The sequence below is a fragment of the Lutjanus erythropterus genome, chromosome 10 (assembly GCF_056507025.1).
Source record: "Lutjanus erythropterus isolate fLutEry1 chromosome 10, fLutEry1.hap2, whole genome shotgun sequence".
NCBI lineage: Eukaryota > Metazoa > Chordata > Actinopteri > Lutjaniformes > Lutjanidae > Lutjanus > Lutjanus erythropterus.
In genome coordinates this window covers 27809152-27930788 of record NC_139326.1, presented here as the reverse complement: position 1 = coordinate 27930788, position 121637 = coordinate 27809152, and the positions used below count along the sequence as shown (strand labels likewise).

General features: G+C 40.1%; 4 protein-coding genes across 7 annotated transcripts; all 4 read left to right on the top strand.

Moving 5' to 3' along the window:
* Window positions 1–1023: 1023 nt before the first annotated feature.
* ewsr1b (EWS RNA-binding protein 1b) lies at window positions 1024–9369 on the top strand. The gene is made up of 14 exons (XM_084729149.1): window positions 1024–1032; window positions 1137–1166; window positions 1939–2083; window positions 2575–2770; window positions 2861–3120; window positions 3247–3400; window positions 6733–6770; window positions 7337–7366; window positions 7490–7605; window positions 7691–7820; window positions 7942–8052; window positions 8292–8418; window positions 8520–8879; window positions 8997–9369. The coding sequence occupies exons 1-14, from the start codon at window positions 1024–1026 to the stop codon at window positions 9031–9033; spliced, it is 1743 nt and encodes a 580-aa protein (XP_084585275.1). The 3' UTR covers window positions 9034–9369.
* Window positions 9370–14734: 5365 nt separating this feature from the next.
* On the top strand, window positions 14735–45800 carry gas2l1 (growth arrest-specific 2 like 1). The gene is made up of 5 exons (XM_084728896.1): window positions 14735–16107; window positions 28535–28642; window positions 37947–38043; window positions 39994–40303; window positions 42438–45800. The coding sequence occupies exons 1-5, from the start codon at window positions 15403–15405 to the stop codon at window positions 44500–44502; spliced, it is 3285 nt and encodes a 1094-aa protein (XP_084585022.1). The 5' UTR covers window positions 14735–15402; the 3' UTR covers window positions 44503–45800.
* Window positions 45801–49111: 3311 nt separating this feature from the next.
* ap1b1 (adaptor related protein complex 1 subunit beta 1) lies at window positions 49112–86810 on the top strand. 4 transcript variants are annotated; one of them, XM_084728892.1, is made up of 24 exons: window positions 49112–49190; window positions 51811–51871; window positions 54164–54269; window positions 54375–54510; window positions 55679–55924; window positions 56151–56341; window positions 56433–56654; window positions 57351–57471; window positions 57588–57683; window positions 58673–58788; window positions 59870–60035; window positions 61432–61530; window positions 63146–63405; window positions 66539–66746; window positions 66965–66985; window positions 67215–67301; window positions 67860–67889; window positions 67980–68117; window positions 68204–68349; window positions 69298–69427; window positions 72105–72189; window positions 72716–72802; window positions 74105–74259; window positions 85321–86810. In XM_084728892.1, the coding sequence occupies exons 2-24, from the start codon at window positions 51835–51837 to the stop codon at window positions 85393–85395; spliced, it is 2958 nt and encodes a 985-aa protein (XP_084585018.1). In that variant the 5' UTR covers window positions 49112–49190; window positions 51811–51834; the 3' UTR covers window positions 85396–86810. The 4 variants fall into 4 exon arrangements, with proteins under 4 accessions (XP_084585018.1, XP_084585017.1, XP_084585019.1 ...); XM_084728891.1 differs by lacking the exon at window positions 49112–49190 and adding an exon at window positions 49356–49487; XM_084728893.1 differs by lacking the exons at window positions 49112–49190; window positions 67215–67301 and adding an exon at window positions 49363–49487.
* Window positions 86811–94074: 7264 nt separating this feature from the next.
* Window positions 94075–121075, top strand: rasl10a (RAS-like, family 10, member A). The gene is made up of 3 exons (XM_084728890.1): window positions 94075–95113; window positions 112734–112858; window positions 118959–121075. The coding sequence occupies exons 1-3, from the start codon at window positions 94898–94900 to the stop codon at window positions 119227–119229; spliced, it is 612 nt and encodes a 203-aa protein (XP_084585016.1). The 5' UTR covers window positions 94075–94897; the 3' UTR covers window positions 119230–121075.
* The last annotated feature ends 562 nt before the right edge of the window (window positions 121076–121637 follow it).

The following is a 121637-nucleotide window of genomic DNA, read 5'->3' as shown; positions in this document are numbered from 1 at the left end:
ATATCCAAATTGCAGAGCCTGAACCATTTTGTTTAAAAAGAAAAATGTGTGAGAAAACAGCATTATAATACGGTACGGTAGTACTGGCCAGGCTTAAAAATCTGTTGTCCGGATGAAGACTTTAACAAATATCATTTTAATTTCATCTTTAGTATATGTCTATACTTGTACAGCAAAATAAGTTGGATGTCCGCTTTTAAACTGGCAAAACAACGTTTTAATATCTTGGGACTTTTAATGTTAACACATGAAAGTGATTATTCAGGGATTCGCTATTCAAACCGGGGCGCGTACATCTCGCGAGATTTCGTGGTTCTCTGCGAAGAAGTACATTTCTCCGGCAAACACTGCTGTCCAGTCGTCTTGCACCGTCTCGCACAGGCACACTAAAATGGCGTCGGCTCCGGGTAAGTGGAAATTTGTCGTCTTTTATGCTGCTTTAAAATAAATGTTCTAATTAATCGAAATAATTGTGTGGGTGGGATCATTTTAAAACAAGATATGTCGGCATAATCCGTCTCTTTGGTGTATATCGTGTCGAATGCGGTTTAACGTTAGCTAACGTTTGCGCTAACCGTGAGGCCTAGTCATGGTAACTTAGCTCGTCGAGTCGTTGTGGTATTTTCTACCGGATGATTTTTTAACTCCTGCATACTGAGGTTGATAATGGACGAAAGACGACCGACTTCACCAAAACATTTTAAATACATATTCTGATAATTCTTACGTGTTTTAGTTTGGAGTTGGATTTAGGCCATCGTCTTATTTAATGAATGGCTTACTGAATGTGGTCTGGGTGTTACTAGTAGAATGACGAGCTAACGACGGTTCTCTGTAGCGTGCTGCTAATATTAGCATTAGCAGCTCTGCTCGCGCGCAAAGACTGTTTTGTTCCAATACACAGCAATTGGGTCACTGACGTACAACTTTTCTTTAACAGATTACAGTTCTTACAATCAGACCAGCACTCAACAAGGGTAAGAATCTTTAATTAACCTATATGGAAATTATTAAATATCAGACATGATTCAGGTAAATTCCATTGGTTAAGAGTATAATATGTAAGTGATTAAGGGAGACATTCTCAGACTCAAACTTGGATTCTTTTTTTCAGGTATGCCTCTTATGCTGCCCAGCCCTCACAAAGTTATGGACAGTCTGCACAGGTGAGATTTAACACAGCAGATTAGCTGTCCCAACTGATGTGGATTCCTTTGTGCAGGGCTAAGGATTTAAGATCGTCATAGTTGTCACGTGAACTTCACAGATGATTAAAATACGTTTTCAATACTGTTCAGTGTAATCCAAACATAACTGGTAGTCAAGACGTTCCCAGTTTTTTCCCTCAGCCATGGACTCTTAACAAGTTAAAATAGACATATACATGTCTGTATCTTGGAAATATGTTTTACCGTTTTAAATTTTGTGATGGAAGTCAAGAAAAAAGTATAAGAAAGATACAAGACATGTAATAAAATATTTTAACTATGTCAACACAGAATACCCATATAGAAAGAGCCAGGTTCCACCATGCATGTGATGTACGCTTGATTGGCCTGAGGGCGATTTGTATTTAGTATGAATAGTTATAGATTGTTTCATTAAAACATAATGTATGAACTATTTTGGATGTAAACAATAAAACATTTGCACAATAAAGCCTTCGGTAAAATAGATTATGTTGTAATTTGACTAAAAAATCTTCAGACTCCCTGACAGAGTATCACAGATCCCTATTTGAGAACCATTGTGTTTGCTCACTAGAGTAAGTCCTGTGACAATGGTCAAATTAAGACCGTTCATTGTTGTGGGTAAAATGATCAATGTCTTCAGCATAAGGCAAATTACTCAAGACTCGGTCTTTCAATGAGTCGATTGATGTTTGGTATATCTAGCAGCTTAAGTTTATTTGTTCTTTTTTGATTGGTTGTTTTCTAGCAGCAGAGCTATGGGCAACAGAATTATGGATCATATGCCCAGCCTGCTGCTTCTGATGGCAGTTACACCCAGACAACACCTGCTGCAGGAGGCTACCCCCAGCAGCAACAGCAGTATGGGTCCTCATATGGCCAGCCAGCATCAGGTCAGTGCAGTAATTAAAATGGTACATTTGACTAATTTTGATGTGATTCTGCTTGGAACTAAATGTGAAGTTGGGCATAAAGTGGTGTTTTGTTTTGTTTTTTAATTACCATAATGTATGACTGTCACACTATCAACACTTCAAATATTAAGAGAACGTTAAATTCATCAACACAAATTCATGGAATTAATTAATGCAATTTGTAGAATCAAGGGCATACACACCCAGATTTGTGGTTCACATTTGATTTATTAACCCATATAATCAAGTTTATACAGTAGAAACATTGGAAGTAATTGAACATGAGTCACATGATGTCATGTTCATTGGGCTTTTGAAATTTGACACAGATTATTTAAGGTTGAGTGCCCAGATCACTTTTGAAATGTGTGTATTGCAACATGTTAGTTAATTGTACATTGCATGGAGGTAATAATGCCTGCATATGCAAACCTGATCTGTTCACCAATACTAAGATGTGTTTTCTGCAGCTGGCTATCCTGCTGCTCAGTCTACCACTCATAGCTACTCCCAGTCAGCCCAGGGTTATGGAGCCAGTGGTTATGACAGCACTCCTGCTGCTGCTGCTCCAGCTGCCTCCCAGTCCTACGGCTCTCAGCCAGGGTATACTGCCCAGTCTGCCTACCCTGGATATGGCCAACAGGCTGCTCCCACAGCACCACAGAGGTATGTACCCCTTGACTAGGAACCGAACAACAAGCCCAAAGCACCAGAACATATTTACGTTTTTACTTAATGCTCATCTCTGTCTTGCAGTTACAATGCCAACAGCCAGCCAGCTAGTTACAACCAGAATAACTACTCCCAGCCAGCAGCATATGGCCAGCAGCAGCCTGGCTACCAGGCTCAGCAAGCAAGCTATGGCCAGCAGCAAGGCTATCAGCAGCAGACCCCGCAGCAGCAACAGGCTCCTCCTGCTTACCCTCCTCAGGCTGCTGGTTCTTATGGGCAGCCTCCATCCAACCAGTACAACCAGCAAGGTGGACCACCGAGTTACAGTCAGTCCAACCATTACAGTAAGCTTTGCTTTTCACTGAAGCCTATTTGCTATTTTTCAATCTACATTGATGTGGTTCATCTTTGTATCACTGCAAGCGTACTTTGATGGTATGCTCTGATACATTTGTGCTCCTCTTTTGTAGATAATTACAGACAGGATGGCCAGGGTGGAGGTTCTGGATACTCTGGTTCTGATTCTTCAAGGTACGGAGGGGAGAGCAGGGGCCCTGGCAGGGACGGCTTTGATCGAGGTGGAATGATGCACCGCGGGCGTGGAGGCATGGGCCGTGGCATGGGGTAAGTGTCTTTCCTTAGCATGTAACCTCATATATTTTGACTTTACAGGTGCTGTGGCCACTTGGGGCAGGGCTGAAACTGAAGTTCCCATTGGAAATAGCTGAAATAATCAAAAGAAATATACTATCAATTTATGCAACTTTATTGTCTGGTAGAGAACCTTCTCTGGAAGGCCATGATTCAGATGGATCTCTGATCATGCCTAAGGAAGGTGTTCATACTAACATTGGCAGTATTTGCTGCTATTCTCATCCATTTTCTCTCAGCCCTGCCTCTCATTTGGCCAAAGGTAAGAAAAGGTATGTCCCTTTTTGTAATCCAAGTTTATTGGAGTCCTGTGCATAAATATTTAGGTTGAACAGTTTATACCCTAGAACGTCATTTGATTATGAACCAATATCAAAGTTAAACAGAGACTTTGCATATTTCAGGATTGGTCAGGGAGTGTGATAGACACACAGCCAGAATATCGTATCTACATTTTTTTCAAAACCACAGTAATGGGTTTCCCTAAGGAAGGTTCAAACACTGCCTCACTATCTCAGCAGCACCCATTTAAATCAGTTTCATCACTTCGATGCATCTTTTCCAGTAGGGTGTCACACTTACAGTTGCTACAAGAAAAATACCATTAGATGTGACATAAATCATACACTTTTTTTATCATTGTCATGCTGTATCCTTAACTAAAATGTAGTGTGTCCTGTAAGACCTCAAAACATAAGATTAATATTTTAAGTAATTTATAAATAGACTGGCTTCATGCCTTGCATTTCAAAGATACATGTTAACTTACACATGTTCAGTATTGGGGTTAATATATTCCTCTTGTTAAGGTTTTTCCCCTTTATAATTAATACATTCACTTTTTCAGTTTGGTTGGTTTAAAGCATGTGTCCATATTTGATTGGCTTGTAGAAGTTGTATCAAAATGGGGAAATGGTGCCACAGACATTCAGATATGTTGATGGTATTGCAAGACCTCAGTAATAATTTGCATCAACTACAGAGAGACAAAGAAAATAAGGAAATATTTTCTCAAGTGTCTCTATCAACTTTCTGCTTCTAGCCCAAACATTTGTCCTAAAAGAGGATGAGACTTTCTCACTTTTACTAAAAGCTCTTGAATCTCTTAAATGGGTATTTGTGGTCAACGTTTGAATGTCCACCAAAGTTTAAAATTCATCAGTGAAAACTGTGAACGTACATTAAGGTCACAACAGCAACAATCAAAACATTGAGAGCAAATTTTTTTTTACAAGTCACTCTTTATTTTCAAACACAACCGCTGCTTTTATTTGTCAGCCATGTATTTTCTGGTGTCACACCTCCTGGTCAATGGAGGTGAAACAGCTCCAGTGATGTTACAAGACATGGGAAAACTTTTTTTTTTTTTTTTTAAAGACTGTGTACACAGACATGCTATATTTGTTCACTGTAGCAGTATTTTCAGGTCTAGGGAATGTCTTGGTGCAGGTACATTCAGATTTTGATGTAGTGTGATCAAGCCAATTTTCAGCTTGGCTATAAACACTGGCATTCAGCTGTACTGTAGTTTTTTGTTTTTTTTTTAATTGCATGTCTTATGTGGAATTGGAACTCAGTTGAGCTGATCCATGACACATTTACGCTTGTACTGTCATTTAAATGGCAGCCAAATTTGCTCTTGATGCAGATTGGGTATTTGAGCAGTTTGCTCCTGGTTAGTTTGCATTGTCTATGATACTCTGTAGCTGGAAGTGGGTTGACCCAACCTCAAATCAGATGAACTTAACATTCAGCTGCCCTGAGAAAGATTGAAAAGGTTACCCAGTGAAAGGCTAAGGGTATTAAGGTGAACGGAGGTTTTACTGTACATCCACTTGGTTTAGATTGGTTATCACTGCTCTAAAACTAAAATCTGCAAACATGAAAAGCCTAACTCAGCATATTTGGTTTCTTGAATGCTACACAGGCACTCCTCTATAAATCTTGATGACCTGAAAGGTTTCCATTTTTTAGGATTTGGTTTTTGGGAAGCACTTTTTCCCCAAATCTTGAATGATCAGTTTTGGGTCAGAAATGGCACACAGGAATCATCAGCTGTTATTTTCAGGTGGTCTTTTTTTAAAAGGTATCTGTTTTTAAATTTTTTTGTTGTGTTTTTTTTAGACAGTTTCATATTTTCTGGTTCACATTTAAACCTTTTTAAGATATTAGGCTCCTGCATGACTTTTTTTGGTGAAACAAATGCAATTTTATACAATAGGACTAATCAAGAAACACTATAGTCTTGTCAAAGCAGTAAAAATAAGAATGCACAAAAACAAATTACATAATTAGGAAAATAACATATATAAGTATATATAAATCTAAATGTAACACATTTTTATAGTTACATTTTCATTCTAGGGTAATTTTAGCTTTGCACAGGTATATTTGTCTGTTCTTGGGGGAGGTGGGGGGAGGGGTTGCACATTGTCATTTTGAAATGTTTAAAATTGTTTTTGTGGTTTGGAATACAAATGTTTGATCACATTCTTTTGACCATTTTTTAACATGCTTTGTCACATTTATACCGTACAGGTAACAGTGAGAGCCATTTAAAACCATCTTTTCTCTAAAAAGTATCTGTACTCAGTACAGAGCCGCCAGCTTAAGCAGCAGGAGGGAGCTTAAACAAAGATTCGGGGTCTGCCTTTTTTCAAGAACTGAGGATGGTGTTTTTATAAGCATGATGGGTATATTAATTGACCAAGTCTCTGTTTTTAAGTTAACGTAACCCTGGTAAACACTGTAAAATTTTATTTTTGGTGTTGATTTGTCTTGAACAATGTATAATTGTATTTTTTATTTTAATTACCTGGTGAATGTGATCACCTGCTCATTTTGTGAAATTTCAGATGCATTGTCTGTTTTTACACTTGTACACATCTGATTCACCTGTAACTTTTGTTAGAACTGTTGTTATCGGGGGTATTGGGTTATTTCTGGGTTAACAAAAAAAACTGTGTAGGCCATCAATGCATCTGAAATCTTTCTACCTGTGTACAAATGTTTGGGTTTTGTCACATTTTCAAAGGCAGTGAAAATATGTTAGTCATAAATATTTTTGCTCAAATGTAACCACTACAAACTGTCACTAAAGTTGTACTCGGCTAGCTAAAGAAAAGTACATAGCTAATACTCTTATCCCCTGGATTAGATTGTGTATATATAATTTGGGGAGATTTAGTTGTTGTTCGGTTAGTTGGAATGTTTTGATTACTCCCTCAATCAAGCCACTTTGCTCGAGCCATGGAAGTGGCTGTAAAAGGGAAATCGCCTTCATATCTCCATTTATTCCCCCATAGCAGCGCTGGAGACAGAGGTGGCTTCAGTAAGCCTGGTGGTAAGTTAACGAGTATTACACTGGTTAGTCCTTTCAAAGCCTTAAACTTTTTGACCAAATATGCCTCGAGTATTGATGTGTCTTACATTGGTGTATGAAAAAACAAAATTTACATGAACGCATCTGAAAATATTGGGGAATATTTTTCAATGCCTGAGACCATTTTTCTGGGGTACTTGGTATAATTCAGTCTCTGTTTATGGTTTGACGATGAGTATTTCAAAGGTTAATGGCAAATTTCCACACAACTGTCTGATATTGCTTTAACAAATCTCTTGAATTCCTGGGTCAATTTTTTTGAGGATTTCATACTGGTCTTAGAGGCTTTTGCACAATTACTTGCCAAAGGGTCTGAGGTGTTCTATTTTCAATTCAAAATATCACTTGTGGGAATTGCGGTGTACCATAAGGTGCCATTTTCAACTTCCCCATATGGCCGACAGTGTTTATAAGGGAGTGTCTGGATTATCTTTTGTAGTGCTCCTCAGGTGTTGTACACTGAACTTGAGTTGCATAAACTGACTTTTCTCAATCTGTTTCTCTCCCCCTGGACTGATGGACTACAGGACCAATGGGTGGCGACGAGCGTGATATGGGTAAGTAGAGTCACACTAGACTCTGTATTCCATTGACTTTGGTACACTGAATACTTTTCTTGAAGTGCTATGTGAAAAAACTTTTTACTAGTTGTTTACAGTTTTTATCAATCTGTTTTTTAGGACGCCCTGAAGAGCAGGATGACTCTGAGAACAGCACGATTTATATCACAGGGTTGACTGAGAAGGCTAACCTGGAGGAGATGGCTGAATTCTTTAAGCATGTTGGCATAATCAGGGTAAGAATAGCCATTTACTTCAGATGTTGGTGTAAGCAAAACTAATGTAGATACTCAACAAAATTCATTCTCCTTATGTGTCTAGATGAACCGCAGGCTTGGCCAGCCTGCCATCAACATCTACACAGATAAGGACACAGGAAAGCCAAAGGGTGATGCCACCCTGTCATACGAGGAGCCAGTGTGCGCCAAAGCAGCTGTGGAGTATTTTGATGGTATGTTTTATTGACTGATCAATAGGGTTTGAGAAAGTACATAAATCTAAAAGCACGTGTTAATTCGCCCAACTAATACAACTTAAATGGTTACATTTTTATCTTTCTTTGTTAATTTTAGGCAAGGAGTTCCAAGGCCGAAGGCTTAAGGTATCCATGGCACGTCGTAAGCCCATGATGGGTGGAATGAGAGGTGGCATGCCCATGCGAGATAACATGATGGGCCGCGGAGGTAAATATCCTCATTATGAATTGGTGTTAAACTGTTTAAGGACATACTCGTGCTGCTGTTCTCCTGTTTCACATCACAAACTAGAAAAATATTTAAACCCTGCAGCACATTCAAGCTGCCCTGCAGTGGAAAATTGGTAGTGAACTGTAGTCTAATGTCTGGAGATGGCTGGAAATATAAAAATAATAGTGAAAATACAGTCATGATTTAAAAGTGCTGTAATGTCCTTGTCTTATCAGGTATGATTGGCCGTGGAGGAGACCGTGGTGGCTTCGGCCCACGAGGTGGTCCACGTGGTATGGGCAGAGGTGGACCCACAGGAGGAAACATGCAGCAGAGAGCTGGAGACTGGGAGTGTCCTAACCCGTATGTATTATTTCCTACTGCAGTATCATCTTGACTTTTTTTTTGTTTTGTTTTTGTATCATAGATTAATTTTTAATTTGTTTAATCGTCTGTGCTCTCAGGGGCTGTGGCAACCAGAACTTTGCCTGGAGGATGGAGTGCAACCAGTGCAAAGCCCCCAAACCAGAAGGATTAGGCGGTGGCCCTCCTTTCCCCCCTGGCGGTGACAGAGGTGGCAGAGGTGGAATGGGAATGCGTGGAGGCAGAGGTATGGACCGTGGTGGACCGGCAGGAGCTGGAGGCCCTGGTGGCCCTGGAGGTTTCCGTGGAGGCTGGGGAGGCGACCGTGGCGGATTCAGAGGGCGTGGTGGAATGGACAGGGGAGGTTTCCGAGGGGCTGGGCGTGGAGGACCACCCATGGACAGAATGGGTGGCAGAGGTGGAAGAGGAATGGGCCCACCAGGTGGCAAGATGGATATGAGGTAGTATTAAGATGTTTTATTGCCCTTTTCATATAATAATTTCATGACTATTGTTAAAAAAAAAAATGTTTAAGCCATTGAAAAAAGTAAGTGAATGTTCTCTTGTTCTTCTTTTAGGGACCATCGCCAGGAGCGCAGAGATCGACCCTACTGAAGAACTTCTTGACCGTTCCTCTTGTGGAATTTCATTTTTAAAATGAGAATTTTAATTTATGATTCCATATTTCAGTGGTTATAAAAACTGCTTTGAACATCTTGTGCAGTTTAATTCAACTCCTGTTTCCATTTTTTTATTTTTTAGTTTACCCGTGTCTATGCTACATCCTGTATTGTGCAAATTATTTTTGTTGTTGCTTTTTTTAAGATATGCAGATTAGGTTTGACTTTGTATTGTAAAGCGTTTTGCATTTGTTAAAGTAATTGCTTCCCCTTTCCCATAACTGACACTTGTATGATGACAAATTTGGGAAATAAAATTTTACTGATTTGATGTGTGTGAGTTGTGGCTTTGCAATTTTACATGAAGTTAAACACTGATATGTTAATGCAGTCTCTCAGTACTTCATACTGTAGTGTACGGAAAGCGGTCATCTCCTGGTCACGTGACTTGGTCAGCTGGATAGTTGTTCTGCCACAGATAATGTTTTAGCTCTGCTAAAGCCATATTCCTCTGATCTGATAGTTTTTAAGTGTTAAGTGTCATCTGGAAGCAGTGTAGGAGAAATCAGTTTCTAAATAAAAGAATAAAAGTGCACAGACAAGCTATAATTTTTAGACTTAGAGTCAAGCTCTTTTTAAGCTTATTTTCTTGGCCTTAGATGGAGCACATCTGCAGGTATGAACTGCTGCTCTTATTTTTCTTGCCGATAGGTGGCGCAGGTTGGCCTGAAACTGGCAGCGTTTGGTTTCTTGTATCAGTGACACACTGTTTTATCACACAGAAGCATGAAGGATGCAGGACTGCAAGACTTCTTATGAGTGACTTAATTTGATTAAACCACTCAAATGAAAGTTGGTCTCAAAACGTAGTAAGTTATGCTCTGCCTTCCATGACGTACTGTTTCCATTCACAGCAATACAAGTCAGCTGTCAGAATCACAGACAAAATAGGCAATAAGCTTCAAGTCTGAACCGGAGAAAAGTACCTGTCTTGTTTAGATGTTACAAATACCGTGAACATTTTTGTCTTCAGAATTCCCCATTTTAAGTGAAATCATTGAGCATTGTTCCCTATAAGGCAATCAAGTTTTATTAAATTAAGTGCTGTTATTAATCACAGATGTCAATCCTTGGCACATTTTATTTAACATCTGGCCAACATATGGCTGTTGGGGCCATTCTACACCTCTTTGATGTTTCTTTTTCATATACTGATTGGGTTAACACTGGATAATCCTGCATGTAGGAATCTGTCAAAATCATTTGATGAGACGGTGTTACATCTTTTGCACTGTTTTCTATTTAGCAGTTACAGTTTTTCCACAAGTTGCTTCAGATAAGCAGTTCAGCCTCCACATTACAGTGGCAAAAATACAGCTGTTAAACACATCTGCATATCTCTTTATGATGTAAAGTTTATTGAATTTGATATCGTGTTGTTACGTTACCAATCATAGTCCTTGCAAGATGAGTGCTTAAACATCTGTAAATTTCTGTGCATGTCTGAAAACTGCAGCTGGCTTTCTTTCAGAGCACCCACGTCTAAGATCTCAAAGTGTTTTAGAGTAGAGCACAAAATCTTTAACATCTCCTTATGTGCTGTTTCTATCTTCACTCAAACAGTTCACAGCTTTTGTATGTTAGAAGTGATCTGACCTCACAATCATGTTACTGAAGCAGATACGGTAATCAAGTTTACAGTTTTCAACTTGAGGCCCTCTACATGTAAGTTATCCCTCAGGGAAACCCTCTCACAGCTGACGTCTTAAAGTGCTCCTCATTTACTGCGTGCAGTTGTTCATGTGGATTAATACAGTGCTGAATTCTCTCCCTCTCGCCCTCCGTCCCCCTTTTTACCGACAGAAAAGCTGATTCATCCAGGCCCAGAAAATGATCTCATCAACCCCCACCTTCTCCCTCCTCTCTGTCTCTCTTTTTCTCTCTATCTCTCTTCCGCCCCCTCCCTTCCTTTCTTTCTCTCTCTCAAACAGGCACATCCCTCTTTTTAAATGAAAACAAGCCCTCCTTTCTTGGCCGTGGGCTTAGCTAAGATTCAAACAATCACACTTTAGGGGAGCACATGAGCTGCTCCAGTAGAGGAGAGCGCGTAATTTTTAAAAAGGTTGTTAAAGGGGGAAAATGAGATGGTGGAAAAGACTTTTAAAGGTAGCAGTTTTTGAACACACAATTTCCAGGAATATTTACATGCATGCATTGAAGAGTTAAACTTACAGAATATAAATAAGAGCCCCTGTAAATAGTAGATGTGACATATAAGAAGTTCTGATTATTAATACAAAATATGAATGAACTTATAAAACATGATGTGTTATGATTGATTAAAGGACCAGTGTATAGGATTACTATCATCTCGTGTTTGAGGTTTTTGCAGATACAGCTCACTTCACCTTCTCCTTCCAAGCGTGTAGGAGAAACTATGATGGCCCCAAAAGAGCCAGTGTTGGTTGGTTTGTCTGTTCTGGGGCAACTGTAGAAACTTGGCGGTTCAACACGGCGTGGAAGAGGACCCGCACACTCTGTAGATCCAAACGACTCATTCTAGGGTAACGAAAACACAATAATTCTTTCATCTTCAGGTGCTAACAGACTCATGAAAACAGACTTATGAATACTATCTTTCTTTCATATCATGCCCATATATTCTTCTCTAAATCTAACACACTGGACCTTTTATGTACTCAGCAGTATATAAAATAGCTGAAATTAGTTCCAACTTTATTAGCTGCAGCATGAAAGAGATTACTATATTAAAGCTTCACTAATTACAATCCAGTAATAGAATACATGTGATTATGAAATGGGTCATTCTGCGTAATGATGAGTATATTTTAATGATATTTTTGTACTTAACTAAGATTTTTCATTTTACTTGTGAGGGGGTATATTTACACTGTGGTATCAGTACTTTTACTTAAATAAAAGATCCAAAAAAACAGAAGACATTAAAAAAATGTAGTTGAGTTTGTATTAAACAGCCCCTCCAGATTCATAGCAGTTTCTAATCATGTGCTTCAAATTTTGGTGTTAAGGCTACGCTTTTGTTTACAGTGATCACAGATGGCGTCTAAGCCCCAGGCAAGTCTCCTTGTTGTTTTTCAAAAAAATTTAACACAACATTTAAACCTGCAAATCAGGTTTCTTGCACCAAAGTTTGACCCAATTTTCAAACCTTCTGTATAAAGTACAGTGTGTCTTGTGATTCTGATTCTGGTGTATGATATATTATAGAAGAAGGAGAGAAATCTGACACATTTCTCTGAATTAATATAATACCAAAGTTAAAAAGGTAGAATCAGTAGGATTTGTCTGAGCTGAAAGTTAGTTGATTATTAAGTCTCATTTCCAGGATGTGAAACACTGATGTTTTGGGTTGATTAAGTGTCCAAAACACAGCAAAATAATGAGAACATAAGGAAATAAAGGCAGTGGGCCACCACAGACTTCTAGTGGGTCATAAGTGATGATTGAAAAAGGATTATGTTTATATGTATCTATACAGTTTTTTAGGAAAATATTGCATATTATGCCTATAACTTGCTCTCTAAGGGCCACCAAAAATATTGTCCTCTTGTGTGCTGCACTAACAGCAGCCCTGTTATCTTAAGCAGATGTGACAGATGCACATTTTTCTATCATACTCACACACAGTGGATCATGTGCTCTTGATCTGGTTACTTTGTCTTGACTTGTGTTTACAGCCTGCTTGACTAGACTAGATAACACTGTCCACTGACTTTATATCACTCACTATCTCCCTTTATGATCCCCGACCTCCTGCTGACTCACTGCTAACAGACTCTGTCCTCCCAGGTGTGACTTCTTTGATATTTGCAGCTCCTCCTACAAATGAATAATCACGTCCAATGCAAAACTTACAAAGAGGTTTAGACAAGGCTGTAAAAGCTTAACTAACGCACATCTTTTAGTCATTGATAAGATCATACAGTTGGAAGGGATTTTTTTTTTTTTTCATTAAGCAGAATTTCTGTCTCATGATGCTGAGATGCAAGCTTTATCACTTGTGGCTATTTGGTAAAGAAACCACATAAAGACTTCATTATTGAGAGACTGTATGTCTTCACCCAAAGGAAAAATCATAAAAAAGATGCCTCATTTTCTCACAGTGTGGACAAAACAGCCTTAAGAAAAAATCTTAAGAAAATGAGCTACACATCTATATGCTTGGCATTTGCAGCAAGTACTACACTCATAAATACAACTTTGAAGTATTTGTACTGAGAGAAATACTGCACTGTCCATTTTGTTATGTGTAATTTGCAACTGTAATTAATAGCTACGTTGCAGATTCAGAATTTTCATACTAACACAAAATGAACAAATAAAGTATGATTCATTGTTATAGATGTTATATGTAGCACTAGGCTACATAAGACACTAGGCTACATAAGACAGACTGAGGCAGAGAGTAACAAATTATATTAACTCTAGAACTGTTTTAAGTACATTTTTGAGGTACTTGTACTACACTTGAATGAAATATTGTAGTTTTTACTTCACTACAATTACTTTCTAACTTTTGTTACTAGTTAACAAAGTTAGTTACTAAAATTTAGATTTAAAAAATGATCGAGTCTACAAAATGCAATGCATTGTTATACAGTAAAGTAATGGTTTCTGTACATACTTTCAGAATAAGAGCCTGTATAAATGGGTGAAGCAGTTTCTAATCAAGTCAATGAAATACAATTCATTGTTATGCAGTAAGTTAAACCACTCAAAAGTGTGAATTGCAGTGAGGTATGACATTAAAATACATCTTACATGTTAGTGCATCAATATATTTACAAAGTGATTTATAAAGTGCTTACAACCTATTTAGTAACCTAATTAAAAACATTTATAAATCATTTGTGAGGATAGTCTTATTGTAAAGTGGTGCAGTAAAAGTACTCAGTATGCAGCCAAAATGAGCTCCGTATCATTATTATTGAACCTATTCGATAATGAATAAACAGGTTATAACTGATTTTTCATACATTTATGTGGTCTCACTATTTGGCATGTGTCACGTACTGCTAATGATTAATCTCACTAGCAAATTACTAACATTTATAACTTTCAAAGGGAGCCTTGTTGTATAATATATGACCATTTATTGACTTAGTACTATTTATAATTGGCAAAAGGGAGCCTTATTGTAAAGTAAGATTGGGTTTTCAGTACAATAAAGGAAGATTACCAACCATGCCACACCTGCAATTCTGTCCTGAACAAGACATCAACCAGTTGGTAATCTGATAAGTGAATTTGATATGCAAAGCGACACTTTTTGACTGTTAAGATATGTTGTTGCTGTTGGTGGTTAAGTTCTTGTAACTTATTAACAAATATCTGATGAAGCTGACGGGCATAAATGCTGCTGAAGACAAAGTAACTGAAGTAACAGCATTGAGATTAACGACACAGATGAATGTGGGCTCATTATTTGGTAAGCAACAGGTCACTGTAACCATTTTATCTGTGTTGTAACATCTTATTAATGATTGTCTAATTAATAACCTACTTATAAACCATTTATTAATCAGTCATAAGGGCAGTATTATTTTGAAGTTGTACCCCTTTTACCTGATTATACTTTAATACTTTTAAAGCAAGATTTGGAATACAGGTCTTTTCCTTGTAATGTGGTGGTTTTAAATCATGATATTACTACTTTTACTAAAGTAAAATGTCGTGTTACTTTCTCCACCACTGGCTGTAAAGAGTGTGTGCTGACTTGGTGAACATGGGGTTAAGTTTTCCCCCTCTGCAGCCGGGCGTTGATCCTTCATAATGGGATGTGCCACCGAGTCGCTGCGCTGCTCTAAGCTACAGCAGGTCAACATATTCAGAGAGGCGGGCCTTTCTGCAGGAGGACGAGCTGCGGACTCGGTGCTGCTCAGTGGTCGTGATTTCATCGATGCGGAGCTGAGCTCGCACACAGACGTGATGGTGACACGTGGATTTTTGTGGCTTAGAGGATCCACCGGCCGCCGGGTGGATTAATAACCGCTCGTCGTATGGGTGTGCGTCGGCGTCCCGGACTGCTCCCCTCCACTTCTCGCTCCGGGACCCGGCGATGCGCTCTTTAAAGGAAACGGGCTTCGCAGAGACATCCGGAAAACGCATCCATGCGCCACGGCCACTCCGCATCCCGATATGCCTCTGACAACACAAAGCCTGGTCTCAAGGAGCCCCGATAAGAAACCACGCATGCAAATCGGCATGGGTGCGTCCACACGGTTATTTGGTTATATTACGCGGATGAGGCTTTGGAGCGCAGTTGTGCAATGAGACAATCGGGAATTATCAAGTAGACTTAATTGATACAGAAACCGACAATATGGCTGATCAGAGCAACATCCAGTCCGCCGCCTCCAAGAGTATCCGGCCCTTTAAATCCAGTGAAGAGTACCTGTATGCCATGAAGGAGGATCTGGCTGAATGGCTGAACACCCTCTACGATCTCGATATCACCGCGGACACCTTCATGGACGGGCTGGAGACGGGCTGTGCTCTGTGTCGGCACGCCAACAACGTGAACCGCGCCGCGCAGGACTTCCAGCTGGAATACCCGGAGGCTGCACAGTCCATGAAGGTGCCATCCAAGGATGTTGTCTTCCAGTCACGCAACGTCGTACCAGGCTCGTTCTTGGCACGGGATAACGTGTCCAATTTCATCAGCTGGTGCAGGCAGGAGCTTTGGATCAAGGACGTCCTCATGTTCGAGACCAACGACCTGGTGGAGAGATGCAACGAGAAGAATTTTGTTCTGTGCCTCCTCGAGGTGGCGCGACGCGGGTCCAAGTTTGGCATGTTGGCCCCCATGTTGATCCAGCTGGAGGAGGAGATCGAAGAGGAGATCCGGGACCAGGAGAGCCTGCGGATCGATGACGGGGAGCCGGCTGAGCAGAGCCCGCCCAGCAGGTGCTTCAGTCGGAAGGAGAGTAATAAGAGTGCGGAGGATGATGAGGATGAGCCTGATCCAGAGCCCTTCATCTGGCAGCAGAAGAGAGTTTTATGTGACATGCGAAATTTGGATGAGTTGGTGAGTTGAACAGATAAACACACAAGCCGCTGTATATTAGTGTCCTGATTTAACCACTCGGAATAACCCTATCTGACTCTGTGGAAACCCAAAGTGTGTCATAGTTTCATTATGATTCATGCAAGTCGTCATATACTATTGGTAATGATCTAACAGCTCAATCTGTACACAATTTAGTCATCACTACTCATAACATATGTGTGAAATACAATAGAAATACAGTTTCCCCTCAAGCTTCCCACCCCCTGACCTAGACATAAATATCATCAGGTGTGTTTTGTGCTGAAGCAGCTGATAGAAGACCAATCTCCCACAGTAAAACACAGAAATGTGTCAAAAGTGAAGCACCCTCTCTGAAAATATCATGCCAGTGTTATGAGGAGAGCAGGCGCTTTATAGATTCCCTATGGAGTGGGTGTGTCTATGCATGCATCTGTGCATGACTGCTGGTAAATTCCTGCTCAACTAGAGGGTTGATGCGTGTTTGACACCTAAATTCCTGCTTTCTTCCACAGGGGACCTCTGAAAAGTCACAGGTCACATCAGTGACATTTCTCCTGCGTTCTTGTTAAATGTTGGCTCGGTCTCTACAAGAGATGGCCAGAGATTGAAATATTTTTGTCTGTCTGTGAAGTCGTCCGGGTCATAGTATTCTCTAGGAGGCTGTATGAAGCCAACTAGTTTCGCTTGATGTGCTTGAAGACGTTTCATCTGAAAGGCTTTTTTAGTTCTGACTTACTGTCGTTGACAACCCTGAAGGCGTTAACGACCCCACGAGAGTTCAAATGCCTGGAACTCTCCAGCAGTCAGTTTCAACTGAAGGAACGTTTCAAATGAGAGGTCAAGCATCTTAAAGAACTCAAGCGAAACTGGGTGCCTTTGTACAGCTCCTAGAGAATGTTTTCTTCTGTCATCTTCAGCCTCTTTTATTTAGCTTCAATATAACATCATGCAGGTGAGGGAGATTATTTATCACCTACCATTCATTTTCCAAATAAAAATGTCCCTTTTAGCAGTTTTGTTCTAATAGATTTCCTGTGCTGTGGAATTCAAACCATCAACTCTTGACACTTGTCCTGTTGAACTGGTTGACCTTTGGCGCTGCCTGCTGCACATGAGAGAGGCAAAGATCTTGTCGGGCCAAAGCTAATGAGCAGGCTGACAGGCTTGTGGAACACGTGCTTGGGTTGTGAGTGGGGGAGCAGTCAGTGTTTTCATGTTGATGAAAGGAACAATGTCTGTCTTTGGCACCAAAGATGTGAAGGACAGTAGAGAGAGGTTGGAGGAAGGGAGACAGTGGACACTGTCACCTTCATGCTGCCCAGGCAGCAGAGCAGAGTGGGTCTAGTGTGACCTCCACAGACAGGAATAGGAGAGCGTGTGGAGGAGGATGTGCGCTGTTCGTATAGACTGTCTGAGTTCCTACACTCTCACTCATATGACTGAGGATTATACAAGCAGACAACATTTCGGGAAAAAAAATGTCACAGGCAAGATGCAGAGCAGCATGCCTGTCTTTTCCATTTCTGTCATCCGCACTGACACATTCGTCGTCGGACAGTGACCGACAGACATTTGACTAGTTTTGACTGATTTGGGAAGTGGCATTCCCAGTCATCCTCCACCATCTCTGTCAGGCTGTGAAAGCTGCTTGCATGTAAGTTGCACAGAACGGCACACATCAGCAATATGAAGCTCCTCAAACCAGAAACCGCTGTGGTACCAAGATGAGAGGCCGCAATATGAAAATAGTACAGTAGCATGCATCAAAGGTGCTTTACAGTGGTTCCTAAGTTGTACAACCTCGCTAATGACTTCAGCTGTTTGTGTCCATGTTTCCACTGAATAACCTCTTTATTTCCTGGACTGTTGTATTTTTTTTTCCAGGAAACAATCACAATGAAATCCACATTTTAAAAAAAATAGTTTTATCAATATCTACTCGATCAGTTGCAGTTGCTGCAGGGTATCAGGCTTCTCTGTCCTCCACGACACTAGTCACAAGTTTATCCTGCAGGAGGCTTGTGTGAGTACTTTTATTTGGATTTCTGTCTGATGTAGTGACCTTACAAGAGATTAGTGTCTCCTTATTACTGGAAACCTCATTGCTTGTAGCCATGAGCGTCTGACAGGGAGGGAGAGGAAGAAAGTTAAAGGGCTTAGGTTCATTGGTTCACAGCTGTGACACCAGACTGTGTTTGTTAACGTCAGTCAGGCAGGCAGAGGCAGCTGTCCTGCTTCATCCAAGATGGATGGTCTTTGGTTTGCCTTTTTTTTTTTTTAATCATTATTGTTTTCATTTTTATTTAGCAGTTTTTCTCAGCATTGAGCTACTATTCATGATAACTGAATTTTGAAGCTGCTTTGTCTTTTAATACATAAATTATCAACATAATTCATGAGCTGCCTCCCTATTCATAATCAATAACATTATTGATGAAATGTCATCACTTAATTACCAGGCCATTAACTCTCACAGAGACATGCACAGCTGTCCCAGGTGCAGCAAACTGAAATGTTGCAAAACTTCCATTTACTTTTCATATTTTCCTTACAAACCTGTATTTCGATTCTAAATTTATTTATCTGTATAAAGAGCTGCAAACAATATTCAATTAGTTGTCAACTATTAAATTAATCACCAACTATTTTGATAACCAATTAATAATTTAAGGTAATTTCTCAAGAAAAAAAAATCCAAATTCTCTGATGTCAGCTTCTCCAACATGAATACTGTCTGGTTTCTTTGGTCATCTAGGACAGAAACCTAATTATCTTTGAATTATGGACAAAATATTTGAGGACATCATCTTTGGCTTTGGAAAATGGTGATCAACAATTTTTAACAATTTTCCGACATTTTATGGGCCAAACAACTAATTGATTAATCCAGAAAATGATTGACAGATTAATTGATAATGAAAATAATCATTAGTTGCAGCCTTCTCTGTGTATATGTCTATGTATAGCAAGAAGGGACTCCCTTGTACACAAATTACCTTGTATATCTTGATATCATGAATGTGATTTAGCAGATGTTGGGGAAAAACATCTACCTACAAACATACGTGAAGCCAGGTTGTTGTCATTACATATATGTGCCACCTAAATGCCCTTATCCAGTGAAATCTTAAACAGAACATATGAGCAGTGCAGTGTATGCATGACCACAACTATTTTATACCTGTATTCTAGTATAGAGTATACAGGATTCTATTTGTTTCTTATTCTGAACCACATATCAAGATCAACTTTATATTCTGGTGCACTTTTTTTTTGTTTCATCTACATCTCAATAAGATTTGTACGTTTGACAGCTGTTTATCCTTCTGTACGTTGTGTGGTAGGTGGATGATGAAACTAATCTTCTTGTTGAGTTCAACAAGACAATACAAGTGTAGTGATAATAGGATTACAGTCATTATTCTAATGAGCGTAGTAGCCTGCATACAAACAGTAGGATCATTTTAAGTACAAGTCCCTTTAAAGGTCCAGTGTGTAAGATTTACAGGGATTTATGGTCAGAATATGGCAGAAATGGAATATAATCATAGTTATGTTCCCATTAGTGTATAATCTCCTGAAAATAAGAATCTTTGTGTTTTTGTTCATTTAGAATGAGACATTTATATTTACAGATAGCACAAATCCTCTTCCATGGAGTTTGGCGTGTTACATCGCCATGTTTCTAGAGTAGCCTAGAACGGACAAACCAAACAAGGCCTTTTGTGTTTTGCACACTTGGAAGGGGAGGGCACTAAATCTTACTCATGGTTCTCTGAAGGACATCTGGCTCTTCAATAGTCACAGTGCGAATGTAGCTCTAAATATTGTAAGCTACCCGGGGCTCAACATTAATGGTGGCCTGTGGCCTCAGAAAGTTACATTACAGTTCCACAAACATCCTGATTCCTTCATGCTTTTTATTTCAACATTCTACAAAAGCAGTGGATAGTACTCATTGGTGGCTAGCTACCAATATGTCAGGGCTACTGAAGTATGGGTTTACTAGAACCCAAAAGGGGGACTATGAAACAATGAAATGCAATGAACATTTCATAGTGAACGCAAGCAGAAATTTAAGTGGCTATAATATGACACATCTAAGGATGTAATGTACTGTGGTGTGTTGCCAGTTTCCTCAACTAGCCTAAAAGTCTAAACTCGTTTTTCAATAAATGACTTCAGGAAACAACACATCACAGTTCATTGGAAAGTGAGCACACAAGAGTCACAGTTAAGGTTTTCTGTTTTACATATGTTTACATTTGGGAACCCGGAAATCTACATTGGCCACCACATGTAGGGGCTCAGTGTCCATCCCTGTTATTATTTGTTCTCACTTGGCTTATGTAACAGTAACGTGACTCAATTAACTCCTGACTCTTAATGCAAACAGTTGGTGTGTCACATCAGCAATACAATAGGTATTTAATCTTTACTGTTGTCTGTCCAGTCCAGTTTACTTTCTTGGTTACAACACGCCTCCGTGTAAACATCCACTGGCACTGTTTCTCCCACTGATCTGCCTCGATGTGGGTTATTACTCATCTCACTGTGGGACGGTTTTCCACACTGAAGTTGAGGAAGTACTGGCGTCTCATTTCCTTCATCATAGTTTGAGTCAACGATAGACGTTCCTTTTCCCCCCTCCTGAGATGTTTTTTTACAACAGCTGGTTCACATGGCTATACGTCCACATAAAGTTTATCCTATGCATTAGGGGATTTTCTTTCCTATGATCCATAATATAGGGATTATGACCAACTTCGATTGAATGTGTACATTCTATATGCTGAAAGCAGCCTGAGGTAAAGAAACATGGTCATTACCTATGAAAAATTACCTTTTTGTATATTTTCTAGGTCTTGCAATTAGGCCCTGGGCTTAGCTGTGAAAACAAATGGCGTGACATAGATGTAATCATTAAATGACACCTACTGACCCCTTAATGCACACTCTAATTGTTCATATGTTTACTGCATGCACAGGCATCTCTGCAGTACACTATAATGACAGGCTTTGTCGCCTTCCTTCAGTCACATCTTTCCTTCTTCTTGCTCGGTCATATAAACTGGTTCATATCTCTTCTCACCCCAGGCTTCAACATTCAGCCCTTGTTTAGTTCATATATGTACGAGCCCCCTTTCCCATCCCCCACCCGGGTCTCCGCCAGAGATGATAAAGCAAAGAGCACAACAGTATGCCTTGTTGATGGCGCTGAAGAGGAAGACGTGAATAGACTGTTGACAGCTAGGTAATCATAGGCTGATGTCTCAAGATGGACAGAGACATTAGATGGAGACACCAGCAGAGCAGGGGCGGCAATAAAGAAGGAAAATGTGTGTATTATGTGCATATGGACAGTCTGCTCCATTAATCCTGGGGTCCAATTTGTGCATTCAGGGAATAAATAAAGGGGGCGTAGACAACAGATAGTGTGCCTAGAGTGACTTAACTGTACACTCTGTTAAACCTGACTGGAATGGATGTTGCTCTGGGAGGGAGAGCTACAGTACAGAGCCAGCTAGAGTGAAAGAGAAAAGTAGGTCATCATGCTCTGCATTGGGTCACACTCACACACGCTTTGCTGAGAGAGCGTGGCATCCTTCAGTGTTTCTCACTTATGTGTCTCATACACCCATGTTTTTTGGGGGTTTAATATTTTAAAGGTTTTTTAGACTTTGCACAGTTATAGCACAGACCAGATCTCACTCTTCCTCTCCGCTGTTTCCATGCAGCAGAGTTACTGCATGTGGAAACAGCTGACTGCGCACTTTGCATATTGCCCACTTTATGTCTTAAACGCAGCGTTTGATGCAATCAGTGACCGTTTGCATGATTATCATTTAATTGGCTGTGTATCAGAATAGGCTTCTGTCTGCGTGAGTAGTCTGGTTATTATCCGCACCAGCCTGCAGCCTCGTCCAGCTGGTCTCAGGTGGAGACTGTCTAGTCAGTAGGACATCAATTCCACTAACCTTGGTTGCCACAAGCAGAGCACTCAGTTATCTTGAGCCTCATCAAAAGAAACTGGCAAACCACTTAGACAGTGGCTTGATATTTAACTTCCTGCACTGGGTGATTACACTGCTGTTTGACTGAGGTAGATGAATAATAGAGATATTCACCTTGCAGCACTCGATGCACATTAGATTCCTATATCCTCCCAACCCCCAAAGAGCAATTTATCATGAGGCCAGGAGATAGACATCGATTTCCAGAGAACGTTTTCCTTGAGACGGTGGATGAGGGCTGCCCTGAAGCAAGTATGATTGCATTTTTCAAATCACAACACAGAAAAAAATATATAGAAAGACATGTTGTTATTACAGTTGAAGGGATAATTTGACATTTTGTGAAACATACTTATTTGCTGTCTTGCAGGAAGTTAGATGAGAGGCTTGATACCACTCATGTATTGTAGTTTAAGATTGGAAACATATAGCCTGGCTCTGTCCAAATACCACATCTAAAACTCACTAATCAACACATTTCTCAGGTATAATGTGCTAATAAGATACTGATTGGGGGATTTTGTTTCCTTTAGAGACAGTCAGGCGATCTGTTTTCCATATTTCCAGTGATTCCAGTGTATCGTTATATTTAGAGGGATTAGTTGCTTTGGAGAGAGTGAAATAACAGTGGTTCCCTGTCAGAAAAGACTTTCTGACTGCAAGGTAAAACTGTGAAAATACTCTAAATTTAGCATACACTTTTTTTTATTATATATTTTAGGTGGCTAAAACAGGTTTTGCCGCAGACCCAGTCCACAGCAGTACATTGCTTAGCTTTCCTACAGGTATACCTCTCCGCTTCTCCAAGCTGCTGATGGCGTTGTACTGAAAATAATACACTAACTATGGATAAATTCCTTATTCAACCCCACTTCCTGTAACTCTCACATAGGAAGGAAATATGTGTATATCCCACCATGTTGAGTGATTTCTTTAATTATTTTTTCACATTCAATGCCAAAATATAAGCATAACTTACGGCATTATTTTGTCTGTTCTCCCTGTGGAAGGTTACTGGCATTAACCGACATACATGACCCTGAGGTGTTTATACAGCTCTGTTTTTCCATCTCATCTCTGCTAGTCTGGCCTGTTGGACCAGCCTGCAACCAGTTTCTAAATACATGCATTTCCATGATCACTCCAGTTTGTCCCCTCAGGCCGCAGCGCCAACATTATCATCATTCATTCAGTCGTTTATCACCCCCCTGCATCCCACAGGTTGATTAAAGAGATAATACATGCAAAGGAGGCTGTTCCATGTTTATGAGATGTTGCATGGTCGTCCACAGAGGAACAGTTTACACAAGCTGTCAGGCCAGTGGTTTAATAGAGGATAGAGTCTGATCTGTAGCTGTTTTCAGCATGCGTTCACAGGCTTTAGGAATGCTTACTGTGGGTGGTGAAGCAATAACGCCTCAAGTTCCAAAAAATCTCCCTCCTGCCAAGCAAGGCGCCCCCAGTGGCATAGTTGTCTTGTCTCTCGGTGCTTATCTGATGGTGAGGTTGTTTTTATCTTAGGAAGTTTCTAGTCGTGACAGGAGATCCTCCAGGCAAGAAGACAAGCTAAGAAGAGTCTTGTTGTGATTTTTGAAATTCACTTTCAAAGTAGGAACTGTATCTGCCATATAATCTTTTAATCCTCCCAATTTTCTTTTACCTTTTGAAACTACCATGTATTCTCTCGTACACCCTCTTAGTCTAATCCTGAAAACACCCTCGTGTAAATTCCTGTGGAGTGACTTATTCTAATGCTCAGTTTTTATTGTTGGAGTTTGGCAGTAATTATCCCTCGCTTTGCAATCATAAAAGGAGCCGGTTACAGCAGGCCAGCACACCTATGTTTGATGACTGCACTTGAGCAAACTGTGTGGTCGCACGCTGTTTGTTGACTCATGGAACAGAGAGATATTCGAACGGATGTGTGGCTTCTTCAAGTACATTTATGAAATTTGGATCTCAGTCTGAAAACCTGACCCAGTAAACCAGACCTACATTTTGTGGATTCACTAAATAACAACCAGTGATTTCAAATTATAAAATAGCAAATATACGTATTAGAGAAAAACAACACTGGAAACCTTGTGCATTCCTTTGTTCACATGCTGGTATGTTAAGACACTGTATTCTTAGGCTGATTTGCACCAGCAAATATGAGTTAATAATTAGTTTAATATCTGATTCTAATCATACTTTAGAAAAACTACTCTTAAAATGAGTAAATGCAGATTTGATTAATTAATCTGTATTTAGTGAATCCAAGTTTATTGATGTAAACCTGAAATTAAATTAGTTTGTATCACTGTAGAGATACTTGCTTACCCAAATTAAAATAAATAAAAAATAAATATAAGTGGTATTGAGACCTAGTAAGTGTAAACACAGAGGAAAACGCTTAACTTTCGGCTGCTCTGTATTCCTTAATAAAACGTTACATTGTTGATAGCTAACTAAAGAGTTAACACAATGTATAGACATATAATTGAACTGGACAGCAGACACAATTGCTCACCTGGTACCTACTCCAAAAAAGTTTTCTAGCCTCTGGGTTTACTTCTGCGGTATGTTTCTCCTGATGGCCCCACCAATGAATTTCTGTTCGGCCCATATGCCTGAGATGATGTCACAGATGTTTAAATCACTTTCCTCAGGTCTAGGAAAATTGTACAAATATAAAGCCTTCATGGAAAAAAAAAATCATCATAGAAAGAGTCATAATTGTTTGCAGTTTGAGGTGTCCTGTCAACAGTCTCTTTCATAATGGTGGCATATGAGGGACTGGAGGATCATTTTTCACCGCGATGCCATAAGTGGCCATCAGGAAGAATTGGAAGAAAGGCTGAGCAACAATCCCCAGCAGCATTGCAAAGTATGATAACGCATTTCATTGTTTGCTTGTTAACGCTCACTTACTGAAACTAAACATGACTGCTTGGCAGAGAAGCTCTAATTTCTCCTCCTTTAAAATAACCTGTATGCAGAATTAATATTCCATATGACTCATATTGACAAATAATAGTACAATGCAAAATGCAAAACAGCACAGTAAGAAAATAAGACACTACCTCGCAGCAACTCTCAGATGGTTTTAAAGGATCAACTCGTCAAAGAAAGAAGAAACACATCATAAGACTCACTTGTTTGTCCCTCAGCTTTATTCGAGTTTAAAGTTGATACTGGATCCCTTTTTTAACTTGGAATGTACAGTATTGGTGCAACATAATTAAATTTAATCTAGGTTTAACTAAACTAATGTTTAAAGGGTTTTAAATTGAACCTCAATATTCAAGCTAGTTTTTAAAAGTTTGCAGCAACATAATTTAAAGTTACACAGTGATTTAATAAAAAAAAAAAAAAAAACTTGTTGGTGCAAACTAGCATTACTGTATACAGCATTCGTCTAGATTTCAAATCAGTAAAGAAAATGGGGGGTAAAATCTTTATCTCCCTCCTCCCATTTCCTCTCTTCATCCCCAGGGTTTGCTCAGCCTTCAGTCTCAGCCTATCTCTTCCATGAATGGTCCTTCAGATGTTTGCAGGTCAGGAAGGAAAGGCACAAAGATGTTGTTGACTCACTCTGAGCAGATGTGACGTGACCAGAGCAGTGAAATCATTAAAGCAATATGTACTCTAAATGTTCTTGTGCAATAAACTTGCTCAGCTGCTCAATTCACAGGAAATGTCACAGGCTAGCAGTCTCTTAATAATGAAAATGTTTTCTCTCTCCATTCAAGCCAAAACAACTCTGCATTCCTATCTTAAGATAGATACAGCAGATTCCCAGTGTAGGGGCGTGCTGTCGATTGTTCAGTTGCTGCTTGTTCAGTTTTTCTCTCTTTTCCTTCTCAAACATCTGCAGCTCTTGCTGAAAGCGTCTCCCATTTGACCAGCATGCATCCATAATTCATCCTTCAGTTTTTCTCAGTGTTCCAGCTCCACTTCCGCATGTTTCCTGCATGACCTTGTCACTCTCTCCTCCCCCTTTATCTCAGTCTATGTGAAAGAGTGTGTGTTTTGGTTTCAGTGTGTCTGAGTGTACCCATTGTTGACACAGCGAAGACATGGGAAGTGCACACTTTTCATACCAAAGCTTCCACAGAGTAAATATTTCAAATGTCAGGGCTGCTATTGATTAGGATATTATTAAAACACTTGATTGTACTCAGAGTCTCATATGAGACACAGTGTGTGACTCCTTCATTTACCCTCTGGAGGAAAACGTATGACCTCAGCTGTACAGCTCAGGGGCGAGAGAAAGGCTCCACTGTAGCAAGAATGAAAAAAAAGAAGGCAAAGTGTACAGTTAAAACGGGAAGGGTAAGGCTATGTGTGTGTCTGTTGCCATAGAAATCTTTCCATGAACTCACTAGCTGGGGTTTTTCCAAGCAGGGCTCGTCCACCTTCTGACAGAATGAAAGACGGAGTGACAGAGCGGAGAGAAAGAGAGGGAGCGAGCAGATGTAGAAAATGTAAGCAAAACAAGGAAAGCGAAGACAAATATAGGCCCAGTCAGCTAGTGCACGGGCTAAAAATAAAGGCTCGTAGACAACAAAGCAGATGAGAGAGAGAAGAAGGCTGGATAAAAAGGCAGGTGAGAGGGAGAACACAGAGGCAGGTGAGATGCTAAAGCTTAGCACTGATCCCACCCTCTTTAATTAGCATGGGGAAGAAAGAAGGGTGCTGTTTTCACGAAAATAACATGGTGCCTCCTTAATCTTCTGAATACACCATAGAATATGTATTATAGGCCAGCCTGCTCACACACACACACACCATGCCCCCCTCAGCCCTGTATACAGCATGAAGGGTACCGTAAACAACCAGTGGGTGGGAGCTCACAACCTGAAATTTTCCTCCAACACGTCATTTGACCACTCAAATATCAATAATACACTCCTCCCTTTTGAAATGGCCACACTTGCACGCACAATTAGGGAGCAGGGGCCGTATTACAGAAACTCCATAACTGTAGATCCTATCTTAACCGTTTGGTAATGAGTAGGACCTCATTTAAGAAAAAAAACATGACTGATGACTACTGAACAGTTCCAAGTCAATGTTCAGTTTCTAAATTAAGATTGAAAATATATATTATACAAGCATCATAACTTCCTAAAGTCTTCTCCTGTCATTGAAACTAACTTACTAACTAGATAATGGTAGTGTTTGCTAACAGTAGCTAACGTTAGTATTAGGTAACTCATTTAGTCTTTATTTCTGCTTTTATTGCTTTTACACAATTGATGTTGGATATGGCAGAGACTGAACCTGCTGTCTTAGCCCACTCTCTTTCTTTTATTTTCCAAGTTAGCATTGTAATTTTCCAAAAAAAATGAACATCTTTTAATTTCTCTACAGATGTTACCAAACCAAACTTCTAACTCATCAGTGCCCATTGTTTTCTTTTTTGCACCATTTTTTCAGTGTTTAATTAACCAAGTTGTTTAGCTCAGCGAGTTAAGAAAAGTAGCAGAGACAATAAAGAATTGGTAAGGTTAGTTAGGATTTGCTTCTTTACCACCAACTTTGGACAAATCCAAGCTATCTTAACTCTTGCTATTTTAACATAAGACTTCAGATAGGAAGCTTCTATAATACGGCCCCAGTTCTTCTTCTCTTCCACTTTGCCTTTTTAGTTTCTCTCCCTCGTGGTCGACAAGTGTGCATACGCCTTTTGTCTGAGAGAGACGCCAAGAAAAACATCAAAGTTGTCCAATCCTGTGAGAGCACAGGCCTGTGCAACACTCCACCCTGCAGTTGTGTCTGACTCCAGTTGCCTAATAAGCACGCCCGACCACAGCAAGGGCACCGGCTCTGACTCTCTCGATTCAAAACCCAGCTGGCAGCACGGGCCTGCTGACATCATCACCACCACCACCAGTCTGGTTTCTGAGCTCTTTCTCTCCTCAGTTCATGATGTCACGAGCAGAAACATTGTCATGTTACAGCCTGGAGAGGGAGAGAAGGAGAGTATTCATTTGCATGTCCACATATGTATTTTTGTGCTTCTGTGACACTCTGTGGGGAACAAAATTACCAAAATGTTCTCGGGAGATGAGAGATGAGATGAAGAAGGGCTTTTAATGTGGGAAGAGAGCAGGGCGGGGTACTCTGTCACCCAGTAGGTGCTTGGAGAGAAAAGTTGGCAGGAAGATGACATGCACACTCATTCAACACCCCCGTGTACTCAGGCAGCCAAGACTGCTCAGTCCTCACACCATAAAACAGACTCATTGTGTTGTTGACACATAGTGCTCGGGACCAGCGGGGCTTTGACCACATTTACAGATATGTGACTAAATATGATCTCATGTGGGGGCACTGACCTGAAGAACAGGAAGAGATCTTTGTCAGGTTCCTCTCGGATGTGTCATGTTGTGTGTTAATCTGCTCTGTTTTGTTCTCCATAGGTGCGTGAGATTCTGGGCCGGTGTTCCTGTCCAGCTCAGTTTCCCATGATCAAGGTGTCAGAGGGGAAGTACAAAGTTGGAGACTCCAGTGCACTGATCTTCATAAGGGTAGGTCCTATAACCACCATAAACAGAATTATCTGTCACAGATACCAGAAGAAAGGTCTCTGTCTCTACATTTTATGTTTGTAGATTAAAGCTGGGGTTGGTAGTTTATTTTTAGTATAATTCATTAAGCATCATGTCATTTTCGATGGTTTGAGAGAAAACTTGAGTTCTGCTCGTCCTCTTGGCTGTTTTTAGGCTGTAGGAAACCTGGCCTGTGTTGGGACACTATGGTCAATCACAGGTCAGTAAGATAGTTGATTGTTGAGTCTCATTCTCAAAATGACAGCCTGGGAGTGAGACTCAACAATCAACTTTCATTCTTGCTTACTTGACCTTTAAGGTGGACAGGAAGGACATAATTATGTTAGTTAATTGCTTTCATTGACTAAATTACAGTCTTTTGAACATGGTTTTTAATTCAGACTTAATGTCTGCAATATTATTAATACAACTTGGAAAAGTAAACTGCCTTTGATTAGGCTACTTAACATTACACACGCTGTACATAAGACCAAATGAAATAATAATTGTTCCTCTACCTTCCACTTAAACAATAACTCTAGTTGATTGTAACCTGGGTCTTATCCTGCTATCATGTTGTTTCAGAATAATCTGAAAAATTAGTTCTCATCTGGGAAAATTGACGTGAACACGCCCTTAAGTCAGAAAAGCAACCCGGAAAGTCAGTGGAAATGTTGGTGCACGATTTGCTGAGTTGTTATCTGTTGATGCCGTATATACAGAAACAAGGCTGACAAAAGTATATTTGGCTGATAACTTTTTATTAATTCATATACTGCATATCAATTTTTTACTCACATGTAATTTTTAAGATGGTATGAAGTTGTAAGAGTTGGTTGCTGTCCATGTACCTGACCATGACTTCAATTAGTTAGTTATTAACTCATCAGATAAAGCAATATTTTAGTGGTTTAAGGGTGCAGCACTTTGTAATATAAAGCGTAATGTTTCAGCGTACTTAAATAGTGACATGTATCTTCACTGGTATGCTAGTTTCAACCAGCTCATCAGCCAGATGCTACAACAATACAACACCAAGAGTCCTTACCCTTTATAGCATCTGTGTTTCAACATTAAGACTGAAAATCTCATGGACACACCAAAGTTTGCAAGAGTGACTTTACAAACTCTGGAAACGGGACCATCTGAGGATTATATGAATGCAATATTATTTTAGGAGTTTCATCATTCTTGTCAGTAATTACAACATTGTGTTAATTGCTGAGATCTGGGAACAAGGCACCATCACAATGAACAAGTCAGATGGAGCAAAAAAGACAACTATCATACAGGTTTTAAACAAACCCACAAAGCTGATCAAAGTTATTTGCAAAAAAAAAGGAAACTGATGAAACTTTACATGATAAATATTCATCACAGTCTACAGATCCACCTCTTGGTTTAACTTTCATGAAAAAATACTCTCCCACTGCTGTCTTGTTGCTGCATTCATTTTCTGTCTGTGGGAACACCTTAGGAGGCCCATTTATGGTGGGGATGTTGTCATCTTCATTCAAATTTTAAATGAGATCTGGGAACAGGATGGTAATGTGTGGTTACTTTTTCTCCAGATTATTGTATCCCTACACATTCCATAAAAATACAATCCAGTTTTAATATGTGTGTGCCTCTTGATGATTGCTTAGTTCAACTTTGACTGAGCATATTTTCTACAGGCTAATTATATACACACAATTTTCCTGTCCTGTAAGGGATTATTAGCAGCATTTCTGGTGTTCTCACTTTCTTACCTCCACATAAAGTGGTCTCCCTGACTGAACAGTCTGATTTATCTGACTGCTTGTGTTTCTCAGACTTCCTTGAAGCCACATTGCCAGATCTCCAACATAAACGGCAGCCAAAGCTATAAAAAAAGTAGACCTAAGTTGTAATAAACCTGAACTATCCTGTGAATCATTTTTACACTACATGTTCAGCTGATTATATACCGAGTAAGCTACTTTGGCGCATATGTAACACAGAGGACTGTGAGGCCTGCAGTAATTGTATGGAGCCATACGGTGTTGGCATATGGTGTCATATGTTGTTTCATGGAAGACAAGGTCATGTAGCAACAGATAAACCACTGAGCTGCCTGGCTGCATCACCGCCCAGTGAACTGTGCAGTGTGTCAGGGTGCAAAATTTACTTTCTTAGTGAATGTTCAAATTTTACCAGCCACTCAATAGATTACTATTAGATTTTTTTTTGGCTAGAGAGTGAAGCAAATCTACCGGCCACTATCATATTTATTACCAGCACTGGGCTAATTTTGTGCCCTGCAGTATATGTAAGAGTCTTATTGTGATTTTTCTCTCTCATGTGAGTGTTTACACGCTGCCTTCATGTGGCCCACTCCCAGGACTGTACTTCTTTCCACTGAGACACAATTAGAGCTTTAGGTCATTTCCTGCGTTTGCCCTTATCTTGGCTCTAGCCTGTTTCTGCTGGGTTGTTTGTCTCAGTTTCAGTTTAAGAGCTGCCACTGTACCCACATCAAGCCTCCCAGGACTGTACAGGAAGGCTGGTGGATACCAGGGATCGATTTGGTCTCGCTTACCTAAACTGTATCCCTAGCTGGATTAATGGACTCTTTGGATGGTGTTCCAACTTGTCTGCATTTACATTATAGGCCTGTCTAACTGGAAGTAGTGTCAATATTTCTTCAGGGCACCACTCAGTCCAGACATGTGATGAAATCAAAGGCACACCCCTATTTAGGATATAGCTTCACCTTCTCTGCCTTCATAGTGAGCTCTCCGTTTACTCCAGAAGTCTTCAAAGGTGGCCTGGGAACCAGAGGAATCTGCTGAGCTCGTGTTCTCAGTAATTCTCATTTGTGAATTATTTGGCAATGAGGATCAAAGGTCTCATGTGTACTGAATTTAGGAGGACTAACAATAAAATACTGCACAAACTTATTGAATGCAGACAGAAGTTGAATCTTGTATTTCCCTTTTTTTGAAAAAAGCATGATGTTACCCTTTCTCTGGAGTCTGTCCTTGATTTAGAAAATACCCTCAACCTAGCAGTTTAAAATATAGTGTTGAGTTAATGCAAATAATTTCACCTTTAATAAGTAAAATACAGAAAGCATAAATAATTTAGGCTGGTTTAATCTAACATAAGATCCAGTTTATTAATGGAATAATCATTTCCACTACGGCTACCAATGCACACTTAGGAAGTGGAATGAGATATTTACAAATTTATGGTGAATTTAAGGTAGAAGGTAGTTTACCTTTTTTAGTGGAATACATGATTGTTTTTAAATGCACCATTCAAAGTTGGCCCCTCCACCCCGTCTCATCAAACAAGAGACTGAGAGAGACATAGAGAGGGAATTAAGAGAAGGACCTGCATTAGCAGAGCACAAAGCAGTGAATTATTTTTAGATTTTTTCACAGCAGTTGTAAAGTGCAAATAAACACTCTTACACTTTCACACAATGCCTGTTTTTAAATGAATACAGCTGAAGCGTGTGTGTGTGTGTGTGTGTGTGTGTGTGTCTGTATCTCTGTAGCTCTCACAGACAGAGAGCTGAGGGGAGAGACAGAAACAGCAATGGAACAGTTGGTTGCTACGTTTTTTTATAGTCCTGACCTCAAAGCCTGCGTACTGCATTGGCTGCGGGGTACACACCACTGCTGAACAGGATGAACCCCAGAAACATCCCAAACGCAGAAAAAACATTAGAAAATACACTTCACACACTTCTAGAGTCATAGTGGGTCTATTCATTGTTTTTTTGTTTGTTTTTTAGGAAAATCCTGCACAGTATGCCTTTAAAAAAGATAAATGTTCCAGCCACTCTGTTTTTTCAAACACTATATAAAAGGACTTAAAATATTTTTTGCTGTTACAGGTCATATTTTCAGGAGTTACCTGTTGTTTTTGGTTATTTTCTGGCAGTTATGCACATCAGTGGGAAAACATGTCATATGATTCACCAAATACTTCCCTAAAACAGTTGTATCTTGGTGCAGCTCCAAAAAATGTGGCAGTAGTTTGCCTCTTCATCTCCAGAATTTCTCCAAATATTTGGTTTGTCCATATGAAAGATGTTTTCATTATAAGAGTCATGAAGAAACAAACTAGATTCTTCCACCAAATTCCCACCAATACATGGAACAAGATGTAGAGAAAATAGTTTGACATATGTTCTCCCATTGTTCACTGGATGTTTTATCATTTACCTCTTTATTCTTTATTAATTTAACTCTTTAACTCATCCCCTATGTTTTATAATTCCCTGCTGAAGTTTTGAGGCTACAGATTTAGAGCTACTAGTGTCTGCCTGTCCCATTAATTCTATTATTATATTATTATATCATTAGGTTCGGCAGTCGCATAATTTTTCACAATTTCTTTAAAAAAAAGCACCATAAATACATAGAAAGGCATGCTTTTTCAAATTGTATTTTACTATGTAGTCCAGTATTAAATTTGTCCAGTAGTAAGCAGTAATACCTTGACTAAGACCTAAATCTGGATCCTACAGTTTGGTTTAAACTCTGGATCATGTGCGAGCCATCTCAGTTCCTTTAAACTGAATCCACAAATTTGATTGCTTTACAACTATGGGGTGCCACAATTTCAATATTAAATCAAAAATTGATCAAAATCAAATCAAAAATCAGAGGCAAAATTATTTTTTTCTTTCAGCCTATACATTGTTTTTTTTTTTTTTTTTTTGCATTGTTTCCTGCATAGTATGCCTTTACTAAAGTGATTAATATTCTAGCCCTCTATTTTTCAGAGACTAAGTAAAAGGACTTAAAATGGAGGCCAGTGTAATAATATGACAATATTACCTGATTTTACTCTCAGTTATGATGCAGAATAAAGTGGTTTTCTGTGATAAAATCTTGAAAAAGACACAGGATTGTCCTCTCCTGCATTTTCCGTGTGCGTCATAAAAACACATTCATGAAACATTACTCACACTAACGCCATCAGCAGCTACTTTTCTTTTTTCTTTTTCTTTTTTAAAAATCTGTCCTGCAAGGGAAGACTGAAGAATAAATTTAGGGCAAGGAAAAAAATAAAACACCCTTTACTGTTCTCCAAAAAAAAAGAAAAAAAAAAGCAACCTCTCTCCCTTTAGAATGAAAGGTTTTATACAAATAAAGATTATTCTTATTATTGTTGTTGTTGTTGTTGTTCAGAAAAAAACAAATACACAACCCTCTTCATTTTCTGACCTCTTCTTCCCTAATAATTTTCTTGCAGTTCCTAAGATGGATTGTTTAAGCCCTGTTAATATGATGGACATATCTAAACGTGCCTGTTGGAATGTGTGTGACTATTTGAGCCTTTGACTTGTCAGATTAGCCCTCTTCACGCTGTCTCCGCCCTCTCCTGATTCCTCTCTGGGGACGACAGTGATTATGCATATGCCCCAGCAGCTAACAAGTGCAGCCAGCACACTCCCCTTATTCTTCTGAGGGGAGGAAGCGGGCAGCCGGTTTGAAAGCCAACAAGCCCCTATTCAGCTGCCGAAGCCCTGACAATGATCTCGGGCTGAACGAGGGGATGAAGTGGAGAAAGCAAATGGGTGAACGGGCCGTATGAACAGAGGGGGGGAGTTAATAAGGCGTCTTTGTCCCCAGGGAGGGACGAGATGCCCTCAGCCGTGGGGCACAACAGCTGAAATGGACCATGGGCTTAATTTTCGAACTCACCAGCAAGATTTTGAAGAAGAAATTGGTTCAGCACGCCCCCGCAATGATGACAAGAAGTCTCTCTGTTCACTGTTGCCATAGAAACAAGGACTGGGTCTCTCAAGGCTGCTAAAGACTGTGATACCCCTTCAGTGGTTTGGAAATTAGGCAGCTAAGCCATAGATTTAAAGCGGAACATGGTCCCAAAACATGTTTTTTAGCCACAGCGCACTCCTCAGTATCTCTGTATGGAATCCATAATAAGCTTGATTTAAGTGTTTTTATACTATAATTTTATCATTCAGTTTCTTATAATGCTGCAAGTTTAGATCCAAAAATATGTAGGCTATGATAGCTGCATACATCTGCTTTTGTTTTGTTTTTTTCAATTTAGTTTTTATTGAGGATTTCAGCATTTGTACTATATGGCTTAAAACAAACAAACCCAAAAATAAAATAACACAAACACAAAAAAATATTCTTTTGAAAGATTTTTAGTGTTCCAGCAATTCTTACAGTTTCATCAACTAAATCAGTCGGTCTACTTTACCCTGATTATAGCTTTTTTTTTATTATTAACAACCACATTTTCAAAGAGAATTCCCTTGAAATCTGTGAATTTGTGGATGTCAGATGTACTCGCCACATCTTGCCAATAACCGTCTGATGATGAACTCTGATTGCCATTTTTCTTTTGTATATTTAGTTTAATGTTTGGCATCAGATTTTGGTAAAGAGTTGGTATAATTCTATTTTATATGCCGTCGTAGAAATTTGGATTACACCATTCACCTCCACAGAGGGTTCTATTTTGATATCCTTCCTATAATAGTCCCTTAGCTGTAAGCACCTAAAACTCATATTTATCCAAGTCACATTTATCTTTCATATTCTAGAAACTCTTCAGCTCCCCAAAGTGCACCATGCTGTGATACTCCTGGTTATCCACTGTGTGAAACTCTTATCACACCCAGCCTCTTTAAACTTATTAATTATAATGCTACACATTCTATGCAAATTCTGTTGTTAGATGACTACAAATCTATAAACAGAGTTAATTGATAAGCTAACGGTCTGGAAATTAGTACTGTGCAGTTACCATTTGAAGACCCTGAGATAATTATTTTTATAGTCATGCAATTATCTCACTCCAGTTACACAAAGATATTTGTTTATTTGCATTCCCAGTAGCAGTTTCCATTGCGACAGCTACTCCTCCTTGACAGTTAAAAAACAATAACAGAGTCATTATAAAGATTTATGTCAGATCAACACCTCTATTATAGTATCGTGCAAAAACTAAAATAAGAGATCATAGAGTCAGACAGCAGATCTCTTCTGTAAACTGCTTAGACAAAGAAAAAGTGTGTCTGCTTTGTTGAAAAAGGTCTATTCCTCTGTTCCTGTTGTAACTTTAAATTTTATTTTAGTTTTTTATATAAACAACCACATGTCAGTACAGCAACAACATTTCCAGGCACTATGTCATCCATAAACTTCCATCTAACAGACAATAAATAATGGAATACTGTATGGACATGAGATCTTTATACAGCACTGCATAATTTACATCCAGCTCTTCATGACTGGTAGAGCATTATACATTATAAGGAACTTAAATGACATTTTAAACAATAAGCCACCAACCACATTCCAAATTTTATCTATATTGTCTGTCTTGTGATGTACAAGTCATTTCTCAGTCTCAGTAGGAAAGTCAGTGTTTCCTTCAAGCAAAGTCTCTCCTGCAGGTGGGTCAGTCTGAAACCATTTACAAGTAATTTTTTTTTTGCTGCTGATGTCAGTAATTTCAGGAGGTATCTGTTGCTTCCTGTCATTGTTCTAGCAGATCAGCTAAATGAGGTGATGTGCATGTCAAAAAGAATATGCTGCATGATTCTCCGAATACTTTCCCAAAATAGTTGTATCTTGGGGCAGCTCCAGAAAATGTGGTGGTGGTTTGGCTCCTCATCCCCACAATTTCTCCAACATGTCTGGTTTGTCAATACTCAATGTGTTTTCACTTTAGGACTTAAAAAAAAGTAAAAAAAAAAAAGTAAAAAAAACAAAAAAAAGTAAAAAAAACAAAAAAAAACAAAAACAAAAACAAAAACAAAGCAAGATCCTTAATAGTTTCACACATGTTCTCCTATTACTCCTTGTAGTGGCTTTAATATTTATATAATCAAACCAGGTGTTTAGGGTAAATTAGATGATGGGGCTCAAGTGGCTAATGCTAGTTTTAAGTTAACACTAATTTGTGAACTTGTCATTGCTTGTACCCTTAGCCTCATATCCACTGTCACACTAAAGAACTATTGTTTATAATTGGGCAGAAGGGAAATAATCCCTGAGACTAGGGGGAGAAATACCACCTCCGTCCTTACTTCCTGTTGCAGCTTCATACCTCTGCAGTATGTAGATGTCTGACAGTGGACCTTTATGATGGAAATGTATATCAGTGCTGATCGAAATATGACATGAAGCTCATGCAGCCGTGCTTTTCACTGCTGGTACATGATGGTCACACAGCATCACAGAAACAGTAAACCTGTTACTGACATAAGGCCAGGGCAGCGGAGGAGAGTAAGCAGTTTATACTCTCAGGTCTGATAGAGATAAGCAGATCAGCTGTTTTGACGGATTTGATGTAGTAGGGGAGCAAGGCCGATGAAAAGACTTGTAGTGGATTGGCAGGGATTGTATTAGAGAGAAGGTGGGGTCAGACAGACTTTGGTACACATGCCATCACGTCTGTGGCCTCTGTGTGACCACGGCCAGTGACCAGGAGATGAGATGCTGTGCCACCTGTGATTCTGTGCCAGCCTACACAGATGCACCATCATTGCTTTGCCTTGCATACCCTCTGAGACACGGGTGCAACCTTTAAAACATGTGGCTGGCAGACCCTGTTACACAACCCAAGGCGGGGGGATGCATCCACGGGGCGCTCGCATCAGTCAAATTGTGTTGCTTCAGCGAAGGCAGCTTCTGCCTGGAGGCAGTGAGGCTCTTTGGTCTGATGTTGTGGATGTGTGTGCCTCACAGAAGAGAGGAGAGTAGGAAGTGACATATCCACCGACCCCCCTCTGTTATGGCTATCCAGGCCCCCTCCCTCTCAGCTGAGATTTCAGTTATCAGGGAGAGGAGCAGGGAGGACAGCAGGGGTGAGTTGTTACCATGCTAATTCACCCTGCTCCCCTCTGAAAACATGGGGAAGCCAGCTGAGAGGCATGAGAGAGAGAGATGCCAAAAAAAGAATGTCTTTCACAGCACTTTGGCTCTTTATAATGCTACCATACTCTGTTTAATTGTGAGTTGGCATGGCAATGAGCGGCCCTCATAATGGCAGCAGCTGGGGGTGATGTGGGAGAAGGGGGAGGTGTGGGGGAGAGAGAGTCAGGGGCACAGGCAGGGGTGCATCTAGATGTTACGTAACACTGAAGGCTGGCCAGCCTTCAGCAAGCTGCCCCACTTGTGGAATTTGCATATCTATTGACTTGTGCAGCGTGTGTGGTAGTGCCGGATATCAAAAGGTTTAGCCATTTTATTTGTGCATGAATGTGTATGTTACTCTCTGTTTATCTATTGAGGCCTTGTTTTCTCTCTTCCTCCCTCAGGTCCTTCGTACTCATGTGATGGTGCGTGTTGGAGGGGGCTGGGACACATTAGAGCACTATTTGGACAAGCATGACCCGTGCCGTTGTGCTGCTTTTGGTGAGGTCACTTCCTATTCCTTCTCGTCAGCTCATTCCTTGTTGTGTCTTAGTGTTGCATAATTTGTGACACATTTAAAGTTAGAAACAAGTGATTCACATGTGATGCAGTATGTTCAGTCTAGACATATAACTACAATTTATGTCATTCTGAATTCTGTATTGTCATCAGATTTTTGCCATTGACTGATTTCGTCTTCTGTCACCCAGTCAGTCTGTTTCATACTAAAATGGGACCAAAATGACTTCCAGACAGGAAATGTAGGTCTATAAAATGATGCAAGGTTGTAATGGGAAATATGCACTCACTCTGACTAATTCCTCCACCACTACCTGATCCCACAACACATTTGTGTCACAACTCATCTCAACACAAAAAACCTTTTTGCATTGGATTTTGGGTTAGTGCCGGAAATAAGCTTTGTAAAACAAATACAATTTTATGATACTTACACATTTTGTTCGGCAAGATAATCTTGACAAACAAACAACTCTTTTATGATTTTTGAAGCATAAATGCAATCAGCAGAAGTAAAAAGTTGATGTTAGGCTGTAAACAAACTACACCATGAGGGCGTGGCTCATTATCAATCCAACTAAGTGACTTGTGTTCGGCGTGTTCGGCTCAAAGTTCAGTTCATAGAGATTAAAATGTTCATGTTTAGAGTTCCAAATTTAGAATTTTGAAGTAAATTCACAGTCCCAAAAGTGAACTAATTAGTCACTTTTACTGTTGTTTTAATTTTTATTTTAAGTAGAGCCTCCTCCTACCATGGACACTGGAGTCTATACAGTGATGTCCTAAATGGTGTACAATATTCATGTTTTTGTATTGATTCGATAGCCAGGATAGCTCATATCTATTGTTATTAACAATTTAAAAATGTTTTACACTATAGCAGACAGCAAATTTGAACACATATTGTTGAAATTTCCAAGTTGGAACTCTGAAATTCCGACTTTCCAGTTTAAATTGAATGCGTCATAAGGTATGACAACTGCCAGTTGATGAAGAGAGAGACAAGATAGAGGAGATGAGTGGATCTATCTGTCTATTTCTCACTGTTACAGATACTCCAGTCTGCAGCGTAGCCCAGGTCATACACTTCATTCTGCATGGTCAAAGAAAGTTTTTATATCACACTAACACTTCTCTCCAAATACAGGCACTGTCTCTCTGCTATGAGTGTGCATTAGACTTTTTTTCATTAGCTGATGACATGCATAAACATGAACACTCATAAATGATGTTCACATTCATCAGTTGAAAACTGATCCGTTTAGTCCACCATTCACCAAAAACACGAGCCTGTTGATGAACATGGGCTCTGTTAGTGTCTTCATGCACAACACTGGCAACTGCATTTTTTAAAGATATGAAAAAGCTTCAAAATTCATGAGTGAGGTATTTACTGATGCATTTTATGCACTGATGTATTTATATGCAGAGCACAACCCATCATAGTTATGAGCATGTATCACAGAGCACAGTGATTCATGTTCATAACTATGCTGGGTGAGACCATCCCTCCTTATCTTTATCCTCGATATGGGTTCAAACCGCTGCTCAAGTGGTGATGTCAAGGGCCGAGCGTCTGGCCTGGACAGCTGACACTAGCTGAAGTCATAATTGGTGTTATATTTCTAACCACAAGAGGCCATGGTGAAGATCATGGAGCATTAAGTGATCACAGAAGTAGACCTTTTATGTTCTATAAATGTTCTCCCTAAATTGTGGGATCATCAGCATTTCTTTAGTTGGATCCAGGGAAGTATAAAATATGTAATCTTCTGCTCCTATCTAAGCACTTGATGACATTGATGTGGTTAGCTCTGATATATTTCTGGACCTCTAAATGACTTTAATCCTTGCTTATTGTTCAGGCTGACAATGTTGGATATGTTGGATAGAGGCCTGTCTTAAACACTTGATCTCAATCTGTCTCCCCAGCCCATCGCTACCACCAGGCTAAAGCCAGTGGCCAAAGTCAGGGAGGCCAGAGCAAGTCCTCGAGTGCCCACTCCTCCCGCTCCACCAGCCCCGGTCCGCACTGGCGAAATGAGGGCATAGCACCCTACAAACCCCCTGACAGGCGCTCTCTGGAGCCCCCCTCTGCTCCATGTGCCTCTTCTTCCTCCACACGGTCCGGACGCTCTCAGAACCCATCTGGCTCCACCGAGCTCGACTCCGGGGCAGCACGCGCCCTTCTCCCACGGCCGCCACGAGACCGCTCAGAACCCCGCCACTTTAATCCTCTCAGGTGAGTGTGTGTCTACGCAACTGTGCGGATAAGTGTTGGGATAAGTGTGTTACCATGATAAGAAATTAATCTCTCTCAAGTAGCCTGGCAGGCCACGCTCAGATTTTGCTGTTTGCTCTTTTGTGCCCACAGACAAACAGGCAGACAGAAAGGCACATTCACACACACACAAACGAGTGGGAATATACACAACAAACACACATGTCAGGAAGCCACAGATTAGACCAGAGCAGATTTATCTAATCTCAGGTGACATTGGCCAGATAAATCCATCTCACACAGCCACCCTAAAGCACATCCTAGTGGCTACAAGGAAGACCCCAAACATGTTAACTCTGCTCTCTTTTTATTCCTCTCTTCTACTTTCATTTAGTTAATTAGACCATTGACCGTATAAAGATGGCTGTGATTCTGTGCGAGCTGCTTCTTCTCTCTCCATGGCAAACAGATGGTCTGAATTAGTGTGAAGCCAGTGATAAAAGAAACCACACATCAGTTTGATGTGCTTCTAAAGTGATATATCAGTGATAGAGTTGTGTCCAGGCTGCTCACATCAGAGTAGTGGCATGTTAACATCATTATACGTGGCTCTTCCTATGGGACATAAAGACAATCAGGTCTGCTTATGCTCTTTATGAAACTGTTAAAAGGTTTAGTCGGTCACATACCTTCCCTATATGTCAGGGTGTGGAGGCGCCATTGTTTAACTATGTGGTGGTTTACCTTGGCTTCTGTCCAACTTGTGGATCATTTCTGCGCTGAATGATGGCTCAGGCCGACGTCAAGGCAACAAACAGCTCATTCGAATTAACCCTGTGTGGGTGGGGCATCCCCTCTCAAGTGCGCCAGACCAGGCAGATAAAGACTAATCTGACAACTATCCCTCGACAACTGTTCACAGCTAACTGGGGAAGTAGGTCAACAGGTGGGCAAATTACCATGCCTGAACATATATGTATATATATATAACTTATTTCTGAGGATAACTTTAGAAATCCAGTGTAATAAAGCTATCATTAAAAGGCAAAAAATGTGATCTAAACAGTTGCAATATCAATAGGTAGTAATGTTCTAATACATGTTTCCTTAAACTATTTTCATCATGCAAAATGAAAAAAAGAATGTCAATGTGGGACATTGGTTGTTGAGTCTGGGACAACTGAAAGTAAAATTTGGGACAGTTGCAGGACACTGAAGGAAAAAGTTAATTTTGAGCCCTGTGCATCGATACACAATCCTGCATTTTAGATTGTATTTCTTTTACTAGTATCAGTATCAGCAAACAACCTTAGAAATAGGTATAATTCTCGGGGTATAACAGACAAATATGCTCTATCATGTTCAGTTGAAAAACAGACCAAATGCTTTTTTCTTAAGTAAATAGAGTATAACGTTATATGTATATATGAGTACACCTCAAACTTTCATAGCCAAACAAATAAGTAATACTTCCAAGGCTGTACTGGGTCTTTAAATATCTAATTTACTCTATTGATCTCTACCCATCAAATCTGTCTAGGTTTGTTTTTCCTGTAAGTGAACTCCAGGAGCTGATTATACATTTAAATAAAAATACTGATATTCAATACCATTTTCAAAAAAAGAAAAGAAATCGACACAACATTGACAAAATGTTATTATTATTTTTTTTAAGATAAATACAACAAAGCTATAACATGCCAACTGAAATCAGCTAGAGCAGACGAGGCTAGTGACAAGAAGACACCACTTTGAGTAAGTGAGAGGAGACAGGGCTATGTGGACATTGCAGTGGCATGTGTGTCAGCTCACTGTCAGAGACAAGTGAGCACGAGACAGCACAGCTGGTACCAGAATATCAATGCCGTGGAAAATGAGTATTGAAAAAATTTCAAGGCATCCCGGTAACTCCACTGGTAGAATGTGTGGCCCATGTACAGATGCTATCGGTCCTCAGCAGCGGCCAGGTGTTTGATTTCTGCCTGTGGCCCTTTGCTGTGCGTCTTCCCTCCTCTCTCCAAAAGAACATTTCAATATTCATAAAGGATGTGTAAATATTTTTGACAACAAGATGTTGAGTTAGAAAATATGTAATACCAAGAATGTGGTATTATTATAATAACAAATAACTCTTTGTCTCCTCCCTGCGTTATAGGAATAAGGAGACAATGTTACCAGTGACAAGACGTCTGTCTGGAGACAGTGACTCCTCTACAGCCTCTTCTAAGGGAGGAGGAGGAGGTGGAGGAGGAGGAGGAGGAGGGGGACGGTACTCTCTTGGTGGTGCCTCACGGCGGTCTGGTGAAGAGGTGGTCCTGCTAGTCAATCGTAAGGAGGGGAAGCACATGATTGAGAGGCCTGGAGCTGGAAGTCAGACCCCGTCCCTGCGTCCTTCGTTGCCCCGTGCACGCAGCCAGTCTCGGGAACGTGCACTCGCTCCAATACTCAAACCCAACCCACCACAAGGATCCTCTGATGGATCACGAACATCTCGCACAGAAAGGGGCCGCTCCCTTGGAAACGACGGCCCGAGGAGGCTCCATGCTCCACGTTCTCACAGCCAGAATAAGTTATCCAGCCGTACACGGTCAAGTGATGCGAGCCCGGGACCTGCCTCCTGCTACAGAGACCCTCAACCGCCACCCTCAGACAGACGAGAGGACCTTCGGGCCAAACAAGTGCCCCCATCCTCTCCCAGATTAGGTGGCGGGTTCACCAAGAGGCAGTCATCCTCGTGCTCTAACTCACCTGTTAAAGGGGTCCAGAACAACAACAACAGCCCCAGCAAGAAGACAATAACTACGCCCAGACCTCCTGCCCCTCGCTCACCCTCGGTAGGAAAAGGAAGACTTCTTCCTCCAGTCACCTCAGGAGGTCGACGTTCACCACACTCATCTCCACGCAACTCACACCATCATGCCACCCGCTCCCCTCGGACATTACAGGGACCTCGCTCTGCCGGACGAGGCCACCACAGGACCTGGTCTGGTCTGGAGCGTCAGGAGCCCGAAGAGGAAGAAGTGGGTCTTGGCTTCCAGATGCTGCCAACACTCGACCCCCAGAGGGAGCAGGACCTGTATCGCAGCTTCGAGGCCGAGTTTCTGGCCAACACACAGCAGGCCAGAGGAGTGTCCAGCAGAGCCCTGGGAGGATCGACCCTGCAGGGAGCTGTGCCAGCACCAGCTGATCCTAACGTCACTGACTCTGCCTATTCCTCCTCTAACTCCTCCACTTCTTCCCTGAATGTTGGGGCAAAGATAGGAACTCTGCCCGACCTCAGGGAATCCAAGAGGACTAATCCACGTCACTTAGCGCTGGACGATCCCTTGAATTTACTCTATGGACACAACTTTGGAGGACCGCAGAGCTTTGGTCAAGGAGAGCCTGAGCACTGGGGGGAGCGTCCAGGAGGTCTCAAGAAACTCCCAGCCATATCCAGCTCCATGGAGGAGAGGGAACTTCCATCCTCCCTGCCTGGTCTTAGAGACACAGAGTCAGACAATTTGATGAATCAGGTCCCCTCGCGACCTGCATTCCACTGTAGGAATATGAACGGAGACCATGGAGGGTTTCCTCCAACGGGTCAGCAGGGTCAGCTTGGCTGGAGCACAGGACCAGAAGGAGATGTTCCTCCGGAGAATCACCAGCCAAACCTACCTTATGACCTAGAAAATGGTGACGGGACTGATGACCTCCCACCCCCAGAAGCTTGTCCGTCACCTGTGGCCCTTCCCCCCTCTGAGGACTGCTCCTTCCAGGATTCCTCTAGTGAAAACTCTTCCATGTGCTTCAGCCTGAGCGAATCCTGCTCTGAATCTCTCCCACCATCTTCACCTGTCACAAACGGGGACACCGATGGAGAAGCGGTGCAGACTAAGAAAGGGCAAAAGAAGGGAGACAGGGTAACCCCCATCTCAAAGCACAAACTGAGAGCCAGGATCAGGCCTCGCATCGACAATAGGCCAGACAACAGCCCCTCACGTATCCCCACCCCGGTCAGCTACAGAGATCTGCAGTCTCACGACACTATGTCCCCTTGCCACACGCCTCCGCTGTCCCCTCAGAGCTCACACTCTACTGGACGTCCAGCCACATACAAGAGCCTTCACCAGGCTTTCACAGATATGATCCATCCTCAACCATGTTCCCCAGCCATGGGCAACAAAGACTGCGCCTTCCCTGGACAGTCAGGGAGCCTGGACACTGAAGCTTGGATGTAGCACAAATGATACAAGGGGAAGCTGTCATGAACTTTGACTACTGTGTAAAAAACTGAAGACTGGGCTGTAGACTGTTTTCACTGCATGTCTATCACTTCTTTTTTTCCACTTAGTTTCTCCCCTGAATCACTGCAGGGGGTTCACAATGCTTTTATTTTGCACTCAAGCCAAATTATTTATTATTACCAAAGGAATGGTTTTATTACTTTTACTGTAATTTTAATGTGTGCATGGGGATGCTTTTGCCAATCATAAGGTGTTTTTTTTTTTTTTTTGCAAGACACTTGTGAAATTCTCATGGTTGATACAGAGAGACAGAGAGAGAGCATATGTGCTGCCATGTGCCCCATTGAGGGGGCATGGTAAAGTGCCAGGGATTTAAAGCTGCATCTCTATAAACAGTATAAACACTAAACCTTTAGACAGATGGATTGGCGCCCACTTGTGGTTTGCCACAGCATCTCTGCTTGCCTTGATAGTCAAAATACTGGTATGACTGTGATGTTTTTAAGTCTCGTCACATCTTCACATAAGGCTCATTATACTCATATTTACGATATACTAATAGGTAACATAGAAAAAGGTACCCCTGTCATTCCTCCGACTTTATGGACAATACGAGCACTACCAATCTCTGTACAGGTGTCTGCTGTTATTAATGTCTAATGTCACCTTTTCACAACAATTGATGTTGTTGAGTTAGATAATATTTGTTTTTCAATGCTTTATGTGTTACAGGTTTTCAAGTTTATGTTTAATGCAGTAAAAAAAAATAACTATATTTGGACTCTTAAGTTGATTAAAGAGACAGTTCACACAAAAATCAAAAGGACATATTTTTCCCCTGACTCGCAGTGCTATTTATGCATCTAGTTTGTTTTGGTGTCGAGTTCTGGAGATATTGACTGGAGAGGTTTCTGCCCTCTTTCAAATATAATGGAATTAAATGACACTCGGTTTTGCTCAAAATCCAAATAATCCCCCAAAAACAAATACATTTGAAAAAACTGACAGCAACATTTCTTTCCAGAATTCATTGACCTATTTACCACAAGATAATCCACAGACCTTTCCGTGAGCAATTTTATATAGGAACTACTTTTTTTTTCCCATAGAGAGAAAAAAGTTCCTACATGAAAACTGAAGGAGACATTATTGTTGAGTTTAATTTTATTGTATTATTTGCTGCTTTGAGCACCACAAGCCGAGTGCCATCTAGTTCAATTATATTTTACAATAGGCAGACATCTGTACGGCAACTATCTCAAAAGTTGGTGACTCACAACATGGATGGATGGATAAATATCACTACAGGCCAGAGGAAAATGTATTTTTGATTTTGGGGAGAACTGTCTCTTTAAGTGTAAAAATATGAGGAGCAGTGCAGGTTGCATTACTTTGTGTCATTGTCACTGAAACAGAAACGCTGAGAGCTCTTTCTCTGACCAAACTGTACTCTGGAAAACAATGCTACATAATGTACGTGTGCAAAAGTCAAAAGCTTCGGAGAATGAATGTGTAAATACATGTTGCTGTGCTCACAGACGGATGTGGGTATTTTGTATATAAAAAGGCATTGAATATACAGTTTAATGTACATATTCACTGTTATCAGTTCTGTGCTGCCTTAGCTATGCAATATTGGTGTTGGAAATGCCTTGATGATTCCCTTTGCCTTAAAGTTTATTCGCCGCTTAGTTTTTGAATGTTTTTGCTCACTAAGACCTTTTCGGTAACACTACATTACCATCATTAACTGCTCATGATAATAGAAACTGGGGAGTGTGAATGTGGAAAAAGGTGAGGAACATTGCCAATTTTAATTATAAGTTATACTTGATGTAGGATATATAATTTATTGCCTCAGAGCTGTTTTGAAACACAAGAAGCCAGATAACCTACTTAGCAGAATGATTTCAAGGACGTGGCACAATCTGTGGCGACATCTAGTGGCTGAAGAAAGACATGTTTTTTTCACAGGAAGAAAGATACTGTTTTCCTTTCCTCCATATTTGTGGAATGACCAGTAATGTACAATGGTATTATAAGGTGAAGTTTGATGGATGAAGAATGATTTAAACGTGAGTGTCTATGCGTGTGCAACAGTGCATGAATAATAGATGCTGTAACTGGATATGTTCTCCTGTGAAGCTCTCGCACAGTTGTCAAGGGTATGAAAGGCCAGACTCCAGTTACTGTTTTTGGTCAGGTGAGGACTTTGTAAAATATATTGGAAAGTGAAAACGTAGGAACTGTAGTGTCAGTGCCCCACAGAATTGTCACTTAAGAGATGTTTTTGATGTGTTTCCAATGGTTTTGTTAAATCTCTCCCAGAGAGACTGTGAGGACAATGTCAGTTAAAAAGGAGGAAGGAAAACATTTGTGGATAACATCTTTTTGCAGGGCACTAACACAGTGAATAGGGTTAGGGAAAAAGCGTGTGCATATATTTGTGTACATACTGTATGAGAATATGTACAGAGTTTGAGTGAAGAGGGGAGTGATGTTGGTCTAATTTATTTATTTATGAAATTAAGCCTCATTGGGCTCAAGTGACATCTGTATCCCAAGTACTGTTAAGTGAGGTGGGGCCAAATATGTAGAAACAACATGTAATTTAAGATTTTTCTCAACATTATACTGCAGAGACAGATAATAATGAATTAGAAATGCTACCAGTTTAAAAAGTGGTATGATCCTACAAAACTAAACACATCCGGGCTGTTTTGCAATATTAAGAGATACAGTAATTTGATATAATGTTGACTCCTCATTGCTACAAATAATTTATGACGTATCAGTATTGTTAGAGCTACATCAATCCAATATGTAGTCAGTTATCAATTTCACCTATATAAACAGGTTTTTACACATTTTAAATTATTTTAAATTTAAATTTGTTTTTGGCTTATTTGTATTCTAATCAGCTGGTATTAAAAATCTACCAGTTATGTGGACTGTGACTTCATACAAACCTACATTTGGTTAGCAATCACAAAAAGAGTGATTGTCCTCACACAATCTTTATTCTGCACAACTTCATGCAAATTTCACAAAACTCTCTCTCCTTCTCTCTACCCTAATCAGTGAAATCTGAATGTTCATGATCAGACAGTTTCTTGTTTGCTAATGTTATTTTCACTAAAACTTCAGTTCAGTGTACAGATTGCTCGACATTGTGGAATTTGTATGTATGAAATAGCAATACTGCAACATTTCACGTTCAAAGTTGAAAATGCTGTCAAGTTGTTCTTGTAATAAATATTTTCCTCTGAAGTTTATGATTTATCTCTGATCTATTTTTCATGTGGAGCTTTGGTCACAGCAGTCTGCAGAACAGATTGGGTCTGGATTTGGAGGAAGTTCTGCAGTGCGTGTTGGAGAAATGCCAAAATGTGAAAATGAATAATGACAATATTGTTCTTCATGCACAATGTGATTTAATTTCTTGAAACAAAATGTCTGTTGATGTTGTTTTACAAGTTGTACAACACTGTGTGTAGTTGTCCCATTTGTTGACTAATATCTCTTGATCTTTTTGTGCAGATTTTTCAGACTTATGGTCAAAAATGCAAAAAAAAAAAACCTCAAAACTGAATGCCATATTTCCTGTCCATCTTTGAGTACATGCAGAGCAGAAAACTGGATTACATTTGAAAAAACGACTGTGGAATTATAGTTACATTGTCAAGGATTACTCAATTACGTTTTCTGCATCTTTAAAATATGACCATTTTAAAATTATGAAACTTTTTCTCATGATAGGCGGTGCTCTATTAACTCATAAAAAGTGTGTCATACATGGGTTTCTGTGCTCCACTTTGTGACAGACCTGGCAGGAGAAAAAAAGAGAATGCTCTACAAAAATGCATTTTCTTTGCAATGAAAATGTTTAGAGATGAAAACATGTATGGAAAGACATTTTTGTGCCTGTGTCCATTTTTTAAGTGCAAGGTACAATATTTTCAATGTTTGATTTTAAAATAATCCAAAAGTAATAGCCAAGATTAGATATTTTTTTTGTATTCCCATTATTTCCTTGTCATATGTATTCAACAACAACATTTCAAAGTAGTCCCCGTGGCTTTGAAAAAAAAAACAAAAAACAATGGAATAAGTCTTTTACAGACAACAGACATTTTAATTTTCATGTATCATTGTTCATGGTCTAAAGTGATTCTTATATTCTCCAATTGCAAAAATGTTCAGCCTACACACGTAATTATTATAATTATTTTTAAGATTTAGTCAAATATAAAGTGCAGCTCAGTTTATGTCTGTAGCTGAGCACCTTTTACTCCAAATCTAGATGGATAAAAAGCACTACAGGGCAGAGGAAAACATGTTTGTTTGTTTGTTTATTATTTTGTGTCCCTTTAACAGTGTTTTGTTATAGAAGTCATGGATACAGTATTAGAAACACCTTTCACTACAATATAATTTATTTATTGAGTTTAGCTTTTGTACCAAATAATAAGTTCATGTTTGTTAAATTTTTGAGTTTATATATATGTTACAGTGTTAATCTTAAGAATTGTTAACCATTTCAGAGCTATTTATTAGGAACATCCCCCAGTGACTGAAAGCTGACGTTGATGTCTGTTTGCAAACGATATTTTGTGGAAAGACGGAAGTAAATCAAGTGGGAGGGGACGAAGGCCATCACAGCCCCCTGTACGCCTGTTACGGTAAGATGTTTGTGGAGATTTTCTCTCCGAATTCATTGTGTGGTGAGTCTAATTTCAACACCAGAAGGTACGCTAATTCGTTGGGTAAGGTTTAAACCAGGCCGATAGATTAAGAGCTTAACTATCCCGGCAAAGGCTTCCTTAAGCCTGTACTTAGAAGGTCATGTCTCAGAGAAGTGGCCAGGCGCTAGCTGACACTGACAGGCACACTGCACCACAGAGCTAGCTGTTAGCTCCAGTTTCATTCAGTTAACCGTAACTGCCGCAAACATGCAGGAATGGGCAAATCAGTTATGCGTGAGTAATTGATTGCAGAACTGGACTAATTTAACTAACTTTATGTCGACGTTACATTTTTAGTTTTTTTTCTAATGGATTTGTTAAAAACACTCGAGGCTGCTAGGCTAGCTAGCGTTAACGTCATGTTAGCGTGATGCTAGCCAACTAGCGTACCTTTGCTCTACTTTTTAGGCTAAGTTAGCAGCTTAACGTAAAGTCAGCTTGTGTGAAGTACTGATGTTGTTGGTCTCGGATCTATTTAAGAATACAGTATAAGTTCGGTGTCAGTATTGCGTGATGCAGCCTGTAGTATCGTACAAAGGTTACCTTAATCAGGTGTATCGTCTTGCTAGCTAACGCTACGTCGTCAGTTGTGTAAACGCTTTGTATTTGGTTAACTTGTGGCTAACAACCTGTCTGATGTTGACAGCTTCCTGAAGTTCAATGAATATTGAAACTACAACGTTAGATTAATGAGACTCTCTGATTTGTCCTCGCAGTTCATTGTTACTAATAGCAAATGAACGTTAATAACTTACAGGCCTCTGTCATTCATTTAGACTTGGTATAAAGTGACTGACTGTTAACATTACTCTCTGCTAGCATAATTCATTTTCATTCAATTAAACTTCATTTAAAATTCAGTTAATAGCTGTTTTATTGCTGTATACAGGCTGATAAAGGCAATGTTGTTGTTATATTGGGTTAACATAGATTGTAATGGTCAAGGAAAACTTAGGTCTCCAAAGAGGTCTCTACAGTACCATCTGATTTAATAGGAAGTCATACTAATTAATGAGAAACTAATGAAATAATTAGCTATAGGCCATAGCAATGTTGATTGGGATGCAATATGTTTCATTTACTGTTTTTATTATAGTTGTGAAGTATAACTTCATAACATCATAGCTAATTAAACATGATGGAAAAAACATCACAATTCAGTCTCATTAATATTGTAACCAAAAAATATTTACTGTATATCAAGGCAACACTGAAAGAGACAATGGCAACACAGGTACACAAGGTTGTGAAAACAAGGTTTTAGAGATGCACAATAAATGTAGTGGTCAATAAATTATTGGCTATGGGATAAAGAGAAATTTATGTTGCTATCTATTATTCTGATAATGAAATTATAGCTGATAATTACTGGCTATAATAATGTCTGATTTGTTGTATTATGTCAAAGCATTTCATTTGAATTCTCAAGCAAAATGCTCTTTAAAAGCCAAAGTATGTTTGTGATGTAGTTTATTAGAAAAAATAAATGAACGTCTGAGGAATCCAAACTTAAGTCTTCTTTCTTTGTTTTTGTTGTAATAGTGATGTCAGTTAGATTTGGTTAGGTCACTGCTATGGAAAAATAAATAATCAATTTTTGCTCAACATGCATAGCCGTTTTTACGCTCAGGTGTACATAAGCTGCAGGTTTTATGAACTTCTTTTTAAATACAAAAATTTTAAATTATCTGTCATCTTATTCATATCTGCCACAAAAGCAGGAAGTTACTATTATTGACTGAAAAAACAACAATTCTAGCCACGTATTTATTATGTGAAACATTTATTCATGAAGCATAAATAATTTGCATAAACCATAATAACACAATAATCCTCTCACTCAAGAGGCTGCTCTTGTCTCCCTGTCCTTATTCATCAAATGTCTCTGGCTGACTGTACAATGTGAAAAGGGGCTTAATTACTGCCATTTCTGGTCTAACATGTCAGACCAAACCAAAGTGTTTACAATGTGTATACAGTTAATACATTTTTAAATTCTTAATGGTGATTATGTAATTAATCATTTATGTTCTGAGTTATGGAGTAACTCCTGGTTTTACTTTCTCTGCAGCTGGAGAATGTTTCTCTTTTTAATCAGATTTCTGTTCCTTTTTTTGGGCTAAACTACCCTTTAACTTGAACAGTGTTGCTCAAATTTTATAGCAGGAAGTATTGTAGTGCGAACGGGAGAAGATGTTTCGCAAAGAAGTGTTGGGTCAAGAGTGGCAATCAACAATAGGAAATAAAATAGTTACATTCTGCAGAAAGCATTTAAAGTTGACTCTGATATTGCTGGCTACATACCTGCTGACCAACAAGATTTGTGTTTAAAGAGAAGATATTAGTGTCTGTTTTCTCAGCAAAATCCATTGTTTTCTTTTCTGATAGATCACTGCCATTTGTTCAGGAGAAGACAGGAATTCCTTTTATTTCCCTGTGCTTGCACTTCTAGTATTTCCTGCTGCTCTTGTGATGCTCCAAGTTTCCACTCATCATGAAAAGATTTCCCAATCATCATCATCATCATCATCATTTCTGACCCTCTTGTCTTTTGCAGGAGAATCGACAGTTTGGATCCAAGATGACGGACTCCAAGTACTTCACCACTACCAAGAAAGGTCTGAAAGCTCACTATTTATTAATTCATAAGATAAATGATTTAACATGTAAACAGCCTCAGTGTCAAGTTACTCTTTTCTCTCCATGCATTGTTTTAAACAAATGCTTTGTGGAAATTGTGGCATAGTTAGCTTGGTGGTGCTGAATTATTATCCCTACAAATGGAGACCTGAACTTTTTTTTTAATGTTGTAAATGTAGTACAGTTAATTTAAAAGTGGTTTTTAGAAAAAAAAAAATAAACTAAATATATTCACAACACAGGATGCATTAGATGTTCATTATCACTTTGTTGAATATAATATGTTTACCATAGTACCTAACTGACCTAGGCTGACCTTGAAAATTGAATCATAGATGTTATCACCCTGCTTTGTTTTAACATTGTTACCCACAACTGAACAGCTCTGGTTATTGTAAATCAGATTAGACATATTGAGCATTAGCTGTCAGAGATTTAACTGTCCTGCTGTGCTTCCTGTTGTGTTTGTGTGGCTCTTTTCACACAAACCAGAACTGTTCCCACACAGGGCTTAGAAAAGGCAAATAGATGCTTTTGAGTGATGATGTATAGATACCCTTTGTTTGTTAAGATTGATTTAGACAAAAGAGCAGGTTTCTTTTGGTATCTGCTTATTCTGTGCATCTGCCCAATGTTGTATACAGTCTGTTGTTAGCATCTTGGAAGAGATCGGGAGTGATTAGGGATTTACAATGCCAGGGAAACTCTAAGTAGTTAGACTCAAATTTAAGCCCAAAATTGACAGTGTACTCACAGTTTATGTGTTTATAATCTAATTCATGCTGGTAGTATGTCAGTGACAGTGCACTGAAATAGTCTTTTTTTAGTTTTCTAAAAAGCAATGATAAAAACAACAACACAACTCTTTTTCATCCTTCATGAGAAAATCACATGATGACAGGATGCTTGGTTCAACACTATACCACAAAACATTATATTTAATATTAGCAATTAGGGCTGTGCGATGTGGTTAAAAACAAATATTGATCTTATTGTGACAGATAATGCAGTTGCGATATCATTGACACAATTAGTGGGAATGATCATTTTTGCATCAGTTTTTCCACTGGAAAAACAAAAACAAAAATCATGATGATGAGACATTTTTTGGGGTCTGTACCAAACAAACATGTTTTCTTACATCTGGAGAACAAGATTTGTGGACTTGGTCATCCCAGCAGCACTACAGTGCTTCATTATAATGCTGTTTTTTCAGGCATTTTTCTTTTATCAAAAAATTGTCGCATCTGTGATTTGGATATGGTCCATATCATGATTTTGATAATATTTGAACTAATTGTATAGCCTTATTGGCACTTCATTGGCAATAATTAAATTCTTAGTATAAAAAAAAAATCTGACCATATCAGTTTATTTAGGCAGTCACAATGTTGACTGCCTAAAATGATTGGACTGGAAAATGATTAACATCTTCACAACCATATAGGTCAACAGGTCACCTGCTTACTAATCTTGACATCCTGTCCAACAAAACCTGTAAATTTCGTTGGGTGTTGTGGTTGAAATCAGTTGTTCTTCTTAAAAATAACATTTTTCTGTTATAAATCTAAATCACAATACAAAGATATCATTGCTGTCCTATGAAAACCACGTTTCTCCAAAGTGCCAACTTTTCAGGAGCTAAGAAAAACACCCAAGTTTTCTGCTTTGAGGCAGTGCATTTTTTCACATGATTCAGTGCCTTTGTAAATGCGGTGTTTCACTTAAGAAATATTAGAATTGTCTCAGTGCATGATATTAAGTTATTTTGAGCAGTGTCCCATAGCACATATACACACAAAACAAAATCAAAGGGGTAACTTAAAAGTTGATAAAAGATCATATGAAATAATCGCCCTGCCCTACTCATCAACAGTCAGGTAACATGACTTCTGCACTCTCTCTTCCACTTCTAATAATGTGAACTCATTCAGTTGCAGCTTTATGATAAAGACTTTCTGTCGCTGGGCCAGTAGATGGCTTATATGGTGCAGCAGCTATCATGCACTGTGATCAGAATGGTTTCCTAAAGCATGTGCATCTAAACCCCTGACAAGTAATATGAACCGCCAGTATCAGAAACTGCTGGGGATGTCAGTGTCCCCATTATGTATTTATGAGGGACTCTGATAGATAAGGGTAGGCAGAATATTGCGTGTCAGTGTGTCCACTTCACACTTGGCACTTGTGAAAAAAATGAAATGCTGCCCTACATCACAAATGTATTACATGACGTATGATTCTCTTTTTTTTTTTTCTCTTGCGTACAGGGGAGATCTTTGAGCTCAAGGCAGAGCTAAACAGTGATAAGAAAGAGAAGAAGAAGGAGGCTGTGAAGAAGGTCATTGCATCTATGACAGTTGGCAAGGATGTCAGGTGAGCCAGGGAAAATTAATGTCAATGTGTAATAATGTACTGTAACACATCACCTTCCATCTGGAGTCAGTAGCCACACACTGTAACACCTTGTCCCTTCTTTAGTGCTCTGTTCCCAGATGTTGTGAACTGCATGCAGACGGACAACCTGGAACTGAAAAAGCTGGTCTACCTCTACCTGATGAACTACGCCAAGAGTCAGCCAGACATGGCTATCATGGCTGTGAACACTTTTGTAAAGGTAAAACTCAATATCTCATAAATATGTTAAAACTCTTTAGAGTTAGCTATTTGTAATTTATCATTCAAGTGCTTAATACCATTAGTGCTTGCTTGGTAAAGTACTAAAAGAGGTATGTGTCCCAGAGGTCTTGTGCCACAAAAGAAATTTTAAAATAAAAGTAAAGAAAAGTAAAAAGAAAATGTTAATATTACAAGGAAATAGTTTGTGTCTCGGCATTTGAAATAGGTTTTAACTTAAATAAGAAATAAGTTCTTCTTTTTTTAATTAATTTTTTTCCTTCTCCTCTTTCGTCAGACTGCAGTAGCAGTGACACCTCAGTGTATTGTTGTGGTCCTGTGAAAACCACGTATCTCCAAAATTGGTGATTTTAAATTTTTTGGTAAAACTGAAGGAGGGAGTGCTCCTTTAAGTTAAGACAATTCTCTTCTTTGTTAAGCCAAACAAACCATTTACAAAGCTATTAGATTATCTGAAAAATGCATTGCCATGAAGATATTTAATTGAATTTCCAGATCAAAACAACATAAAACACTATGACCCTGAAAAACAAAGAATAAACATTGTATCCCAGCTCACAGACAATAACAGTAAAGCACAGACTACATAAAACCTCTAGTAAGAACAGTATAACTATCCAAGCCAAAATAGGATATAAAAGCTCCTGTGTTCTGTAAAATGCGTTGTCTTTCCAATGTAGCATACATGTCAAGTAATCTAGCATACCATAGTAAGTGACCGTATGCCACTATGTTTAAGTTGGTCTGTTATCCAGTTCAGAGGTATGTACTTTCTAGCACTGAATGATCGCATTTTCAAGATTCCCCTTATATTGATCAGTAATAAAGATACTTGTTATCCCAAGTATCATGCATTTTGGATCATGCTCTAGAAATGCAAACAAATGTTTGATATATTTAAAATAAATATATATAAAGATAAGGGTTAAAAAGATGACAAAAACAAGACAAAGTGACAGTGTGATGGTGAGGTAGCAACATATTGTCTGTTCTGTGACTTCAGTATGGGCAATAATATAGCGAGGTGTGTAGAATGTGAGGTTCACTCCTTTCTTCCAGAAGGGAGGGGAGAAAACAGACAGAGTTAAAGAGACAAATAGAAATAAATAAAAAGTTGTGACAAAAACCTTTCTGTACCACCCACATAGGACTGTGAAGACCCTAACCCTCTAATCCGGGCCCTTGCTGTTCGTACGATGGGCTGCATCCGTGTGGACAAGATCACTGAATACCTCTGTGAGCCACTGAGGAAATGTCTGAAGGATGAAGACCCATATGTGAGGAAGACCGCTGCTGTGTGTGTGGCAAAGCTCCATGATATCAACGCCCAGCTGGTGGAAGACCAAGGCTTTCTGGACACCCTTAAAGACCTCATATCTGACTCCAATCCCATGGTACGACTCCTTGGCTATTGAGCCAGCCAGATGTCTTATTCACGTTGACACAGCTGGCTACAAGCCCCGACTCTGCCTTTCACTGATAAGCCATGTGCTGGCATACAAATGTTCACCGTGTTGCCAGGATCGTGTTAGTTCAATAACCTCTCCTTTATATCTTTACATAGCCGATAGTGGCTGTTTTTCTGTCAGCATTTATCTGAACTCTTGTCTTTATCTTCAGGTCGTAGCGAACGCAGTGGCAGCGCTGTCTGAGATAGCGGAGTCTCACCCCAACAGTAATCTGCTGGACCTGAACCCTCAGACCATCAACAAGTTGCTGACAGCTTTGAATGAGTGCACAGAGTGGGGACAGATATTCATTCTCGACTGCTTGGCCAATTACACACCTCGCGATGACCGCGAGTCCCAAAGGTAAGAGGAAGCACTTCATTAACGGTGCATGTCAGTAACCAGTAAAAAACCCTGTATAATTTTCTACTCACTCTCTCCCAACATCTTGCAGCATCTGTGAGCGTGTGACCCCACGGCTCTCACATGCCAACTCTGCAGTGGTGTTGTCAGCAGTTAAAGTTTTAATGAAGTTCATGGAGATGCTGCCCAAAGACCTGGACTACTATGGCACCCTACTGAAGAAGCTCGCCCCTCCATTGGTCACGCTCCTCTCTGCTGAGCCCGAGTTGCAATATGTGGCCCTCAGAAACATCAACCTCATTGTACAGAGACGGTATATCTAACCAAGTTTATTCAGAAAGCACATATAAAAAAGTGTTGTACAATAAAATAACAAAAATGAAATAACATAACATGGTAACAGCAAAATAGTAGTAGAGATAATGCTATTCCATACACAAATGAATAAGTAAAAGAACAGATGGGGGAAAATACGTAAGAGTAAAAAGGGAAACAAAACCTCAAGGACACTCAAAAGCCTGAGAAAACGTGGATCTAAAGTTGAGCCTTAAAAATGTCTGCAGAGGCAGACAGTTGAAAATGGCAAACTGTTCCAAAGCTTTAGGGTGGCTGCTGTGCCCTTAACCCTTACTGAGGGAAAGCCAGGAGCAGCTGGTCTTGATGATCTGACAGATCTGGGGTTGGAAAAGGGGCCAAGGAGCTCAGAGATGTACTGGGGCAGCAGGCTGTGTAAAACTTTAAAGACAAATAAAAGAACCTTAAACTCACCCCTGTACTTGACCAGTAACCAGTGCAGGGATGCCAGTACAGGTGTGATGCTGGCTTGCTTCCTGGTACCAATTAGTAGGTGGGGAGATGAGCTAGAGAGGCCTCTTCTTTATGCATTAGGAATAGCAGGCCCTAATAAAAGTTACATAGTATATCTCAATTTGATACCTTTTAATTTATTTTATGTTATGTTACAATATGAGTCGATTGCCATGAAATAACAAGAAATATCCCTTTTTAGCCCAGAGATCCTGAAACACGAGATGAAGGTTTTCTTTGTAAAGTACAATGACCCAATCTATGTCAAACTGGAGAAGCTGGACATCATGATTCGCCTAGCATCTCAAGCCAACATCGCCCAGGTAACCAACCCACCACAGCTATAATACATCACTGTGTTTAAAAACCATGATCTTATATCTAGATTTTGTTAACAAGATGATCTGAGTGACAGAACTGTTCGTCTGTCTCGCTGCAGGTCCTGGCTGAGCTGAAGGAGTATGCCACCGAGGTGGATGTGGACTTTGTTCGTAAAGCTGTCAGAGCCATTGGCCGCTGTGCCATCAAAGTAGAGGTGGGTGGACAAATTATATCATGCTGTCCCTACATGCTTTGTTGGTCAAATCCTTGTAACATTTGTGTAGTGTTAAATCATTCAGTGATAAAGCATTGATTTATATAATTTCCCTTATTTACTGGTAACTCAATCAGATTACAGCCCTGGAAATGATAACAAAAATACAAGATATTATGCAAAGTTATACAACTGTTCATTACATTTCCATTTTGGACCCTAATACAGCCTGATAAATTTCTCTCATAATTTCAATCGAACAAACTTAACACAGAACTGTATATTTTTTTCTCCTTTTATTTATGAACATAAGAACAGTAAGCAAAAAACAATTAAGGAAACAAAATGAGGTCATGGAATAAGCAGTAAATCAAGGCAAATTTGATTCAAAACAAAATGCCCCACATGGTACATATAATAATTAGGAAGGATCTGTCTCGTTGACTAAATAAATAGTATTTTTCCCATCGTTTTTCTCATTATTCTTGTGAGCCGTATGGAGTAGGTCATCTGTTCTAGGGGATATAGGTGTTAAACAATACTAACAAAGAGGCCTGCAGTGCGACAGTTTTTCTGAAGCCAGTGTTTTGTACTTTTACTTGGTGTCAGCAAAATATTTAGGCAGTAGGCATCATATTTCTGTAGCCATCAGGGATATGTCAAAGATACAGGGATGTGAATGTTGTACTGATACCTAAAACCAGGTTTTTGGCCATGTGTTTTCTGTATCGGCTTAAATAGTTAAGCCACACCATAAATTCTAATAATTTATATGCAAAAGGCTAAAGTGGACTATTTTAAAACCTTTTCATTTTAAATCGAAAGACATCCTGAACAAAATACCATGATTTAGTTTCCTAATGATAACAGTTGAAAAACAATAAAACTAGTTCCATTTTTTAGCATATACAGTATTTTATATGCTCTTCTCTGTACTGTTTTGAATCTGCAGGCCTGTCATGACAGATTTTTCTCTCTCCATTTATTAGCAATCAGCAGAGCGCTGTGTCAGCACACTGCTAGACCTCATCCAAACCAAGGTCAATTACGTGGTGCAGGAGGCCATTGTGGTCATCAAGGACATCTTCCGCAAGTACCCTAACAAGTAGGTTCCGTCATAGGCATCAGTGTGGTCATCTGCACAACCCTTGTTAACACTGGCCAGTCAGAGTGAGACATTTTTAGATGCATGAGGTTATACAGCCTATTAGATGCTTTGCACTGTTGTCTGAAATCTGTTTACTCACACAAACTGTGATACGCAAGCAGACGCCCCGACTGTTCCACATCACTGACCCACCGATTATTCTCTCCCAGTCTATAAATGGACTGAGTGAAAGCTCATTACACAGACAAAGTGTTTTCAGGTTGGCCTTTGTACCAGGAGACATGCAAAAGAGCTTTCAGACAAGAAAAATTGTCCTCGGTAATAAGAGTGGTTGTAGTGGACACCACTTAACACCCTGCCTTAATTGCACCTGGTCAAAGGTCAGGCAGGTTCGGCCGGTGCGTGACTTCTTCTGTGGATCCAACAGAGTCGATTCATGTGCCAGACAGAAACCTCTCCCACACATCACCGAGGAGTCGTGAGTCTCCAAGGGAGCAGCTTTGCAGAGCCTCCAGCTCGGCATGGCTCAAGCCTTTTAGCTGTATGAGTCACTACCCACTCAAACTTCTGCCTTTTCTATTAATTAGACATCAACTAAATCTTTCTGCTTTGGCACATCTCGTAATAAAACCATTATGTAAATGGCATTGGTAATTATCAAGCGTTTCATTCAAATCAGAAGTGCCTCAACCACAGGAATTCACCCACCAGTGCAGAAAACATTGGTAAATTGAGTATCTAGCAAGCAAAAGACCCAAAGACCAACGCAGCGCTAAAAGGACAGTGAATATTGGATTTACATTTGTCAGGCTGCCAGAAAACACAGCTCCAGAGTAATGCTAATGTTGTTCTGTGTCTCCTGGGTGTTGATGCGGGCAGTTGTTTGTTACTATTTTTTTTTTTATAAGGCAGCGACATGAGGTGGCTGTTAATCAGTTTGTTTATTTTTTTCTTTCCCTGATGGTCACAGATTAATTCAGTCAATTAGAGTTTTTGCTGTATGTGATTGTTTGCATCTTTTTTTTTATCTCCTTAAATATTTGTCTGCATGTAATGTTTTGTGTGACTGTGTGTCCAGGTATGAGAGCGTGATTGCCACTCTGTGTGAAAATCTGGACTCCCTGGATGAGCCGGAGGCACGTGCCGCCATGATCTGGATTGTGGGAGAATATGCAGAACGCATCGACAACGCCGATGAGCTGCTGGAGAGCTTTTTGGAAGGTTTCCATGATGAAAGCACTCAGGTGTGTTTAGGAGACTGGTGAGAGGTTGTTATTTAGAAAATGTGAAGTCCATTTCTAATGGTATTGGCACTACTAATTTGCAAGCAGTGCTGGCAGTAAGTAGCACACTTTAGGTTCTGTAGTTGGAAATAATTAAAGCCTTTGGTTTGCTGTTTGCTGCTTTGTGACATGCTGTACACAAAGTACCACAGAAGAGGAAGACAGTGCAATAATGGGAACATGTTTTATAGCTGGCTCAGACACATTCATTTTGTAGAGAAGCCAGCCTTCCTCTGATGAGTGTTATGCCACAGTTTGTTGTGGGATTACAACAGGCTTTGCGTTTTTAGACTCCCCCTAAGCAATAGATCGATTCCCATAGCATTGCCTTGGAGAGGCTTTTCTGATTACATTAAGTGATTTGGGGGGTCGAAAGCAATGCATTATGTATAAAATGTTCTCTTTTATGCTGTTATTGATAACGACAGGTTAAACTAGTGGTTGGAGTATTTACTTTAGCTGGCTGTGGCAGTTTCCATGGGAAACCTAATCCCTGAGAACTAAAAGGAGTCTCAACTTTGTTTATTTGTTATGTGTTTATTTTGTTTCAACACAGCTCATTGTTAAAAGATCATTAGACAATAGACAACCTTTGTTAGCTTTGACTTATCATTATGAAGTAAATGTTGAATGCATAGTGTGATGTTTATATAACACTGACAGTGTTCACATTTAGATTGGTTCCCTATAAGTAGGTCTGTACCTGATGCAGAATTTTGTCAGATTGGACTTGTCTGTTCCATACGCAGATTTGACAATTGGTTCACTATTTTCAGTTCAGTGTTAGATTTGAACTCCATATCAGCCTGTTTTACAAAAAACTGACAAGACTCCGGTTGAAATGCCTTTCTTGTCATGTGTGATGTAGAAATATCAGATTTCCACACAGTCAGAGAAAGAAAAGTCTGCATCCTCCTGCTCATAGTTCAGGTATAAAATCCCAGCACGCTAGAGTGTGCAGGGCAGGTGATGCGCTGCAATTTTAATATATCCCTTGAGTGAACAAGCTTTTTGTTCTCAGCTGTTTCCAAAGAGGTGATGGTCATTTCTTCACAGAGCTAGACTCTGAGGAAATGAAAAGCGTTTTGCTGTTGTGTCGAAGAGTTTTCCTCCGTCAGCTAGTGTTTCCTATAGCGAAGCCCTCTGTGGTTGAGGGGTAGGGCAAGGTTAGGCATATCACAGTAAGATGACGATGAAAGACATTTTGACATAACACTTTTTGTCTTTGCAACAAGGGCACTTGAAAACACTATGAGCCTGAAAGGTTTTTCCTCATTAAGATGCACTGTACCACTGTATTACAATTATAGACTAAAATGTTCTAATGTGTACTGTATGTGTTTATTGTGTCTTATAGGTGCAACTTCAGCTACTTACAGCAATCGTCAAGTTGTTCCTGAAAAAGCCGACCGAGACCCAGGAGTTAGTGCAGCAGGTGCTAAGTCTAGCCACACAGGTGAGAACAAAACCACACACACACATAAATTTCATGTCTCTATCACCATCTCTGTGTCTAAAGATATTTGACAATCCTCACCATACTGCCTTCTACTCAGAATGCCATCCATGTCTTCCTCCTCTAGTTTGTGTAATTTGTTTTCATCAGACATCGCTTTTGGTTTTCTAAAGAGTTCTCTATTACTTAGTCATTCTGGGCACCCTGGGGTATTGTGATGACAATATCTGAGCCTCGCACTTCTCTCAGTTATGACTGCAGTGGTTTGAGTTTACTTTACTGTTACACTCATTGTGTTTTAATTAGGGATGTTCCTTGCAACTAGTTCCTCTGTTGATTAAATTTTAATTTAGACTAGTCATCTTGTCTAGATGTAAGAAAACAGTCAAAATTGAGACAGTTAGTCAGTACGATTAAACATCATCTGAACATGTACTAACATTTGCAGCACCAGCAGCCTGCTCTCATTGCAGGCTAACGTCCACATGTCCGCTCTGAAAGTAGCTGCACATTGCTCCATGCAAGTGGTTATATGCCACTTTATTCTGATACAGCCTACAAACAACCTTATTTTCATTTTCTAGAACAAAATACTGCTAAATTGCACTGGTTACTGGATATCATCTGTCCCACTTTCCACATTACTGGATTACAAGATCTGGCCATTAGCACAAGGAGAAGGGGGCTGCTGTCAACGGTTAACAGGCATTGTACAACAATAAAATATTAGCAAAAAGCTTGACAGACTAGTACTTCCCTAGTTTTAATGGGCTTAGGTAGCAAGTTCATTTAGAAAATTGAAAACAACATTCTTAGAAAATCTTTTGTAGTATTATCTAAAATGATATAACTTGTATCATGTCAAAATGCACCTTAATTAAGACCCGCCTGTTATCAGTATTATGCTAATAAAGACACAAAACTAGCAAGCATCTAGCAACTAGTGTTAATGTTTGAAGGCATACATTATTTATTTTAATTTATTTTGCAGTAGAAATGTATCACCATGGACACAATGAGTTGGTACTTCTTGCTTTTGTCTTCCCATCATTTATGTACATGGTGAATATGACAGAGGACAAGAAACATCTCATTATGATGCAGTCTAAGACAACAGTAATGATTTCAATAGAATCTATAAAGATGTTTCAGCGTCTCTCTGACACAATGTCAATGTAGAATCACAATGCCACAATGCTTGTGTATCATTATTCTACAGATTTAGCTACAGCAGTTAACAGGGAACTGTGTTTGCGCAACAGTATTGGATGACATAGATGTACAGTTTTGTTCCAGAAAGCAGCAATGGGAAGACAATGTGCCTCATAAGTTAAGAGAACCTTTGTAACAAAATTTGTTTTTACTGCATACTTGATTTAGCTGAAACTGAAACTTTCCCTTTTCCATGGTAATTAAGATGTGCAGTGTCATGTTGTCTCATGCATTAGCCAGATTCTAGCGGTACCAAGGCTAACTCTGTTTTTGATATCTTTGAACCACTGCTCAGTCTCTCATATCAGGACCAAGACATAAAGAGTCTAACATTAAGTATTTATTAAACAAGTTCCATGAATAAATCCTTCCTCCACATGCCTCCATCTATCTCTCTCTGCAGGACTCTGATAACCCAGACCTCAGGGACCGTGGCTACATCTACTGGCGTCTGCTCTCCACAGACCCCGTGGCTGCTAAAGAGGTGGTTCTGGCTGAGAAGCCCCTGATCTCTGAGGAGACAGATCTGATTGAGCCCACACTGCTGGAGGAGCTTATCTGCCACATTGGTACTCTGGCCTCTGTCTACCACAAGCCTCCCAGTGCCTTTGTTGAGGGCAGCCGCGGTGTTCAACACAAGAGACTTCCTGGCAGTGCTGGATCGTGAGTCATGATTTTTTTTTCTGAAACACTGCAGGGAAAAGGGTTTGTTTTCTTAAGTGGACCTAGCGTCTGCTTCTCGATGTTACTATTATGCTTTCCGTCAAATCTGCTGAGTGACAGACTTTTCTAGTTGTGTAAAGCTGTGCATCTGTTCTGCTTTGTTCCTTCCTGCTTTTAGATAGAACTCAACAAAGCTACTTACCAATTTTCTCTGGAGTAAATTGAGTTATATGAGCAGTTCAATGTCAAATTAGGCTTACAGTGTATTTGAAAATCACCAGGAATATATAGTTTTCCAAATAGAAATTAAGTTAATAACATAAAATCCAAATTAAAGTCCAATCGATACTGGAGTCTTGTGGCTGATACCAATATTAGGCAGTAAAAGCATTGCAATATCACTGATGCTGTTCATATATGTTTAAAAACTTGAATTAAACATACTACAATGAGTTTTTCCCTGGTTATGAAACAGTCTCAATTTCATACTGATACCTACGGTGGCCGACAAGTGCAAACGCGCTGCATATACAGACAGGCGCTACAAATACAGAAACGCGCTGCATATAAGAAAACAGATGCAAAAGGAAATCGCTGCAAATACAGAAACGCGCTGCATAAACAGAAACGTGCTGCAAATACAGAAACGCGCTGCATAAACAGAAACGTGCTGCAAATACAGAAACGCGCTGCATATAGGAAAACAGATGCAAAAGGAAATCGCTGCAAATACAGAAACGCGCTGCAAATGAGAAAACAAATGCAAAAAAGAAAACGCCGCATATACAGAAACGCGTTGCAAATGAGAAAACAAATGCAAAACGAAAACGCCGCATATACAGTCACACAACGGAAGTGCTCCAGGCCTCTAGGGGCAGTGCTGAGCTTTCCCCCGAGAGACAGACAACGGACGAATCAACCTGCGGAGGAGAGGAATAGGCCTACGTGAAAATATTATGGCACATATTACTAGATAAAATCCTTACTGTCTGTTATGTATTATGCACTCCCTGTACTTTACTGTTGTTTTATGTTTGAGTGTTGTCATGTTGCTTATATAATGTCATGTTTCCTTGTATGTCTTCAACATGACAATAAAGTTTGTTTAAAAAAAAATAAAATAAAATAAAAAAAATCCCGAAAGGGGAAACGTAATTATGAAGAATAAACATCCCGTAACTGTTTTTTAAACTAAAAAAAAAAGTGAGAAGTAGAAGGTTATTGGTGAGAGGAAAATTGGAGGTGGGAGAGGCTACATGAAAAAGTACGTATTCTTTTTTCTTTTTCTTTCTTTCTTTCTTTTTTCCACATGTGGCCCTCATCTTTTACTGTATTAAGAAAGTGCAGCTGATTTACATTTTTACATTTTTGTTTGTTTGTCGGATTTACATTTTCTGATTTTTTGCCTCTCCCGCCTCCAATTTTCCTCTCACCAATAACTTTCTACTTCTCACGTAGGCCTATTCCTCTCCTCCGCAGGTTGATTCGTCCGTTGTCTGTCTCTCGGGGGAAAGCTCAGCACTGCCCCTAGAGGCCTGGAGCACTTCCGTTGTGTGACTTTATATGCGGCGTTTTCGTTTTGCATTTGTTTTCTCATTTGCAGCGCGTTTCTGTATTTGCAGCGATTTCCTTTTGCATCTGTTTTCCTATATGCAGCGCGTTTCTGTATTTGCAGCACGTTTCTGTTTATGCAGCGCGTTTCTGTATTTGCAGCACGTTTCTGTTTATGCAGCGCGTTTCTGTATTTGCAGCGATTTCCTTTTGCATCTGTTTTCTTATATGCAGCGCGTTTCTGTATTTGTAGCGCCTGTCTGTATATGCAGCGCGTTTGCACTTGTCGGCCACCGTAGATACCTCTATATGATCTACATAAACAAAAGAGACCATCAGTGACAAGATTGGCTGTTTCCACTGTATATAGTTATTCTTCATTCTTAATGCCTGTCACCATGTCAGATTTTCCATGAACTCGGATGAAATGATTTATGGCATACTGACCAGGGGAGCCCGTGTTCCCATTTACCTATTTCACCGTAGATAATTAATTTTAAGACAAGAATCTGCAGTAATCTGCAATTCACAAGCAAGTCCTGAGTCTTAACCTTCAAGTGTCTAGCAAGTCCCAAGGTACTGTAGTGAGAATCAACTGAGGCCTATCAAGTACCTGCTATAAGTCAAATCTACCAAATTATCAAGTCAAATAATATAAAATTCTGATGATCCCCCTCCCCCCCAGTTTCTGCATTTGAACCAGTTATAAGACAGCGGTCATGCTTACACCATATTAATCTAACTAATATTTGACATGTTGTGGTAAACAATAACAAGCCACCCAAATGAACAACAATATAGAGTGGAGCGCTGAACTTATAATATAACCTTATAGCTCTAAAAGGCTCTAAAGTAAGAACAGAATCCAAGTCTAATATAGCTTAAACGTAATGTTAACTTTCTGGATGTTGTGATGTTCCTGTCACTGTTTTTTGAGCTGCAGACCTTCATACTGCTGTTTCTTCTTACTACTGTCATTAACAACATTATCTTTGAATTCAAATTTTATTATTTTTGGACTGGCTCCTCAATGATATCTGCCTGGTGTGTTTGCCTCTGCTGGTCTGCTGCGTGCTATTAGCTGCCAGGTTTGTGTGCATTGCACTGAATATCACCCAGTCAAGTTCCAAAATGAAAACGTCAGTTCTCTTATATAAAAAAGAATGCAGATGTTTAAATTAAAAGGTCAAGTCCTTTCAGGTCTTCTGTCTGAAGTCTAAATAAAGTCTCAAGTCATGAGTACCAAGTCAAAGTCAGGTTGAGTCTTTTATCATCGGTTGTCAAGCAAGTCTCAGGTACTTAAATTTGCTACTTAAGTCTGACTCAAGTTAAGTGATTTGACTTGAGTCCCCCATCTATGGTTAATACAGTGGAAACACTCCCACTTCTGTTCACAGGGGCCTCTAAAATAACCATATGAAAGTTCCTTGCAGTAGCGTTAAGGAAAAAACCAAACAAATATACATAAAAAGCACTTTGTATAGATAAGTTACAAATGATATGGACTGATATAGCTGGTACAGGTGAATATAGGTGTCTTCAAAGTAGTTGAAGTTCTCTTTTCCTGTTTCAATTTTTCTAGAGGGGAGAGTGCTGACAGCCCAGACACAGGTTCTGCAGCTGGAGTTTCTGAGGCGCCGCCTGCTGTCATCCCATCCCAGGGAGACCTCCTGGGAGATCTGCTCAATCTGGACCTGACACCTCCCACTGCCACTGGACCCCCACCAGCCCCCTCCTCTGGGATGCAGATGGGTGCTATGGACCTTCTTGGAGGAGGACTGGACAGCCTGGTAGGTCTTCTACATACCACTGTTTGATTAAAGCTGTCAGGCTCTGAAAAGCTGGTTAGCACATTGTAGTTGATTTCAGTAACAGGCTTAATGCCACTGGGACCTAGTGACGGTAATGTATCTTTGTATTTCATCTCTTTTCTACGTTTTGGTGCTTTATCTCTTTTTCTTTTGACCCTTGTGTGCTTTCCTTTCTTTGTTCAATGCTGCACCTGCAGATGGGGGATGAGTCTGAGCCGGTAACTACAGGGAGGGAGAGGGCACATTCATAAACCATGTCAGGCCATGTTAGAGGATTATTTTAATCACTGCTTTTTTACTGTAGTTCTCATGCATCAGTCTGACATTTCCATTCATCTTTTATCATCCTTTATCATTGTGATATCTACAGTAAGCATGTTGTTAAACCCTTGAGTCCGTCTCTTTTCTTATCCCCGGGCTCTGCGATGTGTTTCATGTTTCAATCAGCCTCCCATTCCCCTGCGGACGGACACTCCTCAGTCACCTCAGCTCTCTCATCAGTCCCCATCGCCCCCAGATTACAGCCCCACTGAGGTTGGTCCAGGGGACCACGCTGGACCAGTAAAGGCCAGCAACAGCCTAGACCCCCTTTTGTCCCCTGTTGTACCACTGTGTCCTCTGAATAGTCATCTCCAGCACTCAACTGTGCCTGTTTACACTTTGTATTAAATAGTTGTTGTTAATCACTAAATTTAGGTGAGATTTAAGTAAATCTCACCTTCCATACACAATAGTTTAGCCTTGTCACTGTGTGGAATCACTATATCTTTTGCTGCCTCATTCACTGTACCCCCAACCTTTTCATCATCACAGTAGACACATCAAGTGAGTTTTGGATTTCAGTAGTTACTCAGTCAGACTTGTCTGGACAGTAATCGGTCAGTTATATTGGAGGAGAAGTTCTCCTGTACTGATGTCTTCTTCTATCTTTGCTTGTCAATAGTATAAACCCCTTAGCAGTCTTAAATCACATACAGACATTTCGTAGACCCTCACACCCCTTCATCCACCCTTTTCAGATCCTATATCATATTATTTATTGTCACACCAATAGATAACCTGAATTTTCTGTCCTTCTTCCCCTTTACCCAGCTTGGTGGAGACCTTGGAGGAAGTCCTGCTGTAAGTCATGTCGTTTCTGTAAGGCTTTGATTATTCCATACACAATGAGATTGAATGTTTTAGGGTAACATGTTGCTTTGTGACACACAGATGGGAGCTGGTTTTGGTGCAACACCAGCTGCAATGCCAGCCTCTTTTACTGCCCCTGTAAGCGGTGGTCTGGATGACCTGTTTGATCTTGGAGGTGGAGTTGGGATGCCCATGGGGTCTTACAGCCCCCCTAAATCAGTGAGTCTTGTGCTGGGCTAAGACATACTATAGAACAGCAGTTGTTGGTTGCCTTAAAAAAATGAACTGATCTTGTTGTTGTTCAGGTTTGGCTTCCAGCCATGAAAGCCAAGGGTCTGGAGATATCTGGCACTTTTGCCCGCCGTGCTGGGGTCATCCAGATGGAGATGACCCTCACCAATAAAGCGATGAGTGTTATGACTGATTTTGCCATCCAGTTTAACAGAAACAGGTAAGATCACCTACTAAGCTGAGATTTCTGTAGGCTGCCCCTGAGCAAAGATTTTCCTTAGCTGATTAGTAGTCGTTAGTTCAAGCCATTAGTCATCTAGTCGTCCCCCATTACGATATTAGTGAAATATTTAAATGTTTATTTCTTGGGGCATCATCATAAAATGGTTTGAATTCCAGGGCTGAGAGAGAATGTTGTAACACTGTTAACACTGTGCTACATAACAGACAAATACAAACACCCCCATTTCTCTGTATAAGAAAATAAGCATCGACCCTACTGACAAGTTATTGTAACTCTTTATCATTTATCACTTCATCATTTGTGTGTATGCATGGTCTGAGACAGTTCTAAATTTGTTCAGAGTATGAAGAAATTTACATAATAAAATACTGATGAATCCTGGATTTGTTATTAAAATGTTTGTACACACAGTTTGAGCACAGATTTGTGCATACACACAGTTTATGAATGAGGTCCATTGTCCCTCCCCATCTCCATCAGTTTGGCACAACGATACGAACGATAGGCGAGCACGATTAATTCAACCCTCACTGACACTTGGCCTACAGATAGTCCTAACAGATGATACACATCTATGATCTTTGATAACTAAACATTAACTTAAAAACAGTTTGTTTTGTTTTGTTTTTGTGACTGGCAAAATTGTTCAAATCAAGCTGATTTTTGGCTGCAGATTCAATAAAGGGACGTATCTAGTGTGGACTGGACGGCATGTTCATGGAGAGAAAATGCCTGTTGTAACTGTCCTCCTGATACTTTCGTGCCCACCTCGTTGGTGACTAACTGGCAAATGAAAATTAGACTATTATACTAATAGGTAGACTAAGACTAATGTTTGATCGTCCGTTAGACAGCAGCTCTACATTTCTATAATGTCTTCACATTTTGTGACCACCCCCCTCCCTCTGTGTTCTTTCACTGAAGCTTTGGTCTGGCTCCAGCTGGTCCTCTCCAGGTTCTCACTCCTCTTAGCCCAAACCAGAGTATTGAAGTGACCCTTCCCCTCAGTACTGTGGGACCTGTCATGAAGATGGAGCCTCTCACTAACCTGCAGGTAAACACCCTCACATTTCTCCTGAATTTTCCTAGCATTTATTTTGGTTGAACAGCATGGACCATTTCCCTGCTTCTCTTTCCATTTTTCATGAATCCTGTCTCTTAAATGAACTTTTCGGCATCATACTTGTGACAGTGATGCGACTTGTCAACACGATGATTGTCACATGTCAAGCACAGACTAGATACACAGTGTTAAATATGCCAACAGTGGCCTTATGAGGACACTGATGCCTCAGTTTTGCTGTCCTAACAGGGCTTCCTGCTGTGCTTAGGGCCTTTGAACATTGTGACAGCACTCTGGCAGAGATGTATTGTAATGTAAACAGAGTTGGCAGACATGGCTGCTTGTTAAGTTTTTTATGATCCCTCTGCTCAATCTGTCAGCTTCCAAATTAGAGTTGGTCGCATTTCAACGTCTTAGTCATTTGTCTTTATAATTCAGACGTTTACACAGCTAAAACTGCATCATGGTTGAAATCTTCATTGACCTGACTAACTACATCTCTTGGGACTGAAAATTTCTTAAAAGATTAGTAATGCATCCTCACTGTTCTTCAGCTATACTGTTGAATTCTCATGTTGAGAATAAAATGGAATTAAAACATGAAACAGGCTTCAGAACAACTGTGATAAGTTGTAAATAAAAAGAGCGGCAGAGGCTGGCTGGTTTTTGATCAGGGTGGCTCTTTTAACTGTGCAGAATGGTGGACGGGTTCTGTGTGCAGCTGGAGAGAGAAGATAAGAGCGTTGAGGGGGATGATAGAGGTGGGAGCGGTCATTAGTGGTCACACAACACATGGCTCCTTTGTTTCTCCTGGCCTCTGTAGACCTGCTAACCTTTCTACTCAGCTGCCTCAAGGCCCTGCTTTGATGACGACTACTGTCTGTTCTGACATTTTTTCAGATGTTTTATTTTGAGAGGCTTGGAATTTTTTAAATGTATTTTATTTATTTTTTGTCTCAACAGAAGATAATTTCCTGAATAATATTATTTTGAATGCTCTCTCAAATACTGATGTGTGGTGGCAGTTTTTTGACATAGTGTACAACCACAGTCAATAAAACCCTTTCATCACAAATCAGCACACATTGGGAAGTGATTTACTAACTTTGGGTGCAAGTGTCATGGATATTTTTGGCATAGTAGGGTGTTCTGCAATGACACATTAGTTCAATTTTAAAAAGTCAAAGTCGTGACTTTGTTTTGCTGGTTACAGAAATCAACATATACTATACGCTTATTCAGTAGTAAAAAAAATCCAAAAAGCAGTCAAGTACTGTGATTCCCAAATTAGTGAATGCTGACTAAATGCTTGTTCTCGTTAAAGGTTGAATATATGGCTTTAGCAGTGCCTCTACTCTTTGTCCCTGAAGATTAGCGTTTAGTAAAAATATAATGATTTCACTTGATATTGCTGTGTTGGTCCTAAGTTAGGGCAGATGAAAAAAATGATGATTATTTTTGTTAGTGAGCAGCAGTACAAAATCTAAAGATATTGAATTTGCTATCATAGAAGACAAAGAAAACCAGGAAATAGTCAAAAATGAGATGCTGGTACTATTTTTTGCATCGTTCCTGAAAAGACAAAAGCAGTTCTGAAAATTATTTTATTTTCTGTTGATCGACTAATTTAAGGGCCTGCAACCTGCGGCCCCAGCCACATATGGCTCTTTGGCCCCTCTTCAATATGACTTGGAAAAAAATATATAAAATGGAATAACCGTTTGTTTTTTAATTTTAATTATCATTTATCATTGTTTGAGGTCTAAAGTGATTCTTGCATTCTACAATTCTACAAAAAGATGTAGCCTATACACAGATTTTCTTTTTTCTTTTCTTTTTTTTCTGTTCTCACTAGCAGGAATAATGGGGAACCACTAGTCTTGTAGATTAACTCAGTACAAGACGTGGGACTAGAGTGGAAGGAGCAGAGTTGTTTTAGTGTACAAACATACAGAATGCAGCTCTGTGTAGTTCGTGTATAACACACCATGTTACTGGCGGTCCTGCATTGCACCCAGGAATAAGACTGCTTAATGAATTATTCACGAGCCCTTCTTCTGCTCTCCTCTGGCCGAACTTGCTGTCCCTCTCTCAGCACTTTCAGTGAGCAGCCTGATCAATATCTCCAGCTGCTTCCTCTTACTCCAAGTGCCTTCATCATATCAAGTTCTAGTCTTTAAGTGTGTCATACTTTTAGGCCCTCAGACTGTTAAAGATTCTCTATGAGGGGGTTAAGCTTACAAGTTGTTTCTTTTTTAAATATAGACCTGCTGTTAGATACTATTTTTGATTTCACTCATCAGTCTAGTTTGTGTCTTATCTTATTTCTGGTGTTTTATTTTTAACTACTGTCTGCTATTCTTATCTCCTCATATTTCCATCTTTATTTATATCCTCTTGTAAAGTACTTTCTAAAGGCTGTTTTAGATATATTTAGCCTGTTGATTTTGCAAATAGAAGCCTCATGCTGTTACCTTTGTATGTGAGTATGTTTGTGAGAGAGAAATTCTCAAGGACTGCAGCCCTTTTATTCAGTGAATAGCACGCACAAAGCACCGATGCCCATCCTTGAAGGGCACTTGAAAAGTAATTACCCATATATTGCTTCTTGTTTCTCCTCCTGTCATCCTCCTCTTCCACCCTTCCTTGGATGTAATCACTCTCACAGGTGGCTGTTAAGAACAACATTGACGTCTTCTACTTCAGCTGCCAGTACCCCATCAGCATGCTGTTTGTAGAGGACGGGAAGATGGGTGAGTGTCTCTTGGCTTACTCTCCTCATTCAGAAGCCTCAAAATCTTGCTGACGTCAACCACGCACATACGTCAGTCTTGCAGTGAGGACACATCATGAGCATGTGAAGCAGTTTGATGTAGACGCGTGTTAGACTCTCCGCCTGCCAGCACTCATTCACCTCTTGAGGCTGCACAGTTGCTCTGAGATTGTACACAAATGCTGTTTTTTTCCCCTTTTGTGTGTTGCTGTTTATTTATTCTGTGTTAACGTGTTGGCCTTTCTCCCCCTGGAGCCTCCTGATGGGGCGAGCAGTGAGACTGCTGCCAGTGGCTGCGAGCTAATGCTCCAGAGCCGCAGCAGGAACCCTCATGCCTAGTGTGCAATCAAACTACTCACAGACTCACACACATCTCTGGCATTTTTATCACCATAGTGTGTACATTTACTTTTGCACCAGAACCCATTGTTATTCTTTTGGTATGTACATTTCAGTGTGTGGTCTGTGTTTGGACTCATCCAATGATTGTGTCTCCTCATCCACAGAGCGACAGGTCTTCCTCGCCACATGGAAAGACATTCCTAATGACAACGAGTCCCAGTTTCAGATCAAAGACTGCCATCTCAACTCAGGTAATGGGGGATAAAAAAAGAGAGTACACAACCTGAAGAACTCTACACTGTGTCCATGTCCTGCAGCTCCCCCTATGCATGAAAATAGCCCAACTGAGCAGTGGCGATCTCAAATTCAAATCCTTGCTAATGAAGCAAATTGTATTTGATGAGAACTCATCAGCTACAGTCTCTATTTACGTGTGATAATTTAGTTTCACACAAGCGTGAGAGCAGCTGAACTGGAGAAGAATTCCTAATGACAGCTTAATGGAGATTTCCCCCCACAGATTAAATTTCTTCTTCATGAACAAAGAGAGAGGGTTTCACATCCTACTGGGGCACAGCAGCAAGACGGGCTGAGGAGAGAAGATTATTACAAATTAGTGACTGCATCTTTGCTGCACAGACAGCCTGGAGTGAAGTTTCAGGGGATGATGAGGGGAAAAAGAAATCCTGCATGGTCTGGCACATTTAATGACTGTTTAATTTGCTGAATGCTAAAAATGAGCAGTAGCCTTTTTTCAGATAATTAAAACTGAACATTTTACAGGGATATTTTGGATTACTATGATATGGGGTTGTATGATAGTGTGTTACCTACAGTAGGTGCTGGTTGGAGAAGCAGAGAGGGTCACCAGCACGGAAGCTAAACAATGATGGAGTCAGCAACATAATGTCCACCTAAAAAAACAATATCAGTTTAACTGTACACTACATTTAGATTATTTTCACTGCTTTACTTTGCCATCACACAGCCTTTTCTGATGGGATTCAGATGTCATAAAAGCCAATTTTCGCTCTGTCCAAATCAACCAAATTCTATAGGCATAATCAGTCATTTTACCTTGCAGAACACAGGAGTTGATGGTCTACCGCTGCCTTGATTAGTTAGTTAATGTTATTGTGTGACTTAAGTGAATCTGAGCTGTCTTTTTACAACATCAAAGTCACACAATATCACTAACAGATCGAGGCAGCTCCTGTGTTTTGCAAAGTAAAATTACTGATTTCATCTATGAAGTTTGGTTGGAGAGAGTGACATTTGACTTATATAATACAGTTTCCCATCAGAAAAGACTGCCTAAAGCCAAAGTAAAGAGTTGAAAATATATTGAGTATAGTGTACACCTCACCTCATTAAGGTGGACCTTTTTCAAGTGGCAGTTGTTGCTGTCCTTGTCCACAGCAGTACATTGCTCAGCTTCTATGCAGGTATTCCTCTCTGCTTCTCCAACCCTGCTTCAAATAATCAGAACTATCCCTTTAAACAGCTAAATGTTGATTGCGTTATGTTAATTTCTGATTATGTTCCCTAACCAGATGCAGCTTCCAACAAACTGCAGGGTAGCAATGTCTTCACCATAGCTAAGCGTACAGTGGAGGGTCAGGACATGCTGTATCAGTCGATGAAACTCACCAATGGCATCTGGGTGCTGGCCGAGCTGAGAGTGCAGGCAGGAAACCCAACTTACACGGTGAGTACGGTATTATTTTCTGAATTCATGAATTTGAATTATATCACTGTTAACTACCAAAAGAAATTGGTGGTTCAAGACAGTAACAACCTTTAGTATTTTATGAAAGGTCCTCATTTTAAGACGAATGGAGAAAGAGAGGAAGTGCGCTGCACAAAAAAACTGCCATTTCAAAGACGTTTATTTACTGCTACATGACATTTTGTAGACCAGGCTGTTCCTCAGACTGCTTCTAATACATACAGACTTGCCATTTTAAATACCCATAGTTCATCAACCACGTGACATAGCATACCATACAGTCTTAACTCTGACGGGTATTTTTGGGCTCTATCACCCATCTCATTGAGTATTGGGATGTGGGTGTCTTGAATTATCATCTCACTTTACAATCCCTTGAACAGTTTATTGTGCCAGTGGCTGTAATAAATGTCAGGATTAAGGGGGGTGAAGTTTGACCACTGATATGGATAGGTTTGACATGGCAACATTCAGACAAGGAAGCTAAAAGAAGAAGGAAGGGTCATTACGCCACTATAGAACATTCTGTGCTCTGCTTGGTGCCGGACTTTGGTACCAGCTCTGTTGAAGGTTATGGAAGAAGCACACTTAAACCCAACATATGTCTGTTATGTGACCTTTGATGAAGAAATGCCGCTAACAAATGAAAGATGGTAACATACGGACTGATTTTTCCAAATGTGAGCATTCCCTTATTTGCTGTTGGTCTCCATAGTATGATTGGCATTGCATCTCCTATGAACTAAAATAGAACTGACACTAAGATCTGCAGCATATAATGTTTCATAGAGATGTAATGTCCCTTCTTTCTTTTCTAGTTTCATTGCATACAGAAAACACATATTTTGACGTGTTTGCTGTTAGATACACTGGCTGGCCAAAAAAAGTCACGCACTCTAATATTTCGTTTGGCCACCTTTAGCTTTGATTACGGCATGCTTTCACCATGGCATTATTTATTTCTGTCCAGAGTTGCATTCGTTTTTCGCCGAGATCTTGTATTGATGAGTCGGACAGCTGTGTAAAGTCTTCTCCAGCACATCCCAAAGATTCTCAATGCGGTTAAAGTCTGGACTCTGTGATGGCCAATCCATGTGTGAAAATGATGTCTCATGCTCCCTGAACTACACTTTCACTATTTGAGCCCGATGAATCCTGGCATTGTCATCTCGGAATATGCCTGTGCCATCAGTGAAGAAAAAAATCCATTGATGGAAAAAACCTGCTCATTCAGTATATTCAGGTAGTGAGCTAAACTCATTTTTTGGACACATAACATTGTTGAACCTCAACCTGACCGATTGAAGCAACCCCAGATCATAACACTGCCCAGGCTTGTACGGTAGGCACTAGGCATAATGGGTGCATCATTTCATCCACCTCTCTTCTTTCCCTGATGCGCCAATCACTCTGGAACAGGGTAAATCTGGACTTATCAGACCACATGACCTTTTTCCATTGCTCCAAAGTCCAATCTTTATGCACCCTAGCAAATTAAAGACTTTTTTCCGATAAGCGTCACTGATGAGTGGTTTTCTTAAGGCTACACAGCTGTTTAGTCCCAATCCCTTGAGTTCTCTTCACATTGTGCGTGTGGAAATGCTCTTACTTTCACTATTAAACATAGCTGCAAGTTCTATTGTTGATTTTTTTTTTAAGATTTGATTTCACCAAACGTTTAAGTGATCTCCAATCACGATCATTCAAGATTTTTTCCCAACTACATTTCTTCCTGGAAGGTAATGGTTCACCACTATCCTTCCAGGTTTTAATAATGCGTTGGACAGTTCTCAACCCGATTTTAGTAGTTTAAGTAGCTGTTTTCTTTGCTTGATGCAGGCCAATAATTTGACCTGTCTGAAACAGACTAATATCTTTTCCACAACCACAGGATATGTCTTATTTTTGGCCAGGCAGTGTATTTGTCCCATAATAAATATCAGTGATTAATCAAAGGGATTACTGAACCAAACCATCCATCAAAGATTTCCATAAGTTTGATTCTGGATAATTTCACTCCTGTACAAACCCAAATCCAAACCAGCTGGGGCAATGTGTAAAACAGAAATAAACACAAAAGGAAATCATTTGCAAACAATCTGTGTTTACTCACAATAGTTTTACGAAGGTATTCATATCCAGTGTAGCATTTACTCTCTCTTGCTTCTTGTCTGCTGTATTTCTGCATATATGCCTTCAACAGACAACAACTCAGCAACTTGTGTAACAAAATTTTCTCCTTTCCAAGTTGTTGTTCCAACTTGAGGGGGCATTTATGTGAATTTTCCCAGTCAGGAAATCATTTCTCCGGTTCAAATAAATCCTTAATTTACTGTGATAGATATGAAAAGACACTGGCTCAACAGGCTGTTTTGCTCTGTTTCGTCCGCCAGCTCAGCACTCTCATCCTCTGGTCTAGTGGGTGTGTACTGTGCTGCTAAATGAGAATACATTACTGTCACTCTGCAGACCATTATTTTAGCAAAATAAAAGGACAAATATCACCCCAGAAAACAACAGCCAATGGGCTGAGTTTTGTTGTGTTTTGGGGGAGATATATTCATTCTGTTGCCCAACCCTACTTTGTACTGCCTTTAATTTAGTATATCTCAGAAAGGATTTGCATAATATCACATTTCTCTTTTATTTATAATTTTGACAACATCCCAACATTTTTGGAATTGTGGTTGTACATTTTCATATAAAGTGTAGGAAAGTTCACACTTCCATTCAACACAAAGTAGAGCCTGACTTGTTGAATTAAGTCATTGTGATGGAGTTAACAAAATGCTGTCATCACTGCACACGTTCCCATCATGGATAGAGACAAATGACATACTGTAGCAGAGACATGATGGAGATTGATGTGCAGTAATGAGTGGTGAGCATGCTGAAAGTGGGAGGCTGGTATATTGTGCGGCGATTGGAGTGTGATGCTAGTATTGGTGACTCATCTGCGTGTTTGTGTGTGCGCACATGTATTTGTTTGTGTCGTCCATTGTGTTGTTGCATGCCTCTGCTTTGTCAGCGTGCCACGGTCTCTGCTCTTGATGGATTGTGTTTGGCTTAGAAATTCTGCATGACTAGTCCAGAACGATGACCTTGGTGTGACTCTCTTCCCTGTTCATTACTCTAGGCTGCTTTTAAATCATGTTTGTTTTTTTCTTTTTAATGCATGTACCATCAACTGTATTTTTGTTTTCTCCTGTCTAGACTAGTCACTTTGTCAGTCACCTCACACTCATTAAATCATCCGAATTTTAAATTGGTTTACACTTTCCTCAGTCTGTACGTCAGCGGAGTTAGGAGATTTTGAAAAATATGACTTAAGGATTGACTGAAGTGAAAGCTGATTATTGCTTAATGGTTATTTGTAGAATATTTATTGAGTGTCATTTTTTTTCTGGAGGCACTGTGCATTTTTCATTTTCGTGTTCTTGATTTGTTGCATTTTTATTTCCCCTGTGCGTCCATTTGTGGCATAACCTCATTAATTCAGGAGGAGTTTCTGCTCTGTAGACCTTCTGTCATTTTGATTTCATGTTAATTTTTAAGTTTAAATTGCTCCTCAGTGGGGCTGGAAAGGCTCTTATACTTTTTGCAGATGGATCATAAATTGTTCAGTGAGGAAAAGACTAGACTTCCAAGTTAGCCGTGCTGCATGTACAGTGTGTACTCTGACGCTCGTCTCACTGAGCTGCTGGCTGCTGCATGGTCCCTGCACACTCTTGGCACGGCACATTAAAGCCAAGCTGCTAAAGCCTTTTGTCGGCAGCTATTTTTAGACCTGAAGAAGTACAGCCCTGCCACCATGTACTTTCTGGATTTTATTGTGTTTCTGAAGACGAGACATTAAAGCTATTATAATTCATTACCATGAGAGGAGACGTACAGAGGCATGTTTGGTTTTTGCTGCTGCTTACTCATGCTGTTTAAAGGTTTCTGAGATCTCAAAACTTGATTGGCTTCATCTCTCCCATGATGCCTCACTGCTTAAAGCTGTGTCCCAGTTACACACTCTGATTCTTGCTGGGTTTTACTGCTGAATGTTGTGCATTAAAAACATAAAACCCCTGTTGGTGTGAAACACTGAAGTTCATCAAGCTATGTTACTACAATGCAGTGCACATCATTACAATAACATTTGCATGTTCCCAAATTCATTATAAAATTGTGACTGAAATTTCAGTTTACCTCCTCTCTCATTTCCAAAGTGGTGTTGATCATTTCTTTAAGGAGCTAGGCTCTGACTCTGAGGAAACTGAAAACAATCCAGTGGTGCGTTCAAGTGTTTTACACAGTCAGATAGTTGTCGTAGGTGCAGCAGAGTAAGGTGAGGGGGGGAACAAATCGACAGGAAAACAAATTTCGACACAATGCCTGTTGTCTTTGCTACAGATGCACAGCAATAATACCTCTTGGAAATGTGAGGCTGCTGAAAAGTTGTCAGTTTCCACTTTAATGGACACCATTATCCCACAATCCAATTCACAATGAAAATAGAGGCACTCATGTTTATAAAATTAAATTATGGTAAACAGCTGCTGGAAGATCTTAAGAAAACAACTAATACATCTTTGATTTTTTTTTGCTTTCTCTTTAGACCTGCATCGAAGATTAAATGGATATATCATCACCTTTTAAGTTTATATAGTGAATTTCTTAGTAAACACATTTGTTTATTTACACATCTAGCTGATGAGAAACAACATTAGCATTCATTTTAAGTTGTTTTTCTGGCCAGTCCAATGTTCACTTTCTGTTTATGTGCTCCATCAGTTCCTTAGTGAAATGTCTGGTTCCAAAGCTGTCAAATACTCCAGTATGTTCATCAGCTAGTCACTAACTATGTCTGTCTGCCATTGGGTGCTGAGCAGGTAGTGTACAGTAGGTTTTTAGAGCTTTTTTATAGAAAGCAGCTGCCTGCTGTGGCTGAAAAAGACACTGTCAGAGAAGTGAGAGTGAACCAAAACAGTCTGGACAGATAAACAGTGAGCCAAAACTCACTATAATGCTCCATAAAGCTGAGGGGAGCTATAAATTCTCTGTACGTTTATAACTGTGGGTAACACCTTTCGCTTGTCACAATGTCATTTAATACATCGATTGTTATCATAAAAATTATTGATTGTAGCTGCTTTAAGTTTCTAAATGTAAAATTGTCAGTAGCTCTGATTCATTCATTTGACTGACTTCCCTTGGAGCTCATGTATTCTTTATAGTTTTCATAGTCAAGAATTGGGACACTGTTCATCTTTTTGACATGAAGCATGGTGCCATCTCCTGTCCCCATGGCAACCTTGCGACCAGTGATGTTGGCTGATTTTCTCTCCCCACCTCTTGAGCTGGTATTCTGAGGGTTTTGGTCAAAGTGAGTTTCAGCAGAGAAATGGACACCAAAGAGCTGTCCTATACACAGACATAGTATCTGCTGTCCCTCCACACAAACAGAGAGTCACTGTTTTCTCATGTTTCTGTGTTTAGGTTAAAACTAGGAATTAACATATTCTGTGAGAATTTGTCTTCCTTCAGTGATCTTGCAATATCACCATGGTATTTGTCTATTTTCAATATCGCACAATTAGATCTTTCTGGGTAGTGTTACAAATCAGTGAGAAGTCCTGTTGTGTGCTATTATTGGCTTTTTATATGATTTTTGCAATTTGCTCAAGTCCCTTTATTTGTCAGGTAATTTAACCGGATTAATCAAAACCAGACATGCCCCTGCAGTTATTTCATCCATAAAGTTTCTTAATTAATTTACTATATTACAACATAGAATATATCAATATGAAATTACATCTACCACGGCAGAGGATTTTATACATCAGATCTATTCACTTGCCGGCCCATGGGCCAAATTCAAAGCCCAACATTGACAAAAGTTGACCAAAAAAAATGTTATTTGCACCATGTTTTTAGCCTAAAAATTCACTGTAGATCCTTAGTTTGGAGCCACGTGCACATACACACTGTCTGAACTGTGTACGTGTGTCGTGTGACGGTGTGCAAACAACATGCCGGGAGTTCAGGAGACTTGGATTACAACAAACAAGCAATATGGAGGCATTTTATGTTTTGTTCTTTTTTTTCTGTTTGCATGTTTGAAAACTGGTCATCATTCATTTCCATTGTTTGGGAGATTCTGCAGTGCTGTTTTCCTGTGAAACTCAAGCAGTGTTTTGCAGACTAACAAAATAAACCCGACCTTTGCATGAGAATCGATAGATAATGACTGAATTTTTATTTTTGGGTGAAGTATCCCTTTAATACATAAAGCTGACATGTTGATGGATAAATCTAATGATGTAGGGCTAAGTCTAAACCATTAGATTCAATTCTGACTTGATAAACAACTTTTGCCCAGTAAATAATGTTTAACTTTATCAAATGTTAAGATTAATATACAAATCACTTTTTCAAACCCTGATCATTCTTATCCTTAAACAGTCGCCTTTCTTGTCTTTGCCTTGTTGCAGTGCTGCATTGCTACATCAGAGAACTGCTGCGGCTGCAGGGTTTATGCAGCTTTTCCAAAGCCTCCTTTTGTAGCCGTGTGAACTCAAGGAGAATTTTGTTTGGAAAGAAAAACCTTCCCATCACGTATGATGGCTCCATTTTTGTAACTAAGCTTTAGAAACACAGAGTTATGTAACACCTTGATACTTGTGGTTCATTGACATGTTATGCTGAAACAAAGCTGGAAAAAAAATTGAGAAGAATCCATCCACCATGTGATTACACCCTACTTTACTATTACTGTAGATCTCTATTTGTCTCATTTCCTTCCCTGTGTACCCTTATATATAATATAATACTAATAATCTAGCAGCAAGCCTTAAAACTGAACACATGAATGCCATAGTTTCCACACAGTGGCTTGAGCATCTGCATTTCCTCACATCTCTTACCCCATGCTGACAGGAGAGCGACTGCCTAAATGTTGCCAGCAGCAGCATGCATTAGTAAAGACCGCTGACTGCACAGAGGCAACACTTGAGGAGCTGTGCAGTATTATTGCTTTATTCTGCTGCAGCTCTGTGGGGTCCACCACAACACACTCCATCACCGTTATATCAGATCACCTTTAATATCCATTAACTACAATAATGATGCCACTTAGATTTAAAATGTGGAAATATTACAGTATTGTCACAACACTGCATTTTCAAACTTAAGCTCTGTATGTTGAATATATTGAAATAATCCAATCACAGATCCAATTACAGATCTAAATGGGAGGATTAAAGGAATAGTTTTAATTATTTGACGTGGGGTTGTATGAGGTTCTTATCCATACTGTAGATGGCGGTCGGCACGTCCCCATTTTCAGGAAGCAGCGCAGAGTACCAGCATGGAAGCTAAGCAGTGTACTGCTGTAGACGGTTTCAGCAACAAAACATACTTTAGCCACTTAAAAAAAAAACCTAAATAAAAAAACAATATTGATTCAAGTGTAGACTATATTTTGACTTTTTTTTCACCACTATTCTTTGCTGTTACACAACCTTTTGTAACATGTAACTGCTGACATATAAGCCAAATATGGCTCTTCAAACCAAATAAACTCCATCGGGGAATCAGTCATTTTACTTCGCAAGACATAGGAGTTGCTGGTCTACCACTTCCTCGATCTGTTAGTTTGTTTTTGTTGCTGTTATTCTGTTATATTCTATAGAATCTGGTTGCTTTGGATGGAGCAATATTTGGCTTATATAACAATGGTTTCCCATCAAAAAAGGCTGTCTGGCAGTAGAGTAAAGCAGTGAAATTTTTTTTTTTACAGCATATATACTTAAACTGATCCTGATTTTTAATTTCAAGTGGGCCTTTTTTTTTTAAGTAAAATATGTTTTGGTGTTGACCCTGTCCTCAGCAGCACATTGCTTAGCTTTCATGCTGGTCTTCTTCTCTGAGCGCCAACAAAGTGGGGGCATGTCGACCGCCATCTACTGTAGGTAATACACTGACGTTCGATGAGTACCTCATACAACCCCTCTTCAGATAATCCGAACTAGTCCTTTAAGACGCTGTACAAATATTGATATTGACGTTTGAAGGCTTAAAAACAAACATGACCGAAACCAGCATTTGGATATAGTATTCTTGGATTTAATTTCTTATCTGTCTGTGTTATTTATATGTCACTCAAATCCAGTTGCAGAGGGACTGCACTCGCTGTCTTTACTGTGACCCCCCCCCCCCCCCCAAAAAAATGTTTTCCAGTGGAACAAATATGATTCTAAGAAATGACAGTGATGAAAGCTGAAAGAACAACACTGTGAGTTAGAGGCAGAGCTGCTCCGTGTGGACCGAGATGACTGCAGTGTGTGTGTGTGTGTGTGTGTGTGTTTCTGTCAGAACAAGAAAAATGCAGGTTGTTTTCTTGATGTTTCCCACATCACAGAGACATGTGGGCTATTAAGTAAGGCTTCCATTTGTCACAGGAGAGAAAGCACAGCTGGTTTTAATTGTGCCGCAATCAATTAGTGAAACATCTTGAAATATTGAGAATCACTGTCTTTGGTATTTATTAGTAAGTGTTAAGTGCAACATCATGACAGGATTTGTCCTGATACTATTAATCCAAATCTCCAGCTGTCTTGTGTTTCCTGTAAAGAGTGTGTTTTCTGGATCTGAGGAAATAACATCTGCAGTATGATTGTTGACGTGGGGAAAAACCTCACGTTGTGAAGCTGTATCAACTCTTAAACCTGCTCCCAGCTAAGAATAACATCAAAGAGTGGAGAGGCTGTCTCTGTTTTCTCTAGTATGTTTATGTATCTGTATCTCTCGAAGTATGTCTGTTTCTGATAAAACTGAATTTGCTTTTCTTTTAATCTGATGAATTTTGTCTCCTCTAAAAAAGTCCAGGAGACTTCTGCTCATTCTGCCATGGTCTTATTTGAGCTCATGAAACTGAAAAAGCATGCGTATGTGAAGTTTTCTTTGTAGGACAAAATGTCCTCTTCCCTTTTCCTTTGTTTGAGGTCGTGCCAATTGGAATAAAAAAAATTAAAGGGTAACTTCAACCCACATCCCATTTTCTGACGTTATGTGTCCAAGTAAATAATAATAAAAGCACAAGTCTTTGTTTTGCCACTGAGAGGCTCAGACTGTTCTATGGAAAGGATCCCTACAGAGACAGTTTGTTAAAGACTATGATGTGTTTTGTTCAACCAGAAATAGCTGTTTCATTGCTCTTGCCAAACTCACCAAACAGTAATTTTACCATCATCTTCATTCAAACAGAAACAAATTAAAACTTGCCAAAAATGTCTTTGCTCGTCTTTCCGCTGTTCCAACAGTCAACAACTCTGGTTTGTATAAATAAAGTTTGTATATGTAATGTAAAAATAAACCCTTAATTCGCCACGGTAGATATGGAAATACTGTGTCTCTCCCAGGTGATGCTCTGATGTCCCATCTCCCATTCACTCACATGAAGAGTTTATTTTGACCAATCCAGGGCTGGCGATTGCTGAAACAATGGAAAGACGAGTTAAGATGTTTTTGGTGACTTTGTTTGTCACATTTGAGTGAAGATGATGATGGTGATGACGATGATAAAACTACCATTTCTGCAAAGGGAGACTGGTGAGTTCAGAGAGAGCAATAAAACAGCTGTTTCTGGTTCTTTGTTTAGTTATTTATTAGTTTATTTGACAGGCACAGTGCAAGAAAAGCTGCAGGTTCCAATAAAAAGGATATAGATGTGTTGCATTTAGGGTTTCTAGCCAAGGCAAATTTGCAACTGCTGTTCTTGGTTAGTTAAAAAATGATATAAAAAGACAAGAATTCATGTATCTTACTCCATAATGAAAAGCTCTCTCACTGCAGGGATTCTTTCCATAATGTTGTCAGACATTCTGAGTCTGTTGGTTGCAAACACAAGCACTTTTAGTGGTCTTGCTTTGTCAGTGTGCAGTTGCCTGGAGGGATTGTGCTGTAGATTTTGCTTCCGCCAGCTGTGACATTCTCCCTCAATACTGGACTAATTTAAAAAATCCTTGTCCCCGTTAGTAACTTAAACACAAAAACACAGGCAAACGGGGTCCACGCTGAAAAATATCGAAGTTACTCTTTAAGTTGCTACATCAGCTTAACCTGTAATCTGTAAACAAAAATCTTCATGACAATGTAGAATGTGCAGGCAAGGGGCGAGATATCGGTATTAGAAGTGCTCTGGTTTCTTTTTGTAGTTTGTAGTGTTCACCGATCTTGTTTAAGCGAGCTTGGGTTGCTTTAAGGTAATCAGGTAGTCAGTTCCTGTGTAGAGCAAAAGAAACAGAATCCATTGGCTGAAATGGAATTTGGATCTCACTGGCTACCATTTGATTATGATTTAGGTTTTTATTATCTTTAGATTTAACTGCATTCTTACTTGTGAAACAATCCGGTCGTAGACGTCGTCTCTCAACTTCATTGACATTCTTGTGTCTCAAGATGCTAATCAGGCTGTAAGGAATGACCAGCACAAGGAACTGAAAGCCTTAGCCCAGATACGTGTTATCTGGATATCCATTTGTGACCTGCTGCCTCGTTGAGAAATATCGAGGAGAATCAGTCCAGAACCATCAGGTTCAAAAACATCTTTTTTCCCAGTTTGTCTCCTGAACTGTTCAACCTGACTCCAGGAGGTGGGGGTGCAGGCTTACATAAGCACCTTAGCACTGGGACACTTTGATGTGTCTACACTTTAACTTAACTTTAACTAACATTGATTTTATGTCCGCTTTTTTAAAGTATTCTTTTGTTTTTAATTCCCTCTTTTCATGTATTGCACTATGACCCGGGGGGGGGGCACTATGTTTTGTTCTTGCTTTTTACATAACGTGTAAGGAGAGGAATTATAATAAATGAAACTAAACACCTACACCAGAAGCTGTATCTTGTTAAAGTTTTATGCGACTTGTTGTACTGCGTGTCCCACAGCGAGTATTTAAAAAAACCTGCCCTGTGTTCATGTGTCTGTGTTGCATTTTAACCGACACGTTTAGAAGTCAGATCATACTCAGGCCTGCTCTCCTCTCCTCTCAGGTCTCTCTGAAGTGCAGAGCTCCAGAGGTCTCCCAGTGTGTGTTCCAGAGCTACGAGGCAATGCTGAAAAACTGAGAAGCACCCCGTCGACATCGACCCTGCCGCTGCCCTCGCAGACTCCTGACTCCTCCTCCTCCTGCTCCCCCTCACCTGACCCACAAACCACATTACAACTTCATGCAGAGCAGGAGCCGCGTCCTGCTGCGTCGGGCCTGGAGGCTGCGCTCTGTATGTCATTCAGCTCTTTAATTAGGATGCTTAATGATGATTTTTGTCCTATTTTGACCCCATTGTGGATTGTTTTTTCCCCCCCATTCAGACTGCAGATATTTCTGGCTCACTGTCTTTGGCTCTCCTCTTCCCTTTGGTCATACACACGTCTCAGTTTCAGGACGTTATCTTGTGATAAATTTTCTGAATGAACACCTTGAGCAGGTCCTCCACTCGTCCATCCTGCGACGACCTTTATATTTTTGGAGACAGACGGCTGTGTGACTTGTATTCCCGTGACTGTTTCCTCTGCATGAGGCTCTTTAATCATTATCTATCCCCGTTTCTCTGCAAATTGGAGTCTATTTTTAGCGTCTGCAATCAGCAGGTGAATCACCACCGTCGGCATATTTATTTAGGGTACTTTCGATTAAAATGCAGCAGAAAAAGGCTTTAACTCTCCCTCTGCCTGTGTGTGAAGTGGACGGTGGCTGTCTGGGCCTTAGAAGAGACACATAAATACTTAAAAACTACATTATTGTTGTCTTTGTCTTTTTTGTAGTTTTATTTAGCGTCTGTTGCTAGCAGCAGGATGTCTGACTTGTGCTTGGAAACCTTTTGTCGGTGTGTTTCTTTTAATTTCTACATCAATATCTGGACATTTTATAGACTTGCAGCAGTTGTTGGCTGCTTGCTCTCTTACTTAGTCATTCCATGGTTTAATTTGTGTCTGTAGTCTTGTTAGTGTACATGTGGCAAACTGGGAGAGAGCCTCAGGTGGTGAGGATTTATTAGCTGCCACTCAGGCTCTCTCTGCCACTTTGCTCTCTGTGTATCCTCATAGCAGCTTCTGGAGTACCATGGCCACCTGAGATGAAGGCTCAGGTGAGATTACGATGTCATGGTTTATAACACTTCTTAGTAGTAGGTGTACATGCAGGTCTTAGCTGAAATAAGGCAAGAACAACATCCAGTATCCCTGCTTCACCTGCGGATTCTCGAATAATTGGATTCCTCTTTCTGAGTCATTACACTGAAGCCCTTTTTATCGGCTCGACAGGATGTATACACTTTTGCTAACGCCTTGTAAAGATTACAACAGAGGTGGCGGTGTGTATTCTGAGTGTGTGTCTTCTTTGTGTATGGTGACGGCTGATTCATATGAAATGCTGTAAAAAAGGAAAAATCAAATGTTTAATCAGATGCTTTTGGTTGACATGATTTTGTTCATTGTGTGTACATCATTTGAAGAAGAACTATTAAAAGTCTTGATAAATTGATTTTCAGTCTTTTCTTCATTATTTAAGGGATAGCTTGGTTTTTCTATTTATTTTAATTTGTCCAAAGTCAGTGTATTCACTTCAGTAGACGTCGTAGGTCAACAAGTCCCCAGTTTGGAGAAGCAGCAGGCGCGTCGTGTTGGAAGTTTAGCAGAGTTGTCAAAATACCAGAATTTTACCTTTGGGTTAGGGTTACTTTTTGCACTTGTAGGTAATTTGGTTTGCAGTAAAAAGAGCATCTATCTTGACACTCTTACAAACAAAGTACTCAAAGGCTCCAAGGATGTAATACAATTGAGAAGTAAACATAAAATTCACATTATTTAATGGAATCTGTGCAGTCTTGCTATGACTTGTTCACCTGAGTGGACTTGGATACACTACTAGGATTTAAAAAACAATCAATACCTCTTTTATAACATAGCAAAAAGAGAGAAATGCATTCAAAACCCAATGTTTTTTTTCTATTTTTTAAAGAAACATCCTGCAAACAGTGCTGGTCTGAACACTGTCTCGTTTCAGGGAAGAAGCAAAATACTTTTTAAACTGAACCGAGGTCTTGAATGAGCACTGTGGTATAGAAGAAGCGTCGCGACTCGGATACTTTTGACAAAAAAGCCAATCAATGTACTGCTGTGGATGGAGTCAGCAATAAAATATTTTAGCGACCTAAAAAAGGCCCACCTTAAAAATAAAATCACTATCAGTTTAAGTGTTTGTTATATTTAGAATATTTTCACACACCCTTTTCTGACAGGAAACCACTGCTGTATAACCAGTGATATCGCTCTCTCCAAAGCCACCAAACTCAACTTGCAACAACTGTGCTTTTACCAAGCAGAACAGGGGACTCCTTGTTTGCCACTACTTTGATCGGTTACTTTGTTTATATTTTGTGACTTCAGCCTTTTAAAGGGTTAATTCAGATTCACTGAAGTCACAAAGTAACAGATCGTGGCAGTGGGGAAAAGAGCAACTCCCAAATTCTGTGAGGCAAAATTACTTTTTTTTTTTTTTTCCATTTGTGCTACTTCTCCAAACCAAAGACATGACGACCACCATCTACTTGGGTAATACACTGACGATGTATAAGTACCTCATACAGCCACACTGCAAACATCCAAACTACCCCTTTAAGACTTTATGACAGAATAGATGTTTAAAAATGCAGTGCAAAGACAATTTCTGCCAGTGCCAAAGTCCCACTGTCACAGGATTCAAAACAGTTTTTATTTGCTTGACAGAGTTCACATTCCCGGAGTCCCTGGAAGGCAGCGTGCATTGTTTTCACACATCATACTTTACAATCATTGATGACCTTTGAGGCGTTCACAGTGTCTTCCTCTCCTGGGCTGCTCAGCTCTGCTCCAGTGTTTCAGACCCTCACTGCTTTGCATACAAAGAGTCTCTGAGTGTTGTTCAACCTTGAGCCATGAGTGAAGTCTGTGGTTTATTCACAGCTGAGTGCGTCTTAGAGGTGGAGCAGCTCCTCTGAAGCGGTGACAGGGTCTTTAAAATCCGGGCTGCATGGGAAAACTTAACCAGACAAGACAAACAGCTCCGGTCTAAGATCTGTTCCTCTGTGGGTGAGAAAGAGCAGCTACAGACCAGAAAGCTGTGCCAAGCCTCAAGTCTCTTCTATTGATATCTATATCGATCCTATATGATATATATATTCCAATAGGGGGTGCCACTGCGCTGCATTTTGATAAAGGGGTGGTTAATAACTTCCAAACCACCAAGAAGGTGACAATGATACTTGTGCTCTGTAAATTTACAGTAATATAACCAGGGTTAAAGCTGGGATTGTGAAAATGTCGAGCCAGGCCCTAAATTATATTAGATTTTCATTCAGAGTATCATAAAATGGAAATACTCTAATAAAGTACCTCAAAATCATACTTAAGTACGCTGTTTAAACGCCATGATGTAGTTGCACTACATATATTGAGTCTAAAATATTCTGGAACCAGCCTCCAAATTACTCACCAAACCTGGTTGTTAAAACTCCACATTTTCAGAAGTGTTAGGAGGAAATGACCTCACTGTCCTTAATGTTATCTACAACCCTGAGTGTAACACAGAACACAGTTTATTTTAGATGCATGTTTGACTTCTGAAGGCTGAACAGATTAGCCGTGGGACACTGTCCAGTCTTTAAAGACAAAACTAATGCATACATAACTGATCATAACTGGAAACTAAGTGGTTTTATATAACATCAAGTCATCACGTGCACATATCTGGGAGTAAACTCATACATTCACATCATACTTTAACTTGCTGGGGCATCATAAGAAATCAGTCACATTTTCTTGCTTTGACACATCTAAGATGTCCGTGTGGGTTTTCATGCCACTCCCATGCAAACCTTGTTTTTGGCCTCTGAATACCACTTTTAAATACGACATCCTTTATAAAGGCTTTATGAGTTTAACTAATGGTTTTATTAATAGTTAATGAGTCATTTCCCAGTGATTTACAGATTGCTTCTAAGCCGTTATTAAGAACTTTTGGGCTGCCAGGTTGTCTTCCATCCCTCTGCAGTAGGATGCTTTATTTGTATTTTAGATAGTTCTTTAATTCATCAGGGAGAATAAAATCCATTTATGAACAACTTATTAAACATTTACAAATGCAGAGTGGATCCATTGGTGCAAAAACAAACAAAAAGGTTTATTAAAGGATTACCAACATTTATAACAGTGAAGAATAAACATCAAGTCTGGATTAACTCTCTGCTGGCCTCTGTCCAGTCCATTTACTTTACCTCAGGAACCAAACAGTGTTATACAGGTGAATACTACCTGCCTTCATGTTTACTATTTACTGTATATTATATTGTATGTATTGTGTATTATAATGTGACTTTTCCTTTGGCAACATGTTTTATCTGAATAGTCATGCCAGTAAAGCAACATAGAAGTTCTTTAACTCTTAAAAAATGGGGGCAAAAACAAAAGTGTTGCATTTATATTCTTATGATGTGTAATTCGTGGACTTCAGGGTCCCTGAGAGTTGGAGTCAGTTTCCAGCTTTGCCTGATAAACACCAAAGACTCCCAAGTGCTGTTATTAATAGCCAAAGATGGAAAGTTGTCAAGGCCACATATGCAGCCTTGTGTTTCCTGTGTTTCCCATTCTCCCCTGTGTCTCGCAGTTCTCCCGTTGTTCTCCTGGCTCCCAGCTCTGCTCATCATACATCTGTCTACAGTCAGTTCATCACTGCTCCCAGTCACCTGCTTCAACAGCCCATCAGCCTGGCAGTATAGCTACACATCCACTGCCAGATGATTGCTTCAGCTACAAGTGGACCACCAGCCTGTCTGCCGGCTCGCAGCCTGCTCTCCAGCACCTACCTCCAGCCAGTCGCACTCATCCACCCAGCTCCAGTAAATCCAGCCATAATGGAGCTCGCCACCCTCTGCCCTCTGCCTCAGCCAGGTGCCTTCACGCTCATTCCACCTCCACTCCACTGGGCACTGAAACAGTAAATTGTCTCTGGTATTTTTAATGATTAGAAATAACTATAAATAAGACAGACACACATAGAATAACTTGAATCAATAAAAAGGATCAAATATACAGGAAATACCGCCTATAAAACTAAAATTAGAAAAAAACAAACATTATATTCTATTAAAAAAGATATTGGACAATATATACAGAAGAACTGAAGAAGCTTCTTGGATGAGAGGCGAAACGTCTTCAAGAACACTATCAAGTCCAGTTGCCAATGACAACCTTTGCTACGGACAATATATACACTGATACCAACATAGATATTGGGCTGATAAAATCACCACTCTACAAAAAATACCCTTTTCCATTTATCTACTCCTGAGTCTGCATTTGAGTCTGATCTGCAAATTCATAACTAAAGTAGATTTTAAAATGCAATTAGTCAAGTACTTCAATAATTCTAATCAATTAAAGCCAGTATTATACTTTTTACTTCACTACATTTGCTTGACAACGAGTTACTTTGCAGGTTTAGATTAGTAATATAAAATACAACCAACTAGTAATTTCAGAGGAATTATTGTATATTAAACGTGCAACATGTAAGAATTGGCCACCTGTCAAATTCATACTCCAAACAAATATACAGCAGCATATCAACAGAATAACTAACTGCTGCTAACTGTAGCTGCTGTTAGCTCGGTTAGCCGTGCAGCTAATGCGCCTATTGTTGACTGTGGACTGGAAGCCCAGAGTAACAGGAGAGTTGTTGATGTTTACACACCGGCGCAGGAGCTCTGGATCGCCAGAAGGAGAAGGTTTTCACAAAATACAGTATCAAAGTTATTTACACTGGCTCCAAGCAGCACTCTGACCCCAATGACACGGTGGTTTGGGAGATACGTGAAGCAGGAGACGAGTGAGAAGGAGGTCGGATCACTCAGTGTGGGGTCAGGAGCCAAGAGCCAAACCCAAAAAGAAATCCGCCTCAGTGTTGGTGGACTGAGGGCAGACAAGACGCTACAGTGACTTACTATCAGCTCTTTAGGTATAAAGTGGTATTGCGAGATAAGACAAGCCAGGGCTAGCTGGTTAGCATGCTATCCTCAGTAGAAGTCTCTGCAACACAATGTGTAGACATGTTTGACATAAAGTCAAAACTGTTAATACTTCATGTTCTGTTGATAATTTTAATGCACTGTTGAATGTTTCAAACTTTCTTACATATTGTTCCTTTAAGCTACCCAATTTTAAAGTAAAATAGTTGCAAATACAATAATAATTGGTATATTTTGATACTAAACCTTGCATACATTTAATTAAGTGAGATTTTGTAGTGAGACTTTTACTCCTAACACTGAAGTATTGTTGCTTCCACCACTGTAATTGTCATCTTAAGGCTCTTTAGTGTTCAGGACTTTGTATTGTACTTTAGTGTTGCAAATTACTAAGTAATTGTATTTGATAAATGTACCACAAATGAATTTCCACTTATTGAATCTATGTGCTGTGGGGTCGCTGAGGGTTGGGGCCCCTGCAGAGTGGTTGGCTGCTTTGCCTTTTAATCAATAAAGCATTCATTAACAATTTATTAACATGAATACAGTCATTAGTTACAACTTTGAAACCCTTTGTAACCACTGTCATATTGGAAAACTGACCCTGTGCAGGATGAAGCCGAGGTTACAATCTCATCTCCAGTTATTGTCTCATGTTTACTCCTCAGTCTTGACACTGAGTCGATTTGTGTGCTGCTGCTGCCACACCGCAGTGATTGATGGGACACATCGTCCCTGCCCTGCCAGAAGACCCTCTCCAATAATAAGACGTGTCCCTCAGAGATATGATTCTTCTCCATGACCCTCACACGTTCTGATATGATGTATAGTCTGTGTGTGTGTGTGTGTGTGGCCTACTCCTTTTGCCATTTATGTGCAGCATATAGGAGCTCTCAGTTTGCACACACCTTGAGCACAACATGATCCTATTGGACGAACAGGGACTGGAGGATATTGCAAGTGATGAGAGAGACAGATATATTGTACTATTCTTTTTCCTTTTGCTATTGTAATATTGTTCTTTTTACTCTATGACATTTATTTGACAAGATGAGATATCAGTTATTTTGCAAATTTATATTATTAATACGGAATATAATTATTAATAAATTATGACACCCAGAAGTATATGAAGTTGTAGCAGAAATTAACTCCAAATTTACCAGCTGCAAGATTAATGATGCTTACACTAATTATAACATGGACCATTCTGCATAATGAGCACTTTTATTTTTGATATATTTCGATGCTAATACATCTGTACTTTAACTTAAGTAGGACTTATATTATAGTATGTTTTTTTAGAGAGTATTTTTGCACTTTAGTATTGCTACTTGTACTTATGTAAAAGATATGAATACTTCTTTAACTGGTTTAACTATCATCTTAAGGCTCTTATTTGTGGAGTCATAGTACAGTGACAGTTCTGCCTTCAACTGTGAAAATACTGTCAGCATTGAAGAACTCATCATCTGATTTAAAAACACATTTACAGGTAATGTTAGCGACACTGACCAACCGCTAACGTTAGCAACGTAGAAATCCATTTATCTAGCAAACCTCAATACTTCTACCGCTATTACTAAAAAATATTTTTGGACTGTAGGTGGTGATGCTGATGATGGGTGTGTCAAAACAAAACCCCCAGAATAAGTTAATGTCAGTTTACTTTAAGTTTGAATGTGAAGTGTGACTACTAGTAGTACTATTTAACAAAGTACATTTAAAGGCACATTACTGCCCTTAATTTTACTGTCATTAATCTAAACATGCATTCATGTATCTCAAAGGGATAGTTGTACAAACAACTAATACACCTACAATAAATATAAAACATGATATTAGGCTAAACAATTTCATCATAGTTGGTGTTGAGGTAATCCAAATTTCCAGAAAGTGATCAGATTACATTACTTGTGATATTTGGATTAGGTTAGTGACTACATTTTATTAACTAACTCTTTAAAGTAACCCCACTCCCCACCAACTAACCCTGTCTCACTTCCTGGTTTTAAAAAAGGCGGGAATACTGCTCAAGCACTGCTAAGCTTTTTACTTTACATATATATATATATATATATATATAAATATAAATTCATGAAATAATATTGCTGTCAGATGTGTCTCCACCATAACATGTCAACAGTCCTTCTGAATCAAAGCTAAATAAAAATGATTGTTTTGTATTTTGATGACCATTGAAAGAACTCTTAGAAAGTTTAAACAATAAAATGGCCACTCACTATGACCATGCTGTAAAATGAAAAACATGGAACATTATGTTAACTTCGTAAAACGTCAAGTATGTAAGATTTTCCATGTGACAGATTTGATGTCTACATTCAATGAAATAGATCAGCAAGAGGTTTGCCCGTTGTAAGGTTTAATAGCTAATAGTTTGGTCTTTTAAAATGTATTTTCACAGCAAATTGAAGAGTGAAAATCAAAATCCCCTCAAAATACGCGTTTGTTCCAATTTTCAAGACTTCGTGAGTTATTTTTACAGACTGCCACTCATTTGTTTATTTATTTATTCACTGCTTTTGAAGTAAAATAAAGAAAGATAAAGGATAATAAATTAAATGAAATTGTGTGTGTGTGTGTGTGTGTGTGTGTGTGTGTGTGTGTGTGTGTGTGTGTGTGTGTGTGTGTGTGGCCTACTCCTTTTGCCATTTGTGTGCGTCGTATGGGAGCTCACAGCTTTCACACGCCTTGCGCACAACATGATCCTATTGGACGAGCAGGGGCAGGAGGATATTGCAAGTGATGAGAGAGACAGAGACACGGAGAGAGACAGCAGCAGTGTTCATGTCTCTCCAGACACACAATGCTCGTTAATCGGCTCCAGATGCCTTTACAGAAAACGCGCGTCTGCAGGCTGCGTGGATCGCCTGTTTTTCTCTTTTAAACCCCACAGATGTGACTCTGTATCTCTGTCATCGACTGAAAAGCAAAATTATGGGGCTTCATGCCATTTCTGAACACGTGGGAAGCTCATTGGCGAGGCTGGCGGCTGTGCGCCCGTCCTCCGTGTGATGGAGGAGCGCGGTGGTGGAGGTGGTGGTGCATCGCTGGAAATGAGTGAGAGGTGCGGAGGAGATAATCAATGAAGACACCGAGGGCTCCTGAGCGCGTGCACAAGGTCAGAGTCTAGCCTGGGTGAGATTATGTCCATGTGGGGACAGCAAGGACGGACTTTTACGCTTCCTTTCGGGGGACGAGGTCGCCTGGGGATGTCCCCTGAAAACCAAGAGTTTCTCTCTGCGCGTCGGATTGCAGAGGCAGCGAGAATCCGTCCGTCCGCATGATCATGGCTGAGCTTTATTTTTGACAACCTCCCTCGGAGCTGCGTGGAGGTAAAGTTTCTTCCCTGGATGATTTGATTCGTTTTAATCGCACGCAGTTGAACCCGGCTGAGGTGATTTCGAGGCTGGAGGAGGGCAGCAGCGGTGGACTGAATTCCATCAGAGTGCAACAAACACAGCAGCGGCGGCCAGCTGTGCTTCTGGATGGTCACATCTGTCGTTGTTGTCGTCGCTGTCCATGGTGCTGAACTCGGGCTTCAGGAATGGTGGAGACGCTGAGTATCGCAGTCATCGGTGCTCCCGGAGTGGGGAAAACTTCTATAATCCGCCAGTTCATCTATAACGACTTCTCGGAGGTGTACACGCCGACCAGGACCAGATATGTGTACAGACCCTCCGTCATCCTCAACGGGAACATGTACGAGCTGAAGATCCTGGACGTCCCGCCGATATCCTCCTTCCCATCCAGCTCCAGTCAGGTAAAAATGTCTCTAACTTTTATTTAAGGAGGTTTTAAAGCAGCTTTTCTCTGATTGCCTGAAGCCACATCTCATTTATTTTATCCCTACTTCATTTTTACAAGTGCCCATCTGCCCACAGCCAATGGCATGAATCCACAAAGACACAATTTTATTTATTCTCCCATCACTATCAGATGTCCTTAGTCTACTAGTTGCTATGGAGACCCGGCTGACTTAAAGCCTCGGAGAGCCTCACTTTGACGATGTAAACTCTCTCCCTCCTCATGAGGAGGGAATGCCAGCTTGCATATTGTTGTTTATTAATCACAACATGCCTTCTGCAGACTCCCAACCTAACTAGAGCTGCAGCTACCACTTATTTTAACTGTTGATTAATCTGACAGTTATTTTCATGATTATTCAATCTTTTTTATCTATTCCCATCTTTAAAATGTTTTTTAAAAATGTGAAAAATGCTCATTAGGACCCCGAGTGACATCTTCAAATTGCTTCTTTTGTCCAAACAACTGTCCAGAACCCAAACACTCTCTCTGCTCTCTGCTTTGCTACCATGAATTTACAAAGAAAAGCAGCAAATCTTCACATTTAAAGGGGCAGTTCACAGTTTTGGATAGCTACAAATGTCTGTCTTCTCTCCAATATAATGGGACTGAATGTCACTCATCTTGTGATGCTCAAAGCACCAAAACATGTTGAAAATTTCAATATCATTGTCTCTTTCCAAAAATCATGACCTGGTTACCCAAGATAATTCACAGACCTTGTTGTACGTTTCATATAAGAACTACCCTCTTTTGAATAGAAAATAAAGTAATTCTGGTAGATTCTACTGCAGAAAGAAAATAGATTCTAGAAGGCAGACATTTCTACAGCTGATATCTCCAAAACACTGCAAAAAAATGCAGATGGATAAATATCAAAATAGTTGGCTACTAATTGTCTTTTGATCAGCTAAGTGATTAATCAAGTAGTCCTTGCAGCCATTACCATATTTATTGTCAATGGTTGCAGCTCTAAACTGATTAAGAGCAGTGTTCAAATATACTCAGATGAGTTATTGGCAGTGGTGACTGGCTTGGGTTATAGACAGAAAATAATAGGGTTTTTTTGTGCTGCAGGCATCGCCACAGCTCCTGCTTAAAGTCCCAATTTAAAAATAGAACAGACTGCCCTTTTATTCATGGCCACAGGTCATATGCCACACCTCATTAGTCGGAGACGCATCTGATTGCAGGATCATAGCAAGAATGTACTGTAGCTCCAAGTGCTCAAGGTTTGTAGTCACTTTGCAAAGCAGATTTGTTGCTCTGTCTTCTTCTTTGCCAAGAATATTGAGGGCTTATCTCGTGTTTTCTTGTAGATTTTCATCTCTGGAAGTTGTTTTCTTCTGAGGATAGGTTCACATTTTTTCAAATCTGTCTTAAAACAACACCAACATGCTCTTATGCACATTAAAACATTATTGGATACAGTAATTGTAAATGTATTTTAAAGGAGCCGTTCGATATCAAAAATGTTCCAGTGATACACAGCCCTATCTGCAGACCTTGTTGTCTGAACCACAGACATATATACGTAGACGTCGCACTGACCACTTCGGGTTGTTGCTGGGTTACATCAACGTTGCCGCCATTTTCTTTAGGTCAAGACTGATCTGTGAACAAATACATGATCATTATCATGATCCTCTCTACGATGAATAGATGCACGTTTCCTGTTGTTCAGTGATGCATTTGAGGGGTGTAGTTTGACTGATGGTTTTGGGTTTTAGGTTACTTGTTTCTGCTGTTTTACCACTTGTCTTTTCCTTTCCTTTTTTTTTTTTTTTGATTTCTGATTGTTTTCACCAGCCCTGATTAGCCTCCCTGTGTATTTAGTCTTGTGAGTTTCCGTCCTTTGTTGCCAGCTCATCTTTGTCATGCAACAGTTTGGTAGAAACAAAACTGCTCACAACAAGGTCTGTGGATTTTCTTGAGTGACCAGGTCATGATCTGATCTGAGTTTTTCAAATGTTTTTTTGTTTTTTTTTTGGTGCTTTGAACACCACAAGCTGAGTGCCATCAAGTTTCATTATATTGGAGAGAAGGCAGCTGATGATCTCTACAGCTGTTATCTCCAAAACTCTGCAACTCACACCAAACAGTATAGAGGAAAATAGCACTACAGGTAAGAGGGAAAATCTGTCTTTTTGATTTTGGGTTGAACTGTCCCATTGTCACAGTGTGACAGAGAGGAGATTTGACACCAAAAAGGCTGCAACCTTTAGAAGATATCCATTTGATCTGAGTGACTCAGACTGCTGAACCTGCACAGATTCCAGCTGAAGCGACTCATAGGAAAAGCAGAGAAAAAACAGCAGAGAGAAAAGCACAGTGAAAAATTCAAAACTGGCACTATAAAAAGGCTGGAAAGCAAAACACAAAGAGGAACAATGACTATGTGGCAAGGGAGCAGAGAACACACAGGAGTATAGATACGTAGCACAGGGTTGACTTAAGGGCATCACTGGGGCAAGTGATAAAGAGGGGTGGCTGATGGGAAAAGCAGGGGCAGGTGAATGACCACAGGTGTAGATAATCACTGAAATGACAGAAGAGGCTCAGCAATCAACTAAATGTCTTGTGCATTTACAAACAGTTCAGACAAACCCTACTTATTCTATCTTTAAAGGATATTATCAGTTTAAGTGTACTTTATATTTAGGATATTTTCACAACTTTACCTTGTTGTCAAACAGCCTTTTCTCATGGGGAACTGCTGTTATGTAAGGCCAATATTGCTTTCTCCAAACCAACCAAACTCCATTGGTGAAATCAGTCATTTTACCACACAGAACAGCTGGTCTGCTGCTGCCTCAGTTGGTTGGTTTGTTTGTGTCATTGTGTGTCTTTTAGAGGGTTAGTTTGGATTCCCCAAAGTGAGACAATAACACAAGCAAACTAACCACATGAGGCAGCGGCAGACCAGCAAGGTAAGGAGTATGGAGTTTGGTTCGTTCGCAGAAAGTGTTATTTGGCTTATATTGCAGCGGTTTCCTGTCAGAAAAGGCTGTGTGATAGTGAGGTAAAGCAAAGAAATATTCTGAATAAAGCATACACTTCAAGTAATACTGATTATTTTTGGGTGGACCTTTTTTTTAAATGCTTTACATACCTTTTTCCGCTGACCCTGTCCACAACAGTATACCTCCAGCACTGGAACCCCCCTCTGTTTCTTCTAACTATAGGGACATACCGACTGGCATCTACTGTAGATAATACACTGACTATGGATATGTACCTCATACAACCACACTTCAAATAACCTAAACCATTGCTTTAATTACCATCATTGGTAACACCTTTGTTTACCTACTATTTTATATCAATATGGCTGCCATGAAAAAGGTGCTCCAGTGTACATATAAGCATGTAAGTATTGTTTTAAGCTACAGAAGCACAAAAAAGTCTGGATTCAGTGCATGTGTATGTGTATATGACTGTAAAAGGTCCTTAGGTACTGAAACAACATGCCCCACTCCATGCCTCTGTTGACTTGAGGTGCTTCGGTGGAGAGGCTGTGACGCTCTCAAGGTAGAAATCTCCAAGGTCACCACACCTGCTTCTGCCGCCGCTGAACACTTCCCTCCTTCTCTCCCCTCCAGTGTCACACATAGCCCTCCCAAGAACAGCTGTGGTTATCTACACAGACGAGGTGCCACTGAGAAAATGAGATCGGGCCAAGGAGGAGACAAAAAAAAGAGCAGCTCAAACCAAAGTGTTGGTTTGCTGTGCGCTCAGAAAGCCCTGGTGTTAACACAGAAAACATCTTGACAAGCGGGCTGAGAGGCCGCAGCTATCATCCTGTCAGGCTGCTGCAGAATTACATGTAGCTGTTCCACTAGATTAAACATTTTGTTTGAGTCTAAAGAGGACTGCAGAGTGCTTCATTGTCTCGTGCCTACAGAGACCCTCTGTAAAGACTGATTGAGTTTCTTCTTTCTGCTGCTAAATGGTGTTTAACCCCCATTAGGGAACGTGTTCAAAGGTGTGCGCAGAGAGCAGGGATAAGACAGGATGAGTCTCATGTGTGGGAGAGTTAGTGTGTGTCCCAGAGGCTGAGTCATATGTGAAAGCTTTGGTACCATGTTATAATAATACTGCCCTCCTAGATGATTTATAATTAAATTATTAATTGGGTTGTGAACATTGTAAATCATTAATGAACAATTCTAAACAAGTTATTACACGGGTTCAATACTTTAAAATGGCTTTTAATTTCATTAATTGAAATCAAAGGCAAAATCTGCAACTCTACCAATTTTTTTTTCTCCATCTAAGCCAACTTGTGGCATCCGACTCATATCAGAAGAAAAAACAACACAGTAAAGATGACACAGTGCAGCTTACCGTCCATTATATCACACTTGATAACATCTAGACAATATGTGTCACTCTTTAGTTACTTCCATCATAAACTGCACAAAAAACATTCATTTATGCATTCATTTCCTGTAACCGCTTATTCTCGAAGGCTCATGGGGGGGTGGAGCCTTTCTCAGCTGACACTGGGCGAGAGGCGGGGTTCACCCTGGTCAAGTTGCCTGTTCATCGCAGGGCTGACACATAGACAGACAACCACTCACACTCAGATTCACACCTACGGGCAATTTAGAGTCACCAATTAACCTAGCATGCATGTCTTTGGACTGTGGGAGGAAGCTGGAGAACCCGGAGAGAACCCACGCAGACACTGGGAGAACATGCAAACTACGCACAGAAAGGCCCTGCCCCAGCCAGCTGAGGGACCAGAAAAAAAAAAGGTTTCTAATTCAGAATGTTACTGATAAAGTTGCACGCCCCTTCAAATGGTATTATCAACTTCTACCAAGCTGTAAAATCAGATTGAGTCGTGACCTTAAAAACTGAAAGTCAAATTGAATTGTGGATTTAGAGATTTGTGACACCCCCACTCATTATTTGGCAAGATCTAGTTACTGCTTACTAATTAATCTTACTAATGAGTTACAAACATTTCAGTGCATGCTGAAAATGTCAAGGTAAACAATATTATCAAAGCCTTAGTGTATGAATCTGGTAATTTAATATGTTAATCTGATCTGCCAAATGAAACTTCTTGACCATTAACCTATGCTGACGATGAGTAAAGCTATAATATGAAAGATACTTTGTTTGAGTACTTTGTTTGATACTTCTGTATCTCTTGGCAGATGGCAGCAGGGTGAACAGGCTGTGGTTGTGGAGTAGCTTGTACCAGGTGAGGCAGCTAGATTTGCAAGATCACAAGATCACGTGGGAATCCATTTTGTCAGGCTCCAAGCTATCTGATTGTGGCTGTGCCAGAGGTGGTGTGAGCCAAACAGCGTCCTCAGAGAAATTACTGGCAACTGTGGGAGTGGTTTTCGGTGTGATGACAGCAAGAAGCCTCCGTAGAAGCAATTTGTCTAGAACAAACAATGGCAGCTCCTGAAGAGATTAGCATAGATACTGCGATAGGATCAGTTATATCAGAACTGGAGAGTATTTCTTCACTGACAAAGAGAGCAAAGACTGACGCTGAAGGCTTTTCTCCATGGAAGAGATGCTCTTCTGGCTTTGGTTAAAGTGATTTGATCTGATTGGTTACAGTTAGCTTAGTTAGATCTGACATATGGTTCATCCAATCATCTGCCAAGTGTTTTTTGTTTTTTTTGAAAGTGCCTGCCCCTCTCCAAACAGTTTCCCAGATGGTTTCCCAGATTATTCTGTAGCAAACCATCTGACGTATCAGGTTAGAGCAAAGCAATTGCTGACCTTTGCCCAATGGCCTAATGGGATAAATGCTGCTGATGGAGAAGACCAAATAAGTTAGTAAACTATGAGATCTGAGCCTTAATAGTCCTGACAAAAATGAGCTCACTCTTTGGCAAGCAACAGGTCACTGTTTCTCTTAGTATCTAATGTGTTGTAACAACTTATTAATGATTTTAACTGTTTACATGCTACTTTAATAACTGAATTATAAACCATTTATAAGGGTAGTCTTATTGTAAAGTGGTACCAACGTTTTTAAGTACACACAGCTTCATATCATGTTGTATCACACAGTTTGAACATTTTCTGTTTGTTTCAGAGTGTAGTACTAGTAGTGAGAGGCTGTGTGTTTGGCAGGTCCTTTGTGAAGGTATACAGGCAGGGAAAACCATTAGCTGAGTGCTGCCACAACATTTCTATCAGACAGATTTATGGTCACTCATTTGCTGAGGAACGACCCTGCGAGGCCTGCTGTACTTTTTCCTCCCCGCTCCTGTCATGTCCTGCTTGTTGCCGCTCTCTTGCTCTGCCTGGTGACGTCCTCTATTCGCAGCAAAAGCAGTGGTGAGGACATTTTTGACTCACTGCCCTGCTCTGTATTTACCCCGTGGGCAGAGAGAGATGGAGCCTGGGTCAGGGGCACTGGACACAATGAGCGACATGGAGCGCAGGCACAAAGAAACTTGATTGAAATTTAGTTGCAGTACACAGCAGATTAAATTAAAGCACAGTTCCCTGCTGGAGTACAGCTGGGAATAAAAGTAGTGACGGAGGAGACAGCAGGAATTTGCTGCAGTCAATTAGAAAAGGTTGCACAGAGTTTAATGGACAACGTCAAAGTAAGGGTTACCATATGAGGTTTTTATAATGTCCCCTCTGAAATTTGTGATGAATAAGCTGCAGAATGGAGTGAGTCAGTACGCCTCCATGCTTATGCAGCGTGGCAATTTCTCATCAGTTCTTTGATTATATTTGAAGAAAGAACAGTAATGTTCTGGCAGGCTACTTGTGACCCCATTTTAACCACATAGACATACATTTTTTTCTCCTTTCACATGTTGAAGACTGACAGGCAAGATTTCTATTATCTCACTTTGAGGCTGCAATGGTGTAATGATTTGTTTGCTTTGCGGTATGTCTGTCTGTCTGTTGCTGATAGCATTGCGTTTAGAGAGCATCTGTTACAGTGTGTCAATAGGATGTGATGACAGATGGATTTAAGCCTGACAGTGGATTCAGCAATGATTTTTCTTGTTCTTTCTTTTCTTTTTTTGTTCTTGCCATCATGTATCTCCATGACTTCCTCCCACACAGAATGCTCCTTCTCCCTTTCCTGCTCTTTCTGGACATTTTTCTCAGTTACTCCGTTGATGCTGTGTCTGATAACGAGGTGGAAATTATTGCTCTTCATGTCATTTTGACTCTTGCTGACACGGCAGAAATATGATGTGTGCATATGTGAAGCCTGGATGAGGTTTAGGAGCCATTTAAGAGCTTGTGTGCTTACATGAGTTGAAGTTTTAGTAATTTTGTTTTTAAGTTAAACTAAATACAAGTTAGACAACTTACCGTGAGTAAATAAACAATTCTGTGTTCCTAGAATATGAATATTTAAATGTCCAGTGTGTAACATTTATTAAGATCTCTTGGCAGAATGTGGCAGAAATGAAATATAATGTTCATCAGCATGTTTTCATTAGTGTATTATCACCTGAAAATAAGAATCATTGTGGGGTTTTTTTTACCTTAGAATGAGCCATTTATATTTACAAAGGGCCTTGGTTCCATTGATTTATAATAGAATCTAGACAGCGCACTCAGCCTTGCCTTCAGTTTTTCTCAGTGAACAGTTGCAATATTGTAGCAAAAAATTCCCCTGTGACTCAAACACACTTTCTCCATAAACCACCATTATAAAAGAGATGTCTATGAAATTGCTGACAGGACTCTTTCTATTATAATTTTTTGATGCATGGAGTTTTTTTTCCTTGGAGCCAAAAAAAAAATCTGTGACATCATCACAATGCAAAGTCTATGGGTGGAGTGAGAACCCGTGGTTGTGGCCACCAGGAAAACCACCACTGTGCATATTCAGCGGGCTGAATACAGTGGAAATAAACCCAGAAGCTAGAAAATCTTTTTGTCATGTGCTCCAAGTGAGCAGTTCTTACTGAACTGAATAAGGGCCATCTTCATGTCTAGTGTCTAGTTCTATAGCACAGCTATTACAGGTCTTTTTTCCATGGTGGCTGCCTTGTTGCACCACCATATTCCTAGAGAGGCCCAGAAGGGACAAACCAAATGTTAGCTCTGGAGAGCACCTTTCGTGTTTTTTGCCACCCTTGGTTCTTTCACACACTTGGAAGGGGAGGGTGAGATGATCTGAAAGCTCCTGCTTGATGACACAGATTCCTACACACTGATCCATTAAAGCCATATTATGCAAGAATTGGTACCCTACCCCTTCATGGACAGCCTGACACTTACATTTGTTGACAAGCTGAAGGATTTGGGAGTGGCTTCTGATCAAAAACTAGCGAGTTGACAACATTGTTGACCAAATCAAACACCAAGCAAGAGCAACAACACAATGGGCCCTATCTTACACCCGCTGCAAGCGCTGGTGGTACAGATGGATTTGCTATCTTACACTCGTGCAGTTGCCATTTTTGCCACATTTGCAAGACAGCAAATTAACTTGTGCCTAATCTATGCAGCCACAGAAGGGAGATCTACATATTAAGGTAAAACAAAGATGTGGCCAGGTGCATTTGCTCAGCACATTGGAGTAAAAACCACCTTACAGCACAGGTGGGAGTCCAGCCAGATTGAGCTTCGTCTGGGTCGGCTCACCTCCCCTCTCTACTGCAATGTCCCTCTGTCTCAATCCTCAGCCCCTGTCCCTGTGCAATGACTCAGAAATGTAAAACATTATTTCCTGATTGTTTCACAGCGGTTATCTTCTAAGCACAAATAAGCAACCCCCCAGACAGAGCCAAGCTTGTTGTACTCCCATTTCATGTAGCAAAGCTAACCGACTGTAGCTTCATTTTGAGTGGAATCAATGTTCTCATCAAACACCCAGCTAGAAAGCAAATACCCAGATTTCCAAGAACGTCAAGCTGTTCTTTTAAAGCTTTTTCAACGTGTGTAAAATCCCAGTTAGCTCCTGTTTTAAAATCATCTATTCATGACTATTTTTTCCAACATCAGCTGTACTTGATCCCTTTTAAAAGTAACATGTAGTTATTAGTGTGTCGGCCTAATCAGTGACAGGCCGTCTGTTCCATGTCATCTCAAACAAAGTGAAGTAGTCAAAAGAACTATAAAACCTACAGATTTTAATGGTTGCCTGCCTGGTAGAGGTCACCAGTGAGTAATGGGAGTTTCATCCCCCAGGGGACGTAATAGATTTTAATTGTAAATCGACCACCGTGTCCTATGGGTGACATGTCTTTAATTGCTTGGATCCCTTCCCCCCACCAGGTTACACCAGCCTCCCTCCTGTGCTTGAGTATTGATCTGTCACAACCACTCATTTCAGTTAAGCTGCTTCCGTTAATATCAGGAGACACGACGGCTCTGTCATAGCCTGCTAAAAACTGACCACGGCCCGCGGTTGTCAGGGAAACATGTTCTGTTTGGCTCTTGAGGAGTGAAGGATGAGATGCTCTTTTTGTTCAGGAGACCGACTGGAGGATACAGACAGTGGCACCACACTTCACATTCACGCTCCCACAAGCACACTCGCGCATCCTGCAATCACACACAAATAAACATGCCCACACATGCATTTTAAATGTTTCTGCTGTCAGTTTATCGCCTGTGTTTTGCTGCACTCTTGTTCCTCATTTTTCTTTATATTGCCTCTTGTTTGGGTTTGAAGGAGTAGTGTTGCTGATTCTAGCCCCTCCTCCACATTTAAAAACAGGACTTGGATGACAAAGAGATGTGAGATGAGAACACAAGCTGCTATTTTTAGCCCCACAGAGATGTGAGGCTGAAAGTGAAGCCAATGTGTGCATCTCACTCATGTCGACAATTGCCTCAATTATCAGAAAAGGCATAGGTGTGATGATATTTTGTGTTATGGCCGGAATGTGTCATGTTGTTTGGCAAAAATGTTTCATATATGAATTAATTATTTGGTTGCAGCCTAAATCTAAAGGGCAATTTCACTGGGTTCAATTCATTATCTTCGCCAGGCATAAACCTGGAGGGGATCATGTGATAGTTTGCGTGTGTGTGCATGCATGACCAATGGACCTGGAGCTTGTCTGCAGCTGATTTCACATACTATTGGACCCATCAGCCCGATTTTTTGTGCACATTCATGATTAATTCTGTTCATGGCTCCATGCCAGCGACAGCTGTGGCCCAGAGGCATTGTGTTTTTCCGATTCTTGTGAACACAATATCTCAGGAACACATTGAGACAATTTCTTCAAACCTGGCACACATGACCACTGTGTACTGTATAGATCAACCCAGGAGAATGAGCTTCATGTCCCACATGACGCTTAATCTCACAGTTTACTTCGTAAGAGATTAAGATGACTCATTATTGTCAGGTTTTCTAAATTTATTTTCAGTTTTCTGTCATAGTTTGGTTAGGTTTATAGTTTAGGTGCAAAAACTACTGTGGTTTAGGAAAAGGTCATGGTTTATAGTAAAACCCTTTTCACAATATCAGGAAGACTTTCTTTTAATCACAAGGGCATGTTGTCAAGGCCATGAGGACAGGCCACAGCACAGTATTAGTAGCCAATCACAGCGCAGTAGGGCGGGACAAGGTGGAAGAGTCTTGGGGAAAAATAATGCCCCTTTTTGTTTCATGTAGTTCTTCATATCCACTCAGACATATTCAACATCCCCTTTTCTTTGTCCCCAGCATTTTCAAAAAGTCTGGTGCAGGTCATTCCAGTACAAAGCTCCATCCAACTGGAATAATATTCTTCTTTTCCTGAAATCTAATACCTCTTTCCATTGCAACATGACCTCTTTATTTATTTATTTTTTATCTTAAAACAATCTGTTTATGCTTTCCATTTGTGTGTTCTTAAATTGCTCATTGTGCTGATGTTACTGATCTATCATCTGGGTCACTGTATCCAATTTTTTCTTGTACTGCAGCTTAGGGCTGGGAGTGTGGGTGGCAGAGGGTGGGTGAGCAGTCTGTATCTGTGTATTTGCAGTGTATGTTTGTTATATAACAGTGTTTTGTTTGTATGTGTGTTATTTGGCATTTGTATCTAAAGGATGCACTTGAAAATGAGATGCTACATCTCAGGGGGCTATAAATTAAAACAGGTGAGTTACTTTGGATTTCAAGCGTATTGGACAACACAATAAAAGCAACAACAAGAAGCTACAGTAGAAATCATATCTTGTGTGACATGTGTTCCCTTCTCTCTGAACACTGATTCAACCTGGCGAGAGACAGAAAATATTCACATTTACACCAGTTTTCACAACACAGTGCCCACCTTACTTCCTCTCCTCCTCTGCTTTCTATTTCACTTTTGATGGCAGCGATCTGTGTGCCACATCGGCCTCATTATCTCCCCGCTGATGTGTGAGGCTGTTTTCTTCCTCGCACTCACCTAGACACAAACCCACGAACGCCCCCTGCAAAATTGAATGAAGGCAAATTATTCCTCGCCGACACAGATGTGTTAGCGTTATCATCATTAGACGTTACACTGATCATCGCTTGCTCCCTCAGCCTCTCTTGTCACAGATTATCAGTCGATCTTATTTGTACAGATTGGCTGTAAGATCTATTGATTTGAAAACCATATTTTCTGAAAACCTGAGGGAAATGTAATTAGATTTATCCTATTTCAAGTTACGCAAGCTGTTGCAGGAGGTAGAAGAAATCACATAAACACCGCACTGAAAATTACTTCCAACAAATTGCATACACGGCTACAAACAAGGGTTATATTAGCTTCATGTTAATTAGAGGCATAAAAATGAAAAGAGGTCTGATAATCAGCACTTTGATATCTGAGTATTCAAAGCAACTCACAAACAGAGCTGACAAATGATCTGTGCCCACAAGGCACAGGTGCATCAGTCAAGAAACACAAAGCCAAATTATCTTCTAGATTAAACAGGACAGCTTTAAAGAATGAAACAGCTTCACCAGTGGTCTATATATGGAATTATATTTGTATCTAAACTCTGAGTCTGTGGTGGGAAGATATTTTTAGAGACAAATACAAAGTCATAGTCACAAGAGGAAACAAACTCAAGTAGTTAAATTACCAGCATTTATCAGTCAATAGATAAACATTTTAGGGAATGTGCTGATTTATTATCTTGCCAAGAATTAGATGAGTGACTTCCTGGAGTCTCTCCTGGTTTCCTGGCAACTTCACAGTGACGACAAGTCACCACACCCAGCCAGGAAACAGTGGGCCACATAAGCACCTCTACAGCCACAACTCGCTATTTTTCATTTTTCGCACAGATACACAATGTGTTAATTAGTGAGTGTTAAAGGTACTGGTCAGCAGATTTTGAGTCACACTAGCTGTTTCTCCCTGCTTTCAGTCTTTAAGATAAGCTATCTGGCTGCTGGCTCAAGCTTGGCATGAAGGGAGTCATGACCTTGTTTTTTGCAACCAGAGCATGTGTAGTACCAACGAGAGGGGGCGCTGCCTGTTTTTTTTTCATCTGTTCAAGCTGGAAAAAATGCCAGATGGTTCATCACACAGAACCATCTGAAGAGTCGTCCTTAGAAACTGTTTTGAAAAGGGCAGGTACTTTCAAAAACACTTGGCAGGTGATTAGATGAACCATCTGTCTATAATGTCTAATACAGGCTAACTTTAACCAGTCAGATCATATTTTTGCTGTAGCTGGTTGGGAAAAGACTGAAAACATCCTTTCTATTGAGAAAAGCCTTCAGTGCTGCTCTTTGCTCTTTCAGTGAAGAAATACATAAACACATAACTTGAAACCTGGCAAGATGGATTCTCGTGTGGTCTCGTAAATTCAGCTGCCTCACAAGTTAACACTAAAATAAAACATTTTAGGGACAGGTTGACAGTTTGATCTGAATTTCGTGAGTCCTGGGTGCTGCACTGGATGGACTCACTGAGAATGACATGTCAATCACATGGCAGCCCCATTGTAAAACATACCCTGCTTTGTCCTCTATTTCACTCTAAGTCAAGTGAGCCAGCATCCAGTGGACTCTACGGCACTTCCATTGGCTTCACTTTTCAGACCGAGAAGCTCTGTTCACTATTTTAAGTGCAATCTTTGCTCCAGCCTCATGTGTATATAAATATGACAGTGATATCAATCTTCTCATCTAATTCTGCAACAAAAGTGAACGCTGTGTGATGAAATGATTACACTATTAAGTCTAAGGCCGTTCAGAACAAATCAGGCGTTGCCATGAAAACGCCAGGAATCTCATTCATTATGTGCCGTGTTTGGCTTGTGTTGATGAAAGGCTGAAACAGAGAAAACTGTTGCAGAAACACAACCCAGTGTCACGCTGTGGTGGCCAATCATAAATGCCAGCAATTTGATTGCTCCGCAGTCAACCTGAAATATCTCTGAAACCAGTTCATCAAATAATGATGTTTGGTCACTGCCACTCAGCGTCTCATCCTGATACACAAGGTATCCTTAAGCAGCTGCATGAGATGCTGCCAGAAATCCATTTTATCACATAGTTAATGTTGTGAAATGGTCACTGTTTGGCTAGGTTTAAGTACAAAAAGTTCTTGGGTTAGTTTAAGATAAGACCATGTTTGGGGTTACAGTAAGTAACTGAAGAGATTCCCAAGACCAAAGTCACATGATGTAAGTTGCATACTGCACGCAATGTTATGCAACTTAAAAATTACAATACTGTTTTATTTCACACATGACACAAACCTCGGTGAAAGTGTTTGTTTGATCTGTCCCTCCACCCCACGGATGCATTTACATTGAAGTCACTGGAAAGTCTGGTGCGTCTTTATCAGCCTCCGTGTTCATCTGTATGAGTCACTGAGGTGTGGTGAGAAAATGAATACTCTCCTGCAGTCATGTCCTTGCTTGGTTTATTTCATGTACCCAGCTTCTACATCTGCGCCTGGCTTGCAGTTCATGCTGCAAAATAGCAATACCAAGATGCTTCTTTTGGTTTGTGTCTATTTGCTAGAGAGAGAGAGAGAGAGAGGGAGCCCAGCAGTGGTCCAGCAGGCTACAGTGTGAATAAAGAGAGGGAGCGGTGGTGGTGAGAAAGTCAGTGAACCTCTATTCCAATTATTTCACAGTGGTTATGTTCTAATTTAATCACTGCACACTGCCACACAACCCTGCATTAGTCGCCACCAAGCTAGATTTTATTTCAGTGCAGCCTATTCTCTGTATATATAGTACAGTATCCTCTCTTTGCCTGCTAAATTCATACTGAATTGGATTGAACTGACTTGAACAGAATAGAAGTGAATTGAATTGAACTGACTGACTGTCAGGAACTGCACACTGTTCCTGGCAGAGTCTCCAGCCCCTTCATTAGCAGTGTGTGTGTGTGCACCCCAGAGGTTATGTTGACACCCTGTCTGCTCATCCCTTGATCCACCGCTGCTTTTTTCATCTTTTCGACATTCTCTCACGGCTGCGTTTGTTTTCTCATTTCCCTCCCTCAGCACATCTTTTCTTCCCACCCACTGAAGTTCCTCTATTTTTCTCTCACTCTTTTATCAGATCAAATGCTTATAAATTCGTTGCATGTTGTTAGAGGCGATGGCGGTGGTGGAGGTGGGTTGGTGAGAGCTCAGGGAAACGCAGCATGAATAGAGGAATGGGTCAGTGTGTTTCTCTTGAAGCAACTGTCCCCCAGTAAGGTGCAAATGTGCCCACTCATGCCATGTGTTTCATTACAGTTTGAAACTAATTACCATCAAATAAATATTACTGTTTGCCTTGCTGCATGTTCACAACATCACAAAGCTTAGTCAAGCAGCAACAGAAGTTAAACAGTAATATGTGCTTCTTCTTCTTCTTCTTCTCCTGACACAAGGCTTCGTGTTGGCTCATCTTTTATAAGCGTTAACCTATGTCGTTGTCCTTGAACATGTAGGACACAGTGCAGCGCTTACTGCCGAGCAGTCAACATGTTTTATGACACTATTCTAGACTCCCACAGCCATGCCAGCTCTACCACTTCATTGACTCTGCACTTTTTCACACAGCATAAGCAGCAGAGGCAGGCGACCTATGACTTTGAGCCAAAGTGTTTTGGAGTAATTACACACATGCCACATGCTGTTCAGCTAGCTGTTCTCCACTATTATTGTACTCTGTAAGTCGGTGCATTATACGCTGGCAGATCTATGAGGCTGTAGTTAGGCACAGCAGTTGTCGTGACCTGTTTTTTGAACTTCTTTTCAAATGTGCCACCTTAACAGGGTCTGCTTCTGGACACACACATTAAACAGTCAGAATCAGAACACTGCATCTACTGATTCTGTTACATTCATTCAGCTGATTTATTCTCACTTTTAACAAAAATAACTAAACATTTCTAAGTCTAACGTGACTCGAACGTGCCAGTGCACATCTACACATTTTCTACACATCTGCTCAATATTCTGTTCTCCCCTTCCTTCTATCACAGCTGATCATCACCTGAATAAATTAGCAAATTGTGAGAATATCATTTGCAATCAACACAAAACATGGCTCTCACAGCAGTGCTAAATGGTAACATTAGAATTTTAATGTTCATGTTAATGTCCAGTGTGTGAGATTTACAGGGATTTATTTTTGGAATATGGCAGAAATGGAATATAATCTATACATATTATATATTAGCATGTTTTTATTAGCGTATAATGGCTTTTGTTACCTCATAATGAGCCATTTTTTTTATCTACAGAGGATGCGGGTCCTCTTCTACAGAGGATGCCATGCTGCTCCACCATGTTTCAATAGTAGCCCAAAACAGGTAATCCAAACACTGGCTCTAGATAGAGCCTATTGTGTTTTTTCCTGAGACTTGCGGCCACCATAACTTCACCTACGCGCTTGGAAGGGGAGGTGTGAGGCGAGTGTTTTTTTAATGTGCAAGCTCACCACTAGATGGAACGAAATCCTACACACTGGTTCTTTAACATGCTCAAATGGACTCTCTCATTGTGTCAAATAAACCTGACTAAATGCTGTTTAGATGACAACATTAACATGTTCACCATCTTAGTTTAGCAGGTTAGCATGCTAACATTTGCTAATTAACACTAAATACAATCAACAGCTGAGTTTAATGGGACTGTCTTTAGTTTTGCAGAGATTTGGACAAAAATAGTGAACAAATAAAGATTTGTCTGATGGTGATGCTACATGAAAAGTCAGGATTAGGAAAGCCATGAGAAATGGTCCTGAGGGGGGCATGAATGTGTGTACCAAATGTCACAGCCATCCTTCGCAGTGGTTCACAACCTGAGGGTCGGGACCCCCAAGGGGGTCCTGAAACAATTTCCAGGACTCACCAGATGGTTGTGGAGAAGAAAATAAAAATATTGTGGCAAGCAGCGTTAAATGACAGCCTGGAAACAGCTTTCAGCAACATCAGCCCCCTAATGAAATTCAACATGAGGGACAAGCACTCAAAAATATGCAAAATACATCTGACACAAACACTAACAAAAAGCAACATTTGCATTTTGCAATATAAAATGGCAAACCAAACAAACTGCTCAGTCCAGCAAGCATGATGGCAAATGAGGGCTATATTTTAAACAGGGGAATGGTTTTTGCAATAGATTGCTTGCACCAGTCATATCATTTGCCTCAGAATAGATTTTATTGAGTGTGTTTGTGAGAATGAAAGTGTGTGTGCACGTGAGTTCTGATTGGAGAAACACTCACACAGGCTCAGGGCAACAGGAGACAGGGCAGGAAATGGAGACTGGTGTCTTAACGGAGACACACAAAACACCAGTGTTTCCAACAAAGCCCTGAGAGCCAGCTAAGCCTTGGAAATATCACTTTAACTTTCTGCAATATGGATTTTTTTTGTAGGGGTTACAAACATCACACAAACATCACATGAAACCACAAATATCAACCTCATGTCGATCCATCTTGTAGATATATTATTTTATTGCTACTCTTCTCTTTTAATCTGTTTTTTTTTTACACCTTTATTGCTCAAACACGCATCACCTATGATAGAAATACGCTAACAACAATGTGCACACGGCATCTTTCAACCACCCAGCCAGATGACCCAAACACAGCATTGCAGACCTTTCCAGGAGGAGTAGAGGAGAGGTGGTGAGAGCCATGCTAATCCAGCTTTGACTCAAGTCTGCTCCTGGCTAATGTCAGGAAAATTAAATAGATGAAATGGAACTCTAACTGGCTAAGTAATGGGAAAAGCAGAGACTGTTTGTGCCAACATCTTACAGAGATCTGCTCTGCAACATCCCGGATCAAGCTGTTCCACTTGACATGTGAACCACTTTTGGGCTGACAGGACGCAACACACAAGACTCCAGCAGGAGGAGGGGAGGAGGATTCTGTGTTTTACACCGGTGGTGCTTCATACACAAAGACAATCACAGCTGGTGGATTATGTTTCCCAGATGTTGAACTGTACATGTGAAGATGTTGACCACCATGGATATCTGTAATAAATCTCATAGGAATCTGTCCAGTATTTGTTGAGATATTTTCAATCTGGATCAAAGTGATGGATTGACTGATTGACTTACTGACATTTTCATCACCAGAGCTAAAAACATGGCTAAAAATTCACTTGTAATGTTGAATACCTGTTTGTATATTCATGTTTTTCTCTCTGTATTCCTCAGGAGTGGCTGGATTTGCGCTGCAGAGGTGTTCGCAATGCCAACGCCTACATCCTGGTGTACGACATCTGCTGCGTGGAGAGCTTTGAATATGTCAAGATGATCAGGCAGCAGATAGTGGAGCACAGGTATGGTCAGTCGGTGAACATGCAACCGCCAACATATAGCTCGTTAATGCTCACTTGTTATTTGTAATGACATCGCCGTGTCACCCGTCTTGAGACAGCATGCAATTTCACAGCCTTGCCACAAAGCCATACAATTACACGTTTGTGACAGTGTGACAGTGACAGACAGTCTGCTCGTGGTGATATCTTTTAATGCAGCTCACTCCTCCCTGCATCCTGACAGTTTAGTAATGACATTTGATTCTGGCAATGCTGCATGAGAGCAGGATTTAAGGACTATTTTTAGGACATTTCTGCTTCTATTGAACAGAGTACAGCAGCAGAATACAGTAAGCTCGAGAAACAGAGGAAGATATGATAAAGGTTTGAACAAATGCAAGAGCCAAGAAGGACCCAACACCAGTGGGGGAAAATAGGGCCACTGAAAAGCCATCACCTGCTCTATCATCCTCTGCATATTTTTACATATTGAGATGTGCAATGACTGGCCCCGTTTGTTCTGCTATGTTGTACATGTCCAAACGGCCATTGTGCAGATCATCTTCACCTTCCTGCAGCTCCAAATGTGTTACCATGAATGTTTATGGCCCATGACAGAAAACCATTATCACCAGCAGCTGGGGGAAGGGAGGGTAAATGCAAGAGAAATGGAAAACAGGAGAAATGTGTAATCATAGGACAAAGATCTAAGGTCAGGCTGGAGGTGGGAAGCAAAGAGCAGAGAAGGGACAGATACCGTATATTAAGTGAACTCATGAATAATGGAGGCTGTTGCAGCAAAGTGTGGCTCTACTGTAGATGTCAGCTGAAAAGAATGTTTGTGTACATTTCGGTTCACTTTTAAATATATGTTTAGAAAGCATTTTTAATCAAATGTTTCTATTTTTATGTTTAAGGGTATAAACATATATAGCCACTGAACACATCATGGCATACCAGTACAAACCACCTTATATAGCAGAGGTTACCCACCCCTTAAAAGACCCTTCAGTGATTCCCCTGCCATGAGCCATATATTCAGATTAGCCTCCTGAACCCCATTTATAAAAGCTGTCAAATGTCAAGAAAGTTAGCGCTCATTTCCTGATGCTTCAGGGGTTTTTCGGGTTTCCAACACACCGCAATCATTTTCTTAGTGTCCATTAGACCTGGCAATACTGTACAATTCTGTATTTAGGGATATGGAGCACAGATTTTTAAAATCAAACCTACTATGGTTGCAGGCACCATCTCTGAAATAAGACTTTCTCAAAAAGAAAACCAAGCTTTAAACATGGTTTAATAGATGTTGCTGAGGGACCTATAAAAGGCTACTTACATCTTAAGCTGGCTAATGTTAGCAAAAAACTGGCAAGCTAGCTAATCTACATTAATTGTTAGTTAGATTGTTCCATCTGATAGTTAAAACTACTCCAAGAACTTGATTATGAAACAATCTCAGTTTATTACTGATGCCTCTATATGAACTACATAAGAAAACCAGACCATCAGTGAGAAGACTGGCTATTTCTGTATAGTTATTCTTAATGCCTGTCATTGGGTCAGATTCTCTTTGGAATCAGATGAAACAAGCCTGTGTGTATATTTTCCCTGGCAAAGGTACTGTGAGTCATATGTTGGCCAGTTAAAAAGAAGCAGGAGGACATTTTTACTTAGATAATTGTATTTCCGACATTTCATGTTTTGGTTATGGCAGCAGAAACACCACTGTTTTTGTCCACAAGGACAAAATCAACAAAATATGAAAATTCCTAGTATCTGTCTATGGATAGTTTTTTTTTTTCATCAACAAGCCTGGCATATAGCATAGTACAGGAAACAGTGGAGGTACCAAGCTTTTTAAACTGGTATTGGATCAGCACAGAGCAAAAAGGTGCAGGACTTAGGAAGGGTCACCTGGGCAACAGGCAGGCCACATCATATGCAAAAACGGGAGTGTTTTTTTTAATTATTATTTTATGAACACACAAAGCATGCACAAAGAAGTGGATTTATAAACAAAAGGTGCTGCCATGGTACACTGAACACCTTGCGTGCTGCCCAATGCAGCTAAAGCGGTCCATGGATGTAGGAAAGAGGAGTGATCATATTAGCTGACTCTTCCTGGACTGAGAGCTCCCTGTGAACAGGACCAGACTGGGACCAAAACCCCCCAAAACCAACAGCAGCCAATTTGATGACAGGGAATGGGCTACAGTACCAAGGTGTTTTTTTTGCTTGGCTCGGCTCCCAGCATCTGGGGGCTGAGGCATCTATCTTTCCACCAGGAAACTCCTTAAACAACCTTTGTACTGTATTCCCTCTCAGCCTCAGAGGATTTGTTCATCTTGGTGACCGGTCATGGTCACTGGGAGGCTGCTGTTAACAGTTACAGTTAGTGACTTTAGCAACGAGCAAGCTAAAGCTATCTGTCCATCAGAAAAGCTCTGTTATTAAACAACTGAGAGCGGAAGCTGAGCAGCCAGAGGACATTAGAATGGAAACCAGACAATATTTATTTCCATTAAATATGATCCAGTTTGACCCAAAAGAGTGAATAAAGTTATGGTGTGCTTTTGTACAGTGAGGCCTCCAGAACCACACCAGTCTGCTCTGGAGCATGATTGCATTCTCCTTTCATGCTCCGGCAGTGTCATAAGCGAGAAAGCATTTCATTGGATACAAATATAGTGTATGTACACCCTCAAGTGCAGGATGAGTCATCAACAGGAACTATAAAATACCATAAAAAATAATCTACAAAGCAAACATTTTGTCATTGTTGTGACAGATATAGCTGAAGTTAAGCATAATTCAAGTGATAAAAACACTTGATTGGAACATTTGTGTCTTGAAAGGAGCATAGCCCATCTGTACTGTAAATATCACCCAGGAATATATGCTTTAAATGCTGACAAAATCCATTCCATACCAGAATAACTTTATTTTTTAAGCTCTGTTTTTTCAGTCTAACAGGAGGCCAGCCTTCAGTTCAGAAGACTGTGACAGGGTCTATCCACTGTATAGTTTCCCCTAATTTTCACATACAGATGCATACACACACACACACACACACACACTCGCTCACATACAGTACGTTTCGTTCTGCTAAAATACACAGGCTGGAGTCGATATGCGAGGAGATATTTTTAAGGCTGTGAGCACAACCTGTGAAAAGGAGAAAAAGTGAGATTATAACTGGGATGTGTTTTTCAACCCTACACCTTTAAGAACTTCGCCTCAGGGCTCAAAAACTGTACTTTACATTTCTCTCTCTCTGTGTCTTTGTCTCTATCACACTATCTGTCCATCTGTCAAGGCAGACGTGCAAATATGCATAAGTGCTGTGAGTCCTTGTCAGAAGATGAGGCAACAAAAAAGAGAGCTTTGTTCATTATAAAAGGAGGAGAAAAGGTAAGGCAGCAGCAGCTTTAACAATTTATATGTCAGCTGTCATTGAGCTCAGCACATCTGCTGATGTCTTGTTATTACAGCTCCTTCAACTTTCATAAAGTACCAGATTTAACAGCTCTCAGTGAATTCAACTTGACCTTCTGCAGTTTCTAGAATATTATTATTTTTCATGAAAAACAGTAATTAAAGCTTTAAGCTCCACTGACTTTGCCACCCGATCAAACAGAAAGCCTTCAAAGTAAAAAATTAATCTCATTGTTAGAAATCCGATTTATATAATCAGCCTTCTCTCCTTCATAGTGTTTGCTCTGCAGACTAATCCAGGATTTCTTCAAGTAACTACTTTTCCCTACATCGTTCTCTGCTTTTTAAAGTCAAGCTTCAGATTAGATTTCCAAACTACCACCAATGAGGTGTCACTGGAAATGGTTGAACTTGATGATGTCCTCCCCGTGTTTTTCATCAACACTGCAGGATTACAAACACTAGTCTTGATTCTCTAATTCATGCCTACCTCTGACTTGCCATACAGTTTCACACTTATAATAATGCTGTAAACCAGTCACTGCAGAGAGTGGTGGGAGGCCCCTTGAGCCTGTGAGCTGTAATCCTCCAGTCCGCCCCCGCACACCTCGGAAAGAAGGAAAACTGCACACACCAGGCATCTTGCACACGCCCAGCCAACCACTGATGATCACTGTGCTTTCTGGTATATTGTACTCTGCTACAAAGAACTCAATCACACACTATAGACACGATTTTTCATTTTCTCTCCCGCAATCATTCCCCCATTCAGTTCATACCTCCAAATTTCCCAAAACACAGAACAAATCACACTGCCTCAAATGTCAAATAGCTCTTTTCAGTGTTAATAACTGAAGGAGTAGACTAAATAAATAAATAAAATGAAGGGGGTGGTACAGATAAGAAGTAATGGGCTACAAAAAAGGAGCCCAAGCTAACCAGGAGTTATGAATCTACAGAGTCTTCAATTTATCAAAGTGCTGTGTGATTAGACCCCAAATAGTTATGAATTTCAAAAGATGTCCCCGCAGTGAGAACTTCATTTTCTCCAGTTTTAGAAAAACACTAGATCCCACAGCCACATAGAGGTGAGACGACTTCAAATCCATTAGGATTCTCCTGCATGCTAAAAGAATTGAGAAAGCTATTATGTTTTTGTGTTAATTTTCTTGTTCTCATCAGGCATAGGTTTGAGGGACTCTGATAAGGCTTTGAATATTGTATTCCAGTAATTCATCAGTTGTGGGCAGAGTCAAAACATGTCAGATCTGCTGGTGAATTGTGATGCATATTCTCTGTTTGCACAGTGTAGTGGCATGTTTATTTCAGCTTTACAAGCTAAACGTTTACTTCTCAACGCTAAAGTAGCGTTACCTTTGCCTAAAAACTTAGTGCTTCTTCATCCTTATGTTAGTTACTTGTCACCATTAGTATGGTGCATAGTGTTAATAGTAGGCTTATTTGCTGTTTGTTTTGCATAATAACCACGCCAGTGTCTTAGATAACCAGTAGCAAATCTCATGGTGCATTCCATTCGAAATAAGAAGTCAGAATTTCCGAGTTCTCAGGTAGAAATTTAACTGGAACACCCCCTGAAGTGGGATTACCTCAAAATCCAAGATGGCTCTTCCGTACATGGTGAAAACTGTTTATTAATACTTATGTCTTTTGTGTCAAATTGAATCTGTAGAACACAGCATAATGTGTTGTTATCAAGCACGAAAAAGTTTTTTGTTTTTTTTCAATTCTTTGTAGATAAAGTGGATGTTATTATATGGTTGACCGGACCTGTTGAGGAGAGATCCAGGTTCTGTTCATGCTGGTGTTGATCTGGGGCGCACATCAGCAGACTTTAGAGGACCATTTATATGAACGTTTTGTAAGATAGCAGGTTTTAAGTAATTTAATAATGCAGGCATTTCTCACTTTCTTGTGGGTCCAGATTTGTCCTCTGCCAGTCATTTTGGCAGCAAATGTGCTACTAGTTCACCAATCACCAAAACAATAGAAAATGTTTTTTAACCAATGAAATCATCCATACAATGGTACACTTCAGTGATTGGTTTGAATGGTATTCACACCAGGAATGATTTCACTCAACAGTGGATCCAGACCACCCATTCTAGAGACTAGAGAGCGGTTGTTTGGTTCAGACCAGAGTTCAAGTCCCATGTTCACACCAACCTAAATGCACCACACCTAGGAGGTAAATGCTCCAGGCTTTGAACTCACCCTGAGATTTAGCAAAATGTCACACTTGGAAATAGCAGGACACAAATGGGATCGAGTGAAGTTAAAGCTCTCAAATATATCCCCTGTACTTCTGAAAAGCCCAACAAATAATTGACCAATGTTGGAAATTTTGTTCTTAAAGGAAGATTTGTCAGTTTCTGTTTGTAAACCCACCAGAAAGATTGTTGACTCCCATTCTCAGGACATTACATACTGACATTTTGGGTTGGTAAAGCATCCAGAACACAGAAAAATGAAGATGAAGAAAATCAGAAGGTACAGTCAGAGTGGATGCAGAGACCACCACATGCTTCTGGTGGGTTGTTTGTGATGATTGGGGGGAATTCATTTACATTAGTTTAGACTGCATATTTTGTTTTTAAGCCATAGAGAGTATAACTGAACCTTTTTTCTCTTCTTTTCTTTTTTTACCTCTGACACAATCCTGCAGGGAAGGCAGCAGCAGCGAGGTGCCGATCCTGGTGGTGGGCAACAAGAGAGACTTGCAGCGGCAGCGCTTCATGCCCCGCAGGGCGGTGTCTGTCCTGGTGAAAAAGACCTGGAAGTGCGGTTACGTGGAGTGCTCGGCCAAATTTAACTGGCATGTCGTCCTGCTCTTCAAAGAGCTGCTGGGCATCGCCGTGGCACGGGGCATGCGCCAGAACCACACCTCCATCCGTCTGCAGGGGGCGCTACAGAGGAACCGCTGCACCATCATGTGACCCAGAGAGCTCCCTCCACCCCTCTGACCTCAGGAGTGGAGGCAGTGGAGAAAAGGACTTTTTATCTAAATGGCTGGAAATATACCCTGTGGCCTCCTGCTTTAACTGAGCTGATTTTTCATAATGAGGTTTATTAGACTCTTGCGCTGTAAAAGACACTTAAAAATTTCACACATAGTCATCCAACCACTTCCTGGTCCAATTCTGCCAAATGTAAAGATGCAAGGAGGGAGGTAGAAGAGGAAGCAGGTGAATATGACTAGCATAGCACAGTTATTTTTCCTCACATCAGCTAGCCAGGTACGCATTCGAGGCTGTGCTTCCTAAATTACACAGCAGCAGCAGGTCTTATTGAGGGTTGTCTTGAGGCTGTAGCTGGTCCTGACAGGACGGAGGCTGTGATTGTGAGACTCAAAACGGAGAGGCAGCAATATCATCGAGTCTTCCTTTTGAATTTGTCATATTCAGTAAGGTCAACAGCAGATGCTCATACCAGACATATTCAGATTTCTTTGAGGGTGTGTGGTCAAGAAGACAGAATAATAAATAGCAAAAAAAATAGCTAAATCTTCACTTCTGGGGAGCTTATCTCAAAATGTACAGATTAGATGGTGTTTAATTTTAGATTCTGAGACGTAGCCTGCATTTTTTTTTTTCCTTCCCCTGTCCCTGTTTCAAACTTAGCCTACGGGTAAAAGCTGTTTGTTCAGACGAAGGGTGTTTTAAGGTTGTCTTGCAGCAGAAAATACTGCAGTCCTTATCATGATGTACTGTAGGGCTTTAATCTGCTCCCTTCCCTCACTCAGTGTCTGTTTCTGATGAATACATTAAATCCAGGGAACTGGGGACCTGCAGGAGGCTGCAGAGCCTGAAACGAGAACGTGTGCGTGCAGCATGGATGTTTACGTGTGTGTGTTTGTGTGTGTGTGTGTGTGTGTGTGTGAGGGAGAGGGAGACAGACAGAGAGAGGCAGGTTTGATAGCTGACATTCAGGCAAGCAAAGGACAGACACAAGAAGATAAGAGACAGATGTTGAAAGCTTTGGATTAGGAAGGAGCAATAAAATCCCACAGGGATGTCCTGACTGACTACATGTACCACCATATTATATTAAAAATGCCTCACATACAATAGATATAATCCCTTTTTGCTCAGATATCCTGCAGAAACAACAAAGCAGAGCTCAATCTTCCACAAAAACACCCTGTGAGTGCACCACAGACACACAGGGAACCTTAATAAAGCTTTCATATCAGTATCTGAATAGTATCTAATTGGTAATGTTGTGAGATTAACAGTTGCTTTTTCATTTGATTAGGCCTAGATAGGTAGTTTGTGAACACGGCTGCACTGAAAGTAAGCAGACCTATTGTACATAAGAGTGATTCATAGAGTAATTGACTTGCATGCTTTTGTTGGTAGAGCCAACGGGTCAGGGTTTAATTGCACTGATGTTTCGATTTGATATTGTGTTTAATTTTTTGTAATACATGGTTTTCTGACACTGTAATGAGCAGCTGAGTGGAGTGAATGTGGTCGTTTTTCACTGGCATGTGAGAGCACAAGCTCATAAGACGTAGTGTTGAACCCTTCAATCAGGGCAGATGGCTGTGTGTAGATTTTTTTCTAGGAAAAAAAAAGAGAAATATGTAGCAGAGATTCACTAGAAAGCAACTGTGTGTAGCATGAGTTTCATCAGTTTGTCTGCTGCGCGTTTCCAAATAAAAAGGGCTACAGTTTTTTATCAGAAACATTACTTGTATTTATTTTTACTGTGTTAGTACTGTGAGTATATTTGTTTTTTTCTGACACATGATGAATTATTAAATGCATTTGAGAACAGCAACCTCACTCTGGTCACTTTTCAATCCTGTGCAACAATAATTACACCACATTAAGATCATTTTGACAACATTGCCACCTTGTGGTAAAGCAACGTTATCAGGAGTCAAATCAGATGTAGGTGACAAATCAGGCATCACTCACTAAACCCCCTCCAGTTACTGGGTTTTTGTTTAAAATGTGTATTTTGTTGTATTCAACAAAACTAAATGATCACCTGGTGATTTCAATCTCAGAATAAACTTCTTTCATTTAAGGTAGCAGTGTGAAAATGACAATAGCCAATATGTTAACAAATTAATTGAATAATTAAATGAGTAACTGTCCATGGACTGTACTGCTTTTGTAGGCTGACTGATGGTTGGCTGATTGGTTTGAGAAGCAGGAGTTCTCAAACTTTTTTATGAGAAAGACCCCCACAATAGATGCACATTAAAACACAGACCCACAATTTGAGAGGATTTTGTCTTGAATCTCCTCTAAGTAACTTTTATTTTTAGGTTTGAAGATTTGAAAAAACAGTCTATAAATGATCAAAGATCACTATAAATTAGGGCAGAAAGATC

Bases quoted from the DNA above. Each gene is read 5' to 3' on its own strand.
- ewsr1b (XM_084729149.1), top strand. The intron at 1,167-1,938 runs GTGAGATTTAAC...GTTGTTTTCTAG, and splicing joins GTTATGGACAGTCTGCACAG to CAGCAGAGCTATGGGCAACA. The intron at 8,880-8,996 runs GTAGTATTAAGA...TTCTTCTTTTAG, and splicing joins GGTGGCAAGATGGATATGAG to GGACCATCGCCAGGAGCGCA.
- gas2l1 (XM_084728896.1), top strand. From the start codon at position 15,403: ATGGCTGATCAGAGCAACATCCAGTCCGCCGCCTCCAAGAGTATCCGG. The intron at 38,044-39,993 runs GTGAGGTCACTT...CTGTCTCCCCAG, and splicing joins GTGCCGTTGTGCTGCTTTTG to CCCATCGCTACCACCAGGCT. The intron at 40,304-42,437 runs GTGAGTGTGTGT...CCTGCGTTATAG, and splicing joins CGCCACTTTAATCCTCTCAG to GAATAAGGAGACAATGTTAC.
- ap1b1 (XM_084728891.1), top strand. From the start codon at position 49,461: ATGCAGGAATGGGCAAATCAGTTATGC. The intron at 57,684-58,672 runs GTGGGTGGACAA...TCCATTTATTAG, and splicing joins GCTGTGCCATCAAAGTAGAG to CAATCAGCAGAGCGCTGTGT. The intron at 74,260-85,320 runs GTGAGTACGGTA...CTCTCCTCTCAG, and splicing joins CAGGAAACCCAACTTACACG to GTCTCTCTGAAGTGCAGAGC.
- rasl10a (XM_084728890.1), top strand. From the start codon at position 94,898: ATGGTGGAGACGCTGAGTATCGCAGTCATCGGTGCTCCCGGAGTGGGG. The intron at 95,114-112,733 runs GTAAAAATGTCT...TGTATTCCTCAG, and splicing joins TCCCATCCAGCTCCAGTCAG to GAGTGGCTGGATTTGCGCTG. The intron at 112,859-118,958 runs GTATGGTCAGTC...ACAATCCTGCAG, and splicing joins CAGCAGATAGTGGAGCACAG to GGAAGGCAGCAGCAGCGAGG.